This window comes from Haemorhous mexicanus, chromosome Z (genome assembly GCF_027477595.1).
Source record: "Haemorhous mexicanus isolate bHaeMex1 chromosome Z, bHaeMex1.pri, whole genome shotgun sequence".
In the NCBI taxonomy this organism is placed as follows: Eukaryota; Metazoa; Chordata; class Aves; order Passeriformes; family Fringillidae; genus Haemorhous; species Haemorhous mexicanus.
In genome coordinates this window covers 62,085,176-62,207,071 of record NC_082381.1, presented here as the reverse complement: position 1 = coordinate 62,207,071, position 121,896 = coordinate 62,085,176, and the positions used below count along the sequence as shown (strand labels likewise).

The window sequence follows — 121,896 nt, the reverse complement described above, 5'->3', positions numbered from 1 at the left end:
AGATGCTGAACTTCTATTTTCACTTAATGAACCTCTGTCTGGAAATACAATGCAAAACATTCAGAGCAATAAAACTATGCCTCCAGTGTGGAGCCACCACAAATCTGGTAAAATCAAACGAGATGGAACTGCTCTTCTTCTGATGCTATTTTAGTATGCTCTTTCCTTCAGCTACTAACCTGTGTAGAGGAGTAGATTGTTTCTTTGAATGATGACCATTAACACTGAAAACAATTTGTCCTTCTCAGAGAAGGGACTCAGTGGTCATGGTCAGGTTTCCCACTTTTCCCTGCAATTACCAAAAATAATGATAAAATAGCAGAGTTCTCTATCTATGACTCTAATTATTGAGTGAATGATGAAGGGCTTACACTGTACATCTGACTTAAAGGGATGCACAGATTACCATGTTATATGGGAACTGGTAGAAGACATGGGTGCTAACTGAAGTTAATGAAGTTGTAGCACAGTGACTAAACTATGGAGCTGAAAACTATGGCAATAAGGGAATGGCTCCATCTTTAGCAGAGAGTAACATGCAACATAAATCGCATGCATGCCACCAGTCAAATATTTAGAGTCCATACATAGAGAGGACCTGCACATCATGTTCATTATTTTTCTGGCAGAAAGCACTGAGTCCATGGAAAACAATACCTTTGCCAATGAAATAAGCACCAGCATTTCACATAAATCTACATCTGAGATCTTCCTTTTGTTCACTGAGCTAGTGGGGGTATCAAAGAATACAGAGAAGCACAGTTAAAAGGTCAGTACACAACAGAAGCTGCTGTAGGGGCTGAACCTGTCAAGATCCGCACAAACAGCCACAGAGCTTTGGAGAAGGAACTATCATGAAAAAGGTCTCCCAAGCCCTTTGGGTGACCTTCCTGTTTTCTGTGGATTTGCCTCTCAATATTACTTGGAGGAAGTATGTTTTAATGACTTTTAAAGCCATGGATCTGATGCTTCCTAGACATGGCATAGAAACATGTTTTCTGCTACCACTCGGATACTTCAACTCATAAAATCCTCACTGAATTCATCAGGTGCAAATTGCACCACTTGTACAGCAGTTTCTGTGCATGTTGTTTGACTCATTCCATGATCTACCACTCCAAGCATTTACTCAGACCTTCTGAATGCCTCCTGAGGAGACTGTCTTTCAGTAACAAGACCAATGTCTATGATCATGTTTAGAGGCTATAAATTCTTCCCAGAGAGTTAAAGGCATCCTAAAAATGGGACTCAGACTCATACTGATAGACATGTGTGACCATCAGTGCTAAGAACCCCAAAATAGTTTTTAAAGGTGGACTTGCTGCTTTTTTTCCTAAGAATTTCATTAAATGACGTGTTTTCCCATGCTAGTCTAATGCCTTATACTCTGGTTTTTTCATAGAGCAGAAAAAGAATCGATACAAACTTTAGTGTGAATATCAGTGCAACTTTATCCAAAATTTCAAGACTGAACTTTTCTGTGGGACAAAACTGGAAAGATCCAAAGTATAATTATGAATTAATATTAAATTTCACAGGGCTTAAGTGTCCTTGAACTATTATAAATAACTTGGCAAGTTTTTGTCATATTTAAAAGTAGTTTGGAAGGCTAGGAAAAAACCCCAGGATCCCTGATTTCTGCAAAAAGCTGAAAGAAGGTTGCTGGAGTAGATAATCCTCTTACTAAATTACCTACATTATTTCAGGGATTGTTATATTGAAAAATTTGGCCTAGATTTATTCACGTGAGAGGTCTTCTGTAGCTGTCCAGTTCTATCCAATTGCAGGTAGTGAGATAGCAAAGATGGAGAAAAGAACAAAGACTTTCACGAGTTTGTGACAAAATTGCAATCATCCACTCACTCTGCAAGCTATTGATAAAATAGACTGAATGTATAGTAACTTTGTCACTACCTCTGGAAAGGTTAATATACAAAAAATTCTGAAGAAACTTGAATATCTAATAGGAAAGGAAAATATTCTGGGACATGTTAAACAATAATTTACAATTAATCTGGTCCTGATAACTTTATGGGTAGTTGCAGCATATAGGCTTTGGTGACACAGGGACATCACTAAGACATCTGGGAAACATTTCATTGCTTAGCTGTATCAGCCACAAGGTGTCTATCAAGCAAATAAAGTGTGTGGCCACTCTAAAGTAAGGCTACAGGGAATAGAATATTGAATACTATCTTCTGTCTTTACCAAGGTGACACGCTACTGCTAAGCAACAAAAATTTTGCCTTATGGACTTCAAATAAAGGCTGACTAAGAATGAACGTGTAGCTTTCTCTCCACAATTTCTTATTGTATATTTGTTGCTCTAAAGAAAACCTCCTTTCTTTTCCTACTGTTGATGATTTTTCTCTCAAAATGAAGTTGATAGAACTTATCTCACTTCTTCTGAGTCCTGGTTTTACAATGTGTAAGGCAAGGCAAACTAATTTGGAGACCTACCCTGCATGATATTTGCCCTAGTGCTAGTCTAAAAGGCATTCTTTACTTCCTAACATTACATAATTATCACAGAGTTCTTTTTTCTCTGTATGCTGAGCCTTTACTTTTTAGAGATTGTCTGAACATATTTTGCAGAACTTACCTAGTTCTGCAGAGATGGTTTGGTTTGGGTTTTTACTCTTGCCAGTAATTTGGCACTTCTGTGTAGTACTGAGCTGTAAACAACCTTCAGTGAACAGATAATACAGAATGTTTTACTTTAGTTATTTGTCATCTTAATGCAATTCCTGTTACAGTGATGTGCTCAGGTTCTTCCTGAATAGCATATATATTTTTTGTCCATGTCCTCATGATCACAATGAACATTAAACTTTCCTCATGTTTGGAGGCAGAAAGTACTCAAACAAAACTCCAACATACTGCAGCTATCTGCTAGTTCTGCTCAAGTGAAAAAGATTTATGGCACAAAGCCAGACCAAGCAACCTTTTCATAATGCATGCAATACAAACCTAAAAAGTCAGTGCTGTCTGTGCTGAGAAGCAGTAACTAGCAATCAGAAAATCTCCATCCATAGATGTTGTGTTCTGACAGTTTTCTTCTACGTCAGAAATGTCTGGAAGGCACTTGGGTGCCTTCTAAGGTAAGGTCCAACTTTCTTGTTGAAGCACCAGGCAGGTCAAATGTGGATTTGGCTAGGCCTGGAAAGCTTCCGAATGTGGAGGAGAGCAAAGGGATCCGTTGCAAAAATTTTGCACAGCCTATAGTGACAGTGCACAGACTGATGGTGAAGAGAGAAGTGCAAATGTAATTGCAACAGCACTTTGGTAGCAAAAGCACCACCATTTCTCTTCAATGTTTGCCTCACAGGTGTATTTAATAACGATAAAGCGTAACTGCTGCTCTGCCTCTAATAGTTGAGTCACACCTAAATTAAACCAGTACTTTTTTTCCTGAAGTGCTTAGAGCCCAATAGAAAAAGCAGGGAAAGATCAGCCTGTTCCAGTTTGGTGTGGATGCCCAGCCTGAAACTTTATGGGTGCTGCTCTATCTGGGCTATATGGAATACAGCAAACCCAGAAGACTAATTGGACTCTAAGATGTTGAAAATTGGAGGAATAATGAGTGACAAGACCAAGTCTGCACAAGCTTTGTTAAAATCTGGGTAAGTTGCTAACATGGTTTGGTAATATGCAGCTATGCAGTATGTGCTTGTGATCAGACAAGCAAGGTTTCAGAAATATCTTAACGTACTCTAACTTTTATTTTGAAAATATTTCATCAACTTTTTGTTGCTACATCTGAAAAGACTAGAACAAAAATGATTGAGGGATCTCTTCCTTCATTGGGAGCACAGATATGAATGACAAATGATTGAAGTAGGATGATTACTTGGGATGAAGAACGCTTTCAGTACTAGGGCTCCATATGATATACCTACATTTTTTGGGTTTCATATTATCTATTGATGGAAAAACCCCTGAAACATTACTTCAGTCTCTATGACTCTCTCTTTTTCAAGACAGAATAACTGTACTTTTCTTCTCTGAAATACTGACATGTTGGAGGTTATAATTAAAGAATAACCAGCAGAAAAGCTCCATCTAAACTGTCTTTCACAACCCCCCCAGCTGACCTTGGCAAAAAGTGCAGAGACCCTCTACACTCATGGAGGACAGCACAAGATGTGCAATGTGGTCAGAGAATTGTGTTGGAAACTTTTAATCCAGAAAGCATCTGCATTTGATCACATTTCATAAAACATAATTCACAAAAGTACTTTGGTTAAGACAAAATATAAGGTCGTCTGTCCAAGCTGATGTATCCTTGGTGGAAAAACCTGATTTTGCAAAACTGACCTGAACAGCTTCAAGCATCCCATACATTCATGTTAAGTTCAAGCTAAGAATTATGAAACTTCCCTTCCACTTCCACTTAGTCATCTGGTTTGAAATTAATTGGAAGAATACAAAGCCAAAATGCAAATTCTTGTGTGCTGACTTCCAGATCCAATGTATTCCAAGAAGAAATTCCATGTTCTAGGAAAATATTTTCCAAAGGCTTGGATCAGAAGTTATCTAGAAACAAGTGCAGAGCTGTTTAAAGTACAAACCAAGAAAAACAACACCAGAAACCATCTCTGTGCTGTGCTTCATTTAATGAATGAAGCTGTTCTGCAATGAAATTTCCTTCCCTTTGTTTGTATTTTAGAGTCATAGAACATCTCAAGTTGAAAGAGACCCATAAGGATCCTCAAGTCCATACTGAGACCAACTCCATCAAGTCCAACTTCAATTTCCAAAAACTAATGTTATCTGGGATCAAATGGACTTGACCTGGGATCAGATGGATCTGTTAGATGCCTATCAGTTCATATACAGTGCTGCCTGCTGTAAAAATTGGATGCAAGGCACATAAGTACTAAAACTCATTAAATATTTCTGTTTGACTTTTATAGAAAAATAAGATGCTTCTCCAGAGCAGAAGTTTTTATGAGAACTGTCCTTTTAAAAGCAGTTTTTAAAAGGCTTTTTTAAAATGGCAGCTAATAAACTTCAACTCTGTCTAGAAATTTCTTCTAGAAACTGGCACACCTGTCCATACTCACAGCAGGGCTAGTTGTGTGCTTCTTGTTTTACAAGATGTAAGCATGTTTTCATCCATGCCTGCTGCTTTCCCTGACCTTTAAACTCCTCTTGCTGAAAGTTGTTCAGCACTAAGGTCATACTAAATGTCAGTAGATGGGGATACCTACATTGAGGCATTGAAGTTACCCATCTCTCAGAAAAAGAGGTGGAAGGTATTTTACTGAACACTCTGTCATGCTCCATGGCAGTGAGCCTCATTGCTATATGGATGGTACCAGTTAGGAGAGATGGAGGACAGAGCTTCTGTCAGAACATGGGGAAGTATTTAGGTTAGTGACTGCAGCTGCCTGGCTGTTTTCAGTTGCATTCTTGGCTATAGAATTTAGTATGTCAGAGGAGAAGGCTAAGCCTGGATGAATCTTGAACTTGAATAATGTGTTAACAGCATCTATGAAATGCACTTTATCCTCAGCTCTGACACCACTGATAAATCTGTGGATCTGTGAAACCAAGTGATGAGGCACTGTTAAGAGCTTTATCATGGGATATCTCTGTTGTGCAGAGAAAGACGGCACAGATTTTAGCCTTTACACAGACAGAACCTAGCCAGTGACAAGAAATATCTGTTTCTCATCTCTACACATTGTAGCTTGTACATAGCTTCAATTTCCAGAAGTCCTGAAGAAAATGGCTGTATGCTTGTATTTCTATGCATTTCCTATCTCCACACAAATTCTGTAATGCATATCAAGAGTGGGATGAAAACGCAACAAATAGGGAAAGAAGAGACACACTTTAGCATGGTGGTGGCTGAATTATATTCTCATGAGACCTTATGTGTAAAACCAACTTCTGAAGTGTTTCCTATAGCTGACAGCCTCAACACTGCAGCAGGCAACTACTTAATGCAGGTAACAAGCCATTTCCTGACATCATAAGTTGTTCCAGGAATAGTGTCATTTTGCTTTATTTTCTTACCAGCCTTGAATAGTAAAGACTTCATATACAAGTCATCCTTACATTCCATCTGTTCTTTACTCACTGCCTTCCACTTACTTTCTTCTGCATGAAAACACTAAAATATTATTTAAATCACAAAATCATCAAGGCTGGAAGAGACCTTCAAGATCATCTAGTCATACACCCAGTACTACCCCTGTCACCCCTAAATCACATCACCAGATCCAGATGGCTGTCAAATACCTGCAGGGATGGTTACTCTACCGCCTCTGTGGGCAACTTATTGCAATCCTTGACCACCCTAAAAGTGAAAAAAAAAAATTCTAATATCAGAATTTCCCCTATATCAGCTTCAGGTAATTTCTTCTCATCCTCTCAGTGCAAGCACAGCAGAAGAGATCAACCCTTACCTCACTGCAGCCTCCTTTTCAGGCAGTTGTAGAGAGCAATGAGGTCCACCCTGAGCCTCCTTTTCTGTATAGGCTAAAGAAAAACAACTCCCTCAGAGGTTCCTCCATGACATGTTTTAAAGCTTTCACAAGCTATGTTGCCATACTCTGGATGTGTTCCAGGAATTCAGTGTCTGTTTTAAAGTGAGGGGCCCAGAACTGAGCACAGGATTTGAGGTGTGGCCTCCCCAATGCCATGTACAGGAGGACAATCCCTGCCCTGCTCCTGCTGGCCACAACATTGCTGGTACAGGCCAGGATGCCATTGGCCTTCTTGGCCACCTGGGCACTGCTGGCTCATGTTCAGCTGCTGTCACCAGCACCCCCAGGCCCTTTTCCTGTGGGCAGCTTTGCAGCCACTCTGCCCCAGCCTGTGGCACTGCCTGGGGTTGCTGTGACCCAAGGGCAGGACCCAGCACTGGACCTTGTTGGACCTCACAGCACTGGCCTTGGCCCATGATCCAGCCTGTCCAGATCCCTCTGCAGAGCCTTCCTGCCCTCCAGCAGATCAGCACTCCCACCTAGCACAGTGTCATCTGCAAACTGACTGAGGGGACACTCAGTTGCAGCACCCAGATAATTGTTAAAGATGTTAAACATGACAAAAAGTGCCCTGGGGAGCACCATTGGTAACTGGCCACCAACTTTAGTTCCATTCACCACCGCTCTCTGGGCCCGGCCATCCTGGTTTTTTACCCATCAAAGTGGTTCTTCTAGGAGGATCCCGTGGGAGATGGTATCAAATGCTTTACTGAAGTCTAGACAGACAACATACACAAGTCAAGATACTAATTCTAGATTTTTACCCTATTAACCAATCATTTACTAATAAAGTTTTTTTGCTAACATATTTTAAGATGTCAAGCTATTTCACAAGTTGAATCACAAGTTGAATTGGTTTATCAATACATGGGCTTTGCTCTAAGTTTTACTAAAATGGACAAAACTGTGTCTAAGAAAATGGAAAGTGTGATTAATTTTTCTATAATAAATAACTTGCTTGGAAAAGGGCTTAGATTTTGGACTCTTGTTGCACATGTGTAGAACTACAAAAGCACTTGTATTTATATAGTTCTTTAAACTAAATTTATATAGTTCTTTAAACTCAGCAAGTGACACCTTCTCTGCAAAAACAAGTGGAGTATTCATTGTACTTTTAGCAGAAACTTGTAATATGCCAAAGGAGCAAGAAGACTGGAAAATTGGTAAAATGAAAACCAAGTGACTTGAAGTCTTAGTAGTAAAAAAACTGCATTGTCCCATGCAGCTCCCATTCAGGACATTTCAGCCAGTAAGATGAAAGATTTTTTGTAGGAACATCACCCTAGCAAGGACTGTTCCCCAAGCAACTGCTCCTAGTGTCCAAGGGATGAATCTATTTTACAGCATTAAGACCACTCTCTAAGTCCATGTCGCTGGTGTCTCCCCTTTTCTGCAGTCATGTTCCTTTCTCCATTTCCTTCTCCAGCCAGGGATTTGGAAGAGACCTAGGGAAACTTACAGTCAGTCAAGAACGCAGAGGTGAATATGGTAAAAGGGCAATAGGTAATGCCCTATCAATGCTGATTGTGCATTCACTGAAATAAAAAGGCCTCATCTCCTCTTCCAGATAAATTCAAATTATTAAATACATATTGGCAGAAAAATCATTCCTCCATTTTGGCTTGTATACAAAACAGCCACAACATTCCTCCCGCCTCTCTCAAAAAGTCACAAACCAAACCCAAGCAAATCTCTTAAACTACTACCGCAAGTTAAATATTAAGTAGTGAGTAGAGCAAAAATGAGTTCTGTTTTAGAGACTGTCACTGCATAATAACACCTTCATGGATATACTATAAAAGTCTTCCTCACAGCAAAGCCTCTAGCATAAAAAGCAAATATACCTACTGCAAACAGCAAATTACAGTAGTATAATGAGATGGCAAATTAATATGATAAAAATATAAGTTTAAAGTCAATGTAATTTAGTACATATTCACAAATCTGTGCAGCAGAAATCTTTCAGAAATTCAAAACTATGTTTCTGTTTTTCTGTAAGTCATAGTCTAGCAGAATATGTGCCTTGCTCCTAAAATAGAGAACTTGCTGACAATCTGAACTGTCATTCCATTGCTTGATGAGGTGGAAAACCTGATATCTGTGCCAATTTCATTTGAGGAATAAGTCACTGTAATCCTCGGTCCTGTATCCAAGTCTATATACTCCTGATTTGTGCATTAAGCAAACACTACAGATGAGTGTTTCAGGTTGAGGCCAGCATTTTTTCAGTTAGGAAAAAACCTACATCTATGAAGCTACATGATATTATCTCCAAAAAGAAGTATGGTTTACTTATTTTTTGTTACTTATAGAACTGATATTCAAGACATTTCCAATAAAATTATGAACAACAGCTTCATGACACAGGGGATTGAGGAGCCAAGAAAAAAGATGCTCGGCTGGACCAGGTACTTACAAACCAGAAGGAACTTGTTGGGAATATGAGGTTTGGTGGCATCCTTGATTGCAGTGACCGTGAGATGGCAGATGTCAGGATCCTGAGAGAGAGTAGCAGAGCAAAGCACAGAATCACAGCCTTGGACTTCTGAAGCGCAGAATATAACCCCTTCAGAGATCTGCTTGGAAAAATCCAATGGGAGACAGCCATGGAGAGAGGAGGAGTCCAGGAGAGCTCCTGGGCTCCAAGCTCAACAATGGTCCCTGCCAAGAAGCAGAACCAGAGAGGGCAGGAGGCTGTGTGGTTGAGCAAGGATGTCCTAATTTGACAGAGACATACAAAGGAGGTGTCCAGGAGGTGGAAGGAGGGACAGATGGCCCAGGAGAACTACTGAAATTCTTTGTGACTGTGGAAGGAGGGGTTCAGGAAAGCCAAAGCTCAGCTGGCGTTGAATACGGAAGCACATGTGAACACCAACATGGAAGGTTTTCACAAAGACATCAGCAGCAAAACAAAAACCAGAGAAAATGTGGCAGGAAGCCTTGGTGAAAAAAAGATGTGGAGAAGCCTGATGTTCTCAAAGCCCTGCTCCTTTCTTTCTTTATACCCTCAGTATTCCTGGTTTTAAGACCAGTCTAGAGCGATGTACGATCACCTTCTGTGTACATCAAGCAGGTTAGAAGTAATTTTAAAAGAGGGGACCTACTCTTTGTCCATGATGTGACAGAGCAAGCAATCCTAGAAACCATTCACAGAAAATGAGGTGACTGAGAGTAGTTGGAATAGGTTTGTGGAGGAGAAATCAAGTCTGATCAATCTGATGGCTTTCTACAAAGGGGTGACTTTCTTGATGAACATAGAAAGATAAGTGAATAGTATCCTTTTGCACTTCAGCAAGGTGTCCAGCTCTCCACCTCCTAACATCCATGTTAAAACTGGGATGGTGGGTAGAGAATAAAGATAAATGGTGCTAAAAGCCTCTTGATCACATCCCTTGAAGGAACAAGAGGAAAATGACAAAAATTAAAGTACATTAAACTTCACTGAAACATGAGAAAACCCTTTGAGGGTTTTTTCCATGAGTGTGGTCAAACACTGGAACAGGTTGCCCAGAGTGGTTGTGGAGTCTGCAGCCTTGGAGATATTCAGCATTACTTGGCACACCTCTCAGTAAGCTACCGTGGCTGATCTACTTCAAGCAGGGGCTGGGACAGGCAATCTTCACCAATACCTCCCAGCCTCAACTGTTCTGTGTTTCTTTAATCAGGATAACATGTTTAGAAACTTGTAATAAGATCTAAACTCAGTGAAGGTTATTCTTTCAGACCTTGCTTCAAGCAATAAAAAGTAAGCAGTACCTACTTCCCTAGAGGCTTTCTCTTTGTCTCCAAGAAAAGTGACCATGGCAACATTTTAAGAAACCTAGTGGGAGACAGTGGGTTGGGATAAAGGTCCCAGATTCAGATGCTTCTACTGTTCCCAATGACTTTTTGACTAAAATCTTCCAAGCATGCATTTGAGTATTTAATGAAGAGCCATGTAAGCAACTGCTACTAATCACAGTGAATAAAGTAAAAAAAAAAAAAAAAAAAAAAATCTAAGTCTTGTGGAATCAGGGCTATGCAATATTACTTGAGTCTGTAATACAGCTATTTGTCTCCTTGAAAGCTGGAAATTATTTCTGACCTGGCAAGGATAGCCTGTACTCCACAGATGAAAACTGTCATGAGTACAAAGCAATGATGTGCTCTGGCATGTTTCCTGGGGTTTTTTTGAAGTGTTGTGGATAAAATGTCAACAGAATTTCATAAGGGGGTCACTTTCTGGTTTATCAAAAGGTCTTCCATCCTCCTTAATTGCAATATTTAATTTTATTTTGTCTAAACCTTAGATTAAAAAGGCCTGAGCTGTTTTTGCAGTCTGTAGCTTAGAGGACAAAGGATTTGTTGTTCAAGATACCCACAGTCTTCACTTTATTTTGTCTATCAGTCTGCTGTGTGGCCTTGGGCAAGTTATTTCATCATCTGAACTGCCTTTGTAAAATGGGGACAGCAATACTAGAATGCTTTTAAAAGAGCTTTCAGATGTACTCCACGTAGAACCCAGCAAGTAGGAACTGAACATACTGTGCATTGGTGACAAAGATGCAGCTCCTCTGTACCTGGGAAGATCAAACACCCTCTGTTTGACGCATTAATCCATTCCAGTAGAGATAAGAGCATATTAATGTCATTATACAAGGCATTGGCAACATTTCCTCAGCATAATGTGCAAAGAAAGATTCTGAACTGAAAAAGGTGTAAGACTGGGAAAATTATTAGGAAGAGGCAACATAAATTACTTCAAATTGTTTAATATAATAAAACATTTGTTTTCTTAGAAGGTTTTGACTTCTCAGGAGAAATACACAAGAAGTGAGGTGATCTGAACAAAAAAAAAAAAAAGAGAGAAGAAATCAATTAACCCATGTTGGCATGGGAACAAATGGCCAGTGCCCACAGAACTAAATCAGAAATGAAAGGTTTCTCCTTTCCAGGCAATTGAGGTTATGTGTGCTTAGCCTAACAACATAACAAGATCAGAGAGAAGCGCCTGGTTGCTTTATAAACAGTATTGCATGCTGTGGTTGCTGTGATGCCTGGTGCAGCTCTGAGGTACAGGAGAATATGTGTTATGGATCTGTATTTTCTGTCCCCTTGCATCTCCTGTTTGCTATCCCTTCTCACTCCCCAGATCCACTCCAGTATCCTACCTTTACCTGAGAGCAACACTGACCTGAGCAAAGATAAATCAGGGACATCCACACCCATGCTGTATTTCAAACCACGGTGTGGAAATATTCTTTAATAACCTGTTGCAAAAATGATGGCCAAGAGAGACACAGAACTACCTGAATGAGGGTTGTAGGCACTGAATAATGTCCTGAAATAAATGGTGAAAGCTTTTAACTGTAATTAAATCCACTGGAAATTAATTTTTAAATGTGTTGTCAAGAAGGAAAAACTTTTATATGTATGTTTTGTCAGTGCCAAACTATTTGCACTAATCCATATAAAACAAGCTTGTGTGATGACTAGGATTTACTTTCCAAGTTGATAAAATAAAAAGCAGATGGGATAAATGTAGCTGACACAGATGTGGCTTCTATTTCTTCATGATCTCCCTGCCTTTGAGCAAACTGTAACATAGATGGTGAGATGCTGGATCCTGTCCAATAATGAAAAACTCTCCTCAAAGCTACAGTATGCTTTCAAGCTGAAAGCCAGTCTGTGTTCTGAAAAACCTGCTTTCACAGTCTTGGTTAACCCTGTCACTGCTGGCTTTACAGTAGCCGAGGCCTATGGAAAGGATGGACTATAGAAACAAAGCCAAGGACTTCTATGGAAAGAAACATGCATTCCCCTCTCCTCTCACCCCAAACAGCTGGGCATTGGCTATGGCAGCAGGTGTGGGAGGCAGTGTCTGAGCAGCCAGCTCATGTAACCCATGTGCTGAGGGACACACAGAAGTGCACCCAGAAGTTCCACCCCCACACAAAAATGAAGCAGTGAGGAGAAAATGAGAGGCTGGAGGGCAAAATTACAGAGGACATCTAGTCCAGCCTCCCTGTTCACAGAAGAGTCAGCTCAAGCCGGCTGCTGAGAGTTGTGTCCAGAAGAACTTTGCCTTCCTTCACTGGTGGAGAATCCACAGACAACAACATCAGGCAACTCTCTCAGCACCCGGTGCCTCCCATCAGAACTCATGGATTTCACAGAGTCACAGAATATTCTGAGTTGGAAGGAACCTACAAGAATCATCAAGGCCAAATCTTATGTGAGCAGCCCACACAAGGATTGAAGCCACAGCCTTGGCAACTCCATTATTTGTGTAAGACTGGTTTTAATATTTCCGAACTTGACTGTCTTCCATCAGGGGTGACTCTTCATTGCCTTGGATTTCGCCTTTGTCTCAGGGAGTGGAGTCCTGAAGGGTGAGGCAGAGAAATCACACAGAAACTTTGCCTTTTCTGTGTTCTTTGCAATCAAATCCCTGACCCATATACTCACAGATCCACATTTGGTATAGGATGCCCTTTACTTCTGATGACCCTTTTTAGAAATCTTTTTTTTTACCTTCATATTCTCTGCCATATTCAACCCCAGCTGAGCTTTGGCTTTCCTGAACCCCTCCTTCCACAGTCACAAAGAATTTCTGTAGTTCTCCTGGGCCATCTGTCCCTCCTTCCACCTCCTGGACACCTCCTTTGTATGTCTCTGTCAAATTAGGAGCTCCTTGCTCAACCACACAGCCTCCTGCCCTCTCTGGTTCTGCTTCTTGGCAGGGACCATTGTTGAGCTTGGAGCCCAGGAGCTCTCCCGGACTCCTCCTCTCTCCATGGCTGTCTCCCATGGGATTTTTCCAAGCAGATTTCCAAAGAGGTTATATTCTGCGCTTCAGAAGTCCAAGGCTGTGATTCTGTGCTTTGCTCTGCTACTCTCTCTCAGGATCCTGACGTCTGCCATTTCAGCATCTCCCAGAGGACATGCAATAGGAGGTATCTAGATGATAGATGTAAATTATTTTATGACCTATACAATGAAGACTTTTGAATGACTGTAAAACCAGCTCTTAAACATGCATCTACACAAGACACCAAATGAATGAGTTCTGCTTACAGTACACCTTCAGTACCTGTGTAACTGCACCCTGAAAGCAAATGCAGAAAATCCCCAAATCATTTGCCTGTCATATTTGTACTGCTGCTTCTTGTCCCTTCTTTGCATAGACATTTCTAAGCCACACACCCAGACCTTCTCATCTGTAAGTAGCTGCTCCAGGTTTTTCAATAACATGTAAAGTGAAGGCACCTTTCTCACCTGTGATTCACTGCATTGCTTTGCTGAAGGGGACAAATGATTGTTGCAAGGCTCTTAACTCTCCATTACTTGGCCTTTTGCTAAGCTAATATCCAGTCCTTTGAAAGGCCTGAAATAAGTGCACATCTGCCTGGCTCCTTGCCACAAGCCCTGATATCACATGGCTTTGCAGCTGGTCAGGTGAGATAGAAAACATACAGCTACAAAACATGTGTAATTCATCCCACTGCACTACTTTATTTCTCTGTCCATCTAGGATGCGGATTAACAGACATTGCAATTGAGTTTCTTTAGAAAAATCTTCTGCATAGCAGAAGACTTTAAAAAATCACATTAATTTTTGTGGCCTTGCAGAATGAGGGGACAGGAAGGAGTTCTCCCGACCATGCCAGCACTCTTCATCCTAATGTCATTGCTTTTTAGCACATTTTCATCTCCTCCTTCAGATGTGTCTTTGGAGTTAGTGCATTTTGGCAATTAATATGCTGGGTGTAATGAGGAAACTTCCAATGTCAGCCACATTTCTGGGTGCCACTATCTCAGGTCACTGACTCTGTATGCTTAACTTGGATTACATCTTGTCAGCGACGGGCTTTCCCCTTCTCCCAGCCAGTATGCACTGAAGCTGTGGTACAAGCCAGAGGCTGGGATCTGGTTTAGTCCTGCCTGCCACCCTACAACAGCACCAGTGATAGGCTTTCTATCCAGAAGTATTTCAGGTTGTTGTAGATGAATGTGTCACCAGCACTTACTTACAGTAGTTCAACAGCAGAAATAACCTGAAGACAGGCCTCATTTAGTTTATCTCTTCTATTTTAAAGCTTAATCCCTAAAATCTTTTTTTTCCTCTCAGTCTCAAAGTCCCTGTAGATCCACAGACATGGTAGTTCAGAATGGAAAAGGTGGAACCAAATTCACAAAAGCTTTTTTTTTTCCACGGATAGTTGGTACTATTCAGCCACTGTCAAAGTCAGAGGCACTGTCACCTTTGCACTCAGACCCAAGCAAGACTACAGAGATAATCAAAGCACAGAAAAACCTTGTGGTGGGATGGATTGCCAGGTCCACAAATTCACTGGTGAAAATAAATTTTATGTATAATGGTTGGTATTCAATGCTATTCACTAGCTTTGAAAAAAAAAGTGTCTTTAAAGAGTTTAAGAGCCTGCTGTAAGCATAATAATCTCTCTACTAGCACATATTTGGGAATAACAGGAAAGAAGGACAATTTTGCCATCTTTCTCTTGTAAAGGAGTTGCAGCTAAAGGTTGGTATTTAAAAATACACCTAATCAGCAGGCAACTGACAGCAGCTAGAAGACCAAGCTGTTTTATTCTATGTCTTGTAGTCACTGCAGAGTGCAGTGTATTTCCAGTCACACACAGGAATCAGTGTTGCTGATTTGCAGGCAGCTCTGGGGATAATGCATGGGTTCTTCAACAACCAGCAGGTTGTTGGCACAGGCTGATGTCTCTTGCAAAGTCAGAAGCCCTCTCCAAGCTCCATCACTATTTGGTGAAAATTGTTCCAATGAAAGCCTTCAGAACTACTAGCCTGGACCTTTTTTATATTAAAGTGTTTTTTGGTCTGCTGGGGATGTTAATACAAGAGACAGACAGAGCCAGGGCTCAAATTAATCCCAGACAAGGTTGGTTTAACATGCCAGAGAAGTGATGAAAGCAAAGAATTCTCTCTCTCTCCCTCAACTGTGATCCCACAGAGCCCAGCTACACACATAAAATATCATCTGCTGGATTACCTGAGGAGTCTATCCCTCTTCACTCAGAAAGAAAAACAGAGAGATGTTAGTGTTTGTATAATGGTAAAGCATTGTGTGCAGTTTAATAACTGAGGTTTTTCCATTTTTGCTGATCTAGGGATGGGGAGAAGGGGAGGAGTGTTTGTTTTTACCTGCTTTTGCTCAGTGTTACAACACTACAACACAGATGGGGTGAGAAAAGGAGTGCGAGAAAGCTGCTCTTCTCTTCTGGAGACAGCTTTTATCAACGTGGATATACCCTTAAAGCCTCACAGGGTAGACAAGGCCAAAATGAAATCTCCTGGAAAGTCAGATTAAATTTACTCTTCTTCATGAAGTCAAGTTTTTCAAAGCTTTTCTTCCGTACAACAGCTGGTTGCTTCCCACAAGTTTAGGACCCATATCCTTCCATTAATATAAAAGTTAGAGACCCTCTCAAAATTCTGCTTCTCTCCTTTACAGCAGATCCAGCTCTGCAAGGATCCCAGCCATCTTCAGCTTTGCTTCTGGCTTTGCTTTGAAGCAGGGCTAAACTCAGTGTCCTGGAAAATCTGAGCTGGGAAGCTGTGTGGAGTTGTAACCATGAACAGAGGGCCTCATTAACTCTTCTGAAAACTGTGGGTGGTCTGTCCTGGTCCACAGCAGTGTGGGGGTGGTATGGGGCTGCCTGAGCCTCCCTTGGGTGGGAGATGGGACCACAGCCACCAGTGGGAAGCTGAACGTAGCAAGAAAAACCAAAGCTACAGGGAGCAGCATGTCAGTAGCAAATCCAAAGCAACAATTGCAGAAAGAAATCTGAAGAAAATGGCAGAGCTGTCCCAGATTTCTGAGAACGGAGTCCTGGCAGAGGGGTTGCTCTTCACGGGGGGCTGGTGACCAAGGCACTCCTTACAGCTGGGACTGCAGAGAGGTGCTGAGAAGAGGGAGGGGATCTGCTGCTGTGAGAGCCTGGTTTTCAGCCTGCAACATGAGGAAAGGGCTCAGTATCAAATGGGACTGCCATAAATTATTTAAAAAAATTTTTTGCAGAGGTCACATTCCCTTAACTACCACCCAGCCCATTTATGAAATACTATCTGCAGCATTCAGACAGGCACCTTATTGCAGGAGACATTTCTTTGCCACGAGCATCTTCTGGGAACATGCTGACCTCCTCTGACACAGGGGCACTTTCTAGAACTTCAGATTTCAGAGTAAGATGCATTTGTCCTTTCACTGAACTACCAGGCCATCACATCTAGAAAAAAGTTTTTTTCAGGGAAGAATAAATTCAACATCATTAGTTGTTTACATTAAAGTTGTAAACAACTCACAGAACAAAAAGCACAATGCATCATAAATATTTGGAAATTACAGATATCAGGGGGCTTTTTTGGAAGTGTGATGATTAGAATATTTCTTTCTATTCCTTTCAAATTTTGCAAGAATTTTACAAGAGGAAATAAAGCAGATGTAAAGTCCTAAAGATGTAAGACATTCCTGATGATTATTTCATCCGGACAAGCAGTGGTACTCTGTTGTTTCTGGTGTTAGCAGTGTTTTGGGTGTGTTTGTGTAACAGGGATGAAGAAAGTTTATATGAGCATAAAATATATAATGCAGATATATTGACATCAGCAGAACATAAATGTATTCAGCTATGCTAGGTAATTTAAAAAGAGGGAAGCATCCCAGTGTTTGCTAAGAAAAGAAAAACAACTGTGTACAATTCCTGCCTATGGCTAAATGAAAATTTCCCATTTTTTCCTCAATTCTCCAGTGACATGTTCAGAAGAGCTTGCAACAGCTAACAGGAAATGGTAAAAAAAAAGAAAGGAGGAAAGAGAAAAATGAAACCTTCTCAGGGCTCCAGTGGTATGTTTCTATGGTTTTAGTATCTTTTCTGCACATGTTTGATACAAAAGTTGCTCAATACCTAATATGTGATACACAATACCTGACTTCAGGCCTGGAGGTTTGCTTCACTTCATTTAAGCGATCTCTCTCTTTTCCCCTCATTCCCAAGATAGTTAAACATTCACTGAATAATTTTAGAAGTTGCTGTCTGCACTTTCAGTCATAGTATCCTCCCTCACTTTGCTCTAAATGGAAAGGTGATGTTATAGAATACACTTAAAATTGCATCAGGTAATCGTGGCCAACAATATCACAAGGGGAAAGCCAGGTTACCAGGTATGCCATGGACCAGGATCTTACTACATCCTGCTACTGCTTGGGGAAGCAATCTTCAAACTTGTCTGATTTACAGTTTTTGTAAGTATTCTGCCTTGTCTTGAAGACTTGTCTTGTCTACTAAATATTAACATATACCTACATAACATTTGCATACCACTTGGAATTGTGTAGGATGAGCATGCAGGATGAGCCATCCTGGACACCTACTTGTAAGAGAGTTAATACCTTCAGCTGAATCCTGTTTGCTGACATATCTTCCTATCCATGAGGATCAAGTATAATCACATCCTTCACAGTGGGTGATGTTTAAAAATGGAAAGATGGTGCAATAAACCCACTATTTTCTCCTACTTGTCTGACCGGCCTTCTAGAGCAGCTTCTTTCAGAACATAAAGAATTTCAGCCTGCAAGTCTCAAAAAGTTTCCATGGAGCATGTAGCCTATCTACCTGGAGTAAAAGCTCTTTCCCTAGTCCCACCCTTAATGGGATGAGCGCACACAACATTCATAGATGTTTGTGGTTCAAAAGAAATGACAAAAGTCAGATGATCATACCAAGCAGTGTCTGCAATCCTGTTGAAGTGAAAAGTTGCAGTCTTGTCAAAAGCAGTGGTCCTGTAGAACTTCTGGTCCTCCTCCTGACCCATTGAGTGGTGGTGTCCCAAATCCCCAGACCCGAAGATTATATATGCACAGGTTCAGGTGTGAATGCTCAGCACCACCCATAGGGTGGGGAGCTTTCACAATGGATGGTGTGACTCTGTCACATATTTGGAATATTTGGAAGTCCTTGACGACCTAAGTCATTGCAGCTGCCTATTCTGCTGGTGCGATTAAGTCCCCTAGCAGAGATGACCCCCTCAGGATGGATGTGACTGTGCTGGTGCCTTCCCCCACCCGCAGAGGGAGTTACCACAGCTGAGTCATTTGCCAAGACAAAAAACCACTACCCTCCCTCACAGGGTTTGCCTTTTCTCCTTACCTCATTTATCAGTCGGTACAGCAATGTAAAAAGAAAGAACCCAGACCTCTAAAATCTTAATCCAAATCATGAATCGGACTCATCCTTTGTTTCTGCTCACAACAGACAGCTAGTGCAATCCTCTGGATTGTCACTGCATGACAACGAAAAAAAAAGTATATATCTTAAGAGATGGAGGTTACAGGATCTTCACTGATAAAGAAATGTAGACTCAGTGAAGTATTAGCAAATTAGGCATCCAGTCTACCTTCATCATTTTCCTACTGCTACTGGGCACTGCATTAAAAATTTGCTGGCATGTAGTTTCTCTGCCATACATAAATTTTCTACAACTAGTAGGTGTTAAAAGTGTAATATTTTCCTACACACTGCCTGTCAAAGCTGGGAGCCATACCAGACAGTCACTCCACTAGAGAAAGCAATGTCCGCCTTATGTTTACCAGGATACAGAGACAGCTCAGTCTGCAATGGCTATGCAGTGTGTTGTGATTTGCTGGATAAACAGACCACTCAGCACAGCTGACAGTACAAAACCAGCCTGTGCATAACCTCACCTGCTGCAGCCACACCTCTGTCTGCAGCATGCATGGACCTCACCACTGATAGACTGCAAACTGCAACCAATTTAAGGTTTGCTGTATCAGCAATCCCTTCCAGCTAGCAAACTTGTTCACTAGAATGATTTATCAGAAATGTAAACAAAGAGAAAAAATACTGTTGACAATAATCCATTCAATAATGTGAATAAATATTGCAGAACAGTTTGCTCCTGTGTTTACCCTGTACTGAGCAGGACCATCAAATTAATTTGAAGATTAAACGTTCTGGAAAGCTTTGCCAATCAGGCATAATCCTTAATGTAGCTGCAGGGAATGGACCAGTTTTAGTGTTTTCCAGCTTCTCTGGGAAATACACACTTATGTTTCATGGTCTGCCTAAGTAATTTCTGACAGCAGAACACCATCTTTAAGGCTCTGATTCAAAAGCTGTTCAAAGTGATTGGAAACCTCTCCATTGACCTTAATGAGTTTTGGATCACAGCCTGAATTGTTTCAATGCAACCCAGTCTGGTCTGAAGCATCCCAAGCTGAAGATTTTATTCCAGGATGATAAAGTATGACAGTGAAGATCCTAAGATATTTCTTGCCCTGGACTGATCATGTCCTCCCTGAAAAGTTGCTGTTGAGACTGACACATCATGTAAGAAAACTGTTTGATTGCCATCTTTATAAGAGATCTTAAAACATTCAGTTGCCTTCCAGTCACCAGCCACGTTGAGCACATCTCAAAAGTAGATCACTAAGATACATTCCCTAAAGCTGAGAAATTTACAATGAAAGGACTTTCTGGAGAGGGAGAGCTACATGGAAAATCTATGGTTATTGCTTGATTTGTCCTCAACCATCATAAAGGATTTGCTGTCTTGCCAACATAAAAAGTCATGATGAGAAACAAACTCATCTATAGACCTACACTAAGAACCTGTGTATCCCTCTCTTCCAAATATTTCCAGGGAACTTCATAACTGCAAGTTTCTTCTCTATAAATTTTACTGTATTTCTTCCTTTCCTAATTGCTTTATTGTACAAGACATATTAACACATAAAAGAATTTGTCAAAATACCTTCCAGAAAACATGTTTTGCTGTAAATCTTTCTGAAAACTTCTAGACCTTTTACCAAAAGCAATTAGCCTTATCTTATTATCTTTGACAGAATATGGATTCAGTGCCTCCACAGCACAAATTTTCCCTTATCTTACCACTTCAGCTTTGCCTTATACAGCGAGAAGATCCATTCACTTTAAATGGCTGTATCAAGACTGTCACTTTCTACTCACCTCACAGCACATATTGTTTGAGGAAGTTGTGTACCAAATAAAATTCAGCAAGAGCAAGGAAACAGGCAGATCCAGAAAAATTCAGTTGTTAATATTACATCATGTCCTTTCACTGAATTGCCCTATCTCATCACTCATTGAAAGTTCTTTCATGCCAACGCTTCATTAAGCAGAAAGTATTGTTGCTGTTGTCTGTCCTAAACTCTTAGCAGCTTGTATGTATTTTTAGAATAATTACAATTATTTCTTTTAAAATATAATGGTATTTTAGAATGTAAGTTTTTGGCACATAACAGAGTTTGAAAAGAAATTGCATCATGGTGTGAAAGGTTTCCTTGTGTACTAAATAGTAACGGCAAATAAATACAAAGAGCATGTGTTGGATTGCAGATTTTTGTATCACACACCCAAAACAATGAAAAAAACAGGAAGGCAAACGAGACTGGAGAAAAGCCAAGTAAAGTTTTTAACTGAAGGCTGAAGGAAAGATATTTTATGGATGGAAGCAAGAAAATGGTACCCTGTAATTTCATCATTCACCACTCCAAAGTGGTGAATGGCATACACTTTTCACTTAAGTAAACAGGATTCCAGCATTGATTCCTCCTCCCCCTCTCAGGAAAGCCATGAGGAGCACTAAACTTTAAAATCAATTAAAAATGGTATGGAGAAAAAGAAACTGGTTTCCTTCAGAGTTCCACAAAAATATGCTCCATGTCTTCCCATTTTCCATACCTGTGTTTAGCACCAACATACTTTCAGTGTCTGGAAGTGTCATTCAAGTGACAGGCTCAGACTGTCTTAAAAACTGATTTGAATAGTTCACAAAGCATGAGGGGCTTTGTTTTATAGTATCTAATAAAATCATAAGCATACTTTTTGCATGTTATTTCATATATCTTCGAAATACATAACTACAGAGACAACTGTTTGTGCTCTGCTTCTAGAAAAATCAACTCTTTAGCTGAATGATAGATCTTTTTTTCAAGGAAGAAACACGGAAATTTAAGTCATTAAATATTCAAGTCTCGGAAAACAACTTAAAGGTAATGTACATTTTGACAGCATCCTTTTAAGTAATTGTTGTGCTTTTCCTTGAACTACTTCATCAGTTATTTATAAGCCATATCACAAAAATCATAAATCATATGAAAGAGCAATTTAAAAGCAATGAAATCTGTATTAACATCTGAAAAATTATGTTTTCTAAAATATCAAGATAAAATAATATGCATCTCATTCTTTTCAGACTTCCTGCTTTTCCTTTGCCTTCCCCTCTACCCTCACTGATACAAGAAAAGAAACATTCCTAGAAAATGTTCATTACAAGCCTAGTTCTTCATTGTCCTCTGATTTTTAGACTGATTCTCTCTGTTTTATCTTACCACACAAAAGAGCAGATGTTTCTCATGCATACAAAGAAAAACCCCATTTTCTTGTGCTGTTTTTTAGCTTTAAGGGACCTGCAATCTCTTGCACCTGCTGAAGTCAATGCAGCCCCACAGATGGGGCCACACATCTACCTGCAGAATCAGAGAGAAATCCATCTGCATTAAGAGACACATATGACAGCATCTGTGAATCCTCCACAGAATTAATCTGTGATAACATGGAGTAATTGTGTTTTCAGCTTTAACTATTCATTTCCTACTGCTGTTAAGTCAGCAGACACAATGCTATGTTTCAATGAGTATTTGCACCCTGCTTAGAGATGCTGATTATTGTTGATTATTGATACTTTACTGGGCCTGAATATTTATGTGCTAAAGTGAAATGTGCTTCCTTTGTCTTCCCAGATGTAAAAAAACAAAAACAACAACAACACAAAAAAAAATAAACCCCCAAAAACCCAGACACCCACAACCATTCAAGCAAACAAAAGCAAAAACACAAGCAAACAAACAGAAACAGAAAACACAAGAAGAAAAAGAGGAAGGAACTAATTATTTGTCTTTTAGTGAGACTTGCATTGCAAAACCCCCAGTCTTGTTTGTGCTACTTGTACAGTTCTGTTGCAGAAGACTGGTGCCCAGCTCTGTTGTAGGCCTGTGAATCTCATGATCAAGAGCAAAGTTGACAATGTGAGTTAGAAGATAAAGCCAATTGCTTGGATGGATGAAGAAAGTGTTTGAAGCAGAGCATTGCCTTGTAGCACAGCAGTGCCTTGGCAGGCTGTAAGACATGTAGTAACACCCTTCTACACAGCTAACAGAGTTACAAAAGCTGTAGGGAAGTAGGTCCCTAGTTTAGAAACACAAATTATTCTGCATCATGTCTCTGCTGAGCTACTGCTAATACCAAATTTACAGAATAATGTTGTTTTATGCACCAAGAAAATCCCTAAGGGATATCCCCACCCTCCTGTTTTAGGAGCACAAAATACTTACATAGATTTCCTCATGCAGAGAGCATTTGTTACATTGCAGTATATGGCTATCTACTGCAAGGACATTAAATAGAAATGTCCTTTACCTTTCTGGATTGCAGTAAGTAATATTTTTTCATTAGACACTGAAGAATTGCTGTCACATTTCTAATTATCCAAGGCATAATTATACCTGGCAAATAAAGATTTATTTTTCTGGACTTGCTCTCTGTAATTGTTAAAGGGGCACTGTAGGATGAGGAGCACCTGCTGTGCTAAGAGCTTTTGCTCCAGCTGGTGGAAACACTCACTGAACCACTTTCCACCAGAATTCGGGCTAAACTGAGAGGTCCCAGTTGACTGGTGGTTGGCAAATGTGTCACCCATCTACAAGAAGAGCTAGAAAGAGGATCTAGAGCCACAAAGATAATCAGAGGAGTGGAGGACAGGCTTATGAGGACAGGTTGAAAGAATGGAGGTTGTTCAGCCTGGAGAAGGCTTTGGGGAGGCCTAATTGTAGCCTTTCAGCCCAAAGGGAGCCTATACAAGAGAGATGGAAAGGGACTTTCCACAAGAGCATGTAGTGACAGGACAGGGGGGAATGGATTCAGACTGAAAGATGGTAGGTTTAGATTAGAAGAAATTTTTTTCTGTGAGGGTGGTGAGACATTGCAAGAGGTTTATGGGAGAAGTTGTGGACAACCCAGCTGTGGCAGTGTTTAAGACCAGGCTGGATGGGACTCTGAGCAATCTGGTCTAGTGAGAGCTGTCCCTGTCCATAGCAGCTTTAATGGCCCTTCCAGTCCTCACCATTCTATGATTCTATGACTTTATGATCTGGGAGCTACAGAGGTCTGTCAACCTGGCCTTGATGCCAGGGAACATCATAGAGTGGCTCATCCTAACTGACATCACACGGCACATACAGGATTTTCCCTGTGTCTACTACTTTACATCAGTATATCTGTGAGACATACCATGCTGAACAATCCATAGTGTGTATAAAACTTATTTTTAATTGTGTTTCTGATAGGTGTGGAAACAACAACTGACATCAAAAGCATCAGCCTTTGGGGGTACAATGATACAAAAAATATATATTTGCAACTAGTGAAATTATTTCCCTGTTATGTTATGTTTCAAGCAGTCAGCTGTATTTAAAAGATGCATTTTCCACTTGGCTGAATATGACAATATGTTCTCAAAACTCTTTCATTATATCTCACATCTAATGTGCATGGAAGCACAGCTGTATTGCAGCAATTCTTCCTGTGGAACTATTCATTAATTCATGTAGCTTTAATATGATAGCTTAGTTGCCATTAGGCAAAACATTGGGATAGAAGTGGAGTGGCAGCATTACCCTTCACAGACACCTTTGGGCTGAACAGTTGAGCACTACTGAAGCATTTCCAGTTCAAGGATCTGACAGACCAGTTCTTGACAGCCTAAAATATTTTGGGGGAATATCTGTTCTCAGGGATTAGAAATTGTCTGACTTCATACAATTCTGCAACTCTAATGAATAGTGGGAAAGTGAGGGTGATCTTACAGAAATTTGGTTTACCTGACATAAAGTCCTGCAACGCAAGGCCATAACAGTAGTACCTGCAAAATATGCTTATGTCCACACTAACAAGAGCAAGTTCCTCTGTCAAGCCACAGGTGTGCCTTGCCTCTTTCATGTTCTTTTCACTTTTCTGTTTGTCTTGAATTCAGAAATTGTGCTTCAAAGTATATCAACAGTACATATTAGCTTTCATAAGTAGCCTCTTCTTCCCATGGCACTTTATATTACAATCCCTTCTCTCCTTTCTTCTTGCACAGCAAATCTCAGCAGAAAATCAACTGGGTGAGTTGCAGGTGTAACAATACACATCAGTGCACCTTTTGGGTACTAAGTATGAAAGAAGAAGCAATTCCACTGATATTTCAAGCCAATGTTTAACAAGGGATAAGAAAGCTAACGACCTCATCTTTGAATTTGTCTTCAAATGATCTTGTTCCTCTAGTTTGTTCATATGCAAGTTAGTCACTTGGGAATGATGGAGCAAACTCAGCCATGATTACTGCAATTCCAGAGTGAGCCAGATGGACAGTTTATATTAGCAACTACTATATAACTTAAAGAAAAAGTGATAGTTCCTCACCCTGCCTCAAATGACCCAGAAAACCTAGATTTAGTAGGAGCTCCAAGCAAACAGAAAGAAACTATGTAAAACAAATATTTTAAATCATCAGTGTTCTGGCAAACATGTTCTTCTCAGATAGGAATATATCTTATTAAAACAAACTGTATTTTTGTAAAATCAAGCATTGGTCCTCCAAGCCAGACTCACCAGGTGTGCTAGCAGGTTCTTCACATCATCTTGGGCAGACTGGTAACTTTTGAATGGAAAATAATATAAAATCACTGTTCTGAATGTCAGAGTTGATGTATGGTCAGAAATTCTTCTGTGCTTCTTGGAGAAACCAAAGGACTTCAGCTTACTGTAAAATGAGCATTTGATTGCAGACTTTTAGCACAGGAAAATTTAACACCAAATCCCATCTTTCATTCATAGGCTTCAAGGAGTTTAACTTAAAGAAGGGGAACAACCATTCATCACCCTATGTTAATAATAGCTTTCAGGTAGTCTCTACCAACCACCACCACCAAGAGCACTTCCAGTTCCATATTCCACAGAGCAATAAGAAAGATCTTCTGAAGTCATGCTGCTTAAAGAGTTGTTCTCTGTCTCCGTTTAAGCTGCCAGCAGGACTTCCACTCTGACTGTGAGTAGGTTAAGATACTACACAGGAAACCTCCCTGACCAAAGGGAGTAGTTGGTGGGTGCTGAGCAGCTCCTTTTCCTCACACCAGGACTGCGCTGCATATCCTCTCATAAACCAAAAGTTCAAAACAATTCAGAGGCTTATGTAGTTTCCAAATATGGAATTATTTTAAAATATGGTATGTACCTCTGCCAAAATTCAACTCACTCATTCAAACATCATGCTCACTTTTAGAGTACTAGCAGTGTCAGGTAAAAGTTATGTGTAAGTTTCAAAATCAGACATTCCTGGGTACCTCAAAGTTTAATCTTGTTGCTTAGTTTGTTCTCTAGCTTGTTCACCAGTTCCTGGTACAAGCTCTCTTGATCTCAAAAACAAACCTGTTATTCTTCATACATATCCTGAAAAAAGAGTGTTTGAACTTCTTAGCTTGTAATAGCTTTTTTTAGAAAAAGTGTGCTCAATATCTGAAGACTGTTGGTAAATGTGGCTTGATTGCTAGGAAACTACATTGCATTAAAATGCTAAACAACATCCTCAGGCTGCTTTTAGTGTCTAATCTGCAATTTCTGTTATTTAATGTCTGTGTTAGCATACCCATCAGGCACTGATCTCATCCATTGTCAAAAACAGAGCAAACTTAGTTTGTTCTTGGGTGGGTGGTTCTCCAGAAGAATAAAATACAGAACTTCATTAGACAGCAATCTCTCAGGAGACAGCATTCTACTATGAAAAGTTATTCCATTATCAAATGTAGTTAAGTCTATGGCTACTGAACCCTATGACATGAGAAAATAGGAAAGCATCCAGTTTATGAACAAGATAGCCTGATAACTCATTATTAAATTACATACTTCAGAACTACATAGCCACCTTAAGAAAAAAAACTGAGTAAGGGTCACAGAATGGAACGTGATATGGTCCTAATAATTGGACATTTAATATTTAAAGAAGAAATCCTCAAGGTTTGAGCTAAGCAGTAATATTCTTGTGCAGGAGACTGAAGGCAGATGCACAGAAAGCAGAAGCATTCTGCCTCATTATCACCCTCTTATTTCAGGGTAGCTGAACTATTGCTAATCTAAGACAGTCTTCATCAGAGACTGAGATGTTCAAGAAAAAACATCTTAACTAGGTCAGAGACAACACCAAAAAACTCTGTTGCTTCTCTTGCTCTGTTTCCAGGTGTCTTGCTCTGTTTTCATGACAGAACTTTAGATCCAATCACTACTTGCTCTAAAGCCAGGCCATTTGTGTATGCTGCAGCAGAATGAAGCTCAGATGGTTAAAGAAAGTAAATTCATTTATGTTGGTGGTTTAAATTTTGTATGTTATAAAGTATTAGTCTTAATATGAGAATTCACAATCTATGTGGAATGGTACAAGTCCTGGTAAAGAAGTTGTGATAAGGTAGGGTCACAATGTTTAAGGTAAGATCAGGACTATTATTAACATTTCAAACACACTTGAAGTTCAAAGTTCCTTACGAAACTTAAATCCTACTATATCCATCTTTTTCACTGTCTCAGGTCTGATTACCTTTTTCCCTTCAAACAGTTCTCTTCAAAGCAGGTATGGATCCAAACATTAGCTTTGCTTTCCATTGCATGTGCAGGGTGCATCCTTCTGGGCTTAATATACTAAGAGAATAATTTCTGCAAACCTGAACCAAAAAGCAGCAGAGCACTGATTTATTTCTGCACTCACCTTCTCAGCAATGCTCAGGGCCTGTGTCATGCATTTTCTTTTCAATCTGACTTTATTAAACATTTCCAAAGTTTTAAGAAATCAGTTAGGTTTTTACTCAACAAAAGTCAGTTTTGTCCCAGGATTTGGCACTTTAAAACAGCACACAACACTCTTAGTGAAAAACATAAGGTTTCAAAATGAAGCATGTGACATGAATATTGACATCAGTTTCATGATTGGCCCTTACTATATTTATAAAACACAGAATCACATCCTTGAGATGTTTTAGGAGCACAAGACAAGGGCTCCACTGCCCACATTCCGCTTCAAAAGCAGAAAGATTGCGAGGTTTAGATTCAATGTGTAATGCCAGCTTTCATTCTGTAAGAAGACAACAACAGGGCTGGAAGCTGTACACAGCAGTCAGCCCACTGTTCCTGTTGCTACAGAAAATTCCCGATCAAGCAGCCTAACCCAAAAAAGAGGGAGTAGCAAGAAGGTCCTGCTTTCTGTGTGCAAGGCAGTTTGTCTAAATTCAAAATCAGACAGCGTCAAAGCTGACCACACACTCAGGAAGGCCTAGCCCAGTACGTAGCCACAAGTTCCTTTGCATGAGAGGAAGAACCACTAGAAAAATGCCCTCCTTCGGGTTAGGGGGTGTAATAGGGAAGACTTCACTGACACATAATCTCTGCATTTACAGGCTGTGTGCTTCAAAGGCAATCCAAAAAGCCCCACAACTGTAGAAAAGCAATTTGGCCACTTGTCTTGAAATACTGATTTTGTTAATTGCTTTTATTTGAATGCTTAGAGCCTTCTAGCCAGTAACCACTCCCACAGCTATTATTTGGGCAGCAAGTGGACATGACACTGCTTATCTGCCAAGTGTTCTTGTAGTGAAGGTCATCCTACAGATGGGAATAATGTGCAAAGAAAGGTTAAAAGTGTTCATCTTCCTGCTTCCCTCTATGTAGAAAATTTTATGGGGATATAAAGCAGTCATATAAGATAGCAGTTGCTTGCAACAGGGCAGACAAAGGTATAACTTTTCCTGAAACATTGTAATTAAAAAATTAGGTTATCAAAGTTTATCAGAGCTAACTTACTCTGATTCCCAATTGCCAATCAATGCACAAGAAAGACACAATACAAAATCCATTATTAAATCAAAGTCAGACACTTGCCATGTCCCATACTTTGTTAGTTCAAGACTTTGCAGTATGCCTGCTCTTCAACCCTCCACCCTGAGAGTCATCTCTGCCCTGGATGTAAAAAGAGCAGTGAAACTAGTGAATCATCTGCATGTTTAATGCCTGAGCTATCAAACAGCACAGATGAATATAAACCAGGGAAGACTGAGTTGTGTTGCAATCCTTTCAGTGCAGTAGAATGGCAGGCTAAGTGTTTAAGGAGAAAGGGATAAGATGCTGAATTTTATGGGTTGCTGACATACCTAATGGTTAGGATTGCATATAACACAAGATTAAATTAATTGAGCTCAGATATTTGCAAAACCACTAAGGTGTATGCTGCTGGCAGATAACATGTGTACTTCCTATGACTTTCAACATATTCAGGAAACCACATTGATCTGGACCATTATAGTTCCCTGTAATTGACATTTACAAAACAGTTGCTGTTGGAACTGTTGCACAGACTACATTTGAATGGTGCTTACAGCAAGTAGCTTTTCCAGACAAAGTGCATTACAAGACTCATGGTTTATTTCTAGTCTTGCTCTAAGCATTTGAAATTGCTTGGTTACATTTAAGAATTGTGTGTCGGTATCATGTTAAAGTAAATACCTATTCTATTCCTGCTGAGAATCCAGATATATCTGGATATACCAAATATCACTGTACATTTCCCTTCATTTAAGAGTAACATAAATGTTTCTAGGACTGACTATAGCTCCATAAAAGATGAGCAATTTTTTTAGAATTTTTTTGGTTATGTCACCTTTCAGTTTTCCCTTTCTGATACCTTTCTCCTTTCAGGCCTGTAAATTATTGTATGTATTGCTATACATCTGACAAAATATGTGTCAAGGAGAATGCAGGATCTTATAATATCTTGTCACTGCAGCAGGGTTGTGACAGGAAGATTTTAAGTCTACCTCCTTTCACTACATCTGTGTTGAGTGCCTTGCAAAAAAATAAGAGTCCTTGTAGTTTCTGCACACTCTTGCTTTTTATTTGTTCTTTTGGCTGTCAGACTAATGACTGTGAGCTATCTTTTAACTCTTGTCATAGAGGGCTGGCCAGAGGAGAGATCCCCAAGAGGAGTCTTGGGGTTTGCCCAGAGCAGGGAGGTTTAGAGTTCAGAACCCACAATGCTATTTTAAAAGCAACAGAAATGCCGCAGGACAAGCAAGGCATTTGTGTGCAGCACAGTATCTTCCTTTTATTGGAAAAAAGAGCCCTTACCCAAACTTTTGTGTGCTTTGCATCAAAGCATGCAAGATTCTCTCTTACTGTGGACCTGCATAATCTTACAGACAGATCTGAAAAACTATGGCAAAACTGATTTAATATGACAAGCTAAAATGAGAAGAGGGGAGAATGCCCATAGCAATGAAGACAAGTGAATTTTAGTGGGATTTCTGAACAAGGGGAGTACTTTAACAATGCTATGTGGTTCTGAAGGACAGTGGTTGATATACGTACAAATAAAGACTGTTTAGACTACAGGGCTTTTATTCTGGGCACCAGAAGAAAGTATTAAAAACTATCTTCTACAAAAACAAACAAACATACATCAACAAAAAACCCAGACTGATAATTCTATCATCTTTCAAAAAGCCTGCAAAGCAGTATGTTCGCAATGCTAGAAATTATCCCTGAGCACAGCATTGACCCGAGGGTTATAAAGACAGGCAAGAGAGTGCATCTGCTTTTCCCCTGGCATAGGTATTTCCAGGCCAGAGCTGTATAAGCACCACAGTTTTTCATGACAAGGTTAGACAAGTTGGACCTTGACAGAAGTGCACAGTATGGACTGTAAGGACATGCTGAGTTTTTTATCTGCACAAAGGCTTTCAAGTGGCCAGGCTGAGCAGAAAAGCCTTGTGCACTGTACATTTCAGCTGAGGCAGAGGAAATTCCTGAGACCTGATTTGGAGACCTCACTCTTACTTCCAAAAGGAAAACATATAAATTGTTGAGGAAAACCAAAATCAGCCACAGCCTTTCAAAGCTGGAGCTGAACCTACATCGTTTCACATCCCCAACAGTATTCTGAATGTGGGAAAAGCATGTGGGTACCTGTTTTTCCACAGACTCTCTGCTTTATTGCATAAACTACATGGGTCAGTGAACCTACAGGTCAGCTCAGCATGATCGTGTCTCCCTGCCCCCCCAAGGGCCTTTGTCAAAGCTGAAACAACCAGGTTGAACATAAAAGGATGCAGTATAAATGTGTGAGAAACGGGTAGTATAGATGAAAACAAAAGACATTTATCTAGAAGTCTTTTAACAGATAAGTTGCTGTTTCTTGGAATGACTATTTTTGTATTACAGTTTACCTACCACAGCAGACTCCCAAAAATACCACTGGAGTAATATCTGTAGATGAAATGTTCTCTACATTGTTGTTGTTGTTGTTGTTATTGGATTTATCTTGGAAAAGGTTATTACAGCAAAGATTGCTTTTGGCCCAGATGCAGGGAAACATTATTCTTTCTCCTGCAAACAATACAGCATTTAATTTGTCTGTAGGACAAAGCAAACATGGCACTACCAACCCAGAGAAGCCAAATTCTGCCACTGAAGATATGATCAGTTCTAAGAACACAGTATTTCCCCAGACAAATGTAAAATAACCCATCCTGAACAAGCAACTGCCTAGGAGCTAAGGTGCAAAATATCCTGATGAGTTATTTTGTCTTTAAAGTACTATTCAAAGACATGAAGAGAGGAATAAATTTCAGCCTTTTTGGTATGAAACCTTGTCAAATCCTTTGACAAGGAAGAAAACAACCCATAATGGACAAAGTGTTTTGTATCAAAGATCATTCCACCAGATTTTTCTCTATAGTTCCAGGCATAACAGAATTTCAAATACTTCACACTTAGAAAAACGGTGTGGCTTTCTGGAGTTGCTGGAAAACATACACAGCCAAGTCTTGCAGTCATCTACTGGTCCCTGGCCAGAAAGACCAGTTTTTATTTTGATCTCTGGCAAAAGCAGACTTTTTGCAAAATGACATATGCATGCACTCACTGAAGAGTCAAAATTAAGGCCTTGCATGCAACAAATGGTGTTGCAATACTGCAACAATCAAGTAGCAAACAAGAGATTATAAAGAGGATAGGCACAAAACAAAACTTAAACAGAAGTGAGTTTAGTCTCTTGTATCCACTTGCTTATAATCAGTAAGACATTCACCAGGTGGCCTGCCCAGCAGTCAGGCCCTGAAGTGCTTGTATCTTGCAGTTCAGTGCCTGCCAAAAACTTCTTAAGAGGACATGAAATATGAGGGATGTTCACTATTGAGTTCTTCTCCTGTGCCCTGGATTCCTCTGAGTTTGGAAGTAATATTAGTCTTTGATCTGATCTTTTGTACTCATTGCAAGCTGATAGTCTGTCTCTCCAAACATTCCAGCTCTGTGGATATTTAGGATTTGCTTACCATACTTCATGTTTATCTGATTCTCTTATGGTTTGTACTCTATTTTTCTGCTGCTTGCTATGCTCTCTAGGTAGCTTGGGTCTTTCTTCTAGGCTGCCATTCCCACACTGGGTTTCTTGCAAAACTGTGCGTACTGATGATGGGGTCACAGTGACATGGTAATAGAGAACCATGGGACAAGATATGGCATTAATATGGACCTTCTCCAGCTCTTCCTTCCTCCTGCTGCTCCCAGAACCACACATACCCATTCACATCAGTCCTAGCATTTCTATCACAACACTCACATAGATTTGTCTCAGAACAGCTACCAACATTAAAGTGACTGGGAGGGAAGAAAAAGACTTTTTACTTGTTAAAGGATTTTGAAAGCCTGGTTTTGGCACTCTCCTAAATTTTTAAGCTTGACTGAAACCTGGCCTTGGCTCCCTGCTGTGTAAATAAAGATAATTACCAGTTTATCATCTATCTCTATTCACTGTAAATGCCTGGGAATACAGATTGTCTTCATTGTGTGTGATAGGGTGCTGAGTGCAAGGTGGCACCACTTTTAGCAGACACGTCTCAGTGTCACAGACATAGTCAGTCCTTGCAGGGAGGCAGGGACACCTTCACACTGGTGATGAACAAACCACAGAGATACAATAGATCTGTTTCAAGGGACTGTTTCTACCACAAAGGTTTTTGTACATTGATGTGATTACAGCTCCTGTGCAAATACAGCTTGCTAACCTAGTATTTTTTCTTAAGTACAGAAGCAGAAAACATCATTTAATGCAGTTCCTGGCTTTCTTGTGCTATTTCTCACTGTATGTGCAAGCTGGGATATTTGAAGCAGGACAGGATTTTTTCTTCCTCTCCCCTTTTAACTGAATATAGTGTTAAGTGTTTGAAACAAGCAAAGGAATGGGTCTTCTATATTCTCCTCACTGCACACTTCATTCTTGACCTCAAGGAGCAGCTCTCAAAGCATCAAGGCAGCATTGGTGGTCTCTGCACTCAGGCCTTGAATTCCGACCATGGTTAACCTCCCTGGTGGTCATCTTATGCCCAAGCCATTTAGTCACAAGGAATAGGCTTACAGAACTTCTTTATTTCTCTCTGGCTACTGAAAATCTGTCATCAGGAATGATGCTCTACCACTGTCAACAGGGGCTGGAGATGAACCACTGGATGGTCGGGCTATGCCATATTCAATCCCATTACTCACTAGCTCCCATTAAGTACACATCAGAGCTTACCAGAGATGTATGATCACCTGCACCTCACTGGCTTTCACCCACAGTTCAGGCGCAGAGGGAACAGAGGAAGAAGAGAGAGGAATAGGAAACAAACACAGAAAAATGATTAAAATTCTGTGGAGTTTTTTTGCAGGACACCTAATGTATTAAAACTTCCAATACTGTTCTGAATTCCTGGATTTTTACTGCATTAGAGCATTTTTCTTTACTTGAGCCCATCCCCCTGCAACATTCAGCTCTAATTTCATGGTTGAGATATATGAAGTGGCATCATTTTAACCATATCTTATCCACAAGATTCATGTGGAGAGAGTACATGTGAGCCATTCCAAGACGTTAATTTAAAGGGCTGCAAAAGCCATTTTGAGCTCCTGATCTGCAATGTTGACTCAGGTGGTTATTCCAGGATAAGGATCCCAAGGAAGCTCTCAACAGGTAAACTCAGTTTCATAAAATTATATTGAGTTATGCTGTCAAAATGTCACCATACCACTGAAAAATGTATAAGAATCACAGTGCTTAAGTGTCAGAGGATAACGGGGAACTTGAATGGGAAATTGAATATTTGCTAACCCATCATGTTCTTGAATGTCTCTATCTTAATGTGAATTATATTTATAGCTCCATATTAGGTTTTTACTGCAGTGCACCAACACAAGAACACTAATTTTATGCAGCCAGAGGTAAATGCTGAGGATCTTTCTCTTGCTTTGTTCTACTTAGTATTGTTCACGAATGTTCAGACTTTGATTAGCACTTGCATGTAGGAGACTCTCTGTAGCTTTGCTGAAGTTCCACAGCTCCTATTTAACCTTCTAAGAAGGAGGTCTAGCTTGTATCTGCATGAGCAAGTAGGTACAAAACACAGATGTGAAGAAACAGTGATGAATATTGCACAAAAGCATTGACATGGTTTGTTTATCCTCTTCTCAATATCTGGGAGCAGATCCTACTTGAGGCTATGACAATTAGCTCAGAAGATCTGAACAAAAGCTATTGAGGTGCCCTTATACAAATATGCACACAAAGCATATTCAGTGTATCAGTATAAGGTCTGGAAATTCTGTATACCTTATTTATAGATATTCTAAACTGCAGAATTCTCATTACAAACTTGTAAAGTTGCACACATTCCACTTAACATGAGAATTTAATTTGTTTCCAGAGTTATCAAAATGTATTTTCACATGCAAAGATGACTTTACATACAAACTTCTGTACAGAGATACCCCAACTCCTCTCTATTTATGTAATTGTTATCATAATGTTGATGTGTTGACGATATTTGCATAAAAGAATGTGCAAAATCACAGTTTAGGGAGAAAACTCAGTCATGCCATCCTATACTTCAGAGTAGCTTCCATAATGTTTTGCCATAGAGATTTGTTTCCTTTTGTTTATATTTCATTATATCATTCACATTATTTTACAGAAAATTGCCCGAGCTAGTAAAGATTTTCTCATTTTAAGTTGCAAAACCCATTTTTTATCTACTGAAACCATTGTATAGAGCTGCCATTGGTCCATTTATTTAAGATGGGTAAAAGCAATACTTTATACAATTTTTTTTAAGAAATAACCTTGTGTTATTAATGAATACCTTAGAAAACCTCGTGTTTTCTCAAGTATTCTAAGGTCAATTCCCCATGAATGCTCAAGTGTCCTTACACTGCTTGGTACAATTCAAGAATCCTGCAAAGACTCTGGAATTAGATCTATGGGTGTTTTATTTTTTCCAGCTACACCAGTACAGAATTGTAGGTTTAGTATATCTGGGTGTTTCTATGATGAAGTGATCAGGCAGTGCAGATGAACACAGCAGATCCTTCTACACATTTTCTACACACTTGACAAGCCCATTGAAAACCAGAAAACTGAAAACCAGTTGGTTTTGAGTGATCTTTTTCATAACTGCCTACTCAGCCAATGCCTTTGGATACCTGTTAGCAGCAAGAACCAAATTCAGCCCATTTAATAGCAATCATCTTACAGAATCTGACAACGAGCTTGCACAATAGAAGTTGCCAGTGATGGATTTTTCTGTTCTTGTCCCATTTGATTGAATTAAACTCAACCTTTCCTTACAAGAATCAATAGAGTATTTGATTTAATTGATCTTTCTTGATAAATACGAACACTGTGCTTTTAATAGCTCTGGTTCCACTTCCAAATTGTGCCAGAAATGCATCCATCTCTTATAACACTATTTTTCCAGTTCAGAACACAAAGAAATTGGAAGATAAACAACTGAATCAATGCCAGTCTTGGCCAAGCTGCTCATATGTAGCATAACTTCAATAACGAAATATCTCACAGCATGGTTTCAAATCATAAAATTCACATCCTATGCTGTGCAGTGCTAGGCTGTCTCAACTTCCCCTACCAAAGTACTTGAATAAAATAGTTTCACTGTGTTTTCATGAGGGGCTGTACTTGCACCTGCCCTCTGGTGTAGAGTTAAAAGTAACACCACACAGCATAAGCACGATACACATAAATTGTTCCTTCTTTAGCGCCAGTTTTCACCCTGGGCAATTGTCAGGGTCCTGTTTTGCTCTCACTAATGCTTTTGACACTGTTACCATGGCCAGCTTTTTCTAAAGGAACATTATTGAAAGGGATGAGTCCTAATATATTTGTAGCAAAGAGCTGGTGTGTCAGATCCAGTTTTCTTTTTTGGAGAAATTTCCTCTGGGATGCTTTAGAGCACCTTTGTGTAGGGATAGTAACGGGCATCAGGTAGAAAAATCCCAGGCCATCTTATTAGCCAATATTTTTTGTACTGATTTTATAATCCACTTTACGGCAATGTTAGAGTAAGTGTAAAAAAGAAACTAAGCCTTCTCATTATATTTTTCCTTCCTGAAGATGATTTAATAAGCATACCCTTTCTATCAATTTGCAGGAACATAAGTGACATGACTGACTTGATACTTAACCTGCATCATTCTAAATTTGGAGGCTGTATTAACTTCCTGAGAAGAGAGGCATCTTTGTCTTGATGTAGAAATGATCTCATTAAGTAAGCAAAGACCTGGCCAAAAGGATAAACTCTGCACAAGTATTCACAGGCAGCTCCAGCTTCTTGGCAACCCTGACGACTTCGATCAGGGGACAGAACACACCCTTGTGCCAAAATCCAGCTTTAAAATTCATGCTTCACTCCAACACAAGCTGCACCTTAAGGCTAAATTTTACCTGTGTGCACAGATCAAGCACAAGGTTTACAAACCACTTACATCTTCAAAGAGACTTGAGAAGAGCACTGGCCCAGTGGAGTCTCGCTCTGCAGAGGGGACAGTGGTAAACACTGAACAGTGCTTCCCAAATGATAGTCTGAAAGTCACTTTAACAATTTGCCTTCTCTCTTAGACATTCCCATGAGATTTTCCTATAAAGTCTATATCCCTCCAACAAACTATTTTGGGATCACCAAAAATTGTGTTGCTACAATAGGAAGCCTACTCGACTGGACAATTGCATGCAAAAATTGTATTTCTTTATCACATCAGCAGGATGTTAGCGAGGAACTAACAGAACACTTCTTGGTTAAAGAGTACTTTCACATAACTTACCAGTAATAGATTTTGTCTGGTGTTCTTAGACTTGAAGAATTCCCGTCATCTGACAGTGCAAATATATTAGTACCTTCCTCTATTCTTCAGCATGCCAAAATTAATTCACTCTTCCCAAACCATCTTCTCCAAATATTAGAATTCCCTTTTCTATGAATTTTCTTGCTTCTCCTCACTCATTCTCTTCCCTCCCATCCAGACTGCTACTCCCAAGCTAAGCCTATAGACACTCAGCTGAGCACAATCCCCTTTCAATTTCTCATCTTTCAAAGTTACATGTTGCTCTTACCACGCATGCTTCAGTCTCAACCCTAACCTCTCTTTCCATCAGCAAACCTGTTTGTTTCACTTCATCTTTCTGCTACTCCATCATGACAGCAGCGGGTGCTCAGACTGAGGACCCCATTCACCATTTACAAAGGTTTCCTTTGACCTTCTGTAACATATTCTGTGAGTATGCATGCAGCACAAAAAAAAAAAATCAACAAAACAAAACAAAACAAAACAAAAAACCACAAAACCAAAACAAAACAAACCACAAAACCAAACCAAACCAAAACAAAACCAACAAAAAACTAAAACATGCTCCTTTGGAACAAATCACATACTGTGACAGAAGGCCTCATTTCTAGGGGAGATACAGTAAAGAAGACAAACAAGACATGAGGAATATTCAAAACAAGATATGGGGAATATTCAGTCTGTTTCAGAGACTGTCCTATTGGGATCCAGGAGGGATCTCCAGTTAAACCTGTGGAGACTTCAAGAGCAGATTTTAATCAATGGGTGTATGAGAAATTGTGCGCAACAGAGTTGTAGATGTGCTCGACACCATTAAAACAAGAAGATAAATAATCCCACTAAACCTATAGTTTCAAATTTCTTTTGGCTGGTATTCCATTACTTCAAAAGCCAATAAATCATGCTCAAGACCAGTGTTCTGGTCAAACACCAGCCCATACGTACACCAAGTGTAAAAAGTTGAGCATAAAGACTTATTTGAACTTCAAAAGAATTTTATGACTCTCAGTCATTGATTACAAATTTCTCTTCTGTATGAAGCACAGTGTACTTCTGCAGGTTTCCCCAGAATGCAGATGTAGACATTTCTAAGATTCTGATGTCTGATTTATAAAATCAGGAAATGGTCCTTTCACTCCTCTGATGTGGGTTGCAATGCCTTATCAGTTTCTGCAGGGCTAACCTGCAAGGTCATGTGAGAAGGTGTTAATCTACCAAAACGCCCAGCGCCGTTAAAACCAAGTAACTGCTACCCTGCACACTGTCTGCTATCTAGGACAGACTCCCTGTCCATAACTGGCCATAACAGATCTCATTTAGATTTTCATTCTTCCTGTGTCAGAAATTACAAAGAGCTCTAAAAAGACACAGGTTTGGAAGTGAGTACTGTCAAAAGGATTGCATTGGAAAAAAGAAGTGCAAGCCCAAGATAATGACCTGTGTGGGTGCATTTGTCTCATGAGAGCCTACACAGACAGTTGTAGCAGGAAGAATGTTTGTTTGACTCCAAACTTTGTGGCATGTTTGCGTATAGGCTGAGAAAGAGATGAAAGACCATGCACAGATGATACTAGTGGTCATCACTTCTATCAATTCACAGGGAATAAAATAGAAAACAACAAAAGAAAATCAGAAAATACAGTAAGATCTTGTTTGAATATCATGCATATTCAGAAACGCATTGTAATGGAAGTGGCTCAAAATCTTTCAGTGAAACTCCATGAGGGTGACCATGGTGCCCTAAAAACAGGTGTACTGCCAGAGAGAACCAAAAAAATAACTACAAAATTTGGCAACTTATTGCCTTCTACCACAGCACTTCCATAGGGCTAAGAGCTCGGCTCTTCTCGATACCAGTTGATGGCCACATCTTCCTGCTGCCAGGAGAGAGCGCCAACAGGTTTGGTCTGGGACGGGTGAGGGAGGCCATACCTCGGCCTTCCCTGTTGTAGCCAACTGTGCTACTCGCATGTTATGAAAAGAAAATTATGACACTTGATAAAGATTCTAGGGCAAATGCATTGGTCCTCCATTCATTTGCTGTGCAGGCTGTTGGGCCATCTAGTAAAGCTGTGTCCAACAGAGATGGATAGGATTTCAAATACCCAATCATACTGTGTCCTACTTGCTGTCTCCCTGCAGCTCCAAGCTGAGTAAGCACCACTATTCATCTACATCCTTTGCAGGGATGGAGAGCACAGACACCTCTCTCGTGGTCCCAGACTACAGGGTCTCAGATCAGTGCCAAGGGCTCTGGGACCCCAGCAAAGGGCTTTAGGTCTGGTTGCCTCAATCACACAGATGTTCAGAGCCTCACTGACCTCCAGTCTGGGATTAGATGAAAAGGCTTCATCTTTTGACTTCTTTAAGTATAAGCCAGGGAAAAAAGAACTGACAAATAAAAAGACATAAGAGGAAATAATCTGCATAATTTAACTGAAAGTAGTATCCATTTTTAATCTACTAGGTAGCACGTAATTGCAGACCTTCCCTTCTTCCATGGCAGGAGACACACTCCTTTGGAACAAAGTGAAAAAGTAGGATGATTTTTGTTTCAGAAAACCCCACTTACATTCCCGTCAGCCTTCCCTGAGTACCTTGAGAGCCCTCAAGAATATTCTAACTGGTGGAATGAAAAGAACACACAAGGCTTACAATAATCCTTTTCCTTAAGAGTCAAGAAAACATCTGATGTGGCTGCAGCCTTCAATGCATTATTAATACCAAGCACTTGGCAGCATTTGTTTCAGTGAGATAAATCTGATCTGTGAACACAGAAAGAGAAGAAAGATAGTTGGTCAGACTGGTTGCAGGAGTATCTGCTGAGCCCAATCAAAACCCAATATTTTGCACAAAGACCCATGAAACATGGTCATAAAATTAAGCAAAAGGAGTAGTAATACTTCAAGAAAATTTATTCAGTTACCAATCGCAAAGAATAATTATAACGCAAATTACATCAGCAGTTAAGCAACAATGCAGACTAATTAGAGATATTAAACCATATAAACAAACCTTTTATGAAGAAAAGCAGGCACTAAAGGACATCCTGAAATATTTATGATGGCACTGGGTTTACTGCAGGGGTTTTGGATCTGTGAATGTATAAATGTTTCCCAGGAAAGCTGCATACCTTGCACAGTAATACTGATCTTTCTGCTATGAGGCTCTCGTTAATTAACTACTTTATGTGGATCTAATTTCTAATCTTACAGGACTGGGATCCAGTAAGAAAGAAAGAAAGAAAGAAAGAGAACAACAATGAACCCCCTCCTGCCACTCCCCCACCAAAAAAAAAAAAAAAAAAAAAAAAAAAAAAAAAAAAAAAAAAGCATCAACAGCAACAAAACAACAAAAAGCATCAAGATGAGAAGCCTCTCTTTTGGTGGCTCAAGTCAGCAGAATAGAAACACACAGAAAAAAGGTGCAGTTGCATGTCTGTGATCTGCAAGCTGCCACAGCATCATTAGTCTGCTGGGAGCTTGAGTCAAGTGAAGAGTCAATTTATGACCATGATATGTAACAGCAGCTGGGCAGAACAGTAAAATGACCCAGACGAGGTCATGCAAAGCTCTTCATTCAAAATGTGTGCTGTCATGTAAAAAAAAAATCCCTGTGCCAGCTTAGAACTGACTTATTTCCAGATTCCTGATGAATGATTTGAAATGGGAAGAGGGATTAAAGGTGAAAACTGAGATGTACCTAAGTGCCAGCCACAGGCACCCAAATTAAGCAGGTGACAAGAGGGTTCTTATTCATCTTTTAAAAATGTATCACTACCAATAGTAATAATCAAAAAACTCAACCCATCTTCTTTGTGGCATTTTGTGGGGGTTTGACACACAAGGACTGGAGCAGTACATCAGCTCAAGGTATAAATTAAGTTTATTAACCCTTCACCCTCTGTGAGGGCTCCCATTCACTCCCACACAGGTGTTCTTAAATTGCAGTAAATTAATCTCCTCTGGAGTAGGAAAAAGCTGCTCCAATCTAATAATGTTACACCTGGCTGGGAGCTTCCTGGGTAGTATAACATGGTTCAACTCAACATTACATCTTCACAGCCTTGGCTGATTGTCTCAGTTTTCCTGAAAAGCAATTATTTTAGGGAGGAAATTTGTCAGTGCACAAGTCTGCTTTACCAGATAAAATAGGCAATGCCTGTAGCTGTGGAGGGAATAAAGATGGTGTCCAGGAAAAAAAATGGGATCACAGTCTGGAAGCAGGTGTGCAGCTTTCCTCCAGCCTCATGGAGAGGCCCTGTGAAATGATATGAACGCCTTGGGCTGTGCTATCTCATGGCAGAGCACACTGTCCATCCCAAGGCAGGCTCAGGGAGCAGCGCTGCTGGTGCGGTGATAGGGGATTCTGTTTGGCTCAGCAGGTCAGGGTGAACTGCATGAGTGTAACAGGAATATCTCCAAAGACTGAGGAGAACTGGCATTTTGCAGTGTTCTTTTCAAAAACCAACTCCATAGCTTCACAGGCAGTAGGGAGGGTGGAAATTTCCCTAAAAACTCCATACACAAGGACTTTTCTGTATTTTCCTTTCCCTTACAGAAGGAGGTCTTCTTGATACTGAGCACCTTTTTAGTAGCTGCAGCTAAACTTATGTCACTCAGCTTGGTCATTCAACCAAAGTTCTTCATGAAAAGTTATTTATTTATGCAGCTGGCATCTCCCTTTACTTTTCCTCCTCTCCCACGTCAGATTTCTGGGAGAACACGTCACTCTGATATACCACACTACTCACAGAGAACTTCTCCAAGCAGCATTTACATAATAACCAAGTGACCTATTCATCCCTGATAGACCTAAGTCTTTCTTTAATCAAATCTGTAGTCCTTCCATCATGTCATCTTGTTAAGTAGGCCAGACTTATCTTGAGATGTCAAGAGCCACTGTGACTAATTAATTATTCTACATTATCAGTCTTTTAAAAAGTACTTCAAAAATCACTGAAGATCCCACTTCAAAACTATTTTGACAACTAAGAAAGTTAGCACACAAAAGAATTGAAATAGAAAAACTTTTATTTAGTGCAGAAAGCCCAAGAAATGACATTCAGTACCATACCACTGGCTTCCCAAACTTTAAAAGGCATTGCTCACAAAGAATCTTGCTTTGTTTTTTGTGGTTTGGCATGTCTTACCTTGTCAAGCATAAATGCACACTTAAATAAACTCTCTGAACAGAGAACAACATTCAAGAACAGCTGGCAGAGTTTCTTTCTCTCTGAAAGGAGGCATCCTTTTCTACATCTTACAAAATCTATCTCAGACTCATACAGGGTTTTTTCCACCTTCCTTTTTCCAGCTTAGGAAACATGTCACGATGCCAATGTGCTTTGATCATCAGTACAAAAACCTCTTTATAACCTCAGTGTTATTAAGACAATCAGACTCTGAGTGGGATAAAAATAATCAATGCAACAGGTTTGGCGTATTTTTAAACTAGTGTAATCCACTAACACATGCAAAAAGATGCATTCATTCAACTGTAATAGATGAAGAGAACCCATTCCTTGAACTGTAAAGAAATGCCCACTTATGGCATCTCCATCTCAACGACTGAGCAAATGCAAAAACTGCCACAAATTAGGGTTTATGCTTACTAATATTTATCAAATATTTCCAACCAGAGAGTATTTTACATAAGAATCAGATGAAGAAAACAAACTGTCTCCTAACTGATTTCCACATCAGTCCAGCCAGACAATATCTTGGGTTGGCATGCACGTCCTACCAAACACACTCAGAGCCATTCAAGATACTTTAAAAAATACTTTTAACAGATGTTAGAGTATCTGCATTAATTTTTATATTTCTTAATTACCCATACAATATGATCTTTGTATCAAAAATCTTCTGTTGACTGGGAGGAGCACTGCTATTGTGGAGAATTAAAAATAACCCATCTTCTCTACAAAATACAGCAAGTGGAACTGAAGGAAAAATGTCAAAAACCTAACTGCTTGTCATATGTACCCCTCTGTCATTCCAATTATTTTATACTGAGATTATTTTCTTTTGAATACACAATAAATCTTACAGAGCATTGTCTTCCATACAGGGAGATTCCATATAGTTTTAGTGGAACTCAACTGAAAAAATATTACATAAGTATACATTTACAGCTAACGTTAACATCAAATGGAAAGCATTCTGTCTGATTTCCTCCTTTTCTCTTCCCACCACTTTTAAGGTGAGAATTGGCCCTTGTTATTTTTTACACACCTGCAAAAGCAAAAGCCTGTTTTTAGAACCCTGGGAGATTTCCCCGCTGGAAAATCCCATTGTACTGTTAGGATATTTCGGCCGCCTGCTGTAGGAAGCATCTACATGCAGAATTTAAAAATGCCCCTTTCCCAAGCATATTTGTGCAACTGCACAAATCTGTACACTTTGTTAATAGAATCACATTTGTTTCATATCTTCAGTTCACTATTAGCACCTACAGGAAGATGAACAAATCCTGTGCTCTCAGAAAAAAATAGAGGGTGTTTCTTCAAAATACACTGATTGTTTTGTGAAATGTATTTAAATTTGATGTATTAAATTGAAAAGGTATTTCCCTTGCTATGTTGGTTAGCTACATGAGGTTAATTTTTTTTTTTGGTGCAAACCTTCAGCAACCCAATTTTGTTACAGAAACAGCCTAATTTCTACAATTAAGCCTGTTCTCTTTGTCAAGCTGCAAAGGGTGGCTTAAAGCTCTTACTGCTTAGAGATGAGGTAAGTTACCCTGGCTGTATCCTCCCAAATCCTCTACTAGAAAAGGGGAACTGGTACATAATACAGCTGACTATTTTCTTTCCCAAGGCTTCAGTTTAGGACAGAAAATGGTTCCTCTCAGAGCAGAGGAAATGGTTGTCCTGTAAATACACACTGAAAAACAACATACTGTGATAGAGACTGATAACAGTGGACACCATACACACTGCAGCAGCAGCAATGTAGCAGTGTAGCAGTGGTCTGAATGAACACAGGACTCCCCCTGGACCTCCACACCTTGACCGAGGAGAGGAGCTATTCGGAGACCGAAAAGGAATGATGAGTGACAAGCACTTATGGAAGAAGATGCCTTAGAGGAGTTGTGAGGGAGCCCGCACACTCCTGTCAGCCTGGAAATTCATCTTACAGCCTGCAATACTGGATTTACTAGTGGCTTTTCACAATCTGTGTCAGGGTAGGAACAGAGATGTTCATCCCCTGGAGGAGCTGCAAAGGAGTGAGTCAGGCCTTAATAGCCGTAGTTCTCCTCCTTTCCTCAGGGAAACATCAATTTGCTGCTGGCTGTGACTATCTTCTCAGCTCCGTGCAGATGACCAACAGCTTGCCTGGGAACATAACCCAGATTTCAACAGTGTAACTGTCATGTAGGCAGATACTGTCCGTGTGCACAAAAACCAAAAGACGGGGGTCCCAGAGGAAGCACAGCCAGGATTGCTTCAGGCTTTTCAATAATGGAGTTCAGCAGGACCCATGGCTACTGCCAGCAAACACTCAAAGCCTGTTCATGACCAGTGATGTCCCTCAGGGCATCAGCATGCCTCCAAGGAGGATCTCCAGAGGAGCCTGTGTGGCTGAGTAAGTGCTGATTAGGGAGTTGAAATCCTTTGAAGAAGTAGCTGAACAACTGGCCTTATCCTCCATACAGTATCTCACAGTGTGCATCTAGTTAAGCCCTCAGGATATTTGTAATAAGCCTGGAAGAAGGCTTTTTATCACCTCCAGCTGAGCAGGAGTCATCCCTTCTCTCTAGATAAGCGCTGGTCAGAATGACCCAGGCATGATCACTTCTGAGCTGGATTACTCTAATTCTCTCTCTCAAAGGCTGGATGCAGACTGCACCAAACTTCTGTTTCTCAGGCTGTGATGAGAGCAAGTGAAGACTCTGCTCAGTTTTATCCACTGAACTCCAGTAATTTTCAGAAGATAGATTATAGCTTTGGTCCTTGTACTCCACACAGATAATGTGTGGGTCAAACAATCTCTCAGCAGTCAATATGCCTAAAAATCCAATTTTGAGCCCACCATCTACCTTGAGACTTCCCTGGAGCAATGAGCAAGGCAACTCCATGCAGGCACATGACAGCCAAAACCAAGAACATCTCAAGTGAGAGGACTGAGGTCTAGAATAAGGCACTAAAAAAATATAGGTAAATTAGGACTTCACAGTTTGGAGGAAATTTTTAGAAAGTCAGAGAAAAACTCTGCTCTCATGGTGTTGGAGATATTCTGTAAAAAGGAACAGCACCTCATCCCCAGAGACTGCACAGCCTTTTCCAAAGTTTGTGTGGATTTGCCCACACAATGGCAGATTAAAACCTGGTTCAGACCTCTGAACTTGGAAAGGGAATTATTCTGCACTAGGGACATGAGAGAACTCCAGTGGAAATTTTCCCAGGTAGGCAAGCAGCAGCCTGAAGTGGGGCCAGAAGTGCTCTCCCACATAACCCAGTGGCAGCTGATGGGTGCTGGGATGTGAGAGGCAAGGGCACTCAGCATCTGACAGAACCTGCTGTGACTAGTTCCGAGCTGCTGGCCCCATGCAATTGATTTGCTGGTTTCTTTGGAAGAATCTCCAGGATCTCCACTAGCTGTACCGTTTCCAATGGGGTCAGAAGTTTATGCATAAAAATCATCTGCTTTGGCTAGCAGGCCTGGAGGACACCTTGTTGTTTGTGAGGGTGGAACAGTGAGTTACAAGGGTGTAAGGCAGAGAGATACACAAGCTTGTTGAAATAAAGTATAATGAGAGGGTTACAAATTTACTGAAGTACATTGCAGGATAAATAAAAGAGGTTATTCCCTCATTTTATTTAAAAAGAAGGAAGAGCCAAGCCTGCAGGAATCAAGAGCCATGACTCAAGAAGAACAGGACACTGTAAATCAAACTATTGAAAAAAACAAAGTGTTGATAAAGCTAAAGAATAACTTTGATTGAACTTTGTGTTCATCTTAGTCACTAACACAATAAAATATCCGCCCATAGGCTAGGTTTTCCCCTTACACAGGCCTTTTCCTTGTACAGCATGTGCCATGTAACAAGTGTGCACTGTGCCAGAGAGACAGGAGAATGCAAGGCCAAGGACTACTGCTTTAGGTTGTTAAATATATGGGAAATGCCAGTTTTTCATTTTAAAAGTCCTGCTGAAGGTGTGTACCACCTGGCACCCATCTCTTCACAGAAAGGAAATTAATAAATCCCTCAACTGTGAGTGTGAATTGGCTTCATACAAACTGAAGTATGTGGCATTCACTGGGTGAAAGAACCCATATTTGTGGCCGCAAGCTGAGAACACAATCTTTAAAGGTGTTGTGGATTCTTTCCAAGTAGAAAACCTATATCTCTTCAGGTCCAGAAAGCCAGTTTGGATTCAAAACACATCTTGTGCCTCAGACGAAATTAAGAAGTTGCAAAAGCCCCTCTTAAGTCTAATTCTTGCTAAAGGTATCACTTACATAGACCTAAGTTAAACTTCCAGCAACATAGTGTCTGCTACCCATATATATATGTTATCTTACATAATTTCTTCTTGTTCTCTTTTTTTTTTTTTTTTTTTTTTAATTTACCTGAGTACTTTCTCCTCTTGCCTTCAAAATTCCTACTTATGTAAGTAACCTCTGGTCTTTTCTGGTTTTTCTCTTCTTTCTCTCTAGCTATTTCAAGCGTTTTAGATGTCTGTCCTTTGAATGTTCTTTACTCATTTCAGAAGCAAGATAAAAACCCCGTGGCAGGTCGACAGCAGATACTACTAAATGGAGATACTTGTTCCACACTGTGACATACCAGAAGTGAGCAGCAAAGCCTTTCCCTGCACCCAGGGCTCCTTCTTGGTCAGCAGGATTTCAGGGGCCTGAAGCAAGGGGTGCAATGCCATATTTTGTGAAGACAAAGTTGTGCTGATCTGGGGGGAAAGAGATTGGAGCAGGCAGTGGTTATGGGATGTTTTAAGTTAAAGGGTACTATAAAAAGACAGTTGTGCTGTTGGGATTCAACAAGAAACAGGAAATGCACTGAATCAACTGTTTCTTCCACCACTTTAATCCTTCAATTTAATTAAAGAGGAAGTAGACTTTAAGCTATACCTCCTCTTGTGTAGTCACAAGTACCAACAAACAAAAACAATTTGGCAAATTGCCTAACAAATTAATTTAGCTAAACAAGAGGCAAAGCAGAACCTGCTAGATGTAGCTGAGTTGTAGCCCCTCCTCAATGACATTAAAATCTCAGATATGTTGTTATCCAATTCCCAAAGGAAATTAGGAACATTTAGAGCTAACTGGTGCTTTTGCTCACACAGTTAGCCAGCAACTCAATGGGCTATGGCTTGAAGAGAATGCACAAGCCAGTTCCCTGAACAGCTGAAGTCCAAGCTGCTGGCTCTCAGGAGAGTGTGAGCCACCGGGCGTGCTTTGCTTTCTTTTCTATCTATGCTATCTTAAACAGAACACTGTCACAGCACCTTCATTTAGCTGTGGGGAGACACCCTCCACTAAGTGGTAAGCACCACCTCTCTGACATTCCAGAAGTGAAAACCTAAGTAATTGCAGAGGTTATTCCTACACTTCTGTTTATTTTAACACTCCTTTTGTCTGTATTCCTTTTTGTCACTGAAATCAGAAAGGTTCTTTCCTAAGCAGAATCAAATCCCTCTATGCTGGCTGCAATTTTTCTCATCGAAGAAGTTGTGACTATCATTGCCACTTCTCTTAAGCAAACAAGCCTCACCAGTCAGCTGTACTTTAAACTCAGAGTGGCTGGAGAGGTCTCAGCAATATTATAAACTAGTGGGCTTAGAATCCTTGCTGCTTAAAGAGCTGGAAACAACACTTCTGTTCACAGCAGTGCAGGAAGGAAAATTAAGTCTGAAGACAGAAGTTCACTGAGTAGCTTCTCCTATCAATATGGGCCTTGAGGCCCGTCTGACTCAGATCCAGAAAAACTGCTGTCTCCAAAATTGCTTGAATCCCTAAGGTCTGTAGCTAGAGAATTGAACACAAAGTCCCTAAAAGTGCAAGAATCTAGTAAGGTTCATCAGTCACACTCAACAGCATTCTCAGCAGGTTTTTGGATATCCACTGAAGATAGCTATCAGGAAAAGCTGTACAGTTGTGGGCACTGGGCCATGGCCTGATGGATTGGGAGTTCCAGCACAAGGTAAATGCAGACACTATGACTTGATCAGTGCTAATTTGTATCATATGTTTTGGGAATAACCATAAGTCCATTTGTTCCAGAGATGTGCTTAATTAATTACTGATTTAATTTTTCCTATCAGTTAGAATTACATTACATGCTACCTGTGTAATGTAAACCTTACAAAATGGAAAACAAGTAACTACTTTTGGCTCACACTAGCACTAATCATTGTCTGTGACTGCTTTAACAGACTGGCCCATCACAAAATAGATTGTATATCATATCAAAAGTGACCTAAATGAAGATTTGAAGATAGAAGGTGTCTTTTCAAAGTATTTTAATAAATTTAATTGCCGTCTTACTCTCCTCTCAAGTAGATTTATCTGTTAATCTGTAGCTCAGCTTTTGTACCCTTAAGGAGAAAAGACCAATATGCAGCTGTGATTTCCTTGGCACACCCAGGAGGACAGGAGAAGCAGGATTAATGCCCTCTTGTTTTACTTCTCCACATAGTATAGTGGATTTATCCTTAGTTCTTAGCAAGGTTTAGAAAAGCCCTAAAATGCTTTTTCACTCTCAGGAGCATCATCTGCCAGCTCTGTATGTACCACTCACGTGCATTCTTGCATCCTGTCCTGGTAATGATACGTCACAGCCTTTGGCTGCAGGCCTGTTCATTTTCTGTCTTCACATTGTCCTTTTCCACACACTCTAAATAATCTTCCCAAGAGTTAATAATTTGTAGCTCCTAACACTGAAGGCTTGAAATTCATCATCTTAGAAGATAAAAAATTTATAGTCAGAACAGAAAGATATTTTTATGATCAGTTTCTGGCCAATTCCATAGCACCATGACCTGAGAAACTGAGAACTGGGGAATGTGTTTTAGGTAATTAAGTACAGTGCAAGAGACAGACTCTGTAATCCATATTTCAAAGATTTGGTGAAGATTATAATAAAGTCTAAGATGTTTGTTTTACACTGTAGGAAGCTCTCTGCTTTTCTTTGAGAGCTGTTTGAATAGAATGTCCTCACAACTCATTAGGATCTGTTAAGCATGAGAGGAATGGTTGCTTTCCTGATTTTGGAGTTTCCTCTCATTTCAGGTAAAGGAAGTTCAGGATCTGGTCTGAGAATCTAGGAGTGAATAGTTCGGAGTAGCTTGAAGACAGTACTATTTCACAGCTTACCCTGCTCAGAAACACACTGGCTGTATCTCATGTCATACTTTTCTACAGTGCTGAAAGTGATGTGTGTTATTTTCACCATTTCCTCACAGGCTTACACTTGGCTACTACTTTTCAGACAGTCTCCAGTGCCTACCCAGATACCCCTCCTACAAAACACAGAGGTAGTCTTTGATTTTTGTTCTGCTACCCTTGGCATCCTTCGTAAGTGGTCAGCAAAAAAGGACATTTCAAACAGCAATTTTGAGACAAAGTCTGCAGCACATTGCACGTAACATCTGTCTTAAAGTCCTCATGAAAACAGCCATAAATAGCTCATCTACATGATGGAGTTTTGTTTGCTAGTGGTGATGACGATGGTGGTGGCAGTAATAATAATAGCAACAATAGTTGATGTGAGATAGGCAAGGTTTGAGCCAAGAGAAAGGGATTTGTTGAAAGTTCTGCCTTGGAAAAAGAGGTGGAGAAGTCAACTCCTCTCTATCTTTTAAGCTGAGACTGGCAATATTAGACATAGAGTTAGACACATTGTAATGATTAATATCTTGAGACTATTGATTAAATAATATGTTCTTACACTTGGCTTATGGCTCCCATTGAGACATTAGTGGCTACTAAAGCACATTACAGTCACTTGACGAATTTTATAATCTTTCACACACTGTTTTCTGGAATTGCATGAAACAATACTCAAGCAATGGATAAACAAAGAGCGTGTTCACTTGTGCCTTCTCTTTCAAACAAGAACTCTGCCACCAAAAAACACCAGTAGAAAATGCCTTACAAGAGTACATATATAGTTACATAATTAGTGTAATCTGGTGGTCCCAAGATGCTGTGTTCTCTAAGGGTTATCTGTACAGGGTCTTTAATATCTCAGTTAATAGATGTTTGAACCAGAACATAGCCTGCTTGGCATGTCCTGCTCAGTTCCTGCAGGCACTTCTCAATTCATTCAAAACAGCCCAATGAGAGTATCCCCCAGTTTAGATCAAACCAAATTTATTTTGAGACATATCTTGTTTTCTAGCTCTTAATTCTTTTAACATATGAAAGAGAGGATTTTAGTGTTTATAAGAGTAAAAAAATAAAAATTATCCCAATATAAATAAATATACTAAGGTACCTAGAAACAGCACTCTGAAACTTTTTGCCCCAATTAATTATAGTGAAGCATGTAATTCCTCATCTTTCTTATTACTATCACCACGAAGTCTACTCATCCATCTGCAAAACCCAGTACACCAAAATTTTTGAAGTCCAGTAGTGCATGGTACCCAAAACTCTTTACTAGGGCATGCTGACTGACAAAAGCAAATGGTGGAGTTCCTTCATCTCTGGGAAGGATGTCTGTGCAATCCTGTTATATGCAGTAGAATCGGCTAGAAATAGAAGACACAGACAGAGCAGGAATTTAAGGAGCTTGATGTTAAGAAAAAGAAGAGCCAATATGCAGAGAATGAACATTGGGAAGAAGGGCACTTGGGAAGTGCTGTTAGGAAACACACAAATCACTAGTAACTCAATCAATTGAGAAGGTGTTAGAAACAGAGTAGGAGCAGAGAGTAACACATGGCCTAATAACCTAAGACCCTTTATGTACCTTTCTGACTGACTTACTTTTGGCTGGTCGTCCTTTCCCGTGCAGAACAAGGATGAAACAGCCTGTAAATACGAGCTCACAGTACTGACAGACACTTCTTTTTTTCCTCACCATCCCACCAGTTGTGGGTTCACAGTCAGTATAATCAAAGCAATGTGGAATGCTCACTTATGTTGCATAACATTTATCCCACTAAAAAGAGAAAAGCTTCATTTTCACAACACAGCCAGGGTAGCTGCTAATGCCAGAACAAAAGAGGCAGCAGGAATGTATGGTCTGGTAGTTGAGAGCATTGTGAACTTGCACACTGCTTAAGGACAGGGCCATTGTACTGTCACTCCAGGAATACTCAGTAAACAGAGAAATGCATGACTGGCTTTTGAGAAGCCATGGTTTATCATTTGCCAAACACTGCTTTGTTCTGATGCAATGCTCCTCCTTGCTCCTCCAAGAACACATCAAAGTGGTGTAAACTGTAAGAAATGCAAAAGGGGTACATATCTGTGTAAATCACTGCTGGTTACAAAAATCTCTTCACCCGTTTGACACAACCTGGAGAAAATTACAGCTTCTGAGCATTTTATGATTTTTTTCTTTTATGATTCTTCTGCTCAGTTCTTTTCAACTGAATGAATAAGAAGATGCAAGTGTTTGAAGAAGACATGGCAGAAGTTTCCTATAAAAATTTTTAATTTAGTAGGTAATCCATGAAAAGCTGATTTTAAAGCTCCTGCTGTGTCAATGTCAGAGGTTAGTTTTTAAATGAATCATATTGTCAGTATTGAGACCCACAAAAAAAAAAAAGGTTTATGCCACTTAAATGCTGTGGCAAAAATAATTAATTTGGCAGATGCAATAATGGACTATTTCAGGCGGTGTTTAACTTATTTTCACTAAGATGTTCCAAAAGTATGAGGAAGCTTTGATAAACAAGGCTTAGGGTGGAGAAATTTTGAGCCTCACTTCGTTCAGCATTCTGGTTAACCACAGATTTTTGATGTGGAAATCATGAGCAAAGACTGCAACAGAAGCCGGTTTATAATTTAACTAAAGTATATACACATATACCTATATATATGTGTGTGGGTGTGCGTGTGGGTGTGTGTGCATCAATACATATATATGCCTATACAGACATACAGAGATAGAGAAATAAATCCAGTACTCAAATCAGTGGTGATTACAGTGAAGTCATTCTCTTAGGCTAAGAGCAGAAATGAGGAGTAAGAACCTGCATTAAGTCCTGCTGCTAAAATATTTTTAATGACCATGCAAACAGCTGATGAAAGTGTCATGTGCCATCTGTTCATACTACTTAATAAAGCAGACAGATAAGATAGCACATTTCCCTAATTTTTGTCACCTCTATGTGACAAAATTTCTTTGGATCACCAGAGCTGAAGCAACACCACAACTAAGTAACTCTGGAGAGCTGTCTCAACATTCCTAATGGAGAATTAGCAGAAAAAATCCCACAGCTTCATGGGCAGCCCCCTGTCTGAAAGTCAGAAGGTACAATCATTCACAAGCTGTACTTAGACACAGAGTAACCATAAACAAAGTCAAAAATAGCTCCTTTGGTGGATAAACTCTCAAATTGAAGGCCTTTGTTTAGTGTTCACGCTTTGGAGGTCTGGATTAAGGTGTGGGCTGTGTGCCATACTTAGAATTCTATTTGAAAAACTGGTCTCCTTGAATCTCAGCATAGCAAGGCAGTAAGATACACCTGGATATGGAGATGGTTACAGGCTGTGGCAGAAAGCATCTGTTGGGCCATGCTTTAAGGCAGAGCTTTCTGTCCTTTTACATTTACAGCCTCGGGGGAACAACTACTAGCAACTGCTCCCCATACTGTGTGAACTTCCAGCACAAATAAAAACTGGGGAAAAGAAAATAAACTTTTGAAACTGCATCTTAGACTTCAGTTTTCCATTTAAAAAAAAAATATAAATTAAAAAATATTTTAATTAGATCCAGAGCTTGTCCATTTTAAAGCATTATTTGTCAGGAAATGTCTCACTGACCAAAAATCTGAAAGAGTACCTCGTGATCTGACTGCATAAAAAGGAGCTTTGATAGTATGAATGTGAATGATTATTTCAGATTTTTGTTTTCTAAAACACTGATTTGGAGCTGTTGTGTTGTTTGCTAATAAACTATTGTGGAAGATAGCTCACAAGATCAAGTCTTTGCTGCATAGAAACAAACCAGCTGTCTCTTTGTCTTTTCTATTAAGGGTTTTTTAAAATTATTTTTGGCAACAGAAATAATGTTATTGCTGAGAGGAAAATTGGCCTTGTAATAAAAACAACTTCTCACCCATTCCACCTATAAAATTTTTCATTCTTACAATAAATTCTTCTTAGGGAGCTAATTAGAAAGTTCTTTAATTGATGAGCATTCTGACCATTAGGGCATTTTCAATTTCTCACAGCATCCCTGATGACACTGTTACAGAGGCGTAACTGAAAAGAGACTAATTGGAACAATTAATTGAAACAACATACAGTTAATTTCAATTATAAGAATCATCCTGACTGCTCCCTTGTCCCTTGTTGTGTGGCCTGCTGCACTGCGGTGATGTTCCTACAGACTCCTCAGCAAAAGCTGTGTGAAAATCCCATGTGCTGCTGATTACTCCTGTATTTACTATTTGTATTATCATAACACACACTAGCTCTATTGCTGCACACTGTAAGGTGTTTTAGTACCCACTGTAAGGTGTTCTATAAAAGCAGAACAGGAAGATTTGTGACTGTAGAAAGGAGCATGGCTTTGCATGCTTGAATTACCATTCAGTCAGGAAAAAAGTTAAGCCACTCGCTTGAATGCTTTGGGTTTTAAATGTTCTCATCATAAATTTCCTCAAGAAATGTCAAAGAATGCTTCTAAGCAAGAAGTCTGTTTCCAGCTAAAAATCCAGCTCTGATACTTAATAAGCTCTGGGAAAATGTTCCAAAATGTGCTTTTTACTGGCAAAGGTTTCATGCTCCAATTTGTAGGCTCACAAATATTGAGCTACAAAGTCTTACCACCTGTTCATCCTAAAGAAGGAGGCTTCTTGCTGTCATTTTTACAAGAAACAACTGTGTATCACTGTCTGTGGCACCTTGCTAAAGGCTGTGCAGTCATTCCCTGTTGGCTGATCTCAAAGTCATCACACTCCCTTACTCCACCAGTTTCTCCTAGCCATAGTGATTAATAAAGGTATGATTTCTGTCAAATGCATGCCAAGGCTTCCACTGCTTTCTGTGGGGTTAGGATTTCCTGCTGCATCATGTAGTGGATGCAGTCACTTTTGTGCAGCGTGCACAAACACCACATTCACCTGCAGAAGTTCTCCAGGCTGTAGCTTGAAACAGCAAATTACTCTTTCATCGTTATAAAGCTGGTTTTGACCCCAAGACTTAAGCAGTGCTACAACTTCTTACGGGAAAATCTGTTTGATTATTTTATACTAGCATTCATTTCCTATGCCATGACTCCTAAGTCTGCTGCAGGGATCTTATATAAACAGCCTATTCAGCAAGCTGTGCTGAGTTTGGGACATGACTAATTATAATTTTATATGGTTGAGAGAATCAGGACTGTTCTGTCAAACAAAGGGCTGTCTGGAGAGTTACATTTATTCATAACATTCACCGATGTTTTACCTCACTTTCTCACGTATTGTCCTCCCTTCAACAAACTAGAGAAGCTGTTCTTACATCAAATTAATTTTTCCTCTGTAAGATTTCCCATGCCCTTCTCATGGACTTTCACAGCTCCCTATAGGAAATACCATAATTTCACAGTTCCCTTTGCAGGAAATATCATCTGAAGCTACATTTCACACCGACATAATCTCTTCTGCTGGTAGTGAAGTGAGCAACCATCCTGATTATCAACTGGATTAACAACTCCTGAGTCTTCGAATCACTGTGAAGACACCATCTGTGGAAAGTCTGAACAATGACACTGCCTTAAATGTATGTCAAATCCTTAAATTTTTACTTTGCACACTACTCTGTTGAAAAAGTAACATTTCTTTGTCAATGCAGGCTATGTGGTTGGGCTTTACATAGAAACAAACCGAGTCTTGTAATGACTTTCTGAATTAATAGAAGTTACCCCAATGCCTGAGAACTTACATCAGGAATATGATGTTTTATAATGAAGTGTGCCAAATCTGTTTATTGAGATTGGTGATACTGGTCTCATTTCAAAATACAGTCTTAGGTAAGACAATGGTGCACTGACAAAAGCTGGCTGCCAGACATCCACCCAATTGCTCTCTCAGTCCCCCTCCTCAACAGGAGGGAGGACAAAAAGAAGTTGAAAAAGCACCTAGATTGAGATAAACTCAGTCAAGTAAGAAAAGCAAAAGCTGCATCCAGAAGCAAGGCGAGAAAAGGAATTTACTCACTACTTCCCATCACCAGGCACATGTTCAGCACAGCAGGGCCTTGCTACCTATAAGGATTTTTTGGGATGACAAATGCCATGAGTGGAAGTGTCCCTCAGTTTTTATTGCTATCAAAGATGCCATGTGGAACAACAGAACATCCCTGAGGTCAGTTTGCACCTGCTGTGCCAGTTGGTCCCCTCCCAACCTCTTGCCCATTCCCAGCCCACTGACCTTAGGAGGTGGAGGGCTGGTCCAGAGGGAACTGGACTTGGCACTGCAATACAATACACTCAGACAGCGTTCCTAGATCAACAGAAGTTATGTAACTGCCATGAGAACACAACCTAGATCCTCTGTGGGCAAAGAGGAAACCTACATTGCAGTCAACTCTGCAAAATGCCACTTGTCAGAGCTTAGCAAAATTAAAAATTACAGGGAATTGAAAAATGGCATCCAAGAGATTTCAGACTTTAATTAAGCTAAGCCATCAAATAACACGCTACACACTGCCAAGCAGGCAGCACATGGCATCTTCAAACACAAAGGAGAGCTTCCTTTGACTTGTTTCCATCATTACTTTTCTACATTTTCACCGACCGCATTTCTATAGTTACAGAAACCAACTGGAATGTCTGGTACAACTGGCCTGTAAATGAGCTTTTCTAAAATATCCACATCTTCTGAGCCATTAAAAATCACCAGGAAACTGACTGCAGCAAAGGAAACATGTTGTGAACTGAAAAATCTGAATGAGGGAATATTTCATATTTTTGTGTTGATGAATGTTTTCAAGGGTTGATGAGAGGGTCAGTGTTCTGTAAGACTCTTGGCTCCTCTGTTGAACATAGCCTAAAGCTCAGGACCTGGGTGGGAGATTTCACAAAATTTCCTTTGCTAAAATTCTGCCAGTGGCATCAGGTATGACTGAAATAGACTCCATATATTTTTCATATGTTTGTGTTCATATCTAGATACAATAGCACTCAAGATAGGTTGCTTTATTTATTTTCCTCCTACCAATGTATTTCAGTATTTCATGTTAGTATGTCTCTTCTATTCAGAAGAGATAAAAGAAAATGGAGAACTTCCATTTGTTCACACAAGAAACAAGATAAGGACAATAAAATCTCATTTACTGGTATAAACTGACTGATCACTCATAGAAGGAATTTGCTCTGTGATGTAGTCCTCTTGCACAGTTGGTTAGATGCAGACAAGCACAGCTGATTTTAAAAATATAATAACTATTGTAACTGGTGATGATGATGACTGGAATCAATGATCTGATATGCAATGCCAAGCCATATGGTTTTACACTTTCATGGCAGTATGTAATGTTGCTCTTGTCTTTATGTTTACTATACTATAACCTAGGCAATATTTCAGAAATACTGATTTTTCTTTTGAGGCCTTTTGGCAATCTGAAATTTTAGGCATATATTACTTTGAATATAAATAGCCCTTTTCAACTAGAGCTACCACAGCAGTCACATCTGTATGTAATCATCAGTACTGTGTAAATTTTAGAAATTCTGTAGAAGCTAGAGTATTTTCAGATTTTATAACAGGCTGTCATGACTTCTAGTAGTCTTAACCAAAATGTAACATTCTTAATTAGTGGAGAATATGTCACTGTTTCAGCCCTTAATCCATTTTAGCTTGCTTGTGGTCTGTAGGTCTAAGAAACAGAATCCATGCATCTTGTTGCAGCACGAAATACTTATGGATGACTCATTGATCCAGATGTAATGATAAATGTCACCTAAGTGAGCAGCAAAACCAGACTCTGTACAAAATTGGACATCAAGTCTTGCTTTGTACAAGATGTCTGTAAACCATGAAAAATCCTGGACATCTGGTATTGGTGTGTGCCAGCATCTGGCTCTTTGTTTATTCAGTACCTTGGTTTATTGTGGTCAGCTGTTAATCCCATTCCCCCTCCACTGATGCAGGTGTAGGCACAAATCCTCCATCTCTCCTTGGCACTCCTACACTGCACTGGCAACATAAAGAACCTTGGTAATTTAAAATTTGTAAACATAATTTGACAGAACTCAAGTGTGTCTCTCTCACTATGCCATGGTGATATAATACAACCTTCTTGTCAGTGAGCTTGGTTACTATGCAACTTCTGTGCTTCTGGGTAAGACATAAATAAAAAGAGCTGAAAAAAGTCACCCCTAGAGACAAGCCAATATTCAGAACACAAGGCTAATCATACCTTTTTGTTGAAACACATTATAAATACGAACACTAGCAGATCAAGAGTCACTGCAGGAACTCAAATCTATGTGGAAAAAGAACAGTACAAAACCTGACAAAGAATCTGGGGCATGGTGCAGGCACTTCCATGCATAACATTTCATTACTTTTTTGAGTTTCTATGCAGACCTATGACCCACTTCAGTTCCCACTGAAATCCATGGCAGATTTAATAGGTGCTCTATTTTTTCATTTTAATAGGCACTCTATTTATAGAAAAATGTGTAACTTAAAACAATGTGAATTCTAGTCTTGCTTCACCTTTCTTCCTCAGGGGATACTTCTTACTGAAGAACTAAATATTATTCCACAGCATAACTGTGACAGTAACCGTACACAGTGCCTAAAATTCCTGTCTTAGTATGTTCGGCATATTGTCTTACACTGGAGAATAAACTTTCTTTCCCAGCAACAAAGATACCACGATCACAGTTTGCCATTAAGGCTGTGCCTACTTTTGACAAATCATCCATCAAAATAAAACCAAATTATTTTATACTTCCTCATCTTCAACTTCCACCAATCAGTATTTGTCAAAGCATGGGACGTTCAGAAAAGGCACTGATGATGCATGAAAGCAGCAAAATGTGGAGCTGCTTCCCATTAGCCAGTCTTCTACTCTCTTCTGCAAAAACATGTCTTAAAAGACATGTCTTAAAACAGTTCTTGATTCTCTGATACACTCCACTTTTTAATTTTTTTAAGATGATCTGAAAAAAATCCAAACAGTCCCTGCTATCAGATCTGGGAATTATCAAGGTCACTTCCCTATAAAAGATTTCATTCTCAATACCATGTACTCAGATGACAGTTCCTATGATGGGCCTAAAACAGCTTTCAGGACTTCAGAAAAAGTAACATCAGGCAAAAAACCCCAAAGCATCTGTTTTATAAAACTAAGTAAGGTAGGGGGAAAAAAAAAACAAGAGGGAGGAAAAAAAAAACCCAACCACCAAGAAAACACCAAAAACAAAACAAAAAACCCACCACACAGACGTTGTCAGGATAAAGTGTAGTGGCACTTCAGCTTAGATTCCACTGCAAGCCAGATGGGAACTCAGAAGCAGTGCCCACAACCCCTGGGCTACAGTGTGCCTCGGGAGAGGTGTAACGATGTTGAGCCATACAGGCATACTCCAAGAGTGGTAGGCAGTGTGTGCAGGGACAGCTGTGCAGGCAGCGCAGTGAACATCGGGGCTGCACCAGAATGAGTGGTTCCACCACCTTCTCCCTACCCACGGCCACTTTCCCTCTCGTGCCTGTGCCATCACTCATGTGGCCACACAGAGGGGCTGGAACTCGGAAGATGCTCAGCTGAATGACAGCAACAGGGAAATAAATGACTGGGGTTCAGCCAGGTGGTCCACCAGCCCAGTTGTCCAGGTGGCTGCGCAGATCTCATGCTGGCAGCAGAAGGCCATGGGGAGGAGCAGCCGGGCACGGCGGCAGGCACAGTGACATCTGCAGGAGCAGCCCGCACTGCAGCTGGCTAAGCAGCCGGCGAACTGCGAGCGGGTAAAGCCGTCCTGCAGGTCAGATGTGCTTGCAAGCCCTACACAGGACAAGGCTGGCATAGCAGCATTTTCAGCGTGTGTTAGCCCGCCTTAAAGTAAAAGCCTTTAATCTCCCCTTCCATGGCCTTTAAAAGTATATGAATGACCCAGTCTACAAGTAATAAACAAGCTTGCTTAATAAAAATAGTTCTGTTTGAAAGAGCTCCAGAGCATTCTGCTCATTTTTCCTAACCTCTGTGCTACTGCTTTTCCTCGTAAGCTCTTACGGGATGTGGGTAAAGGAGCTACAAAAAGTACACAGGAGTTCCCTTTGCCTGCACACCAATCTAATGGGCCTCTAGCCAGCACCAAACTGAAAACCCTTGTGACCTTGCTAGGGTGACACTGTGCCCAAGCAGAGGCTGAGTGATCTGGGCTGGGCTTCGCAAACATGCTTTTGAACTGGAGCTGGCTGGTGTCCAGGAAGCTGAGCACCCATGCAGAGGGCATTCGTGCATGAGCTCAACCAACCATAGACACGTATTTAGGGTGCCATCAGACTGCAGGCTACTGCTTCTCTCCACAAGATCTCAGTCTCTGCAGAGCCTCTGCTCTAGATTTCGACATACCTGCCATGTATTTCACCTAACCTTCCATTCTGAGACAGTGGGAACTTTCTGCATTATAGAAGCTATCCTGTCATCTTCTGGCATTGTTAACTCCTAATAAATCATAGGATAGACTTGGCTCTTCCTTGCTGCAGGGACCACCCATTTCCATGTGGTTTGAGGAATATTCCTGTAATTTCCATTGTTTTGCAATGCATACAAGGCATCATGATGTGTCTTCCAGTCTGTAACTGCTATGTCTCACAAACCTAAGATCCGGCCATATTTCTTATTCAAGAAACCATGCCTGGTGAAAGTCCTCTTCAGCTAAGCTTTTTTTTTTTTTTTTTTAAGACATCAATAAGCCTATACAAATTATGACCATGTAATACAGTTAATGAGTGCTTCAGTTCATATTACTTCAATCTCAGTTCAACATAAATAAAGGCTAATATGTTTTCTAATTTGGCCATCATTGGTTTTACCCAGTTCCTATTGCACACTCCAGCAGGGATATTGTAATTATTTACCACACCACCACTGACACAAAACCAAGCATTTTTACTACTTGCATTATTTTATTAATACAAGTGGAACTTAACTCTGTTCTTTCACTCCACCCACCCACCCCCACCCCCCCACCCCACTCCTGTTTTTCTCTCCTCTCTTAGACCTTCTGACAAAGTCAGATCCCTAAAGCTCCATACATCTGAAATCATGTAAGGTTATGCAAACAGAACACAAAATAAGTGTAGAAAAAGAAATTGGAAAGCAAGACTATTCTCTGTCTATGCACAAGAATAATACACTGTTCAAAGTATAGAGCAGAAAATGGCAGCTGTAATTAAATGTTAGAGAGTACTTCCAGCAGGAACAAGTAATCTAAAAGTCAGAACAGGAATGGGAGGGAGAAACAGGCCTACTGTTGTGCAAGTCAGGCAGAAATCAAAATGTGGTATTTCAAGTGGGGAATAGGCACACCATGTATGTTAGGCAGCTATTCTGACAACTTAGGCGTGTCTGGCAAATATCTGCATGCTAGATGAATGTTGAAATTTCCTTTGAGAAGTAAGCCTGTACAACTAACACATGTAATATCTCAAAAAGAAATTCAGAGATTTTTTTCTGACTAAGTTATGACTAAGTAATTCTGTGCCTTAACTGTGTAACAGCTATCTAATGTTAAGAAAGGCCAATCAGGACTTATTTAATTTCCCACATACTTGGTCACAAGCAGTTGCTTCATTTATTTAGAAATTGTCTGTATTATTTGCCATTATGTGTCTTGCAGCCATCTCAGTACCCATAATACCTTATTTAAACTGGAACTAAGAGGCATGATTCACAAGCGTGACACTGTGAAAACAAACTTCTATTAAAAATGGTACCATTATTTATGTGTTAATAAACAGGTGGAAAAATTCTATTGGCACCAAAAAATATGTATTTAAGCATAGCAACTAGCATAATGAAAGAAGAAACTTTCAAATTATTTAATTAAGCTACTGTAGTTAATGGCTGAATACAGTTTGCCTGCACTGAAGGAAACAGCTCAGTTACCCAAAACCCAATAGCAAAAAATACACAATCAATATTTTTCCCCTCTGGGAATGGGAGCAAGTACCAGCTGCCACACTGTATACATAACTGAGATCTGGCTCGAGGACCAGTATTCAGATTTGCATAAAAATGAGCAAGGAGTGTTTTCAAACTGCCTACGTGACCCAGGAACGTGTAAGTGCTCCAAGTGCTGGTAGTGGGAGTTAAAACAAGCGAGCTAAACTTGATACTTTAAACTCCCCTTAGGTATCTTTACCCTGACTCACTTAAATATGCCTCTAGGAGATGTCTTTGACAGGAACAGAGGGAAATCTGAGCACAGTAAGAACCTACTACATAAATTTAGGGATTTCCATCCACTCCAAGGCAGGCAAGAGCTGGGCTTACACGTAAACAGAAACATTCTCGCAAGATTTGAGGTTTGGCTGCATTTGATGGTAAGAAATTCCTGCTAATGTAACTTTGTTACACGTTACACCAGTGCAGCATACTGCACTAGAAAAAAAATAGCTTGTGGCCATGTTTTCAATATGTGATGCAGCTAATCTAGTCCATATGGGAACATGCCCCAGCTCTGCACAGGGCTCTAGCTGCACCACCCAGAGAGAAGGGATCTTAGCTGCTGCTGCCCAAACCCTTTGTTCTGTCACAGAGGTCCTGCCAAGGCATTGGGAGGGTTATTGAATCTCTTGTGCTTTGGGCTCCCTCAGCCTGTAAAGCTAAGGTAACAGAGCATCCCAACTCCCATCCCTGCCCTGATGGGAAATACATTAGAGCCTATGAGCTTCTGATATAGGACATGACTGATCACTGCAGTTACATTATCCTTAATCCAGGCCATTATGAGACAATTAAGGCTCCTTTGTGTCCTCAGTGTTTCGAGACACAAATTTGGTTCCAAATAAGGAATTACTCCTTAATTAACAAAGTCTTTCCAGCGTCATGTTTTTTTGTTTAACAATTTAAATAACAAAACAAACAAACCGAAAGAAACAAACAAAAATGAAATAAAATAAAGCCTATCTAAGGGGACAAATATTAATTCAACTGAAATATTGTACCAGTTAAAAATGGCAAAGTAAATAACACTGAAACATAAACACCTGAAATGCAAATGCTCTGACCTTCTGTCAGAGATCACTGTTTCTGTATTATAAAAATGCATTCAGCTATCCTACTGTACTGGTTATTAATATGTAGGTCTTTCTTTAAACTCAATTTAGATTACAATGTTAGTAGGTCATAATGGAGGTATTGTTCTCATAACATGTGCTCTCCTGTGCAATTCTGCTGCTGATAACTACTCAAATCAAGGAATCTAGGTGGAAGTAGAATGTTATACCTTTTATGTCAAGCCCTCTAACAAATGTGAGTGTAAAAAACCAATACATTCTACATCAACAACCGCTCAAATAAGTTTTTACTTCCGACAATACCAGTGAAGACAACAACCTCAGGCATCTTTCTAGTGAGGCAAACTCTATAAAAACTTACCTAGTGTGACCTTTCAAATAAGAAGTGTGAGGTTTACGTCTTGAAATGAGAACAGGGGAGAAGTGAATTCAGCCATGAAGGTTGTTTTACCACATTGCCCCTGCAAACACAGTTTTGAGATGCTGCTGTTTCAATGTCAGAAAACTCAGCTTTCTGCATAAACATGTTGAAGCTACTGATTGGAAAAGAGGGAAGCAGGATGTTTATATACTGTGCCAGCTCTCTGCCCTGTGACCTGGCTCAGTGAGGAATTGCACTACGGAACTCTATCTGCTACCACATTAATCTACCACTTCAAAATAATTGTTGAGAGCTTGCAGAGACCTCTAGTACAGGGGTAGATGTCACCTGACTTTGTTCCTGCTTTGCAATCCGCAAGTGCAAAAGTACCATGTGATGGAAAACTTTGCCTTGGAAACAGCAGAGGGCTGGGACAGGAGCCCGGGAGGGGTCTGGCTCATTCCCTTTCACCAGAGTCGGAGGCTGACAGGGAACAAGATGCACACGGGGAAGGGAGCAAGCTGCTGGCTGCCATCCTGCTCTCTGCTTCCTGCCCTCTGGCTAGCAGAGGGTAGATTTCATCACCCGCCTACGTCATGACTATTACGAGTAAGGAGCCCTGTTGTCAGTGTGTACACTGAGCATTTTATTCACAGAACTCAGATCCTTTTGACTTCTGGGGTGAGCTTTCGCCAAATCGCATTCAGATCAATTCATCAGGTGAATTTGTGCGTTATCCTAGGACTGCTTCTGGCACAAAAAACAGCTGTAACTGAAGTTTTCACCTCTGCTAAAGTGCCCTTGAAAATTTCTTCATACATTAGACAGGCATGCTGTTAGCACCTGGCTTGCTTAACCAGGAATAAAACAATGTCATTTAAATTTGCAAAGATACCCTCACAGCATCTCAGTCTTGTCCAAAACATAACACAAACACTGCATCCTTAGCACAGTTAACTTCCTCTCTGTAAGACTTAGTGCATTTTAAACGTCAGATGGAAAACTGTAGATAACAAACTACAGAGCCAGTAATGTCCTGTTGTTGCAGAAAAAGACCTAGAGTCTCCACTGTTGGAAGGTTTTAAAAATGTATTAAGACATGCTTTTTCCAACATCAAGAGCAACCTAGGAGTACCAGCCTTTTCTAGAGGCAGAAGATGGATGAGATGACTTTCAAGAAGCAGTTCTAGCCCAGTTTTTCTAGAGGTCTGTATTGCACTGCTTACCACCAACCTGCACTTAGCCAGATGTAAGTTTACAAAGGCAAATACTAACATCAGCCTTTGCTCACCCCCAGGTCTGATAAAAGTCTCACTGGAAGCCTTAAAAAATTCAGTGAAGATGTTAAGATTTTATTTATTATGTGATTAGTATTAATTCTTAATAATAATTAATAATTATGGAAACAGCTATAAAATAATAGTATGTAAGAATTAATTCTGTCATAGATTCACATCACTATCCTTTGGGTTTCTAAAGAACAACTACACTTTACCTTTACAAATATTTATTTTTTGAAGTTTTTCTTCACTTGGGACAATCAGTCTCCAGCTTACACACAGCATGTTATATACTACCTTCATGCAGGCAGATATGCAGCTGCTTACCAACATATTTGCAACACTGACAGACCATTTCAGTTCATGGGTGTTACAAATGCTTTTTGTTAAAGTAATGGACTGAACTATTAGTAAACTCTTCAAAAACAAGAGTGAAACTAATTAGTTAAGCGACCATATAAGCACTTCCCCAGCTGCTAATGCAAAGCTAAATAATACAACATCCTTAGCCAAAATTGAAGCCTGGGAAGAAAGATGTTGCTTCATCTATAACCATAGTGAAATCAGAAACACAGCAGCTAGCTATACCCAGGCAGCTGCCAGGTGTGCCTTTGGCAAGATGCTGCTCTGAGAATTCTTTTGGCCTACAGTTACATAGGGGTGGAAAGCAGAAAACCAGACACATTGACTGAACCAGAAGCCTGCAGTTTGACTACATAAAAAGTCCTTAACTTTCAGAGTGAGTAGCAAGATACTTCTATTTAAGGTCCAAACATAGAATATAAACCATGTATGTGTTGACCTTAATGAAGAATCTGGATTCAAATGGAACTAATGGGGGAAAGCACATCTAAAACATCATAAAAAATACTCATATCAACATTTCCTTAAAAAAGTTGAGATAGGATCTCACTTGGAAATTTCTCCTGTGCCGAATTTCTCCATTTGGCACAGGAGAAATTTAGCACTTCACTATCCAGGGAGGGTTGGCCCTGAAATATAGAGATGCCCCTGCTTGGCAAGCCTGAGGATGTCTCGGAAGATTTAGGCACTTACGCTTTTTCAAACCCAAAGCTTTCTCCCTCAGACTCACTGCTCCTGGGGATGACAAGTCCAGAACCCACTTCTGAGGCAGTAACTGCACTGAGAAGTGAAAACAAATAAAACAGGGCTAAAGACTCCATGGCGCAGTGAGGCAGCAAGAATTGGATAAACAACCAGGGCAGCTTAACATGGCAACTGCCTTCCTGCTGAACCAGTCCTGTGGCTGTCCCTCAGGCTCACACGCACGAGTTCCTTCACAGAACTGTCGCAAAACTTAAATTATTGATACCTATGGAGCACAGCCTGTCAGGAGGTACCAAAGAACACTCTCCCTGCAAAATAAATATGAAAGAGAGTAGATCCTGCAGCCACTCAAAGCCTGCTGACAAGGGCTGAATCTTGCTCTGATCTTAACCCTGCAGATGGGCCTTCCAGCTCCAGCTGAAAAGCAGCATGCAGCACCAAGCCTGGTCACATTCCCGTTTTGCAGTTAAACAATCATGTTCCCAGGCTGTAGTTTCTTGCTGGGGCTGCTTATTTGGAGCCTAACACCATTTCTGAGCTAACTTTCAGGTTAAAAGCAGGAAGTCTCATTGCTTGTTACTTGCTCAGAGCAGTGTAACAGCTATGAACAAGGGCAAGGTATTAAGTAAAAGCTGTTGAAAAAAGTTGTTGGAAAAAAGTTCAAAAAGTTGTTGAAACCAGTGGACAGCCTGGAGTGCATGACATTTCCTGCTTCTTCCCATCACAGGAATGACTATCTAAAAAAACCACCAAAGATAAAAGAGGGGTGGTTTTTCTTGGCAACTTGCACTAATGAGGACCTAGAATTTCTAATTCGTAACAGGAGAGGAACTTTCAGGAATCAGGAAATTTCCCAAGATTTCTTTTGTGCTTTTCTCTGGAATGTGTTAACACCTCAAGGGCTTCTGCTATATCCAAGCCAGATGCAAGCAGACCTTGGCTCTCTCTTTTTTTTCCCTCCAAATAACCCAAGTAAAGCCTAGATAAGCCACACTGCTGTATTCATCTGCTGGAATTAGTCATAAATAGATGGTGTCACTAGCACAGCAACGAATGGAGTAAGATACATAGGAAGAAGAAACAGGTTAGGGTCACACTGGACCTTTCTTGCATGCTTTGGCTGATGCTCACACAATAGATAAGCACTGCAGTGCACTTGCAATGAAGATGACAATGAGAACTCACTTACTGAGTAAGCAACAGTGAGAGAAAGATGAGGCCTGCTGGGAAAACCAGAGCAGAAGACACATTTAATTTCAATCGAAAATGAGACAAGGTAGACCCTTATCTCATTGAAGCCAGGGGGGTTCATGATCCTGGCTGCAAAGAGGCATTTCAGTATGACAGCCCACTGGCCCAACATGACTGGCAGCTGTAGAAGGATTTGTGAAGAAGATGTAAAGAAACACATTGATTTTTGTAAGCTCTTGAAATAACTAGCAGTCGGAGAAGCTCATCTACGTCACCTAATCTGCCCAGCTCCACTTTGCAGGAATGCTCATGGCCTCAGTAACCCACCTGCAGTGCCACTGCACTGCCCTCTAGTTCACTGCACAATTACTCTCATTGTAAGAAACCTTCTCTTATGACTTGAGATTTTCCTGTTTCAGCTTCAGGCCATTGCACCTTGTCTTTCTTTCTTCTGAGAATGCAGGTAATTCCCTCTTTTCATTTATACTATTATCACTGCAATTATTTATAGTCTGTAACTGTAAATCTCCCGAGTCCTCCATTTAACACAGCTCTTTCAGTGTCTTTTTCTGCAGTCTTACTTTTCTGTCATCATCCATTACTGAATTTGTATCATCTCTGTTTTTAAAAATTGTTATGATACGGGGTCTTGGGTGAATTCACCATTATAAGTGTAGGAAAATCACAGCTCTATGAACCAGAGACTCATTATTTTAATATTCTTGAGAAAAGGTAGTGTGTTTTATGCAACAATGAGACTCAAAAAGCAATGAGGCAACCTCATTTTCAAATGGCAAATCACATGTCCCAAACTTGGAGTGTAGAAGCAAAGCTCTGAGAATTCTCAGAATGAATGCCCAAAACACGGCAGTTTCCTTCAACTATATGGTAAGAAATACAAAAGCAAGCAATTTTTTGCTAAATTAATAAACAGTAATGAGAACATCACAGTGAAAGCAGGATCACATAATAGAAATTATTAACAAAACCTTTTCTCTAGGTGACAGTTATTCCATTTTACACATATCAATATAAATTAAAAATTTGAAAAGTGGTGTGTATTTACCTGAAAATAAGCCAAGAGCTCCAATAAGAATAATAACTATTGGGAAAGGCATAGATAGCATTTATTCTACAAAATGGTTGCTGTATTTTGAAATTTTTCTAAGCTTTCATTTTTGAAAAAAAAAGATAAATCTGGCAATGTATTAACTGCTGTTCTCAGGAATGAACCATCCAGTCACTATTTCTGCTGTATTTACTACTAAATTACTTGAGCCCTGGCCAAGCATTGATAAATATAACCCCTGGAAGTGCCTTCTGACACAGGAGAACTTTTTCCCTTCATTTTACTGGGCAAAGAGACATCAAAAAACTGATCTGCACGAGAACATTTGAAAACAATTTCTACAAAGCCAGGTCATAAACTGAATCTAGATATCCTGGGCTGCTGTTCAGTATCTTCACAGCAATACCAGGAAAAACTAGAAAAGGTAACTGCAGTTGAAAAGCATAAAGAAACACCTGTAATATGCAAATAAGATTTATATTCTTGTAACTGGAGATGCTATGCTGTATTGACTCTGAAACTAACTTCAGAGATCATGATAAAATGGATCTCCAAGGAATAAGAGAGACATGATAAAATTGCAACCATGACAAAACCACATCTTTGAAAAGATACTTACCTTTTTTTTTAAAGAATTGTAAAATTCTTTCAAAAAATGGTAAGTATCTTTTCAAAGATGTAAAATGAAATAATGGCTATGACAGTGTAGTAGTTTTGCATACTAATGATGTGACAGACTTCAGGAAAAAAGATCCAAATCAGTCTGGAACAGACAGATTCTAAGGGGATACAGCTGGAGTCTTATACAGGCTACCAGACAGGATGGCAGGTACATCTCTACAGGGTTACATGGCAGAAAGATCTGTCAGGACCTTGTATTTTTACTTTCCATAGCAGAAAAACATACTACTGATTGCTGTCAGTTCTGGCTATTTCAGCACATGAATTATGGGCATACGTTCACCAGGTAGCCAATAAACCAAGACAATTGTAGTTGAAGAGTTTTGCTCTATTTTTTGCACATCAGAGCTGGTAAAATATCATATGAATGACCACCAGCCAACTTACTTTAAATCAAATTAATTAAGCCGTTTATTGTAAAAGATCAAATTTTAAAAACCTGAGAGAACTAGAGAGTTCAAGAATTTTAAATTCCTTCAAATGATCATTAAATGTACTAATAAATTTAAAAAAGAAAGTCCATTGCACATATATTGAACATGATATTAAGATCAAAGATACTCTAAGTATAGATCTGTAACTAAATTAATATTTGATTCACTTTTCAACAGAACAATGACAATGCTGTCAAGTGTAGGATGGTTAAAGGAAAAATAGGAAACAGTATAAGTGGAGCAGAGTTGAAACTCCAAAGGTCTTGCAGTGACAAAGGCAGTCTCTATCCTAAGACGTGCTTTGGAAGAACAAAATGAAGATCGTTTATATTTAAGAAAGACAATGGGAACAGTTTCTCCAACTGCTCAGCCAGGCACCTACGGTCTCAACTTCAGTAATATACTATGTTTTAGAACAAATACAGAATAGAAAACTTCATAAACTTCATGTGTGCTTGGAAAACAGGAGAAAGCAGTTGTGGTTTACCAGAATTTGACTGTACCCAGCTAACTTCACTCTTTCTTTCAACAAGCCATGTGACTTTTTCAACTAATTAGCTAGACCAAGTCCACATGTCACTCAGTAAAGAATCTAAATGAGATGAACATGGGAAACTATTAGTTAAGCAGCAAATGGTGGCAATTTGTACAAAAGTTGCCAGATGGGGTAACATATATAGCTTGAAGAGTACATGAGGAGTAATGGTGAAAAGAAAATTTTAAGATAAAGGAGGTTCACCTCTACTAAGAGGTGATCAACCATGGGACCTATCAAATAGCATTATGACCAATCTTCAATATCACCAATAATCTAGAAATTAGAAAAGAGGTTAACAAAATTAGGGACATGAAGTTGGACAGCACACTTTAACAGACAACCAACACATAAACTAAATAACAGAAATTGTATCAACATCTCTGAACGGCCAAGCAGAAATGTCCATTTCTCCCCTATGATTATAAAGGTACACTTGCTCCTCAAGATAAATACTTAGGGTAGTTGGATATGTACACCAGAGACAAGGGCAGCATCTGATGCAGCCAGAGGGAGAGCACAGGATATCAATCAAGATACTTCCAGCAAGGAAAATTATCAGTGTCAGCTCAATGTCAGCATAGAAGACTTGAAAAAGTCCTCCAGTGCAGCTCTTCAAGCCCTGGAGTGATACCTACCTTTCTGTTCAGTCAAGCCCAGGAAAGGTGGATTCAAGGTGAGAGAGGGCCTGATGATCCCAATCACGATGGTTAGACGAATGGTCTCTCAACAGTGAAGAGCTTGAAAGAGTTTGGCTAGTTTAGCTTGGAAAAGAGAGAGCAAGAGGGGGCAGGGAAGAACGTCAGGCGCAGTCACTGAACGCAAGTCTCAGTCTCAGAAGCAACAGGAACAAAACTAACAGAATAAAGAAATTCTGTGTGTAAATTAAAAGGAAACTGAGTAACACAGAAACATGACATCAGGGGTACTCTTCATAAGGTTTAAAGTCTCATTGTAAGCAAAAAATAATCAAGAAACCCTCATTTTCCCTCTGAAATCAGTAGTAACAAGGAAACAATCGACCTTAAAAGGATAGAATACACTTATATATATATCCTATCTGGATATGCCATAAGATGGCCAAGGCCTAAGAAAGCTGATTTTCAACCTGCAGAACTGAAGTTGGAGTCTATGTACTGCTATAGGCAGACACATTTTATTATACACATACTGCTGAAATAGATTCAGAAACCGTATTTCATGGCATCATTTAATTTCACAGAAGCAATTTCCTTGTAAGCAAAATCTAACAATATTTCAATATGCAGAACAATAGTATCTTGTAAATAGATGCAAAGGCATCAGAACTGATCAATTCAATGTAAGTTAAAATGTAAGGGAGTGTTGTTATATTGCATTTCTTTTAATTTATAAATCTGTCTACCACTTCTTGCCAAACACCACCTGCAGCAGAGACAAGCTTGACCACTTGCCTGTCAAATATTACACCTCTTCCCTAACAAGAATATCCAAAAAAAGACTGTGAAACTTAAACATATGGGGAAGAAGAAGGGCTAATGAATGAAAATGGCAAGAGTTTACAACACCCTTAGTGATGAAAAATGATATCTGCATTTAAAATGTGAGTAGGCAACACAGAGAGTAGCAACAAATCATTTTTGCAAGAGTTAAGGGACATGGAAAACTGTTAAGCCCTGGAAAACTGTTAAGTCCAAATAACTGATGAGCCCAGGGTAGTTCTCTCACCATGTCCTTAGTTTGTTCTTTTTTTGATCAGCAAGTCTATCTGCACAGAACAGTGAGAATTTCCCCAGCATGGTCCTCTGCTGCTTATTCTTACACAGAGGTACACACAGGTGTTCTGCACTACCCGTTACCTTTTGTGTGAACCAAGAACATATTCCAGGATTTCTATATTCAGGATAATACACTGTATTCTGTTTCCACATTATCCTCTAAATCTAAATGCACCCAAAATAATTTAAGAACATCATGGCCCACCCCAAGCTTGCCATGAATGTCTTGCTCCACCTTCTATTTCCCATGCTCTACAGGCACAACACCACAATCAGAAGTTTTAACCCACTTAATTAATCACAATTCTTATTTCTAACATACACCATATAATTTTTTATCCTTAGTAAAGAAGAAAACATTAATATTCATTAATGTTATTAATAAAATATTAATACCCTTCTCCACTATAGAGTTTTTTGGAACACAAATATTAGATTTACCATGTGAATGCATGTATACTTCCACAAAGCTGAACATATTAAGAAAAACATTAAAGAAAAACAAACTTCAAATTCCTCATTTTCCACTGGAAAACTTTACAAACATGCACTTCCAGTGGAATTTTAATATATCTTCATCCTAGCAGGTTTTCTCACTGGAAAATCTGATTAGAATATACTATTCCAGCTTATGTATAATAAATCTTGCAGTATCAGCAAGATCAAGTATTATTTGGTTTATCACTAAGCGTACAGAATTGGTGTCCCATCAGGTCACGATATTCTAAAGAGTTTCTCATTTCTAAAGATAAGTATAAAAAGCGCACAGCTGCGAAATTGGTAAGGATATATTCTGAAGCCACATTCTATGCCACATCTGACAGAAACTGAAGCTCTTTTTTCACAACTGAAGTTTTATCTCATATTACTGAAACAAACAAACAAACAAACAAACAAACAGGATAATGGAAGTTTCGTTTCCAAAGCATGACTTACAATTCTCTCATTTCCAGGCTTACACACTGCACAGTATCACCAATGAAATGCAAACTTGTGCTTTGAAAACAAATTAAATGCTTCCAAGGTTCCATTCCTAACATGACATAGCTATTATGAAGTCTTCTAGTACTGTGGCACTAACAAAAATGCATTTGTGTTCATATCAGACATGCTCACAAACAGGGGACCCCCATTCATAAGTGACTATACAAAGAAAATTTTGACCAGTTTGTAGCAAAGAGGAGGAAATCCTGTCCTTACAGAAATCAGCAGCAAATTCCAATTGGTGTTGATTTGGGAATTGTATCAATTTTTTTTTTTTTTTTTGCCATTGTGAAGAATACAGCCTAGGCTCCTTCAGAGATGAACCATACATTTCTTGTACCACTAACGACTGAAAAAAAATATTTAAAAAGTTGATTAAAATCACCAGTGAAAGTTAAGTTCTGCCTTATTTTTATAGCTCAGATAATAACGGTGGGTAAACGGGACTTTTCTGTGAGTCCTGTTTCACTCCTAGATATCTTGAAGAACACAGGAATGGTGCATTTTTACTGGAAAGTTGTGCATGTGTTGCTTTGTTCCCCTTCTTTTTGTGTAAAGCTGCAGATAGAACACAGAACATAAGTCCAGCTTATGGACATAAGCAGGACTTTTTAACCAGGGTATAAACCTTCACACAGTTTGCAGAGAAGCCTTTAAAAAAGAAAAAATAGGCCAATTTATCCCTCAGATACAGACACACAATCACATGAATCAGGATTCATGCACATACCTATTTTAAATTATTCCCAAAGGATGCATTCTCTCTCTCTCATCCTCTGTACAACTTCTCTGAAGTCAGTAATAGAGATCCTGGCTCTGCACGTCCAAAATACAGCCATGAACACACCTCCTTCATTTACTGTAACTTCAGGCATGCAATCTCAAAAGCAGTTAACGTCTTTAATGCCAGCACACAATGGTGAAAATATTTCTGCAACTGATCCTAAGGCAGGGTGTTATCCCATCATACATAGTTGCTGCTTTTTCTACCCATAATGCTTTCCTTTATTAGATTAGGCTGAATATTGTAGACACATCCTCATTTCATGTCCTTCACCAACAGAGCCGAAGGTAAAAGTCCCACTGATTCAAGACCTGAGGCTGAATTAGTAATCCCAGTGCTTCAGAATTCATTTAGAAATGGAGGCTATATGGTCTTAAAGGCAATAAGAGAAAGAAAAAACACACTGAATTCATGTTACATGTACTCCAGAAGGTCCTTTTTGTTCTTTATTTTTTTCTTGTAAGCTGACTTTACACTCTATAACCAACAGAGTAAATTAATTATCCCAAGGGATCCAAACCAGAGGATGGGACCACTTATCCATTTTTTTGTAAATCCAAATGTGTTAACCAGTGAATTGATGTTGTAAAGTCTCAGGGAGCCCTTTTCTGCCACAATTCTTAAAAGGAAAGGTAATTTGCTGCCTTTTCTTGTTGTGTCATATTTTAACGTGAATGCAATGCCTAAGTGGTTCGCTTGGCTTCTTGGCAGTACTTTGCAGCTTTTTCAAGGGAACATCTCATATTCAAGAATATTCACCAGTTACAGCCAGAAAACAGGGTGGAGACTTGGAGACTTCGCTAAAAACAATCAGCAGTAATAAAATAATTATGCATAATATTCAATACCATATACCACTTGACTATGGGAACTTGCTTAACTGTGGTGGCAATGCCAAGTTTCCCTACACACTCCTTTTCTGTACTGAGGTCGTCCACTTTATTATCCACCCGCTGTCTGCAGTTTCCTGACTTCTCCAGAGCTGAAGAAGTTTAACTCAAATGTGTATTGGAAAAAAACAAAGACTGCAGGTCACTGATGGAAACAAACAAATGTTAATGCATTTTCCCCAACAAAATGAATAAAGGAGTTACAATTACAAGAGCCAGCTCACATTCCTTACAAAATTCAGCACCCTTCCTAAACCTTAGACCATCCTGGGTGCTTTGCTCCTACATTATCACTGGCACAGCAGGGCTGTTATTCTCCCATGTGCGTATTTTTACCAGACAGAAACCCCCAATTCTATTCTATTCTCCTGTACGGATATATTCTGGCTTGTATCCTTGCATGAACAAATGACTCTGTATTCATTATATGCACTGCAGACCCCCCAAGATAACTTCTCACTCCCACATGGAGCAGGCCTTTGAAAGACTATAGCTGCTGCAAAGGCATGAAACCTCAGTGCAGATGGGACCCATCTTGCAGACCATCTCATAGCATCCTGATTCCTGCCCCTTTCCTGAAGAGAGTTCCTGTAAGGATGGTGTTAAGGATGGAGAAGACTTTTCTGTCTGAGATCCCTTTATGGAGATGCCACCAAAACCTGTGGATCCTAAGATTCAAACACTAACTTACTCAAGCACTTTAATATAGCTGAAATCATAAAAATTACTATATACCAAGTTCTGCTTCGGAGTCCAAACCCTGAGGTGTGCGAAGAGCTAGGTAAATCCCAGATAGAAAGTCAGACCCCCATCACAAAGCCAGGTGCAGATGATCATGGAGCAGCCATAATGCAGGGCACAAAGAATAATTTTTCTCCCTCTAGTGAACCCATATCTTCTACAGGCAAACAAGGAAGGCCATCAGCTACCAGGATACACCAAGGTATGTCCAGCTTTGCATTTCTCCATGACTAGAGTCTTCTTGTGTATTGCGTATCAGGATATGGCTTATAAAATATTTCTGTAATGACAGCAGGACCTTTATGAAAATGCTGTTCAGCTCAAAGCACAGCAGGCCATGCAGCACTGAGCACTGAAGGCAGTATGTTGTGTTGTAGATCTGCAAGGGGAATTATATTTTCAACATACTACGTACACTAAGCCACCTTCTTCAGGACCCCAGTCAACCCCCGTGTACACAAAAGATTTTTCTTGCTTGAAGCAGCTTATGTTTGCAAGAAGAAGGCTGTAGCATCTAATGCCACATACCAGGCAGGCTGGGAAAGCAGTCTTTGCCCCTGAGGCCACGAAGCAGAAGAGCTGTAGGAAGGCAAACACTAGGAACTCTTCATATTTACACACATATGAGAAATATAATCCCCAGATGTATTTCAGTTACACAGAATCAAATCTTGAATTTTTAAACAAAATCAAATCTTGACTTTTTAAAACCTTTTAAAATCTGTTACACCACCTATTTGCCTGTTTGGATGGCATGTGCAGTCATTCATTACATGAACTGCAAAAGAGATAATCCACTCCAAAGTTATTCATGCAGTAGTACGGTTTGTCTTTAGTGTAGTCATGATACAACCAGATGTGAATCAAAAAGAGCTTCACTCTGCAAATAACATACAAAGAAACATGTTATGACATTGAGGAAACATGGGAAATCAAAGATACTTGCATCTGTGGAGGAATCATTCATGTTACTGGAAAAGACTTAAAATATTAGGCTAATAAATTAAGACTTCATTTCCAAGGGAAGAAACAGCAATCAGCTTTTTCATCATTTTTGGATGGAGCTGCTTGCTGAGGTTTGTATCTGCACAACAGTATTAAAAGCACAGCACACAGTACCACCATGAACTAGGAGGTCTATAAAAATACTTAAAAAAAAAAAAATCAGGGTATTTTAGAAAGCTTAATTTGAGTGTGCCATGCACAAAGGCAACTTTGCATTTTACCAGCCCTTCTTTTCTATGTATATTTCACCGAGACGTAATTCAATGTATAAAATGCTACAAACGTGGCCTAAAACTACCAATTCTCCTCCTTAAATAAAAGGTTAAGCTTGTAATCACAAGATTTTGACATATCGTATTGTAAAATTACTGATTAACTACGATCCTTCGATCGGATTGAGCAGAACTACTGCTTTTCTTCCTCTACAGACGCGCCTGCTTCGTTTTAAATCAAGTTCCGCTACAGAGGGAGGGGAAACCGCACCGACACGCGAGCATGTGCACATGGGGCGGCGGGCACCGCGTGGAAGAAAAGCTTCTTCGGAGGCAGCCAGGGCTCAGCGCGGGTTTCGGCACGCCCGGACCGGGGGAGCCGCATCCCCCTCCCCGCGGCCGCCGGCAGCGGCGCTGGGGAGACGCAGAGGAAACAAAGCCGCCGCTACCGCCGCGCCTCCCGACCCTCTCCCGCCGGGACTGCCGCGCTCCGCCGCCCCGGTGCAGGGTCTGGCAGCAGGGTCGCACCGTGCCCGTCCCCGCCCTGCGGAAGAAGGGCCGGGCGGGGGGGCGCGGGGAGCTCTGCCCGCAGCACCTCACCGCTTCGCGCCGCCGCAGCGCCACTCACCGCGCCGCCCGTGCCCCGCCGAGCCGCGCCGAGTGGTGTGCGGGCACGCCGCGGCGGCAGCAGGTGCCGCGGAGGAGGCAGCGGGGGCGGGCGGTGCTGGCGAGCCAACCGGGGCCCGGCGCGGCGCCGTGAGTCACTAGCGGGCGCGCAGGGCGGCCGGGCGGCTGCTATAAGAGCGCCGCGGGGACGGCCTCCCCCCGTGCATGTCTCCGGCTGCCGCCTCTGCTCCTCGGCTGTCCGCCCGCAGAGCCTGCCTGCCTGCGCACCCTGTCCCCGGCGCGGCGATGCGGCTGGACCGGCAGCCCGGAGACCTGAGCGCCTCGGCCGGCAGGCGCGGCGCGGAGCGGCGGCGTGTCCCGCGCTGCTGGGCACTGCTGCTGCTGCTCGCCCTTGGCTGCCTGCGCGCCGCCGCCGACGGTGAGTGAGGGGCTGGGGGAGTGGGCTGGGGCCCGCACCGCCGCGGCGGCTTCCGCCGCTGCCCCCGCGGCGATCCGTCTCCCACCGCTCTTTATTTTTGCCTCGCTCTCATTATTTTCTCCCGCTCTTTCGGACTGCCTGCCCGCTGCCCCGGGGGGAGCGGGGCGGGCCCGGGTGAACAGGGGGGCGCTGCCGCCGCTTCGGCCCCGCCACCCCCCGTGCCGGGTGAGGCGCCGCCTTCCCCCCGGGGCCCCGGGCGGCGGGAGCGGTGAGGGGGGACGGAGCCCCGGGAGCTACCCGCCTGCTGCGGGAGGGGCCCGGCTTCCTGGTCGATACTGAGGTGGAGGGTCTGAGGGGCTGGGGCTAACGCGAGAGGGTCGGGGAGGATTGGGGCTCTATTATGAAGGGAGAAAGAGGAGCGCTTGGGAAGCTCGCGGCGTTAAAGGTGCTGTCAAACTGCGGTGCAACTTAGGCTTTGTGTTATCCAGCGGCGTTGGCATGGCTCTAGTTCAGGGTCCGGGCAACCACCGTGAGGGGTCTCCACCTGGTGGTAAGGCTGGGTCCTGCCGGCGCTGGGTCCCTGCTCCAGGGGCTGGGCGCTCGTCAGCAGCGCTGCTCGTGGCCAGCTCCCGGGGTGCCTCCCGGCGTAGAAGCTGTTGCCCGTATTGGCAGGGGTCCTGCACAATGAGCCAGTTGGATGGTCATTTAAAAATATTTTACTCTTAAGTGGAAGTAGTAATCATTTGGCTGACTCCTTTCTTCCCTGAGGAGCTGAGCTTCAGCCTGCTCTTCCAGGTAGGAGGTGGGCAGTGGACGTCTGCATTGTCGTACTGCTCTTAAATCTTCTGACTGTTGACCTAAAGTAGGCCTAAGTGTCTAATCTTGGTGGAGTTTCCTGTAACAGTGTGCAGTAGTTCAGACACCAGGTGTGTTGGGTAGAGCCCTGCCAGTATGTTGTTGTATCCAGTCCTCATACAAAGAGAGGGAGGAGAAATGTCTGCCGAGTCACCTATCGTTTCTAGTCGTGTAGGTTTCTCCCATGCCTGGTCTGCAACAGACATGCTTAAATAGCTGCAGAATGAAGGACCAAGCTGGCTGGCGCTGAAACTGCTACTTCACTGTGCTCAGAAGTCATCACAAGAGATACACAGTGGATGGTAATTAGTAGGCTAGCTAACCAAGTTATTCTGATTGTTCTTTCAATTTGAGTTAGTGGCCCCATCAGCTCTCTTCTACTACTAGTTGCAATTGCCAGGGTCTGGGAAAAGTCTAAGCTAGTTCCTATATGAGATCTCGCAAGGTTTCCCAATCATGGTTGGAAGCTTTTCTGGGACTTGGTGTCAGATGACAGTACACAAGTGTCACATGTTTGAAGCTGCCCAGACAAGTAATCTGGCAACTTGCTTAAGGGGCTGAGACTAACAGTGATAGCAGAGATATGGAGAAAGGTAGTTTAACTTGGGTAGTCAGTGTAACTGTGCTCCCTCACCTGACACCCATTGCTGCTTATAAGCCAACTTCTAGTAAGCAGTTACCTGGGGAACAGTAAAATAATATTTGTTAATACTCACAGGTTCTGATGTTACTGGTTCTCAACATTTTTCAGCCTAAATTATATTCCAAGGAAGACGAGATGTGTGAAGGTGCTTCTACTGTAAGAAGAGCACATAAAGAGAAGCTTTGAATTAATAGCTAATTGATGCTGATCCATAAATCATTAGGTGTCTAGTGATTGAAGCTGCAGCTGAGTTATGACTCCGTTGCTTCAAATAGCAGCGGATTAGACTGGTAGTATCTAACTAAATTGGTTACCTGGCATTGTAGGACGGTGCTTGGTGTAGGACAGGGGTTCAGAATTACTGGCTGTAACTAACCATCTTAGCTGGAGCTCATTTCAAGTGGCTCTTAGTGTCTGACAGACATCTTCAGGAGCAGTAACAGATGCTGACCTCTACCTTTGTGCACCTGTGTAGGTGTTAGGTCTTGCTGATTTATTTTTTTTACTTGTTTGTGGGCTAAAAGTAGTTGCTCTGACATTTCAGTTGGTATCAGCTGCAGAAGCAATGACCTGTTTTTGGTATGGCTTCTTGTTAGGATTGTAATTGTAAAGTTACAGCTGTTACTCCAAGCTCAGCTATGGTTTCTTTTAGCCTTGTGTGTAGCTTCCTTCTAGCATTTGATCAAAATGGTGTTACAATATACTAGGCAGCCTTAGCGAGCCTTTTCTGGTTATTCTAGCTTGAAACAGAGTAACTAAGGGCCATGGAGTTATTTTGGGATCTCCTTAGTGGCAGGCTTAGTCTAATATCTCTGTATGCTATTTTGGGAAAGGCTGACTGTTCTCACTCTGAACGCCTGGATGAGGAAGCCCTGAAACTAGCAGGAGTAAGTTGTTGCATATTTTATGCAGTAGTACAGTAAAACCTGAAATGTGTGACCAGGCCCCACAACTCTAACCTTCTTTTAGAGGTTGCTGGACAACAAGGTATCGGCTTACAACAAGCTTCTAAGTGTGGCAACTACTCCCACTCTTATGTGGCTGGGGCGTGCTGTCTAGCACAAGGCAAGCCAATTGATTGACAGCTCATGACCAAGTAGTAGTAGTAGTAGCTTTACAAAGCCATGCTGTTAGAAAGCATATGCTGCTGTAATTCCCAACCAGAAAAGGAAACAGGGGAATGGAAACAGTATACACAAGAGCTGATGTTCTGATTTTTGGTGATTTTTGAACACAGTTCCCATGACAAAAGTTGTTAACTTTGTTCTTACAAGTGGGTTACTGCTTTTCTTTTCCAGTAAGGCTAATAAAACATTAGAAGAACTCAGCTTTTTCACATCCTTGCTCATGGATTTACATGAGACATTCAGCAGATAGAATTGCTCATGTTGTTCTTGCTTGTACTGTCCAGCATTTGTGAGTACCTCATGCCTGGTGGCTAGCCAATATAATGTAAAATGGCTGAGTACCTTCCTACTGCTTGGAAACTGCCTGGCATTTTGCATGTCATACAGAGAGGTTATAAAAATAGAAAATAATACTCTACTAAAATTTGTGCCCTTTGAGCTCTAGAATGCCAGGACAAAGCACTCTCATTAAATGATGCAATAAAACAAGAAGGATCAGGAGTCTTGCATCATGCTCTAGGCATGTGCAGCCAATACTGATGCACAATCTTACACACTTGCCTGCATGCATTAAGTGGAACAGCTCTGGCTTAGCTGCTGAAGATGCAGGCTGCTGCTTTTAGTGACAGTTATAACAGGGCTTCCAAGACAAAGCATGTTCCCTTGAGGGACAGGGTCATACAGGTGTGGAGCTGAAGATACACTGGAAAATGCACTCTAAGCATTGTGCAGAAAGCAGTACCTTACTCAAACATACTAGCAAACCAAGACTTACCAGTTGCGAAACAATGGGCTTCGTTCCAGAAGGAAGTGATGAATTACTTTGCACTTTTAGCATCACACTTCTTTTGGTGTATACCAAGGAATGTCTCTGGATGCCACTTTGAGAAGAAACACAAAGCATGAAAACTTGCTCAGCTACAAAGGAGTTATCTGAGCTACCTTTATAGATGTCTTGCAGATTCTGCTGGAATGTATTAGCAGCAGAGCATTGAAATGCTAATCCAGCTTGACATTAATCAAATTTAAATCCAGTTTGCTTAAAGTTTGAAGAGTTTTGAGAATGTGATGCTTGGAGTGAGACAGCAAAAGTAATTGTGGGCACACGCTTTTGCAGGCTTGACCCTGCCTGGAAGAGGAAAACTGAGTGAGAGTAACACTGAGACTGTCTGCTGCTGTTTGGCAGGTGGACAGTTATGGTGCTTAAACTCTGCTCTAGTACTATGAAGGAAAGCTTTTGGCAGTACTGTCATGATTGAATAAGGTGATTGCAAAAATTTGGAGCTCAGATCTGGTTTTGTGTTGATGTTATGCTCTTGATTATGCTGGGTAGCTTCTTGATCAGTGGGGAAAGCGAGAAGGTATTGCTTGACGGTATTGAGCCGTAGGTTCTTTGTTTCATTGAAGGTGCGAGAGCAAAATGTGAAGAATCCCAGTTTGCATGTGGTAATGGACGCTGTATTCCTCAAATCTGGAAATGTGATGGTGATGAAGACTGTTCAGATGGCAGTGATGAGAGTGCTTGTGGTGAGTAATCAAAATAATACCTCTGTGCTAGTACTTGCTAGTTGGAGGTGGGGACTTAACAGTAGATAGCTGGAGAGATGCTTATCCTGCCCAGCACTTCTGGCAGTTGGAACACAAAGACAAATTTCTTAGAATAACCACTATTGATTCCTTGTACCCATCTGAGGCAATTGAATTTTCCTGAGTGTTATCTAACTCTCCTGAAATTGGTGACTGAGACAAAGCTTGTGACCAAAATTCTTCACTTGTGAGAGTGATGACTGACAGGAACAGAATATAAGCCTGTTCTCAACTTATATTAAAGTTGTTTCTTGAATACATAATAGAAAATGCCTGCTATTAGCACTCTGCTGTTGGCTATTCCATGGCTAAAAGCCCTGTTTTATATGTGAAAGTGATTCTGCTGTGTCTCCTATAAACATTAAGTCTAGCTTTGGCTGCCAACCCAGCTTTAAGCAGACATAGAAGCCAAGATAGATGACTGGATTTACTTGGAGACCAGGCAAAGTATACTCTATATCCATCACTGGTGTGGTTGAACTGCCAGTCTCCTCAGGCAGACCTAAACTATTACCCTAGAGTTACATAGTACCACGCTTCTGTAATGACAAATCAAATGCCTCAACTATAAACTCAGAGTTCAAAACCTAAATATTAATATCAACAGACCTCATTTTAACTCAGGTCTGTTCAAAGCAGCAGCTAGTATAAACTAACCTGCTTAGTCTCCTTAGCAATAGCGGTCCTTCAGTGCCTGATTCGATGAATATAAGTGTTTCACTGTACTCAGAGAAACATTTGACCACTTCCTACTCTGTAGGAAGTGGTCAAGAGCACTGTTTATTAGGTTGGTGGGGGGCAACACCAAGCATCCACAAACCAAGTTGAATAACTTTCTAGGGCAACAAAGCTGATCCCTGTTAGCAATAAATAAGCTAAGCTCTGGTGCCTAAACAAGTGTCTTTTTCTTCCTTGCAGTGAAGAAGACATGTGCCGAATCTGACTTTGTGTGCCTCAGTGGTCAATGTGTGCCTAACAGATGGCAGTGTGATGGGGATCCCGACTGTGAGGATGGGTCTGATGAGAGTTCCGAACTGTGCCGTAAGTGAACCTGGCATGGTGGTGTAGCCAAGCCTGTGGGGAGGAGCATTTTGACTTCCTGCCTGCTTGCAGTCTGGCTCTCCTCCTAAAGCATGGGATGAACTTGTCTTGGGGAGCACCTTCCTAAGTGCTTGGCCTTGTCAGGGTCTTGAGGAGACTTTTCGCTGCTTAAAAAGATGCAGAACTGAGTGGACAACTCTTGCACTTGCACTGGTAAGAGATTGCAGGTACCAGGCTTTCCTGACAGTCAGAAGCAGCAAGTAGAACATGATAGGCCTGACCGTCACTGTGGCTTGTCTACCAAGTGATTGCTGTTCTCCAAGGCAGCTGCCTTGCAAGTTCAGCCCCAATACTACAGAGCTAATCAGGGACTGAGTATCTGACTGCCTACTGGGGAAGCAGTAGTGCAGAGGGTTGACTGTGCAGTCTCAGGATTAGCAGCTCTGGTCTGAAGTATCATAACTCATCCAGTAATATGGATCCAGAAATTGTCATTTTCCTGTATCAGTAGGATTCACAGTGGGGAATATTTCAGCCCAAGACCTAGTGCACTTTGGCATTACTCCTCCCTACTACTATTTGTTGTAGCTCAAGCTGCTACAGTGTAATTGGCATGCAATCACAAAGCTACCACTACAAAGGTACCCTTAAAATATTTATCTCTTAGGAACTAGAAACATCTTTTTTAACTGAACACTACAGAATAGGTGTAGCCTTTTCCATCAATTTATACAGATGTTGGCATCTAAATAACTGCAACTTTGTCTAGACCTGAAGCCTTTCTGTCTCAATTTTCAGCACAAATGCTGATACCCAAGATCAGTGGCTCCTAGGTTGAACTTAAACTTTTTTCAATAGACACAAGAACATGCCGGGTAAATGAAATCAGCTGTGGTCCTCAGTCAACTCAGTGTATCCCAGTGTCCTGGAAATGTGATGGTGAAAAAGACTGTGACAGTGAAGAAGATGAACAGAATTGTGGTAAGGAAAGAAATGGTGGTTGCATAACGCTATTTGAAATTGACTTGTCTGGAAAAGAGCTAGCTGGGCAGTACATCTGGGAAGATAAGTTTTTGATAGTATCAATATCTCTCCTACACCAATCTTGTTTTGCAGCTACTTAAAGCAAACTTTTTCTGACAGTCCTCTATCCTGTGAAATTAAGAGCTGCAATAATGTAAGCTTTTTTATGTGTGTCTTTTTTTCTTTGCTAATTTTGACAGTAGCCATAGGTATGTTTAGTCACCTGGCAAGCCAACTGTCAGAACTTGTTTTCTGGAGAGTTTCTGAAATTGCTGCTTACATTAACAAATTGTCTCCTAAAGGTGTAGTAGCAACTTTTAGCAAAGAGCATAACTAATCTACTTTATAGTCCTATCCTGAAATATCTGTGAAGCTGGATTTCTGATGTTTGGGGGCTTGGGGGGGGGGAAACTTCAGGCTGGTACACAAGTAAAGCTGCTATTGCAGCATTAGAGTGCAGCATTCCTTTCTTGTTCAAAAGAATTTGCATACATGTAAGTTTTCTGAGATGTCCTGAGACATACTGGCTGTAACCAAAGCCACAGGGCTGGCTTCCGTTGGAACCACCTTACCTGGATGGCCTGATGAGACATAGATCTCCAGAATTTTGCTATGTGTCTGTGGAGTTGCCATCTTACTCAACAAACTAATGCCTTGATCTACAGGTAAATCTACAGACAGTGTTTCTAATGAAGCTGAGAAAACTATGAGCCTAGGCACACTGAGCTATTAGCTACATTGCTATCAAACCAGCATAATTTGTACTGACATAAATTGCATGGGTGCACTTAACCACGGGATCAACTCAGGCAAGCTATTGGTCTGTTATCCCTACTGGTCCAGGCAAATGGGGCACTGGTGTCCTGGGGACCAGTACAAAACACTTTAATTTCAAGCTACAGTACATGCTGGCCACCAGACTACCTTAATGTTAGTCTGTACTCTTGAGTTAGCATTTCTTTTACCTTGTCTTTGGTTCACAGGGTTAGACCCTGTTTTCTGAAAGAGCTGCAATCTGAAGTGCAGGACAGCCTAGCTACTTCAGAGGGTTATTTTCACTCAGTAGTTCAAATCTGATGCCCATCACTTACAATGTCCAAAGGCAATGAGGATGGTCTGTGTAACCCAAGTGTCCTGCAGGTGGTCACTTAGGCTTCCCTATTCCATTATACAGGATGCTGATCTTGAGTCAGCTGGCAGCTGCAAAACAAAATATCTTTACTCAAAAGCCAGCCTTCTTGTGACAATGTACTAATCTCTCTTACTCCCATTACCCCAGGCAATGTGACTTGTAGTCCAGCAGACTTCACATGCAGCAGTGGGCAATGTATTTCCAAGAGCTTTGTCTGCAATGGTCAAGATGACTGCAGTGATGGTAGTGATGAGCTGGAGTGTGCACCTCCTACCTGTGGAGTTCATGAGTTCCAGTGCAGGAGCTCGGCTTGCATTCCCCTCAGCTGGGTGTGTGATGATGATGCTGACTGCTCTGACCACTCAGATGAGTCTCTAGAGCAATGTGGCCGCCAGCCTGCACCTTCTGTGAAGTGCTCTGCCAGTGAGGTGCAGTGTGGCTCAGGTGAATGTATCCACAAAAAGTGGCGCTGTGATGGAGACCCTGACTGCAAGGATGAAAGTGATGAAATCAACTGCCGTAAGTTCACTTGGTCCTTCTCTAGGAGGTACTGCTTGACTCCTCTTTTATTTCCTTTGCTTCAGTAAACCTCAGGAGTAAAAGTCTGTAATGGCTGTGTCCTCAGCTTCTCGGACCTGTAGACCAGACCAGTTCAGATGTGAAGATGGGAACTGCATCCACGGGAGTAGGCAGTGCAATGGTGTGAGAGATTGTCTGGATGGCACAGATGAAGCAAATTGTAACAATGGTAAGTGTGGAACTGAGCAAGAATAAAGCCTTTGCAGAATATCTGTTGAAGCTGGTAGTCACCCTCACAATCTTTGTTATGTCAGTTATTCAGTGCTCTGGACCTGGCAAATTCAAGTGCAGAAGTGGAGAATGCATAGATATCAATAAAGTGTGTAACCAGCAGAGAGACTGCAAGGACTGGAGTGATGAGCCCCTCAAGGAGTGTAGTAAGTGAATAAACTCTTTGGACAATGTTGATTACTGGATATGCTTAGATATAGCCTCTGAGTTGTCAGATGTCAGCTGGAATGCCCATTGGTACTTCTTGGTGACAGACTCACAACTGAGACCAACCTAGTTAATAGACTAGTTTTATTGTAGCCAGACTGGCTGGCAGGATGATTTCTTTGTAGTCAGGAAAGCACTTGAAAGCATTAGAAACACTGGAACTTCAGGAACCTCAGTCTTTATTGCTGCCTGCTTGTAACACAGAGAAAGTGCTGGTAGCTGAGTGAACATGAATTTGAGGGGGTTTTCTTGTATATGACTTTGAGTGCCAGAACAGTTTATCAGATGTGGCAGGCATTGTTAGAAAGTGGATGTGTACCTGGAAAAGTGCTCCATGGCTAAGACTATAAAACTAAACAAGCATGCCTTCTCAGAAGTGGCCAATTCTCTCTTCTAGACATCAATGAATGTCTGGTGAACAATGGTGGATGCTCTCATATCTGCAGAGATCTCATTATTGGCTATGAGTGTGACTGTCCAGCTGGGTTTGAGCTTCTGGACAGGAGAACCTGTGGAGGTATGTGTCTAGTAGTTTAACATGGACTCTACTGGTGATATTGGAGGTGAGCATAAATTAAATTTTTGTTTTTACAGATATTGATGAATGTCAGAACCCTGGTATATGTAGTCAGATCTGTATCAACCTGAAAGGGGGCTACAAATGTGAATGCAGCCGTGGCTATCAGATGGATCTTGCTACTGGGGTGTGCAAGGCAGTTGGTGAGTGTTGACATGACTTTCATATCCCCACTTTAAAATGAGTCAGCAAATGATGCGCTGTTTATACTACTGTGGTTTTTACTCTAGCTATGATGGTGTTGCTGATCACTACTAACACTTCAAATGATGGCTTGATACATCACTTAAAGCTGCCTGACATAAACTGCTTGTGTCTGCTCCCTGGGCAGGAGCATCCTCCCCACCAAGTTGTGGAGGGAGGAAAGGATGAGGTATGGTATAGCCAGGACTTCTGGCAGCATCTGCTAGCTAGTGCGGAATGGCAAATACTAAATATGACTCTTAAATCTTTTTGTAAAAGAAAAGTGTGTGTCTGAATATCTAGAAGTAAAGATGACAAACTCTTTTCACAGGGAAAGAACCAAGTCTAATTTTCACCAACCGCCGGGACATAAGGAAGATTGGCCTTGAGAGAAAAGAATACATTCAGCTTGTAGAGCAGCTAAGAAACTCTATAGCTCTAGATGCTGATATTGCTGAGCAAAAGCTTTACTGGGCAGACTTCAGCCAGAAAGCAATCTTCAGGTAAATGGGCTTAGCTTCTGAACCTAGTGTACTTCCCTAAACCATCCCATGGTTTTACCCAAGCTATTTCTCTAGTCTCTGGTAATGAAAACTAGATTCCTGGTGTCCTAAAGATAAAGTACAGTTGATGCAAGCTCCCACAGCTACCAATGTGTATGCCTGTTGTACTTCTTAGTAACATTTGTACAAAAGGCACTCCATGGAAAGTCCCACGTGCATCTTCTGCCTGAAATCTTGTGCAGTATTTGCTGAGGTGTGCCAAGGGATAGTATCTGCAGTGGAAGTGGTTGAAAGCAAGTAATTCTTGTCTTCCAGTGCCTCTATTGATACCCGTGATAAAGTTGGAACACACATCAGAATCCTGGACAACATACACAGCCCGGCAGGAATTGCTGTTGACTGGGTTTATAAGAACATCTACTGGTCGGACTCAACTGCAAAGACTATTTCGGTGGCTAGCCTAGATGGCACAAAAAGAAAGGTTTTGTTTCTCTCTGAGCTGAGAGAGCCAGCTTCTATTGCTGTAGATCCTATCTCTGGGTGAGTATTTGTCCAGGTTCTTTTAAAAGAGGGGACTTACCCAACTACATGTTCTGATAACTGACTTAGGTAGCCTTTGTTAGTTATTGGTCATAATAAAGAGTGATACTACACAATACTATAGTGCATCATACAACATAAATTCTGCTTCACAGCTTTATGTACTGGTCAGACTGGGGTGAGCCAGCAAAAATTGAAAAAGCAGGAATGAATGGATTTGACAGACAGCAGCTTGTGACAACAGAAATCCAATGGCCTAATGGAATTGCTCTAGGTATGTTGAACTTGTCTCTGCCAGAGGTATTCTGGAGCTTTAGCAATTTTTTTGCTACAAAAGCCAAGGTCATTCTTCAGAGAACTATTTTCAGCTTCTGAGAAAAGGAAGCTTTTGTATGCTTGAAGACACTGCAACAGGCATCAGCACTTCTCAGATACTGAAATAGTAACTTTTCCTGAACTGCTCTATATTATAGTTAAGGCACAGGCCACATAGGCACCACTGCAGCAGCCCTCTGTATCCTGGAATGGTAAGAAACTAGGGCAACACTGCCACCATTCTCAAACCTGTGCGTGTTTCAGTTCTTGCAGCAAGCTTTGGAAGTTTCCTCCATATGGACACTAAATGTATTGGTGTTTTCCCCCTCCTAGATCTTGTAAAAAGCCGCCTGTACTGGCTTGATTCCAAACTACACATGCTGTCAAGTGTGGACTTGAATGGCCAGGATCGTAGAATTGTGCTGAAGTCACATATGTTCCTTCCTCATCCTCTTGCTCTAACCATTTTTGAGGTAAGAATGACTTCCTATAGTCATTGTCAAAGATCCTCTTCTTGCTGGTATGAGGCTGATAGCATCATGGAGGTAATGGGATGCAATGACATTGTCTTCCAGGACCGTGTGTACTGGATTGATGGAGAGAATGAGGCAGTCTATGGTGCCAACAAATTTACTGGAACTGATTTGGTTACCCTTGTGAACAACCTCAATGATGCACAGGACATCATTGTGTATCATGAACTTGTTCAGCCTTCAGGTAATTTCAATACAGTTTATAGTTAAGTCAGTGAATACTTGTAAGACGGCTGCCCTGCCTGGGCGGTGGCAAACCTTCCCTACACTGTACAGCTGTCAATTCCTACTCTTCCTCTTGGAGCTTCTAACATAGGCAGCCCCATGGGGGTTAAGAGGTCTAGTTGCAATTGCTCTTCCTTGGGCAGAGCAGATATAAATCTATAACCAGCTGAGACAAGTAATTCTACTAAAACAATTACTGAGCAAATACTTCTGCTGCACACCTGGAGCATGAAGGCTCACTCTTGTTCACTCCTTAATTGCTGTACCAACAGGTAGGAACTGGTGTGAAGAGCACATGGCAAATGGAGGCTGTAGCTACCTGTGCCTGCCTGCTCCTCAGATAAATGAACATTCTCCAAAGTACACCTGTGCATGTCCTGTGGGGTACTTCTTGCAGGAGGATGGTCTGAGATGTACAGGTACTGTAACACAGCTGAGATCATTCCCAGGATGAATGGGGAAGGAGCAGGAGAGTATTGAACTGTTAGGAGGAAGGAAATACAGCACTATAGGCAGACGGCTTTGCTAAAATTAATCTGATGTAATTAATCCTGGAGGGGAGGTCCTTATGCATTAATATAGCCCTTAGAGTCTGCAGGTGCTGTTCAAAGTCCATGCTTTGCTTCTGCATACTCATCATCATTTGCAACAAGATCTTGTACCTCCATGTCTTTCTGCAGACAGCAAGCACAAGGACAAAACATACTCAGCCTCTTACAAAACAGGGGTATAAACTAACGTGGCTGTACCTATAAATACACAGATCAAAAGGTTGATTGGCTAATGTTGCTTCCTGAGGAAGTTTGTACCTCCCTTTCGGTCCAGATGAGCATGCTACTGTACTACTGTTGTCCCCACTGATTATGCAGCTGGCTTGCTTTGTCCTGTGGAGTGGAACTAGAAACTCCAAGGTGCCACTGACTGTATGGCATATTGATTCTGACTGTCACAGAGTGCCAAATGCAAGGATGCTGGCCTCCCTTGGCTGCTCTAAAAGGTTGCTATGGGCATCAAAGGCCGTACCTTACCAGTAAACTTGTAAAATTAAAATCTTATTCAGAAAACCTTATGTGAGGGGTGGGATGGCTTATGACTGTTGTGACTTTAAATGCCTGTAATTCATTCCTGATTAACTGTCTGGCCTTGTTCTTGGAACTACTTCTCATCAAGAACTCTCTGCTGAGGGTGTGCTAGTGAAATAGTTAATGTCAGTGTTCCCAGTGAAGCTAACAACCTGCATGATCATTTTTGCCATCTGCTGAACCTTCACTACCATGGCTCTCATAGCAAAGCCTTTGCAGAACTCAGGATTAACTGATCTATAATTAGTTCTTGATCTATAATTAGTTTCAGGTACTGGAACAACTGTGGCTTACACTGAGGCTAAAGATACCAGCACAACAGAAAAATCTCCAACTGTTGGACTAGTTCCTGGAGGTACTGGTCCCAATAACTCACACTGCTAAACATTAGAGAAATTAAATGCAAACTGACCAACTAGTCTTCTTGGAAGTTTTTTCCTTTGCATGCAAGTAGAGAACACAGGCCAGATCACTTGTCTAGTGTAGCAGCTGGAGCATGTGTTAAACAGATTTAGTGCACGTAGGACAGTGTGGAATCTGTAGGTTCCATGAAATCCCAGGAGTGCTCAGAGAAGGCAAGCAATAAAGAAAGCTTCCAACTAATACAGAATGAAGCATGTTAGGCTGTTCTAGCAGTGTGCTACTGAGAAGCAAATCAAATAGGAGCTTCTGGGTTTGGGAAATGCTTGCATATGACAATCTGTCAGCCTGTCAGTACGCAAGCTCACCGCTCAAATTCTCATGCAGGACTCAACACTAGTGGTACAACCTCTGGAAGAACATCAGCAGCTTGGATCATTCTTCCTGCTGGTGAGTAGAGCATTTACTAGTCTTTTGGACCCCGTGTGGTGGGACAAGCCACTCTTAGGAGTTTGACCTGACTCTACTCCATGCTTGCAATCTCTTTACCTCCTTGCAGTATTGCTGATGATGGCTGCAGCAGCTGGCTACTTCATGTGGCGTAACTGGCAGCACAAGAACATGAAAAGCATGAATTTTGATAATCCAGTTTACCTAAAAACCACAGAAGAGGACCTCACAATTGATATTGGAAGACACAGTGGTTCAGTAGGACATACCTACCCTGCAGTAAGTAAACCTATTATGTCTGAGACTCCAGGTTAATAATTGGAGTAGAAAGACTGCCAAATGATACCTGAATTGAATTTAGGTATCATTACCTTTTGAAAGGTAATGATGGCTGCAGGCACTACTGGGCTGAATCAACTGACAACTTTACCCTATAATTAAGGTTAAAGTTCTGGTAGGTAACTAGCGTCTGTACCTAGGATGGAGTAATCTGTGCTGAATGTGGTAACTAGCCTGCAGAATTAGCAATGATGTGTGTTGCTTTGCCTTTTATTAGTGCAACTGTAGCTAACTTGTACTTACTTTTTTACAGATATCTGTTGTCAGCACAGATGATGATATGGCGTGAGCACTGGATAAGCAATCACTTTCAGTTTACTTGTGTCTTACACTCTTTGGGGATAGTAACCAGGTTTGTGGCTGAAGGACTTCCTCCATTCTTGGAAGAAAGAAGATACTTTCTGTATTTATGGAACACTTGTGTAAATAGTTATTTTCTACAGCTTAACAACTCTGTAAATACCTGTCCACAACAATTCAGCTGTTAGTGGTTACAGTTTTATCAGTAACCCTTGGGTTGGTTAGTCAGTAACATCACTGACCAAATATAAAGCACTTTCCATAGAAAGCCATATTCCAGCCACAACTTGTAACACCTGTACATATGTCTATAGGCCACTTGTAAATAATTATTGGAAAATCACTATCAAGCACTTTGAAATACTTCAGATGTAAATTATTGTACACTCTCTTTTTCAATGATTGGGGCAATGGCAATAGGATAAAACGGGTTACTATGATTGCCAAAAATTTGTAAACATAAGTAATTTTATATGTACAATTGCTTCAATCTTGTCTGTTACCTCTTAGAGGTCTACAAGAATGAATGATCTTTAAGAAACCACTGTAAAACTCAAATGCAGCCAAGGGGATAAAAATAAAATTAGTCAAGCAGTTAAAGTATTGTTCTTGATTATTATGTTAGCACTGAAGTCAAATGATGTATCTTCTAAGTTGAAGGCTTTAGTAGGCTGCACTACCATGGCCAGCCAGATCATGAAGTATTTCTTCAATTATTTCTAGCAGCATTCTAGGTAGCTAAGACACTTGCCAGGTGACATGTTTGTTCTTGAGACTAATAGTCTGCACCAAGTAATGGACAAAGTGGGTCTCCTGTCAGAGAAGCCCAGCTGATACCCCAAGTTAGGACTGACACAGGCTAAAATGACACAACCACTGCTGCAATATTTTGAGAGGCAGCACTGGCAGACATGCCAGATGGAGACAGGTCAGAGTGTGGTCTGCCAGGTGAGTGTGAGGTCCTTGCAGTGTCAGGCTATTGGCAGTTACTCCCCATAATTTTTGAAGTATGAGGTGCTACTTGATTGACTGTTGCTAATCCTTCCCCCTTCAAGGTAAGAAAAAAATTGCTTATGGTGGGAGGGATGAAGTTTCAAGGCTAAGACATCATTTGGAAGAAGCAATAATCTCTTGGTTATGCCTTAGTGATGACATGTTAAATCATTCTCCATCAATCCTGTCTCTAAAATAGTAACAAAAAATCATCGAGTCAGAACTTGGATCAGTTCCTAGGCTTGCTTCTAATGCCTGTACTCATTGCAGTTACAGCTGAGGTCTGTTCTCTTAATGGTCTTCTTGTATTGTGGAGCCCTTTATTAACAGATGAGGACAGCTGCCAACCTGTGCAGATTTAAAATAAGTTGTTTCTAGCAAGTTCACAACTCTTCGGGGAGTTGAAGCTTTTAACCAGCTATCTCTGGCAACTCTTGACTGCAGGCAATCAAGATTTATCTGGAACTCATTGGACTAAATTGCAAAGATTAGGATGTAAGGGGGCCTCCAAGTTTCTGGCTAGCAATACTGTATCTATTTTGCCAAGTACCTTTTGGGATAAAGTGCCTTTCTTGGCTGCGTAATATGTGAAGTTAATTAGTTATGGGGTAGAATTCAACTTTTTCAGTTAAAATCCTAACTCTGGATACTCTGAAGTATTTGTATTCAAATGTGACAAAACAAAACAATAATTCTCAGTCAGATGGTTAATTATAAATTCACATGGCAGCTAGTTACAGGCAAAATGCTCTGCCTTCCCAGTCTTTGTGCAGAACAGCTCTACTTTTTTGATGAAGTTCATTGCTCTTACCAGTGTCATACCAAATGGTATAAGGAGAGACAAGTAAAACCAATAAAGACATTTCTTCCTGTGGTTAATTTTTATTTGCAGTAGCAACTCAAGCCTATTTTGGGAACCTGAGGTAATTTTTACAGACACTGTGGACTCTAGGAATTTGTTTTCTGACTTTGGTCTAATGTGCTGAACAGAGAATAGTGCCTTGACAAACAAAATTTATTCCTATAGTCTAGAAGGGACTTAAAACTTCAGATAAAACTTATATGGTTTCATATAGCAGGAGGGAGGACTGGGGAATATAAGGCAGTAGCAGGAGATGATACAAGAGGGTTGTACTAATTTGCAAATGTTGTTTGGTTTTTAATCTCACTAGGTTTATTCTTTCCTGCCCCTCTTCATTTTTGTGTTATGAAATAATTGTTTACTTCCTCAGCAGGCTTGGAGAGTGGTCAGAGATTCCTTTTGTAAAAACAGATCCAGCTTGCATTGACAAATACCTTCCTCTCTTTTACAACAGTTTTTTTCCCCTGACATCTGCAAGTGTTTGACTCTGTTTTACTCCTTGTCTTATGACTCCTTTGGCATCTAGTGAAGGTGGTATAGCCATACTGAGCACTCCCACAGCAGCACCCTGTGGCTGTGCTGGTGTCCACTGAAGGAATTCTCAGTCATCATCCCCGTCTCAGCTCCTCTGCTGCAGTCTTGTGGTATCCCGGAGCAATGGGACATTAAATAACCTCTTTGGTCAGATTTCATTGTCAAGTTGACTTTATATTCCTCCTGAAGAATTTTCTGCTTATAAATATAAAAACATGACTGTAGTTGGTTATTGAGGTAGTATCAAGGTAATGGTGTAGTTTTTGCTTCCCAGAAAAATAAGCCCTCTAGTTCTAAATACTGCCTATTTCTGTTCAGTGTCTGCTGGCCAGTGTGAGTGCAAAGCTAAATTTGAATCTTGTAAACATGCAAATTTCTCTTAACACACTTCCTCTGCCCCCACATTTTCTGCCTCCTGTTTGATCTGCCTCTGTTTTTATAGCGCTGTAAATATTTTACACTACTGCTCAGAGGAAAATTAACATAAAGGGAATTGATGCTGCACATGTGATTTTCTTCTTCTGCACCTTGTTCCTCTACGGCTACCTACAATATGCCTTTTTAAACCCAACTTGTATTTGCCTACATTTTTATTGGGCCTACCTTTTTTCCATTCAGATGTTTCCTGAAACAGCAAACATGCATTATCTATTTTTATGCAAGTGCTAGATAAGAGAAGTACAGAAACAAAGACTTAGGCTGGAAGAAATAAAGGGAGAGTCCTCAGATAAAGGAAAAAAGCATACAGCTGCAGAAGTGTTCCTTCTTTGAGCTGCCTCACAACAGTGGTTGGTATTGTCACTTGCTGGAAGAAGGTGTTTGGAGAGGTCTCTCTGCTCTTTTGAAGCCAACTTCATACATTCCTTGCTTGCTGGTTTTTGCTTTTCCTCTCCTGAAAGAGCTGTGAAATTTACCCATATTGATGAAAAATTCTTCAGAGCAGGGGAGGGAGAGACAGGCTGTGCAATCAGTTAGGCTGCTGAATATCCAGGCTGTTAAGCATCTAAAATAAAGACTGCCTGTGGAAAGAATGATTATCTTAATTCTCCTTGCACAACCCTGGTTGGGACACTTCCACACTGTGGTCAAGCAGTGGAAAAGGCTTCATATCATACATGAAACTTCCCCCCACCCCAAAAACCTAAACAGGTAACTGAAGGCTAATTTCACTAACATATTCATTGCTGTGTAATAAATTGCTTGAAGATAGGAAACACTAAGCATTAGAACAAAGCAAATGATTGTGAAAAACACATTTCATAGAAATGTTTTTTTTTTGCTGTGGCGATGTCCTCTGTAGAAAAACTAAACAGTTGAAAGTTAATTTTTTCCCTCCTTCCTAGAGATCCTTTCCTAGTGTCAAACTTCAAAATACATGAAAATGTTTTAACATACTGTCAATGTATATACTTGAAGCTGATAGTTGGATAGCAATGTAAAAAGATTAGCTTAACATTCAGAACGCTTGTTTCTTTCCAGTGAAAGTATTTTTGAAAGGCTGGTTATTGAATGCAATCAACGCCACAACCCTATAGAAATAGTGCTGCATGTTCTAAAGTCCCCTTTGTGGACATGTGCAACTGAGAAGTGTGGTTCAGTTTAGACAGCTTATTCCTTTTTTGGACTCTTAAATATATGAGAGCTCATAAGTGCATTTAAATGAAGACTTTCTGAAAATTTAGATTATAATTCCATAGTGTGTTGTGGCTGCTACTGTCTAAGTAACAAATACTGTGAGTTTCTAACTTTTTGCTGGTGCCTCTAGTGGTAAAAAAAAATTCATCCCACTAACTTTCTATAAATAATGATCCTTAATGAAGCCTCAGTACAAAATTCAAGTTACATGTGCTGTATTCATACAGAACAACTTGGTCATTCTGGTTTTACTAGAAGAAGCACTGATTATTCTTTAATTAGCGTTCAACTCACTGCCCCTCTCCCCCATTTTTTTTTTTTTGGTGGAGGAATAAGTGAAAGTCATTTAGGGGCAGAGGGTGGATGGTGTCTGTAGAATTTATAAGTTTTTGGTTGTGATCCACACACATTTTTGAATTCCTGGTGCCAGGTAAAACCTGGTGATTTTGTAATTGTAGCATACATATATCTTGTCTCAGAAACAGTTTGAAGAATTGCTTGGACGAAGTGGGTAGCTGGCAGATTGTAGCATATAAAGAGCAATTTCTTCATAGCCCTTTGTCTTTCTGGCAGCCTCCACTTCTAGTTTAATTTATGTAAGTGAATGCAGAGAAAGAAAAGTTGTAAAACTGCTTGCTTACAGAGAGCATAATTCAAATGGTGTCATGAGAACTGCATTTCAGTATTTGATGTAGTGCGTCCGTCTGAGAGAAAACCACTCAAAAAAGCCATTTTTCACCATCTTAGGTTTCAGATGCAAATACCCCCTGACTGCTGAGGACTACTGTTTTGTTAGCTGTCTTTGTAATTTGAATGTCACAGGCAAGCAGTGGATGGTCCCATTACATGATACCGTATAGCAGTCCCTTGTTGACCTCCAGGAATCTCTATCAGAAGGCTGCTTGGTGCTCCCTGTATGAGCATAGCAGACATGCCTGTCACTAGGAGCTACCCCAGCACTTTCTTTCAGTGTTCAGCAGTTAAAAAGACCCACTCCAGAGTAAGCCTCTGCAAGTGGCTGTGATGGATAGCTTTAATAATTAGACCTGACATTCATTTTGTTCTTCTCATCTGACACTTCAGTAGCAGTTAGTTAATTTAACACTAAGTGGCAGGGTTTTTTACATGGTACTGTAGGGGCAACTGAGAAAATGAAACTGCCTTTAAATTACCTCAGACTAGAAGGGAGTCACGCAGCCAGCCTGGTCATTAGGAGCCTAACAATCACATTAATGAATCAGTGAATTGAAATAATCACAACTTGTGTAAATCAGTTATCTCCAGAGCCTGTTGTCCTGTAGAGAGGAAGTGAAGCTTCACACTCTGCCTCAAAAGACGGGGCTGAGCCAGGGGTCTGCTCTGTGAGGAGCTCAATCCTCACCAGAGAATATTCCAGTACCTCTGGTGTGCTTAAATATGTGGGAGCTTCCCCTTTGCCTGCACATCCTCTTTTAGTTGTTTTTGAGAAGACTCTTGATGCTGTAAAATCAGGTCTTTAGTGTTAGCCATAGTTCACAGGAGGGAATCTGGCGCAAATTCATAACAATCAGAAGCAATTGCATGGGTAAATCCAAGAACAAAAGCAAGATATGCAGGAGCCCACTGCTCATGTTGCAAAAGGTAGGGCAACCGAAATAGCAAAGTCTGTGAGGCCTCCATTAGGCCTGCAGCAACGTTCCTAGGTGCTTCTTGAAGGAGGAGTCCCTGCCAGCAAGTCTGGGTCTTATGGAAAGGCTCCAGTCCTCTTCTAAAGGCAGCATGCAATGCCTCATCCATCTGTTGAAACAAAGGATCAAGGACTGATAATCAGGCAGAAAGACATCCTGTGTTATTTAAGATTTTCAGAAATTAATATTAAAAGAGGAGCAATACATTGAAGACAAGAGCATAATATCAGTTAAAGTCAAAGGAGAAGCTGCTATATTAATTCTTCTTGCAGGGAATCGTTCTCAGTACAGGCTGTTAATTTATGAGCTGCATTAAATACCATTTTCAGGTTTGACTATAAATGAAAGTCCAGAAGACTAGCTCGGTACAGATCAGCTCTTAACATGATGAGGATTGAAAGGGCCATTACCAGGCAGCAGCAGAGTATATACATTACCAATGATTTAATTTTTTTTCTTTGTATTTGTTACAAATAGGGAGGAAATCAAATCAATGTCTTTTCATCTTGGCAAATTTGTAGCTTGATTTGCTAGGAACTCACAGTTTGCTTTTAGAAGCAGTACACAGAGAAGTGTACTGAAAAAGACCCCAGTTTGCTGGAGAGAGGAAACAAAACCCAGAGAAATCCTCAGCCTGACACAGAAGAAAATGCCTTGCTCAGCGATTTATCTTAAGCACACAAGCTGACACAGTTAGCTGTGAGGAATTGTCACAGGATTCCTTGGCACTCCAGAGTTTCTGTGCACTGGTCCATCATGCTTGATTGTTTAAGCTTCATGGACCTTAGAAGTATAGACAATATAGTCCTATGCTTTGTAAGGAGTCACAGCTGCCTCAGATTAGGTATGTATGAAAGGCTATTGAATAGCTCATGTGGTAAGTGGAAAATGTGTTGCATTCATTCTGCTATTTGCTTCCTATTTCATCTAAGGCAAATCTCTTCTATGCCTCAGCTTTCCCACTTGTACCAAGTCATGGGGCTATTGCAAATATGAACCAGAGCTTGTAAAGCTCTAGTGGAATGATGCATGTGCATTGCAGTACTCATGTGCAGAAGCACACTTGTATGAGCAGGTTTCACCTAAAGATGCCCAATGCCATGATAGGTAGTGTAGATGATTGTCCTGGTTTTAGCCAAGGACAGGGTTAATCTTTGAAAATAGCCAAGAGGAGGAGTGGCCAGACCCTAATGTTATACCATGTCACCTCAGATGACTGCCAGGGACAGGCTAAGGGACTCTTTCTTCCAAGAAGAGTGAGATTTCTGGATGGGAGAAAGCATGGTGGGGAAGAGCTGGTTGGGATTCCTTGTGGGCTTTCCATGTAAATGATTTCTATGTCTCACACATTTTGTTATGAATATTGTTGTTGTTACTGTTCTTACTCTTCTCTCATTGCTGTTTCCAGTAAATTGTTCTTACGTTAACCTGATTTTAACTTTTTGTGCCTCTGATTCTCCTCTCCATCCTGCTGGCGTGGGAAGCATGAGGGGAAGGGGGGAAGTGAATGGCAATTTGGTTTGGGAGAGTCTTGGTGGGGGCATTGAACTGGGGAGTACCGTTCCTAAACCAGAGATGAGTGCACCATAAAGATGTTTACTTCTTTGTTAGCTGTAAGATTTTGCATTAAATATGCTGTTCTAAAGGAGAGAGAAAACAGAAATTGCATATATATGCAGTTTAATCCAACCACATAAATTGTGTATATGTTCATTCTGCTAGACTTACTGCATTAGTAAGATGCATGTTTGAAAGAAATGAAAGAGTAAGCACAGAATATTATGTCATTAACTGGATTTCTAATAGCCGTGGAAAAATCCTTGGAGGTAATTTTGCACAGCCCACTGCTCAGAGCAGGGCTCCTGTCAAAGATAAATCAGGCTGCTTGGCTGGGCAAGTTTTGAGTTTGCAACTTAGATCAGACCTTATTACTCAGTTTTGAGTGATATTAACATATCTTTATGATGCTAGTTTCATTTAGCAATGAGTTGACAAGGTTTTCTGGTACAAGGACACAAAACAAGGTATTGTTCTTTGAAAAGAGAAATGGACACAAATGCAGATGTCAGCCATCAGAGCGAGTAAGAATGAGTTGTTTGGCACAATTAGCATTATGCTTTCAATGAAAATTAATATATTTCAGGGCCTGACCCTGAAGCCAGATTTATATGTTGACATGCTTAAGACTTAATTTTTTTGTTAACTCTCAGCCTTAGTCAGTAACTCCAAGACTCATATTGTGCATATATTCAGGTTACATGGGAAGTTCAACAATAATATGGATTTACTTTATGCTGTTTGGAAGTCTCACACACCTGCCTACTGTACTGGTCATGCATTAACAGCATAAATACATTTTCAAAAGCTTCAAGCTAATAGTGTGAGAAAAGGCCTTAAGGACATAGTGTTGACGACCTTCAAATGTTTCTATTCAGTTTTACAGGAGTATGCCCCTAAGAATATTTTTTAAATCAAGATTTCTCTTAAACTTAACAAAATTATGATACATTGCTGTGATTGGGACATTTACATTGTGATAGTGCTAAACCATCTATGTCCCAAAGAAGTGGAGAATTTATTAAAAGTGTAAGTTAAAGGAGAGAAAAAGGAAAGTGTCTTGGGCTGATTAGTTGCTTCATCCCAAAGACAAAAAGTAAAAATCAATTTAACTCAGCTTGTATCACTATACCATGTTGTCTTTAGGATAGAGGACTGTCATAGAAGCTGAATGTACTGTACCAATCTGCCCATCCTCTGCTGTGTTAAAGGAGGACAATTGAATAAAATGTGGTACTACAAAACTGCCTGGTGGCATTAAAAAAAAGAAATCAGTAATTTGTTAGCTCTTTGATAAAGCTGTGGTACTGAACATGTAAACGGTTCCCTGACTTTGCCTGTTTTTGTTCCAATCCTGCACTGCTTTCTCCCTGAAAGTAGTCATTTTTCCATTGTAACTGGTCTTTTTTAAAACAGTCATGAAAAAATTTTTCATTTCTGTGTTAATATTGCTACATGGTGCTTTCATTTTTAGCTTCTACAGTGCTGATCTTCCTTCTCCACAGACTCCCAAAGTCATTAGCAAAGACGAGCAGTCTGGGATAATCAGTTACGTAGGAAGCAAGACATCAGAGTCAGTTATGTAGGAAGAGACATCTTTCTCCTGGAAGCTATGTCACCCCTGTATTGTTGATGACATCAAAGCAATCAAAGGATTTTTTTTTCTCTGACGAGTGCTCAAGTTTGTGCTTGAAGTGCTGAGCATTCAAGTTTGCGTGCTGAGGAAATAAATTGCACTGGTAAGTTGGCAGACCACTCCCCCACCTGGCTTCTATCCCCTTGCCCTTCTGCAGTGACACAAAAGGAGCAGACTTTTGTGTCACTGCAGGAGAACTGAACAATTTGGAGTGTGGTGTGGCAGGAGATCACACTTAACTGGAGCACTGCTGCAGCCTGGCAGACCTTTGCAGAGTGGTCCCCTGTGGGACTGGTCCCCCCAGGTGCTGGGGGACTGGGACAGCCCTGAAGAAGCCAAGGAACACAAAGGTTATATGGTTGCTCAATTCCTTCCCTTGCAGCTGGGACCTCTGCCAAGCACAGGCAAGCCCTGAGGATGCGTGCTGTCTCTCCCCCTCCTCCCTGCAGCAGCTGTGCACTCCAGCACCCAAATAAGTCTTAATCACTCCATGGTGGCTCTTTTGTTCAACTGTTTTTAAACTTGGAGACCCATTTATGCAGTCAAGTTAACACAAGATTCAGGGCTTGAATCTGCATTGTTGTCTGCTTTGTGCAGTAATTTAATGGGCATGCCAAATGGTAGCTGAACAGCACTAAACCCTTGACCAGCTTTTTTTTCATCTTTTGTGTATAGACAATCGATTATACAAGAGGCAAAACAGAATAGCTTGTTTGATGTAAAACAAGCTGCAAATTTTGTCGTACTGTCATTCGCATCCTTATTACAATTAATTAAAATTCACTCCTTGAACTAAAGAAGGAGAGGCCCATAGTAAGATACATTTGTGACCTGTACCCAGGCATAGCAATTGACATCAGGTGTAGCATTGTGCACACTTAAGATGGAACAATTTTTTTCCCTGAATGTTTATGAAAGTTTGCCCTGTTTTCAACAAAAACAAAACAAAATTATTAGCTTTAGATAAAGGGGGAAAAAGAATGGCACAGATTACAAAAAGAAGTACCATGTATTAGGAGAGGTTTTTTTATTGGCTTCTGCTTCAGTGTTAGATATAATTTCTTTTTTAACAGTAAAAGGATATAATATTCTGTGTCTGAGATATGATCATGTGGAGTCTGGAGCACCATGCTTCCTCAAACTTCCACACAAAGCTGGAACCCTGGGACTGAAACCTGGTTTCTTCAAAGTAACTTCACATCCAAAGTTATGGGCTGAAAGTAACAGTCAACTAAGTTCAGCAAGACACTTTTTACAGAAGAAAAATCTCCAGGATCAGAATAACCTAAATGGTGGTGGTAATGAAGATATTATTGAGATTAATTGGTAAATTTACAGCAAAATTTTCTATCTCAGTTATCAGGTATCTTGTTGACTGCTCTGTGCAGGAAACCGCAGTTTTTGTGCAAGGGGAAAATGTCTGTGATGCTATAAAAATCTGGAGTGTATATTTATTGCATAACAATTTAATCTCCTTGAGTTGATAGGGTTTGCCACAATTATACCAGCTTAAGAAACCAATGAAGCTTTAAGGACACACCCTGAGTTTAGAATATCCCCTCTCTTCTAGAATAATTTTGATCTGCCTTTAAGAAACCAAAGAGAGTTTTCTTCAGTTTTTTGGGTTGAGAAATCTTTTTTTACCACATGGTGTTAAATGCCAGAAGGAATTCTCTTACCTGAAATTATACAAAGAAAACATATATTATATATTTCAATAGTGATATTCTAAAATTCAAACTGCCTTGGCTGATAAAGGACATCTTCATAGGTTTAACTATTTAAATGGGTAGAATTATCTGTGTTACTTTAAAAAAGGAAAAAAAAACCTTTAAAAATAATTGGAAGCAAAATTTTATCTTCTGATGTACTCAAATGCATGTGTAAATCCAGCACTATTGTGAGACATGAACTGATTGGGGTGGTATGCCTATTTAATGAGCAGAAAGAACCATATTATTTCAGGCCGTCTGAAAATAAAACCCTATACTTGAATTTAAAGACCTATGAAACAGAGAAAATGATTGTTTTAAGAAAAGAATATTATTTAATTTTTGGTATGTAACAATGTGTTTTAATGGAAGAAAATTAATAAATATAACAATGTCAGCCACCAGCAGGGGCAAGAAAATTTGCACAGAGAAATAGACTTTTCTAAAATAGCTTGTTTATAGCCTTTATTTTTTTGTGCAGTACATCCACCAGAGGTTAAAACTATGACATCATGGATACTTTCCTCATGACATGTTGTTGTGTCCACCATGGAGGGCAAGATGATAAATTTTCATCAGGCAGTCTGTCACCCAGCTGGCAGACAGTGAAATACAATACTGTCAGAGGGCAAGCCAATAAAGAAAAGACAGAGACACAATGTTTTTCTGTCCTATGACCACCATTCTAGTTATGCTAATCCAACAAATTAAATGCAAGAAAATCTACTTAAAAGGCAATGTTACGCTCCAGCTGCCAACAAAATCGAGCAACTGCAGTGTGATGCTGCTTCCAAATGTGCCCTCTCCACGTGCACAAGCACACGTACACACACACACACTCAGAGAGTGGTTATGTCACGCTCAAAAGTAATGCTGAATGTTCCCTTTAAAGGGAGCCAAGCAGACAAGTGAGTAGATTAGCGTTGTTCCAGAACAGCTGGAAATGGGTTTTTCTGTCTGGCCCTTTTCAATTTGTTCTCGTATATTGCATTAATATTCTGTTTTCTGCTGTAAGAAAGAGGAGAAAGAAAAGCAGCAGATAATAAATTCCCAGTTTAGCATTTTCATTGTCTTTCATGTTAATGGGTTTTCCCAGGCTCAGGGTTGTACCTTACACTATGGAGCAGTCTGTAATAATTCCTCTGAACAACTGGCTGTTACGCTTGAGTATTAATCTGTAGGCTTAATTCTGCATCAGAGGATAGATCCTTTTTAGACCATTTTCTACTCCTTTTTCACCAGAGACCATGTGTACAAACATATTTTCTTCCCTGTGATTTAAATAAACATTTGTTTCTCTGGCATGGGATTCACCAAGAGTTACTTGTAATAAGGAAACAATCTTATTTTGGCTTCTACTATTTTAATTTTAGATTATGTTTTAAAGATAATCAGTAATTGTTTTATTGAATTAAATTACAACCATTGTCCCTATATTTGCAGATTCTTTCCCAAGAGCTTCTTCTGTACCAGCTCAATTCTCTTGTGATTATATGTCTTTCTTAGACAAGCTGAAAGGGGGTCATGTTACTAAACTGAGATTTTACTTTTTAAACAAAAGGGGTTTGGGTCCTGTAACTGGTAGCTAAGGCCAAACACTGTACTATGAAGCTGAATAAAAACCAGGCTCTCCAGGCAGTTTCCTGCTCAAGGAATTCAAAGATGGCAAATTGGACCTTAAAGAAGAAAAACCTATGAGCTGTTTTGCTACTGCAAATCTGAATTTCTCAGGAAGACGGTGTACTTTCCTCCTCAGAGGGTAGGGTGGGAGTTCCCTGACTGGTGGGAAAGAGTGTTAAGGGTTTCCAGACACAAAACTATTTATCCCCCCAATTACAGACAGAAAGAACCAAATAGACAGAAAGAATCCAGTAAAGTATCATGAGAGAAAGATTAGAGAGAACATATAGATCTCTGGCTCATCACAGTATGACTACACACAACCTGTTTGGGGCTTCAGTGGCCCTCAGCCACTCAGCAGCAGCCAGGGAAAGGTCTGGAAATGAATTGCAACTGTTATTGACCTCATCAGCCATAAATCTTCCAGCATTACTATTTCTTAATTACCAAGACGCCTGGTGAGAAATTGCAGCTCCAGAACAAGGGTCCGAGCATGCCATTAAAGACACAAGCATGATGGCAGCATCGGGCATGTTAGCATCACACTCTGCAACTTGGTGCCCAAGAAGACATGAAACACAGATCCCCATGGCTGACTCCACATAGAAAGTGCAATTTCAAGTGATTTTTTTAGGTTCCCCTAAACCAAGCCTGGAATATCAAGTAGGTGCAGTAAGGGCTTGGATCTCGGCACACTTGGAGGAAGAGGCAGGAGAATGCTCCAGCATGGGACGTCTCCATGGGGCTTAGAGCTCTCTATGCTGCTTCCACCTGCAGGCAGTGAGCCTGGGAATGGCACTTTGGTATCTCACTTCTGCTTGGTGAAAAGCAGCAGTTCCCAGATGTTACCTGAGAAAGCACAGTACGAGTGGAAGATTTAAAACTTCTGCCATGGCTCTTTCAGTGAGACCCTGGGAATGCTACTGTTAGCAGGAGGATGTAATACACCTGCCTTTGGTGTTTTTCTATCTGCAGGCAGTTGACTGGGGAAATTACACACTTTTACACTCAGGACAGCTTTAAGTAGTTTGTGTCTTAATGAATTAAAATTCCTTGGGTTACTTAGAATGAAGAACCTCCAAATTTTTTGGCCTATTTATACACCATGGCTTGTTCCAGACCTGTAAATCCAGACCTGTCAGAAACCTTTACTACCATCAATTATATCTACCATCTATTATATCCCCCAGCCTTTCAGCCATGCTTTCTATATTCTCTCATTTCCAGTCTGACTGACACAACAGTTGCTTTCAGGGAATGTAATCTTTAATTAATCAACTTACTAGCAGATGTTTTCTGCAGGCTATAATTTGTCATCTAAAAAGACATTTTTCTACAAAGAAAATATAAGGCTGGTAAAAAAACCCCAAATTGTAGCTGTAAAAAGTAGTCATTTCCTGTGCTGTGAACTTCATCTCATCACTACAGTGATGAGATTTGGCAGCCAAATCTTCAGGGTCTCTGCTGTCAGTGCCCATTATTGCACCTTCTAGTGAATGCTGGAGTGCTGAAGCACCATCACAAATAAATAAAATTATGCTGCTGGTTTTTTCACAGTGATGGCTGAGCCACAATACTAGCAATAATAACACTTTTTACTCCACAGTTTGACCATAGTGAAAACTGGAGAAGAAAATAGAAGAGGTTCCAAAGCTTATATCAAGTAATCTAAATTGTTCATTCTCCTCTATAAATCATAGTTTTACAGCTATTTATGTACAGAACCGAAAAGTGTTGATGTATCCCTAACTAAAGTTTTCTAAATGTTAAGAAAGCACAGTGAGCCCCCATTCCTTGGCTGAGTTTCATGTAGTTGCTACCCGAGTACGAAAGCTGATCATTAACAATTTTTCTGGTCCCAAAACTTAATTTTATGGATGCATCACATGCAAGAACATCTAGGGTCCCAGAAAATGTTATGACCTTGACTTTCAATCTAAGGTCACAGCCTGTGGCTGTCAAAGAAAAGAAAGAAAGACTGTATGGCATGAGTGCAGACCTATTATTAGAGTTACGGAGACACTTTGCCTACCACATATTCATATAGCTAAAGTCAATATCTACCTCCCTAACAAAACTCAATTAATCCAATTTATCTATATAGCTGTTGGACTTTCTTGTGTAGCATTGCGAGTTTAGCCTTTTGTTTCCTTGTAAATATAATAATAAATAATATTTGGTAATCTGTGCCACATCTCCAGCACTTATGATAGGCAAGGCCAAGTGCCTTCACACACTCTTGTCTGTCTGCAAAGGGCAGCAGAACTGGGCAGCAGGAATGGGGTTGAACTGCATGGTTCAAACTGTGGAAACAGCAGCCAGCATCTGAGCACCAGTGGCTGCATGAAATCGTAGGCCCTAATGTCATGAGTCAGGATAGATCTGCTTTAGTAGATCTGCTCTCCTAAAAAGGAACTTGTGGGCTGTAAAGTCTGTCTGTTTGGGGTACTGCCTAATCACTGAACAGTGATTAGTGGCCATTTGCATCCCTACTAGCAGCTAACAGAGAACTGGAGAACACAGGAGGTACATTTTCCACTCATTCATTTTTCTGTCTTGACAGTCCTCTTATGCTCTAATTATACTCAATAACATGTACAAACAGCTCCTGAATGGAAGATCTCACATGAGAAATTCACATTAGACAAAGCTATGCAGAGGGCAAGCCATCAGGGAGCTCCTGTTGCAGTGACCAGAGTCAGAGTACAACTTTTACTCCCAGAGCAGATGTAGAAGATCTCAGTCTGAGCTGAGAAATCGCACTGGAATTCCTCTTAACAAAATGAAGAATTTTGTAGCAGGACACAGCTGCTTTTCCTATCTAATTCAGCATTAATCATTACAGTGCACCTCAATAAAAATGATTGGTGTTTTGTCACATCCTATCACTTAAATGTTGCTGTGTGGCCACTGTGTGGCCACATTTTTGTTTGGGGCACATCTGAAGTCTGAAATTTGAAAAGGCTCACTCCAGAGCCAGACAGCAGCAATTAAGTAGTTAGGACATGTTGAAAACTGAGTGTGCAGCTTATTGCACAATAGCAGGGAAAATGAATGTAAGATTATCATCTTTATTTTAATGTTATTGACATTTCAGCATAACCCAAATCCACTATAAATGTAGGGGCTGCATTGTACTAAATAATGAATAGAAACAGGAAAAGTGATCCTACCCTAAAGGATTTCCAGTCCATTGGGAACAGAGTATAATATAAAAAATAACATTCAGGCAAAATATACAATCATAACATTCTTGAAAAAATGCTTTTTTCATTATCATAACAGTCATGTTTTCCATGCTCAGGACTAGATCTATTAACTGAGCTGCCTATCACAATCCTTAAAGCCAAACACAAGAGCCCTGAGCACTATTAAAATTCTTCCTCCCACAATAGGAGGGGGAGGGGGATTTGGGCATCCATATTAGGATTTCCCCAAGCTGCTTTTCCCCCAAAAAGAACATGACAAGAGTGCTCTTGAAGTTTTGCAGACTTCTGGTAATTTTTAAAGAGTCCATAGGTTAGCAAATTTTGGTAAACATGCAACAGGCAAAATGGGAGCCAAAGGAGCCATAGAATTGAAGGAAGCATCAGAAACTAAAGCTGGGAAAGCATTTTCCAGCACCTGGCCAAAAGAGTCCATAGCACAATCCAATAATGGATTTTTTATATTTGTATTGATGCAGCTGTATTTTAATGAACAGAACTGGTGATGAGCTAACAACTGAGACTCGCAGTCATCTGCTGTTCAGGCAGAGAATCTACCTGCAGGTGCAGCAAGATCATCTCTTTCCTTTTGTAATGGAACTTCTGGAGCTTAGAATAGATTTGCCTCTTGAGGACAGTCTACCCACTGGTGTTAGACTTAAGAACCTAAGATTTGCTGTTAATCTCCCTGGGGATACACCAAGGTCACCGATGCTGTATGCCAGGTAGTATTTTCTTAATGGCTTATTTTTATTGCATTATTCCTTGCAAGTTTTCTGTCGTCCCTGCTACCTTCATCTGTAAAGTTCTCTTAGCCCCTCTGTCGAAAACCTTGGTTTTGTACATACAAACCACTTCACTTTTCATACTTTAAACAAAAAACTGCCTATTAGGAACATTACACATAGATCTGTCTTATACCCCTCCCCACCCCTTTGTCAGGATTCACCTTTTCATCTACTCACAAATCTCAGCCTTCAAAACTCTTCAAAAATTAGACAGCTCTTTGTTGTTGTTGTTCCCTTTAAAAAAAAAAAAATGAGGGAAATAAATAGTTCTTTCCTCCTCACAGCCTGAACCTTTCTTTATTCTCTTAACTAACTTCCCAATAGTTGGGTCATATGTATTCCTTGTAACCAATGCCAAGGACATGGCAGAAGAGGCACAGTTTGTTAATTTTTTCACTTAGGGTGCCTACTATCCAGGTAGTATCCCTCTGTTATCACAGATGAGCAAAGCAGCAGGGATCAGTCCTTCTGGAAAGGTGAGATTAAGTACAGAAGCACCAACAGCTCTGTTAGGAACTGGTTTCGGCACAGCAGAAGAAAACCACAAATTTTTTGGTTGGCTAATATGTATATTTGTGTCCTTTCCCAGATGTTTAAATTATCTACAAAGGCTTCTAAATTGCATTACAGCTTTCTCCTTTAGGGTAGTGATACTGATCTTTAAAAGTAGGAGCCCCACTAATAGATAGAAAATAGAAAAATTTACTATCTAAGGTAGAAATGCCCTAATTCAGTAGAAAAAATTGTTATTTATATAAATTTTGAATTATTCCTTGTTTCTCTTCTGAGTTCAACTAAATTACTCTGAAAAAGCTTCAGGAGAACAAAAAAGCCCAATGAGAAATGCTTTCTCATTCAGCTGCAGTTTTAATATGATTCTTTGTTTCAGGTTTACAACAGCCAGAAATGTTGGAATATTGCATTTTAAAATCTTTTATACACTATACTAAACTTCTGACAGATTTCAAAGACCGCACAAATGGACTAGTATAGGATCTACACTGTCCTATAGTTATGTTAGATATATCATTGCATTATACATAATTTACGATCCTGCAGAGATTTTAATCTCTTTTACCTCATTCCCAAGCACAGTGGCTGAATCATGAGCACCCTGACCAAAGTCCCTATGATGTTCAGAAAATATGCATACACCATACAGTCCCACAAGGGCCTCATGTTGTTATCCATTTCCTGCTTAACTGTGCTTTATTGTGCAGTGCTAAGGATCTGAATAGGTGCTCTCTGCCAGCTGGAGACAGCTGTGATTCTGTGATGAATGAAGCAAACCATACACTGCAGGAGCCTAAGTTTACAGCAAAATGTCCTCAGTTGGTGTAAATTAGCTGGAGCCCTTTAAACTTAATGGAGTAGTGCTGATTTACTGCCTGGGAAAATGGAGATGTTGCTTACTGTGGAGTGTGGCTCTCAGCAGCTCATTAATGAGATCTAAAGGCATAATATTTTTCTACCTCACAGAAACCAGACTGAACGACTCTCAGCCTTACCTGTCCTGAGAGAAAAAGGCTGTAAAGTGTGTTGCAATTCCTGTACTAACCTCTTGTCTATGGAACTGGTGATTCAAACTTGCATGCTGCAGATAAAGAAAGCCTGATAATGTTGAATTCTACATATCCATTCAGTTCTCAAGGGAGTTAAAAAAATGTACACACTTCCAAGAACTTTTGACTTGCTTTTCCAATTGACAAGGTGATGATCAGTCATAGGTTAGATGTGACCTTAGAGGTCTTTTCCAACCTAAATGATTCTGTGTCTCACAGCCAAAAAAATCCTTTCTCGAATGAGAGGATAGTTGAGATGTCAGCTAAACTTTTCTTACTGATACATCAACATTTACTGGAATCCTAGTTCTCTTCAACCTGTTTATCACTCATCTTTAATGATTTGTCTGAGGATTGCTCAGCACTATCCCAGCCATAAAGATTCTTCAGCTTATGTTATGCCCTGCAGGCCCTTCATCATTCACTCTCCTGATTCCAAATTACATTGGGAACGTCACATTTTGGCCAAAGCAAATGAATTGTTCATGACATGTTTTACCTCAAGAATTACTGCATTTGAAATCCTGTGCCAAACAGGTAATTGTGGAAGGGTACTCTGAGTCCACTGCTAGGATGAGTAGTGTATTGTTCTCTTCTCCAAATCCTTCATTAATGCAAATCCTAAATCTGACATACTTCCAGCATCACAGTTAGAGTCCCTGAACAGATTGTTACTCTCAGAAGTGAAATCAAATACAGTAAATTGAAAGCACTTCTGACTCACTCTTACCCCGAGGCAGACAAATGACAAGCGTGCACCTGCAGTGGGAGGCACTGATCACTCAACTTCTTTTTGGTTTTGCTTTTTGAAATGCCTTCTGCCTTTTCTCCCATATCTCATCAGCAAAAAAATCTGAACCTTATTTTGATCTTTAATAGCATTCAGTGGATAAAGATGACCTTATGGCAGGAGGGAGGGCTGATAAACTGTCTCTTTCCAAAAATGAAAACTTCTTTCCTGAGGAGTAGTCTGTTATTTTTAAGGTGCAGCATGATGAAGGCACATCCTCCTGTGAATTACGTATTTCATACCATGAGATATGCTGAAATAAAACCTTTTTTTTTTCTTTCTTTTGAGAGAGAGCCTGGAATTCAGAGGGGAGCATTATGCAAAAGTCCCCGAACTGCCTTTTGTTTCCACAGAAATTGTGTCACTCTAGTAACAGATTCTCAGTGTGATGGTGAATGAGTTGTTACATATTTAGGTTATGCGCTGCAAGAAGGAGGAAGGGCCATATGGAGTCTCACAATAGCCAGCTCCTATGAGGGTACTTCTGCTGTTGAACTGATGGTACACGTAGCAACTAACAGGATGGCACAGTAGGATAATGCAAGACATTGGGCTTCATTTTTCTAGACTGCTGCATGGTTTAGCTTTTACATACCTGGAGATGTTTTACCTAGTCATTTAAGTGTTTTACACCTTTTGGGAGAGCTGTGTTCTCAATGCAACAAGTGAAAAAAGCCATAGGAAGGATAAGTTGCATTATCACAATTACATTCTGTAGTTATGTTTCCAGATGTGCCTGCAAAACATCCCCTCTGAGCCAGGGAGCAACCCTGGCTCAGAGTAACCCTATAAATCAGCTTTATCAGGCAAAGGCAGAGGGTTTCCCTTACCATTCCTCAGCCAGTAACAGCAGCACCAGTCCTAGGAAAAAATTATATTCTGCAGGCTCAGAAGAGGAATACACTCTGCCTTCTGTTTAAACTAATCCTTTAAAACACTTCATACTACACCTTTGCTGAGTATGGCACCACAGCCTACTGTACATTCAGAAGTCATTTAGGCAGAAATGGAACTGGCACCACTGTATGAGCACCAGCTACAGAAGAATGTGCTGCAACACTGAGATACCTATCATTTCTCCCAACACTGTTATTTGTATTGTCTCATGGCTAGGAATACCAAATATTTAATCAAATTCCCTTGATTTTATAAATACAGAATACCAAGGCTGTGCTGCCCTCATAACTTCCTGTCAGTGGGCACATTACTGACAACAGTTACAGCAGATGGACAAGGTCATCACATGAGGAGAAAATACCAGTTGTGCCAGGGCATATCAGAGGTCTATCTCACCCACTGCCTGCTCCTTGGCAGTAGCCATCTGTGGATGCCTAGGGAGAATTTAAGGACATCATATAGCAATACTTTGACAGAACACTTCAACAGAATGCTTTGTCACTTAAACACAGTTGTCTTCCTTCACAACTGTCCTTCATGTTTTATTCTAAGAATCTAGTCTCATTTGTGAGCTATGAAAACTTTAGCACACACAGTGTCTTTGGGAGAGGGGCTTCACAGATGATCTGGTTTTCGCTGGAGTGGAGTTGATTTTCTTCACAGTAGCTAGTATGGGCCTGTAGTTTGAATTTTTGCTGGAAACAGTTGATAACATGGAGATGTTTTCGTTTTTGCTGAGCAGCACTTACACACTATCAAGGCGTTTTCTGCTCCTCACCCCTCGCCATCAGAGAGCGGGCTGGGCATGCAGAAGGACAGCTGACCCCAGCTGACCACAGGGATATGCCATACCATATGTTGTCATGCTCAGCACACAAAGCTGGGGAAGGTTAGCCAGGGAAGGCCACAGCTTCAGGCCATGCATTTCTCCACAGAAGCTGACAGGAGGGGATTAGTAGCAGAGCAATTTCAATTTCTGACCTCAGTGTACTAAGACGCCTTCAACCTTGTGCCTGGCTCAGCTTTTGCTCAGCTGCATCACCAACACACAGACCTGTCCACCACTGAACCCTGCCAAGTCACGTCCAAAGCTCTCTGTTTCCTATCTATCCACACCTACAGCTGTGCTTTCACCTACTGCTCGCAGCTGGGGAGACTGCAAGGTCTTGCATTTTAATCGTATTGCTGAATTCACTAAGGCAGGGAGAAAGGCTCTGTCTAGTCTCATCAGCATACTGAGTATTACACTTATCACACAGAGAGCAGCAATAACTCCAAGGTAATTAATTACTTAAGGTACTCCAGCTCTCAGAAACACAGTAAACAATTAGTATAATTTAAATTTACAGCTAATATAACAAATTAAAACAGAGAAACAAATCCCTTTTTTTTTTTGGTTCATTAGACAGGACATAAACTCTTCTGTGAACAGGCCTGATAAATGGAATTTGCCTTTAGGGCATTACTGATGAAAAATGACAAGTGTAATATTTTTATCTAGCACTTTGCTGATATTCTGTTAGCAAATCCCCAAACCTTACAGTTCCAAATGACTCTAAGGAAGATTTTATCCCCTAAGTCTCTTAGAAGATCCTTCCTTCCCAAAATATGTTGGTGTTCTGACATTATGGTGTTGTCCCTGGATATGCTTTAAAACCCCAAAGTATTGCTTCTCCCCAGGAGACCAAGACTGGTTCATAAAAAAATGAAATTTCTATCTCATGGGTAGATAAATGTGCTGTGCAAGCATTATGCTGAAATGCAGAGAATATTTCAGCTAAACTGGTATTTTATGCCATAAAGAACCAATGTTTCTATCCATCTAAGCCATCTGCCAATTTATACTTCCAATCACCATGGCATCCAGTCACAACAAATGGAAAAAAACTCACAAAACCCCCTTTTCATTTGTTAGTCACCATTACCAGCACGTGCGAGCCATCAGATCCTGTTTTCATTGCTCATGCAAGCACCCTCTACAGCTCCCAGGGTGCTGCATCTGCAGTCTGAACGTGCAGTACTCACTTCAAGCTAGAGACAACGTGCAATGCTGAATGCTTAAATGCTTTCTCCACTGGAATTTTTTTTTTTTTTTGATCACTAGCTTTTGAGGTGGAATGCCACTGGAATATATATTAAAAAAAAAATAAACATAAACAAAAGGCTAAAAAGGGATTTCTCTGTCAGTGACCTATTAACATCTATTAATACATATCTTAAGTCTTACACTGTCTTGAGTTTGAAGGCATCAGTTTATCTCAAATGGACTAAAAATCCATCATCCCAGAATCTTCATCACTATAACTTGTTAGAACTGCAGCTAAAGTGGCATTCCTTTCTGGCATGCACAATATCATGATGATTTAAATTGATTTCTTCAGACAGAGGATCAAGCTCACAGAAGATTTGCTGTTTCTACCACTGCTGAGCATGTGTGGGTGCAGATTTAGCTTGCCTAAATCAAATCAAGGATTGACTCTATGCTCTTGAAATTCAGCTGAGGCCCAAGGACCAGTTTAATCTGCCTGCTTTCCATTACAGCCTAACAGACCACCTAAATTATTTAGCTCATTCCACCATTCTAACCAGGCTCATGCTTCTATGGTCCTCCCCTGGCACCAAGTTAGGGAGCAAGCTATTCCTGCCCATCCCAAGGGATACCTGGGGATACAGGCACCCAGGCTAGGCCATGGCCTCCCAGAGAAACCTGAGAGCAACGTTCCAGGCACGGTGTGGGTTGGATATACCATGGTGCTGCTCCCTGGGAAGCAGAAGGTTGCAGTCCAATGTTGCTGCTGCTGGAGGGAGATAGGGGTGGCAGTGTGAGCCAGGTTCCCCTCTGTCCTTGCCACAGGCTCTAGTGCTCCAAACTCCCCCCTTAGTGCCTTGTAACTTGGACATTTAAATTAAATAGAGTGATTTATGCCATCTGGAGTTAAATGTATTAAGTGTGTATATTTCTTAAATTTATAAATAAGACTGCAGTCAAGTAAATCATATTCCTTGTATGCTGCTTCACTTACCAAATCAGCTATAATATCTTTTCTGTGCTCATTACATTTGCAGCCTAGGAAGGGCATGCAATTGCTCCCAGTTGAGAAGAAAAAGAAAATCAGAAAAAAATAAAAAAAAATAGAAATCCAGGAGCCAAAGATACATTGCTGAGTTAATTTAAATCAGGATTTATCTTAAAGCATAGTTCATGGCAAAACAAAACTAACTGCTGTTTATAATTCTGAGCAGCAGGAAAACAGCAACCTAGGACATTGTAATGTATGTCAGGTCCCTTCCTATCCTCAGGTAACAAATTTTCCCCCAAAATGTATGCAAATCACTATTTGCAATGGAGCACCATAGGCTTCAAGATAGGCTGTGGTCACCAACAGCAAACAGGAGCAAGAGGGCTGAAGTGAGGCAAACTAGTGGGAGCATCTGAGCTGCCAGTGCCTCAGCTTACAGTTCTAAATGGTGATCTAATCCTAAGAAAAATACTTTACATGAACTCCCATGCATATGTGGCAAGTTCAGAGCTGCCCTGTGATGCTTCATGACCATGCACTGTCTTGCCTCCAGCAGATTCTGTGTGAACATGTTGGTTCTTCTAACAAGGTGACATGGAGGAAGAGCCAGGAAAAACAGAAATAGCTCTGGCAGCCACCTCTGTGAAGGTTCAGGAAAAAAATGCTAGGAAAACAGTACAGAGAGAAACTTTCTCTTTAAACATCTCTCATCTTTTAAAAATTAGACTTTCTCCTCAAGGTCTGCAAAACCCACCACAGACTTAGAAAAGGTGAAGTAACGGATGAGCTGTGACTACTGGTTATCACAGGATCACAACCATTTCACTCCCACCGTAAGCCTTCTCCTACATGTGCATTACTTACTTTTTCTCTTGTTGTAAGCTCCAGTCTTAATTAATTTTGGGTGAACCACATTGCTTTTTGTATCTCCTGGGGTTCTTCAGTGAGGATGGGTTTTGGTGCTTCTTCATCATCTTCCTTGTTATTCAAAGCCCAGTACATCAGTATCTCTTAGCCATAAACTATCATTCCTGTGCTGATGCCCTCCACTACTGTGCCCCTGGTGCATAGAGCTGAAGCAGCTTCTTGTTACTAGGTTCAGGTTTCCTTACTGTTTCCAACCAGAAAAGATAGCAGTCCAAGGTTCCATCCTAGTCTGGTCCTCCACTTCAAAGATACTGAAGATGCCACCAGGGGTGATGTGCTTGTGTTAGTGGTGGTAGTCTTGCTTACACTGTCCCCAGCAGTAGCTAAAATCCTGAGTGCAACCTGTTGCCTTTACACCACAGAGTAGTAAAGTATCACAAAGTGGATAATTTATTTTTCATTGCAGAAGGGAAAGTGTAAGGAAAAGGATGCCCTCTTTAAACACCCTCTTTATCACTCTATGGAATCTGTGAGCAATTTGGCATGAAGTCTTCCTGTCTCCTTGCCTGCCTGACTTCCTGTTAATTCTTTAAACATGAATACCCCTGCATGTGTTGTTTTACATCAAGTCTCCTTCTTTCCTTGCTTCCTCTGGTCCTTCTGATCTGCAATTGCTGCTCCCCACCATTTCACCTTCACACTTACCTCCCTCTACAATGGCATCCCACACCTTTCATAGCTAAATTATTTCTGGCAGATTATTGAACCCCTTGACCCCATACAGACAAGTTTTGCTGTGGAGATAAATGTAAAAAGTACAGTGATGAGCCAGTGGAGAATTAAACTGGTAACAAAGTAAAACATTGGATGGCGGACAGTTAATGAAGTAAGACATAACCTAATGCAGCTAGTGAAGCAGAATGGTGACAGAATTGTTCTTCAGGACCCACTTATCCTAGCAGGGGATTTTAGCAAGTTACTGAGAAAGAAATCTGTATAGAACATATTAAGGAAATCACTGAGTGACAGGATATGAAAATGGCTATTGGACCATATGGTCTCTGAGGCAGGAAAATATCACACAGGCATGTGTGCCTGACCCATCACAAATGACTGACTAATCACAAGCCAAGGGTCATGCTGGAAGGGACCTCCTGGCCATTAACTCCATACCCGTGGTCCTGCATGTCGTGCAAACACCCATACAAAAAAATTTTAACATGAAGAATAATTATAAGTGTACTGTGCTTTCCAGCTCCTCAAATGGATTTCAAACAGGGGTGCTGACAATTTAGGCAAATCCCTGTTTGCTACACTGCCAAGAAACTTCATTAGATATTATTAGTTAGTTATGTAGGAATTGTTTCTCCCAAAACCCCTCATTTGTGAATGAACTGTATACTCCCCTGACTGCATTTCTTCTTCCTCTTACTGCTGCCTCAGGTCACTCAGTGCCAACTTATTCTAGGAAATGTTTTCCTTCCTTCCTTCCTTCCTTCCTTCCTTCCTTCCTTCCTTCCTTCCTTCCTTCCTTCCTTCCTTCCTTCCTTCCTTCCTTCCTTCCTTCCTTCCTTCCTTCCTTCCTTCCTTCCTTCCTTCCTTCCTTCCTTCCGCCACTTCCGCCACTTCCGCCACTTCCGCCACTTCCGCCACTTCCGCCACTTCCGCCACTTCCTTTCGCCACTTCCTTCCACCACTTCCTTCCTTCCTTCTGCCACTTCCTTCCACCACTTCCTTCCTTCCTTCCGCCACTTCCTTCCGCCACTTCCTTCCGCCACTTCCTTTCGCCACTTCCTTCTGCCACTTCCTTCCTTCCGCCACTTCCTTCCACCCGCCACTTCCTTCCACCCGCCACTTCCTTCCACCCGCCACTTCCTTCCTTCCGCCACTTCCGCCACTTTCTTCTTTCCACCACTTCCTTCCGCCACTTCTACCACTTCCCTCTGCCACTTCCTTCTGCCACTTCCTTCCTTCCGCCACTTCCCGCCTATAGCTTCCCTCTAAGCCATCCTCACACAGGGTGAACAAGGATGCTCTCACACTTTGAGCACTAGCTTCAGCGTGCCCAGTTTGAGCTGCAATGAACCCATATAACTCCAGCAACCGTGACTCACCACTTACGCCACTCACTTGCACTTGCATAAGGAAAAAGCTCACCTATGCCTGACTTTCTCTTCTGATTACCTGAGGTCACTCATGATCAAATTAATGTTACTATGAATCACCTTTCATTACATTTTTTACTTTTTTAAGGCCAGAGAGCTAAAACGCAAGTCTGCTGATACTGTTTTTAAGCTATCTAGATCCTTTATTTGTGCATTAGCACAAATTCACAATAGCAATGACATCATGTTTTTGCAGAGTGTTTTCTAAATATTGTCTTCCAAGCAAATTTTAAGAAACCATCTTGTGTACAGAGGTCTGCAACTCCAGTTTGACAGAAAACATCTTGCAATTAACCCGTTATTACAGCAAAATTAACATTCATAATTACAAAATAGGGATTTGTGACCTTTTTTTAAACAGCAGAACACAGTGTATTTTCTAAAAGAACGAATTTTCAGTATAATTTTTTAAGCAGTATTTCACAAAGGTAGTGATCAGCTTAAACAGGCACTTGTTATTCTGTCACATTTGGAAACCTTCTGCAGTTTTGCAGCTCTACCTATTTTTTTCTCTTGCCAGACTTTGAGGGTAGGATAAGGAATGAACTTGTTTTTTACCAGAAGTCAATATCAAAGGAATACTTTCAAGAGTATATCCATTATATTTTCAGAGACAATATCAGCAAAAGATCTTTTCTTGATCTTGTTCACTCTCCAAACACTGACAATTTCTGAGAACAACAAAGAAGAAAAGTTTGGGGTATTGCATTGATTGAGCAAGAGAAATACAGAATTGAGAATTTAAGTCTTCTCCAGCAAAGTTTAGCCTGTAAATGAAGGCAGTGCAGTGCAGTGTATGGCCACAACACAGCAGGAAAATAAAAGATAACCTGTTCAAATCACTAAACTATATTTTCATGATATGCCCAAATGCTCACTGCATTAAAGTGATTTGCAAACGGCACATGGTTAGGATAAGGATAGCAATCTTGCTGACAGATTTGCACACATATGCATAAAATATGTGTGTATGCAAACATCCATACACAAAAACTGGCTAAAATCCACACTTGCAAAAGCTTTTTTTGCCCCTGAACTGATTTGTTCTTTTGTGTGCAGTTTTATAGATAGTGAGCTTCATTATAAACCTGTTAGTGTTTGGAAAATATCCCCCAGGACTTAAAATCACAATTAGCTCTGAATTAAGCATCTCAGTAAAGACTGAAATCTTTTCTTCCACTGCACAAAGTTATCTAATTTCCTCTGAAAAGTTCAAGGAGCAGCTAGTTTATTTTTAGCCAATCTTTCTTGTGCACAAGGAAATTCTAATAATTCTGCAGCACTGGTATGCTAAAATAATGCTTTGTATTCTTTGAACTTCATCATGATAGAGCATATTACATGCTCATAAAGAAGCTGAGAGATGAGCCCTCAAGCATGCTGTGGATAGAAAAGTCTTCAAGAGGAATATAAACACCTGACTCAGAGGAACGCTGGTGTCACTGATTCTGCAGGGAGAGGTGCTGGTGTAGAACAGGCAGATAGGTGGGACCAAGGCAGTACAGCACAGATACCACAGGGAAAGGCAAGGAGGCAAGAAATAAATGCCAGAAAAGCAGAGGCCATGCAGCTGTAGTCCTAAACACACAGGAAGAAGGGGAGGTGTGGCATGTATATGCATGAAGCTAACAAAATTTCACAACAGTACAGCCTTAAAAAAACCACTATGGATTATGGACTTAAAAGTCTAGGGTCAGAAAATTCACGTCAGGGAGTGTGGCCCCCCCTTTTCCCCTCCATTAAAGGTAATGCTGGTGTATGCATCTCTGGGTGGAGGATCTGGGAGATGTCAAGCTATTCTTTCAGATTTCGGGCCCAGCACAGCATTAGACCTGCACATGAGGGTAATTCAGCTGCAAAGCCGGAACTAAATGTTAAGCAGAGAGGTCAGCTATGATAATTTACTGTCACTGGTAGTGCTGGTATAAGAAAGGCTCAGGAGGGCCAGTTACACCCAAGGAAACAAGAAGGAACAATGGAAGAAATTATTGCAATGGATATGTTTGTTAAAGGACAGACCCTGGAAAAGACTATTCCTGGATACATGCCTTGTATTAAGTCCTTTCTAAGTCTGTAGGATCCTGTTACAAGGAACGTGCATAAATGAATTGGGCTTTTTTCCCTGTTGCTAGCTGGTTTTTAGTAACGTCTAAGAAAAGAACAAGCAGCTTTCAGTACAGTGTGTGACAGAATGCATAAATCAAAACAAAATTCTATCCAGAGGCCATGACACATTTATCTATCATTTTGTTCTGTAACTGAGTCCAACACAACTCACCATTATGCCACCAAGAGGAATCCAAGGTTAATGCATCTCTTTATTTTGCACCTCTTTTTTTTTCTTTTTCTTTTTTCTGGGCAAGGCAGCATGGAGCAGAGGGGGAGTTGGTTGGTTGGTTGGAGGGGAGTTGGTTGGTTGGTTGGTTGCTTGCTTGCTTGCTTGCTTGCTTGCTTGTTTGCTTGCTTGGCTGGAGTTTTTTGTTTGGTGCTGTTTGAGATCTTGATTTTTGGATCACCATATACTATGTCACATTGAGATTTGTGTTCCGGGTGGCTGGTTCTTGCTTGGGGTGGGATGTGAACAGGGTAAAAAAAGAGGAAGTGGTGACTGGAACAGTGTTGGGAAGATGAAACAGGAAAGCCTTATAAATATGATTGCCTGGCAAAAGATTCTGAGAGTATAGAAACTATAAGCGAGATTGAAATGAAAGTAAGCTTTGAGATCCCTTAATTACTGAACAACGGGAAAACAAAGGTGTGGCTGGCTGAAGGTAATCTCCTTTTGATGATACAAGACCCTCTACAAGCAGGCAGGGCCAAGGGTCCGAGCAGACCCTGCCAGCTTGGCAGAAGGGGTCCGAAGAGTAGTTTTTAGGGTTTAAAATGTAGCGCAATATGGTAATGTAGTGATTCTTATAGGCTGTATGTAAATGTTATAGGATTTGTATGCTGTACTAGATTGGTTAGTAAGAATCAGAATATTCAACACAGAAGATGATTTATTGTATTGTAATGGGAACTTCGCTCTCTTGCTTTTACTCTTGCGCTCTTATTCTTACTCTTGCTCTCTTACTCTTACTTACTTTTCTATGCTCTTAGCTCTTGCCTTTTACGTTATTACCCTCTCATTCTCTCTCTTCTCTCGGGCCTGCTCCGAGCTGCAGCTGGCAGCTCCCAGCAGGGCCCTGTACCCACGCCCTTTGCAATAAACCACAAGTTCCATGACCTGGCTTCAGAGATCTCTTGTCTCCGTCCGTCCCGACCGTGCTACCCCCAGTCTCGCCTACAGAACAGTACCAGAATGGTACAGTTTACAAACTCAGTAGGCTCTTTGTAATTCATAGGACAGATTGATGTCCACCCCTCCAGTGATCCAGAAATCTGAAAAGAGAATGCATGTCATGCTGCTTACTGTGCCAGGAAGGGCTATTTGGTGCTGCTCCACACCTTCATCTGTGGCTTCTGTTTTGTGACTTTATTGCTGTTGATTTTTTTTTATTGTTTTTTTCATTATATAGTGGCATGATTGTTTTGCAGGGTCCTCTCACATTAAAAAAAACCAAAACACTGTATTACTACATGCTGCCTGTCACAAGTGCCTCTATCATACATAAGGAAACAGCAAAACAAACAAAAAACCCCACAAGTATAAATTCCTGGCGGAGAGAGGAAGTGGATACACTGCTTAAACACATCAGTACTTTCTCCCTTTCAGCAGTATGAAAAAGATTTCAAAGCAAAACTGGCGACTCTGTCAGCAACAGAAGTGTCTATTCCCATAAATCTGTAATGCTCAGAAAACGTAAAGTCATTGATTTCACAAGTTGCTTCTCCCATTGTTTTAGACATGTGTTACTGCCATGACTCCGCCTCCGCTTCCAGCACATTTCCTGTTTCTTTACATAGAGTTCATATTCATTTCCACTCATTTAGTAAAATTTTCTCATGCTGCTGCTGTTGTGTGCTTTTCCTGTTCGTTTGTGTTCACTGCAGGGCTGGCACCAGTTGCCTGTGTCTGAAGAGCTGCTAAAGTTTATGAATGAGACACCACATACAGTAAGCAAGGCCCAGTGGAAAGCCCAGCAGTATGAAATACAGAACGTGCTGGTTTATTCTTCTCCTCCTTGTTCCAGGTTAAATCACTTTGTTCTTCAGCATCCCATCTGTTAAAAAGGCTTATGAACTCACTAAGATAGGGAATATGGTACTGTTGCTTTTGTGTGTGTCACATTTTCATGCTTGTTTGCCGCTGCAATACATTGACTTGCTGTAGCACCTAAACACTGTAGGCTCACCTGTTTAAAAAAATTGCAATTTACAAAACTAAGTAGAAGTTCACTAGGAGAGGGAAGTGATAGTGTAGAGTGGCCGAGGTGGAAACAGGTACCAACAAGGACACGTTGATACACAACAGCAGCGGGAGCACACGTCATCTGTCCTGGGTGTCTGTGCTCAGGTATGCTGCTGCAGTCAGCCGGTACACCCCTTGGACACACATCACTGCTGCTGCCCTGGACGACAGAGCCTAAATGCTCAGGTGACAAGACGACAACCCCAGTCTGCCCCTCTGCCTCTTGTCTATCTCTGTAGCTGGCTTTCTGTGTTCTTTGCCCTCCAAGACGAAGGCAACACTGATGAGTGAAGGAAAGGCACGTGAGCTCTTCCCTGGAAGTGGGAAGAGGTTGACGAGATGACGCTGATTATTCCACCCCTCAATTACCCTCTCCTCCCATTTACTCATCCTTTCCCAGCATTGTCTGGCTGGCTGCAGCTGCAGGGTTGGCAAGTGGGGAAAAAATAAAACCAAACTGGCAGAAATAGAGAAAGCAGTGAGCAGGCAAGCATTTGTTCAGCAACAGCATGCCATTCTGATGGCTGAGGAAGTCTGCCAGGGTGGTAAGGTGCAAAGACACCTGAAATTACAGACCAGAACGGATCCTCTTGCTTACCTGCTTGCATTTGAATCTAAATAACTGAACTGAGTGGACACAAAGGATAGAGTGAATGTTAGTTCAGCTCTGCATAGATCTGGTATTTTGGAAAAGCTCTAGCTCAGGATTTAAAAAAAAATATTCCGTTTTCTTTTTTTTTTACAATCCCTCTTTACAAAGTACTGGTATGTGGACAGGAAGACAGAAAAAACTGTTAATTCTCTTACTTTCTGAGTCACCCCTTACAGTTTTAGCAGACACTGCAGTCAGTCTACCTTCAGCCCTATTATACAGCTTCTGGAGAGCCCTAAAAGGATAAACAAGACATTATTAATTATTACATTGGTAATAATCACCATTAGCAGTATTTTCCACATGGTCAACTTAGGTTCAGAAATCATTGGATGTTAAGGAAAGAGCCTAGCTGGACCCTTTGAAATGTGCAAAATGACAAAATAACTGAGTGAAATTCTGGGGTCATTGTTCAAGTCAGAACAAATCATCTTACAGGCCTGTCCTGACCTTAAAAAACTACTATTCTACAAAAAATTCCTCATGAGGCAGGAACTAATCTACTGAGGCCTTATAGGATCATATAAATTCTTTAAAGCAATTTTACTTTAATTTTTTTCTTATTTTTAAACCAAGAAAAAGTACACACACTAAATTCTGAAGCTGATTTGCTCAGTAAAAGAGCATTATAACTCCAGTTGTATTACTACAACAGTTCCCTATCCTGGAAAAGTCAGCACTCCTAAAAATGAAGGTTTGTAAAGACCCATCTGCTCACTCCATTTTAATTATAGTTTTCTGTTGTTAAAATCCTGTTCTCAGGAAGCTGGCACCCAGAGCACTGTCAGGTTGATTGGATGGCATTCTCCAATGTTACTGGCTGCTAAGTTTTCACATTTCTTCTTCTATCCATAGAATCAGAGAATCATACAATATCTCAAGTTTGAAGGAATTCATAAGAAGCACTGAATCCAAATCCCCACTCATTGCAGGACTATCTAAATTAAACCATATGACTAAGAGTGTTCTCCAGACAGTCCTTGAATTCTGACAATCTTAGTGCTGTGACCTCTTCCCTGGGGAGCATGATTTAATGATTGACCACCATCTCCTTGAAGAACCTTTTCCTAATGTCCAGTCAGAACTTCTCCTGATGCAGCTTCATTCCATTTCCCCATATCCTCTACTGGCCACCAGAGACAGGAGGTTAGCACCTCTCACTTCACTGCCCACCTTGACAAAGTTGTAAGTTGTCCTGAGGTCACCTCAGCCTTTTCTTCTCCAAGCTGAGGAAACCAAGTGACTCAGTCTTGCCATTGAGAATTTTCCCCATCTTGGTCACACTCTTCTGGACACTCTAATAGTTCGATGTTCTTTTACTGTGGCA

At 40.7% G+C, this 121,896-nt stretch overlaps 1 protein-coding gene and 1 long non-coding RNA gene across 4 annotated transcripts; one reads left to right on the top strand and one right to left on the bottom strand.

Moving 5' to 3' along the window:
- Positions 1 to 15,563: 15,563 nt before the first annotated feature.
- On the bottom strand, positions 15,564 to 65,563 carry LOC132322335 (uncharacterized). 2 transcript variants are annotated; one of them, XR_009485095.1, is made up of 5 exons: positions 64,884 to 65,563; positions 46,601 to 46,718; positions 39,461 to 39,570; positions 16,611 to 16,750; positions 15,564 to 16,473 (listed from the first exon to the last, which is right to left on the bottom strand). It is a non-coding gene; the product is annotated as an uncharacterized LOC132322335 (long non-coding RNA). The 2 variants fall into 2 exon arrangements; XR_009485096.1 differs by lacking the exons at positions 39,461 to 39,570; positions 46,601 to 46,718; positions 64,884 to 65,563 and adding an exon at positions 25,214 to 25,371.
- A 10,423-nt stretch (positions 65,564 to 75,986) lies between these two features.
- Positions 75,987 to 90,655, top strand: VLDLR (very low density lipoprotein receptor). Of its 2 annotated transcripts, XM_059836578.1 has the most exons (19): positions 75,987 to 76,223; positions 80,256 to 80,375; positions 81,354 to 81,476; positions 82,335 to 82,457; positions 83,779 to 84,150; positions 84,257 to 84,379; positions 84,465 to 84,587; positions 85,046 to 85,165; positions 85,243 to 85,368; positions 85,740 to 85,911; positions 86,227 to 86,451; positions 86,607 to 86,725; positions 87,100 to 87,239; positions 87,342 to 87,483; positions 87,797 to 87,943; positions 88,872 to 88,961; positions 89,354 to 89,416; positions 89,526 to 89,695; positions 90,009 to 90,655. In XM_059836578.1, exons 1-19 carry the CDS (start codon positions 76,010 to 76,012, stop codon positions 90,042 to 90,044), a joined length of 2,748 nt encoding a protein of 915 aa, XP_059692561.1. In that variant the 5' UTR covers positions 75,987 to 76,009; the 3' UTR covers positions 90,045 to 90,655. The 2 variants fall into 2 exon arrangements, with proteins under 2 accessions (XP_059692561.1, XP_059692562.1); XM_059836579.1 differs by lacking the exon at positions 88,872 to 88,961 and having other exon boundaries at positions 75,991 to 76,223.
- The last annotated feature ends 31,241 nt before the right edge of the window (positions 90,656 to 121,896 follow it).

Bases quoted from the DNA above. Each gene is read 5' to 3' on its own strand.
- VLDLR (XM_059836578.1), top strand. From the start codon at position 76,010: ATGTCTCCGGCTGCCGCCTCTGCTCCTCGGCTGTCCGCCCGCAGAGCC. The intron at 81,477-82,334 runs GTAAGTGAACCT...TTTTTTCAATAG, and splicing joins TGAGAGTTCCGAACTGTGCC to ACACAAGAACATGCCGGGTA. The intron at 89,417-89,525 runs GTGAGTAGAGCA...ACCTCCTTGCAG, and splicing joins TTGGATCATTCTTCCTGCTG to TATTGCTGATGATGGCTGCA.